This window comes from Cupressus sempervirens, chromosome 4 (assembly GCF_028749045.1).
Source record: "Cupressus sempervirens isolate cs-2001-9-10 chromosome 4, ASM2874904v1, whole genome shotgun sequence".
Taxonomy (NCBI): Eukaryota; Viridiplantae; Streptophyta; class Pinopsida; order Cupressales; family Cupressaceae; genus Cupressus; species Cupressus sempervirens.
In genome coordinates, this window is record NC_143121.1 from 626,700,957 (window position 1) to 626,845,135 (window position 144,179).

Genomic DNA, 144,179 nt, shown 5'->3' on the forward strand with positions numbered 1-144,179 from the left:
CTCACCTAAAGGAGTCAAGCATTGAGTCATATAATATTTGACTTTATTCCCCCATTGGTTAGTAATAATCTCCTTCATGTCTTGAAGCTGATAATTTTGGGTGGGAGTTGGCAGTCCATTCCATGAATTAGACCATAAACTGTTAGAACAACCATCCCAATTTTTCCATGAGAAATGATTTGAAACTACATCTCTACAATCCAAAACAAAGTTACAAATTACAAACCCTTTTGCAGGATCCTCAATTGTAAATATTTGACAATTATCCAAAGAATTGAGATATTTGGTTTTAAAAACCTTAATGCATAACCTAGTGGGGTTTGAGTAGATTTCCCATACTAGTTTTCCACCCAAGGCCTTATTTATCAACTGTCTTTTTTTTAAACCTGCACTACCATTACTTTTTGATTTGCAAATTGAGTCCCATGAAACCAAAGGGATTTTATCCTCATCATGTGTCCCATTCTAGAAGAATTATATCATCTTTTTTCTCTATATATTTTAACACCTTCATAGGAATCTTGAGACAACTCATAGATTAAATAGGAATAGTAGATATAACTAATTGTAATATCAAGATTCTACTAGCATAAGAAATCCACTTACCTTTCCATAAGATCTTTCCATAAATTTTCCCTACAAGCTCCTTCAAATAAAGGGATCCCCAAATATCTTCTTGGTAGATTTCTGACTTTCATTCCCATCATCCTACAAATTTGTCTCTGAATAGATTTATCTGTGTTGAAAAAGAAGACCTCTGATTTTGACCAATTAAAAAATTTCCTTGAAACTCCACTATAGTTATCCAAAGTTGATCTAATAACATTTTCTTCATGCGTAGAGGCCCCGTCCACTAAGTAAATATCATCTAAAAACTGTAAATGAGTAGCCAGGTCTACTCGAGTAGCAATCTTAATATCTATCCATGAACCATTGTTCCTAGCCAATTTTATAGATCTTCCTAAGACTTCCATCAAAATGATAAAAAGGAAAGGAGATAATAGAACCCCTTTTCTTATCTCAGTAGTTATATCAAATAAAACCCGAGGGTTACCATTGACTAAAACTAAAAATCTTGGCGTAGAAATACAACTTAGAATCCAGTTGCACCAATCCTTATAAAAACCAAATTGTTCTATGAGATCCTCTAGAAAATTTCCATCCTTCTTGATGTCCAATTTAATCATCATACAAGACTCTTTTTCTTTTCTTTTCCAATGAATTTCCTTATGAACAATGATAACCCCTTCATAAATTGATCTATCTAGTGCATAACCACTCTGTTTAGGAGATATAGCTACAACCAAAACCTTCTTAACCATATTTGCAATAACCTTTGAAATCACCTTGTAGACTATATTACACAAAGTAATTGATGTAAACCAAAGGATTCCTTCTCGCCTTTCTTGGGAATTAAAGATAAAAATGTATTATCAAAATCTTTAAAGATAAAACCACCTTTTCTAAATTCCTCCACTAAATCACAAAGACCTTTCGCTAGAATATGCCAAGTTTTTTGAAAAAAATAAATCCAAGAAGCCATCAAACCCTAGAGTTTTGTCACAACCTAGATTAAAGAGTGCAAATTTAACTTAGATCTCCAAAATATTCTTCATAATCATCTTGTTATTCTCTTTGGATATAAATTTTAGAATTATATTAAGGATCTCATCTAAAGAGAAATTAGTATCCACATCTTTTGCAAATATCTCTAAGAAATGCCTGATAGCTTCCTTCTTAATTATATCCATCTCTTCTAAAAAGATTTCCCCTTCGGTCCTTAATTGTGAAAATCCTATTATGAGCCCTCTGAATCTTCATAGATGTGTGGAAAAACTTTGTGTTTTGGTTAACTTCTCTTAATTAGGTTTCCCTTGATTTTTGTCTCCAAAATAGCTCTTCTCGCGCCAACACCTCCTTATAATACTTTTGATGTATTTTTTCCCACTTAAAGTTATCTGTGCCACTCTATTGCATTTTGGGATCTTGCACATCTTTGTGTCTTGTTGTACTCGTAGTACATTATAAAGTTCCTTGGGGGGTTTCATGTTGGCCATTTTTTGACATCTTCCTTTGTCAAGTGAGTGTTCCTTCCACGTATAGGTGTTTGTACTTCTTCTGCACTTTCGATGTTCTTCGTTCCTCTTTTCTGTAGGAGATATTGGCCCACTTTCTCAGTTTCCTAGTACCTCACCCTTATCAACATTAGGGGGGATATAACTATTGGTTCTTATGCTTCCTTGGTTCGATCGAGTGAACCATGTATGTAGTATTTGTTCATATGTACTAAACAGATGCAGTTACTGGGTATCAATGCATTCTGGTGAGATGGAACACTTACCATATGGACATTCTTCATTTTTCGTTCCTATTTTGGATGCAGTCTTCAATGTTTGATTGATTAGCTCTTCAGGATTTGGTTTTATGTCATCTATATCTTTGAGTAGTGCCATCAGAAAAGACTCCTCATGCAGATTATAGTCTTCTCTACCTGATCAAGTTTCATTGGCATATTGGTTCTTATGCTTCCTTGGTTCGATCGAGTGAACCATGTATGTAGTATTTGTTCATATGTACTAAACAGATGCAGTTACTGGGTATCAATGCATTCTGGTGAGATGGAACACTTACCATATGGACATTCTTCATTTTTCGTTCCTATTTTGGATGCAGTCTTCAATGTTTGATTGATTAGCTCTTCAGGATTTGGTTTTATGTCATCTATATCTTTGAGTAGTGCCATCAGAAAAGACTCCTCATGCAGATTATAGTCTTCTCTACCTGATCAAGTTTCATTGGCATGGAGGTTCTTCACGTCAGTAGTACTTTTGATAGTTGTTTGCAACTTCATCATGCTTCAGTGGTGTTCTTCAAGATTAGCATTATTCCTACGTTCTGGAACAATCAATTTTTCAGCTATTTCTTTTCAGAGTGGATTTTTTCCCATTGGGTTTTCTCTATTTCTCCTCTTTACAAATATTTAGTTGTGATTGGGTACTTCATCAGGCCTTGTTGTTGGGACCCAAGTTCTCTTTGAGCATTGTGTTGTAGTTTCCTTGTTTTTTCTGCATTGTTTGTAGTTGCATTATTGCTCATCTTAAGGGGGGTGTTAGAGTAAAGCGTTAATTTAATTTAATTTATAAAATTACCTTTACTCCCTTCTTAAGATTTCATTTTATGCAATTTGCATTTCCATTTAATAATTAATTAGTAATTATTAGATGTCATTGTCCCTTTAGGATTAGGTTGACTTGCATTGCAAGTATCCTAAAGTGGTAACTTGAATTGCAAGTCTCCTAAAGTACTTGGTTGATTTCCTTTATAAGGATATCACTCCTTGTATATTGTAACACAATAAAACAACAACACAACTCTTTTTCATTTGCTCCTCTCAAATGACTTAACCGATAACATTGCCTCATTATCAATCTTGCCACATATAACTATCAACTAAGAGACCAACAACAAAAGGAGTGGTAGCCACATTTCTAAACAAAATATACAAAAATTATGATACATTGTCTTCTCCAATAGCCAAAAACAATGTCATTTTACTCTCAAAATAGCCAAAAACAACAAAAGAAGTGGTAGCCACATTTCTAAACAGAATATACAAAAAATATGATACAGTGTCTTCTCCAATAGCCAAAAACAATGATATTCTTCTAATTCTTTTGTTGATGGTTGCTCTCAAAATTATGATTCTTCTTAGGACATTAGATCTTCTCTTCTAGGTCATCCATGGTTCTCTATGGGTCGAATATTCCTTGTCGTGCCATGGCTGCCACCTGCTCCCATGGACTCCTCTCTTCTGTTGTGGGTTGAGCATGCCTTTGTTTGATGGTTGTGGTCCCCCATAAAACATAGCTTGGGCTTTGGCAGCGGGCTGGTCTCTGTGCATCAGTCAGGTTTGACAGAGACTAAGGGAATTGGCAGTGAGTAGGATTTGTTTATTTGTTTTTTATTTATTCTTGTTGCAGGTGAATTGCTTGACAGGATATGTCTAACCGATGATTGTGAGAGGCACCACTAATAGCATTATAGGACACAAACCAAGTGTTTGAAAACATGCCTCCTCAAGCAGCATACCCACAGTACCCTAGAACTGCAAGTTAATCCTCTGTTGCCTCTTTTCTCTTATCATTGTGCATCACACTCTATCTGAGAACACATTTGGTGATTTGGAGAAGGAACACAACACATGTATCACTCAACTGTTTAACAGAATGACTCCTCCCCCCGATCCAATCCATGGCAGCAGATTTTGGACCATCTTGAAATTGTTGAGAAAGACAATGCAGAACTGAAAGATGCAATGTTCACTATATCTAACCTTTCTCACAAATTAATAGAATGGGTTCTTACACTGGAATCTTAGGTTGAATCAGAGCTACAACTTAAAGACACAGTCGAGTCTCTCTCAGCATCAATCCTAGAACTTAAGTAGTTGTTAGCCTCTAATACAACTGTTATTGATAATCTCTCAGCAACTTTCAACACTACAAACGCAGACCTCGCAACTATTAAGGAGAGAGAGAGAGAGAGAGAGAGAGAGATTGAAATTGGTGATGAACATTCATCACTCATATCTAAAATTGAACACAAGGTAAAAACTTGGGCTACCATATGTAACACTATAGCTGCAACACCTGCCTCAAGTGTTGAGAAGCTGGTCCAAGGGAAGATAGACGAGGAGCGGATGAGACATGCTCGAGAACTAAACCTATGGGTTTGTGGTCTCCCTCCCACTTCTGACCCTCTTGTTGTTAGACATTCTTCCTTGTAGACTAGCTTGGCATTTTAGGATTGTCACTAAACAGATGTTGGCTAGGCCCAAATGACACCCTCTTTATCTATTTTCACTCCCTCTAAGATAGGCTACGCGACCTTAGAGAAAAGAAGATGCTATTCTCTCTTCCTACCAAAACTTATTTGGACAGAGATCTCACTAAATCACAAGTGGCAGAGCTAAACCACTGGGACCTAGTTGCTAAGGCTAGGAATAGTGGGAAGTGGGCTGTGATTAAGAATCTCAAGGCAGTTATCCATGATTCCCCCCTTAGTGGTTGGGCATCAAGACAAACTGACAAGACCAAATGATGTGCATACCAATAGTCTGACAAGAGTGGGTCCTCCTCTCTCTATTCTTGTTAACTATTGGAATGGCAATGGCTAGCTATGGTCCCTGCCTGGCCTATTCCAAGATGCAGTTGACTCAACAGACATCCTTATCATCATGGAGACTCATGAGAGTCTGAATCATCCCCTTTCGGGGTTTGCAGGCTATCAATGGCTATCCATATGCAGAGAGGAGGTTCATAGCTCTGGTGGGGTTTGAGGCTCTAGAGGCAAGGTTTTTCAGATTAGGGACGATCTTTTTGAGGCTACCTCAATCATTTATACTAATGTCCATACCAGGGATCTTTGGATCTGCATCAGACATACCAGTCACACTAGACATCGTTAGAGAGATATTTTTATCGCTACTTGCTACTTCTTGCATGCCTCTTCTCAGTACGCTATTCATGGTGCAGAGGATGGAGACCCTTTCTTAGACTTATAGGAGTACATTTCCATGTTTGTGAATAGGGGTGACATTATTATTTTAGGAGACTTTAACACCCAGACCAAAGACTTGCAGACACCTTTACATGACCATGGTTCAGATTGGTCTTGCACTTAGGAGGTTGATCCGCCAACCTTGGGCTCCAACACACCTTCGAAGACAATGGTGGGCTTCTATCTAGTTATGAGTGCAACCTCCTCCAGATGTGCAAGTCCTCCAACATAGTGATTATGAACGGCCTCTTGTGCTTCCCTAGTTCTGAGCTATTAATTTGCTAGCCACACACTGGTGGTGCAAGCATTGTGGACTATGCTCTTGCTTCAGCCTCCTACATTCAGTCAATTTGCCACTTCTCCATCTCTTGCCTTCCCTAGGCCGATCATGCTCTCCTCATCCTTTTGCTTAGCTTCTCCCCCCGCCCTCAGCTTCATCTCCCCTCCCCCACTTCCCCTTCCCCACCCCCTATTGCCCTAGCCCGCTCCCCTGCCCACTTTCACTTCCTCAAGAGTGACCCTACCCTCTTCACCTTCCATCTCATGTGACTTCTTGCCCCCGATAGCTTCTCTAAGATCGACCAAGTCACTGCCATGTTTGACTTGCTGACAGCTATGATATGGGAATCCACTCTCCTTTCCATCCCCCATCGTTCTTTTTGTCACTCCAAGTGGCATAATACATGCCATGAGAACTGATGGTTTGATGATGACTGTAAGTCTTATCATCGCCACTTGTGTTCGACCTTTGAGACTTGCTTTGTTTCTTTCACCAGCCTTCCTCCCACTACCGTTGTTTTCTTCGCTCTAAGAAATGGTCCTTCATTAACTCCCAATGTCGTTCCTTGTGTGCCACGCTTTCTCAAGATCCCAAGTTATTCTGGCGCACTTTATTCCCTCATCCCACCACCCTGCTCTCCTCCCTCAATTTCATCTCCTTCACCGCCCATGCCTCCACTTTGTACGACATCCCAAGCCAAGCCCACCTTCACCTCATCTCGCCTCCCCATTGCCACCATCTCTTTACCCCCTTTAGCATTCTTCAGGCCATCAAATACATGAGATGCAGTAGGGCGGCCAACGAGGAGGGTGTTCAGGCAGAGCTCCTCAAGCTCGGCGCCTCGGCATTGTGTTCCTTTCGTATCACACTCTTTAACAGAGTGGTTTGCACTAGCTTCCCGAACTCTTCCCGAACTCTTGGTTGAGATGTGTTATCTACCCGATCCACAAGTTGGGGATGACTTCGGACCCCAACAACTACAAGACTATCATGATTAGACACACCTTTGCCAAGCTCCACGCCACAGGACTGAACACTACTCTTACTAGAGAGCTCAACAAGAGAGATTGTAGAGCTAGAGGCCAGGCTGGGTTTCATGTAGGTTACTAGACCATGAACTACATCATGACATTAGGGGCTATTATTGAGGATGCTTAGCGCCACTCTACAAAAGTTTATTGTTGTTTCGTAGACTTTTGTAAGGCCTTTGACACTATCCTGCAAGGAGCTCTTTTCTAGTGGATCAAAGACATTGGGATTTCAAAGATCTTATTGACTACTATTATGAGGTTATATGAGAATGTTGTGGGTAGATTCAGGACCTCTGAGGGTTTCTCAGCTCCTATCTAGAGCACTATTGGGGTGAAATAGGGTTGCCCTCTTCCCCCCACATTGTTTAGCATTTATATTGATGAGCTCAAGACCTTCCTCAGAGAGTCTTCACTCCCAAATGATGGTTGCTACTTACACCAGGTGTTGATCTCCATTCTCCTATATGCTAACGATGTGGTCCTTTTAACATCTTCTCCCGAGAGTCTTCAAAGGCTCCTTGACAGCCTGGGCTCCTTCGGTGACTTACGACAACTAACTATGAACTTGAGTAAGACTCAGGTTATGGTATTCAACCGTCTGAAGAGCTCTGACCTACACTTTTATTTTTAGGGATAGGTGATTGAGATCGCCTCTTCTTACACATATCTCAGTGTCAAGTTTCTGAGACATCACTTCAGTGTGAGACTAGTCATCCAGCTTAGAGTTAACAAGGGGATGTGCTCCCTTGCTATGCTAGAGAGACAATGCTTCAGACACCACTTCTAGGACATGATGTCCAAGTTGTCCCTTCTAGACTACTTGGTTAGGCCGATAGTGCTTTATGGTTTAGTGGTTTCGGGACGGTCTCTTCTTGACTCGGACTGGGCCTCTATTAAGTGTGTTCAAACTTTGCTTCTCAGACGCATTATCAGATGCCATAGATTCATCCCCCATGACATTATTTTGGTAGAATTCGGAGCTCATCCTTTCAAACTTAGTGCCATTTATATCTGGTTTGGTTTCTTCACCATCTCTATGGCTTTGCAGACTCAATGGTTGGTCATTACCGATATTCTTACTTGGCCTATTGCTCCTCTATTGTCATTGCTTCCTCGAATCCCTCCCCTAGGGGTCGATGTTGGTACACTTAGGCAACTTCTTTGTTGAGCTCTATTGGGATTGATATTGACCACCTCCCTCCCTTCCAGTTTTCATTGGATGCTCCTGCCCATCTCCTCTCATCACCACTAGAGTTGAATGGGTATGTCAGGACAAATATTTATATACAGTACATCACCACAACTTGGAGTAACCCAGCCGGGGGGTTGCATCCTAAGATGGCCTTTTATGTTGAGCACTTCTTGGTTATCACTGATGGGGTTATTACACAACCTAGCTACTTATCACAGCGCTGGTGTCATGCCTTATGCATCTCCCTTGGATCTTTCATAGTTGGCTCCCATCGGTTACAGATACAGATTGATCATCATATGAGCAGAGAGGACTGGATCTATCGTTTATGCTCCTTGTCTGAGGCCGAGATAGAGACCCATTTCATCTTTCGCTGCTTGTCATACTATGAGATCAGAGGGAGGTTCTATTACCTATTCAGAGAGTGTAGTTCCCTCACAACTTTTTTCATGTATATGGATCAGAGATGCCTGGCGCTCTATCTCAAGGAGGCGATGTAGCTCCAAGACTCCACTTTGTAGCACTTGACCCCCTAGAAGGTCACAGATCAGCCCCTCATCACCACCTTCTTCTTCTCACCCTTGTCTCCGACGAGGGGGGTGAAGTGGACCTCCAGCACCAGCAATACCCTTGTGGTTGGCCACTCTCGATCTGTGAGACCCTGAACCAAGTTTAGTACTACTACTACTCTCACTCCTTAGCGGCACCACTCTGGTAAGTCACAATGACAGACCAAAGGTCCTTCATGCCCAGATTCATCTTGTTCGGTGTTGGAGTTCTTTCAGCAAAAGAAGGGTCCCTAGTTCTTGCCTCCTTGTTGGCCCCTTTGTTGTTTTATTTATTTTTATCTCGCTTGGTCTTTCCCAAACACCGTTTGGTGTCTTACAATCTGTTGCTTCCTTGCTTCTATGCTTTCAGTCCCTTAGACCCTTGTTGGTCTTTTATTGGACATTAATAGATTTATCTTACCTTATCTTATCTTATCTCTTGAATACAATTTTCATCTTGAGAGCCACTCTTCTCTTCTTTGCTTGATTCTTCCTCATGATAGTTTGTTTGCTTGCAAGTGATTCTTGCCGCTTCTGTGAAGTTTGGGTTTTGCATCTATTTTCCCCACCAACTCCTACAATAAGGTCTGAGAGTATGTAAAAGTGAAGCAAGGGATATAGGGTATGGAAAGAGGCAGCTTTGGAAGAATTGATAAGTAGGACATGATTTCCACAGCTAGTCAAATTGTGATGTGAATATCAGGATTTAACTGTGTGATTTTGAGTCAAACTCGATGACCCATGTTTCATGAGTAGTGATTCAACATGAATCCATCTCTCATGAGAATAAATGGAACACTTAGCACTCATTGGATCTAGGTGATGCTCACAGGGGTGAAGCACCGGGACTTCCCGGGAGGTCACCCATCCCAGTACTACTCCAGCCTGAGCGCGCTTAACTACGGAGTTTCCTCCACAGTTAAACCCAAAGCTTGCAACCCCATTTGCAAAACCTTCACCAAGTGTTGTGCCTTATGAACCATTCATTAGAAAGCCCCTTAAGCTCATCAATTGATAAGTAGGACATGATTTCCACAGCTAGTCAAATTGTGATGTGAATATCAGGATTTAACTGTGTGATTTTGAGTCAAACTCGATGACCCATGTTTCATGAGTAGTGATTCAACATGAATCCATCTCTCATGAGAATAAATGGAACACTTAGCACTCATTGGATCTAGGTGATGCTCACAGGGGTGAAGCACCGGGACTTCCCGGGAGGTCACCCATCCCAGTACTACTCCAGCCTGAGCGCGCTTAACTACGGAGTTTCCTCCACAGATAAACCCAAAGCTTGCAACCCCATTTGCAAAACCTTCACCAAGTGTTGTGCCTTATGAACCATTCATTAGAAAGCCCCTTAAGCTCATCAATTGATAAGTAGGACATGATTTCCACAGCTAGTCAAATTGTGATGTGAATATCAGGATTTAACTGTGTGATTTTGAGTCAAACTCGATGACCCATGTTTCATGAGTAGTGATTCAACATGAATCCATCTCTCATGAGAATAAATGGAACACTTAGCACTCATTGGATCTAGGTGATGCTCACAGGGGTGAAGCACCGGGACTTCCCGGGAGGTCACCCATCCCAGTACTACTCCAGCCTGAGCGCGCTTAACTACGGAGTTTCCTCCACAGTTAAACCCAAAGCTTGCAACCCCATTTGCAAAACCTTCACCAAGTGTTGTGCCTTATGAACCATTCATTAGAAAGCCCCTTAAGCTCATCAATTGATAAGTAGGACATGATTTCCATAGCTAGTCAAATTGTGATGTGAATATCAGGATTTAACTGTGTGATTTTGAGTCAAACTCGATGACCCATGTTTCATGAGTAGTGATTCAACATGAATCCATCTCTCATGAGAATAAATGGAACACTTAGCACTCATTGGATCTAGGTGATGCTCACAGGGGTGAAGCACCGGGACTTCCCGGGAGGTCACCCATCCCAGTACTACTCCAGCCTGAGCGCGCTTAACTACGGAGTTTCCTCCAGAGTTAAACCCAAAGCTTGCAACCCCATTTGCAAAACCTTCACCAAGTGTTGTGCCTTATGAACCATTCATTAGAAAGCCCCTTAAGCTCATCAATTGATAAGTAGGACATGATTTCCACAGCTAGTCAAATTGTGATGTGAATATCAGGATTTAACTGTGTGATTTTGAGTCAAACTCGATGACCCATGTTTCATGAGTAGTGATTCAACATGAATACATCTCTCATGAGAATAAATGGAACACTTAGCACTCATTGGATCTAGGTGATGCTCACAGGGGTGAAGCACCGGGACTTCCCGGGAGGTCACCCATCCCAGTACTACTCCAGCCTGAGCGCGCTTAACTACGGAGTTTCCTCATGAAACATGGGTTAACTAAGCGCGCTCAGGCTGGAGTAGTACTGGGATGGGTGACCTCCCGGGAAGTCCCGGTGCTTCACCCCTGTGAGCATCACCTAGATCCAATGAGTGCTAAGTGTTCCATTTATTCTCATGAGAGATGGATTCATGTTGAATCACTACTCATGAAACATGGGTCATCGAGTTTGACTCAAAATCACACAGTTAAATCCTGATATTCACATCACAATTTGGAAGAATTATCAAATCAGCAAAATGAACTAATGAAGACCTATTTCAAAGAAAAAAGTGTTATGATTGGTAGGGATGACAAAGTAGTTTTGTGTGGATCCCTATCAGGAAGCAATTATTAGAATATTAGAATGTTTTGTTAGTGGTCATCTTAGTTAGTCTTTAGTTTATTAGGTAGTTTCTATTATCATCTTAAGTTCATGATTGCTTCTTTGAGAAACAATGTCTTTCTAAATCTATATAAGGAGCCTCTATCTCCTCTATTTGATACAACTATAACAACATTGATTTACCATAACATGGTACCAAAGTTAGATTTATGGGTTACATAAAATTTGGCAAATCTTTAAAAAAAAAATTGAGCCTCTTTTGATAAGGAATTGTTTTCTAGAAAAATAATTTCTGATTTTGAAATAAAAATCGTTGGAGGTATTTTATGAAACATTTGGAGCTTCTTTTCAAAAAAAATTGCTAAAAAGCATGATTTGCATTCTTTGTTTGAGGAAGCTTTGGGGGTGGGGGGGATTGCAATCTTTCCTAGAATTGGCAACTCGATGTGTAAGTTTTGATTATAGTGAAGGATTGAGGACTTTGAAGAGGCACAAAAACTAGTATTAGTCCCATTAAAGAGGTGGCCTAGGAGAATTGATAGAGATGTCTATAAAATGGAGAGCCTCACTACGTGGGAGAGCCTTAAATTGACTTTGAGATGGCATGCATTTGTTGCAGAGTTGGTTGGGATGGAATTTCCACAACAGATTCCATAGAGGAGATGCTCTAATAGATCAAGGATAGCTCATGGGGCTATGTTAGTCGAATAAGACGTGATTTGAATTTGTTTGGACAAACTTCATTTTTGGTTTTTGTTAAAGCTCATATTGCACTTGTCTCTAAAACATAAAAGTATTTCTTGAGATTCTTTTGGAGCTATTCTTCACCAAGCAAAAACAGAGATGATGATCGATGCCATCCATAAAGGTTTTATGTTATGCTTATGTTGATTAAAACACTCATATGTAATTTGTTGAAGGTTGGTGTAGAGGGCTTGTTGGGAAGTTATTTGGGTGGTGTGCTTGTAGGTTTTAAACAAATATTAATAGGAATTGCACTTTGCAGGGTAGAGTGTATGTAAGTAAATTGTTGACATTTAGGGTTACATACCCTTGTAAATGTAGAAATGACACTAATGTAGCATAATGGAGACATAGATTGTTGGTGTGTAGGTAGGGTTTCCAGGTGATTTTGTTGTGGTGACAAGGTGTTGCTACAAGCAACTATTTGCAAATGATATTAACTATGCAATATTTTTAGAAAATTAATAAAATATATCTTTTACTAAGCCAAAAAAAACACAATTTATGGTTTATTGATCACTCGTTGATTTTGCGTTAGGTTTTGGTTCCACCACATTCATCATGTCCCTTGATGCTACCACACATAGCAAAAGTGCCATATACCTGTGTGAGGCCACGGAGGAAGTTGTAGGTAAGGTGGGTGAAGAAAACATATTTCATGTGATGACCAACAATGTAGTAAGTAAAGTTGTTGCGGGTAAACTTTATGGAGAGACACTCAAGCATATTGTGGTCTCCATGCGCCACCCATTCCATTAATGAGGCAAATATGGGAGAGAAGGGAGTTGGCTCCTCCTAGAATCACAACATTTGTCATAAATTTCATCACATTTCATTCCTTGATTTAGTCACAGGCAACTTTGAAGTGCATGCTTGTTGGTGAGGAGTGGACAACCTCATCCCGTGCTACAACTGTTGCAAGTAATTAATGTGACAAATTGCATTTTTCATGAGCCATGCTTTTGAGCCCCTCGTGCAAAAATCGCACAAGTAAAATTTATAAATTCTACATTATGTTTTAATTTAAATTTAAATTTTATGTTCACTTTTTTTTGTTTGTGATTTTTCTTATTTTCCTTCACAATTGACTATTAATGTTTCACAACATTTGCAATTCACTAAGCCCCTAATAGTTCTCCTAAGAGTTTCTAATGCAATTCACTAAGCCCCTAATAGTTCTCCTAAGAGTTTCTAATGGGGAGAAGTCCACTATGGACTGCATATTTGAGTGCATGCATAGGGCTAAGGAAGTCATTGTATCTATCAATGGAGGAGATGAGAGTATCATCCCATTTGGGCATACTTGATCGGAGATGGCACTTTAACTTCACAAACCCATCCATGCAATCGCTTATTACCTCAGTCCAACATTCCATCTCCACCTTGATTTCAAGGTGGACAAGAAGGTTACTAACAAGCTCTACTCAATTATAGGGTGGATGCCTGCTAGTGACCATGATACTAATATCAGCACTCTCATCCATCAGATAAAGTGGAGCTCTTCTCTTGTCATGTATGCAAACTGGTTAAACAAATTTGCAGCGAGGTAAAATATATTTTGAGTGCATTATATGATTTTACAGTTTAAAGTCTTCAAGTTGGAGATGACACTTTTTTTCATTTTCTTATCTCAAATAGATGGCTAATGTTTGGTGCTAAAACACCAAATTTTTAGGGGATTGTCATTTGCATATCAAGTCAACCATGTAGCACTTCGGGTTGTGAACACAATTAGAGTATGTTTAAGTGTTGAATGATATAGTATTTGTTCATTATAACCTTGTCTTAGAAAGAGATTAGATTGTGGACGATGACAACACCTTGATCACATTGGAGGTGGTCAGTCAAAAATTTGAGCGGATCACTGAGCCTGCGAATCTTGTCTTTAGTGAGGAGGACCTCAAGTGGATCAACCAAACAGAGAGGCTACGGTGGTAGATGTGGTAGAGTAGGATAGATAACAAGCAAGCACAAGCACAAGCACAACTGATGTTTGTAACTGTGGTGTGTCAGGCAGCGATTATGGCTGCTAATTCATCTAGGACTTACCTTAGATACCTTCATATGAGGGATGCAGGCTCCTCTGAGCCATAGACTTGATTTTGTTTTGATATATGCTTGGAATATTTGATATCATGGATTTTATATTCAATGAGTTTTATATACATTTGACAATATTTATAATTTAATATATCTAAATTTGTTATTTCCTTCGTCTAAAATTTGTGTTTATACTTATGTGATCGATGTATACTTGTGCATGTGGTAAAATTAACTTAAATTTTATTATGTTATAGCATCTTTAAGGTTTACTTAACAAAGGGTGCATGAAATAAGTTTGAAATTCTTAAAAATCTCTAAATTTCCTGGGCTTTTTCATTTTTGCAAGTCTTACCACGTTTTTTCACCTAAGTCCCGGTTCCGATCCAAGTTTGAGTCCCGTAACTATGATTGCAATCACAACAGATAAGTAATTTTTGCATTGTTATAACTTATATTGAATTTAAAAAATCCGCATGTAACTAGCTATTTAATCCAAGGCAGTCTGTACTAAGCCACATCCATCGAACTATTTGAAGAATGCAGCCCAATTTAGAAACGATTTGAGTATTCCCTATTTCTCTACCAGTGAGACACCCAACTCTACTACCATGTTCAGCTGCAGATTTAATTATTTTGACAATTGGCATCATCACAAGGCGGTTCTGCCGTGAAAAATTTTAAAAATAAGGAAGCTAAAATACGGCACACATTTCAAAAGTGTATCATAATTAAAGGCATGTGAATTCAAATCATACTTAATCTGAAACCACTGTGTAATGTTTTTTATTCAGACATTTTGAGACCCCTCTTATGGGAAATTACAAAACCATTAACATAGTGTATGAGTTCTGCCTCATAAAAGAATTTATGGATACTCAAGTGAGTCTACAAAAGCAGGGGATGGGATAGCGAATTCCAACACTGAGCTGAACAATCACTTGAATGAAACAAGGATTGGAAGACCTGCTCAATGGGTAATAATAAATTTATCAAATCTGCATAGAGAAAGTAAGCACTCCACGGAGACTATTACACTTCACTCATGATGCCACTAAGTCTGGTGTCTCAGCCTCAACAGCCAAAATAGTTGTATGGACTTTATGCAACCAGTTGTCAAGCCTGTCCCGTAACGATTTGATTTGTGGGATTCCCAGCACTCTGGGCTGCACCCAAGATACATGCACGGTCCCTTCAACTTGATCAATTACCCCTTCAATCAAATGCACCTGCAACCATATTTCCCAAGGTTTATGATACTAATAATATGGTGGTGCCATATATATCTCTTAACTCTCACTGCAAATGAGAAACTACATTTAAGAAAATGGGGACAACTAGTTATGATATCAATTGAGAAACTGTCTTCATATAAAACTTAAAAGTGAATATTTAATTGCTTTTGAAATAAACAGTATTATCACAAAAAGTACAACTCATTTTTTTAAATGAAAAAGAAAACACAATACATAACTTACTAGAAATATGCTACAGAATAAGAAAGAAAATGAAACATAAATGACAGTCTGAATTCTCAAGCCAAAAGTAGAGAATTTGGACAGTGGACTGTGGGACTAGTATCAAAGAATACCCATTAAGACACACAGTTCCACCCACTAATGAATCAACTAAAAAACTGATGGTTTCTAGATTATTTTGGTACCCTGTCAGCCAGTAGCATTGTTTGCAAACTAAATAAAAATACTAATAGCAATATCAGTCGAAACTTACTTTTCAATTGAAAGGTTCTGAAAACAAAATTCATGCGCGTGGTTTCTTAAAAGGCAAAGAAAAGTGGCAAAGTAAAACAAATTACAAATGCAAAGACAACATGTAATAGATGCAAGAGAACCCAAGGGTAGAGACAAAATGGACAAAATTTATGAACCCCCCATGGCACCATGCTCTTATAGCCCTCTGAAACCCCTACTGCTAATTATACTGGTCCAAAAAGGGACAGGCAAAAATGTTATGGAGTAGCCCTCTTCCAACTGTCATACTGATTCAAACAGCCCCCCTTCAACCAGAGCATAATGTTCAAAATCCTAGAGATAATCTCCACTGCTAAATTGCACTATTCTGAAATTCAGGATTCAACTTTACAAAACAACATCCTCAAGTGGTTTCCTTTGGCATCTTCAGAACCTAAAATACAGGATGCAGGAAATTCAAGTTGCTCAAAATAAAGTGGTTGCTGAAGGTGACAAGAGCAAGGTGACATTTGACCAGGATTTACACGCTTGGACAAAAGAATTCTCCAACATGTTCAATACTTAACAAAATTTTGACCAAAGGATGTTGAAAAACTCTGACTCAACAATAGCTCGACAAGCACAAAACAATTTAAGACTTGGACATGTCAAACTCGGGAAAAAACAAAGTAATAACTCAGCAAATTTTTCAAACATTTGAAAATACATAAATTTTATATATATTCTTAAAAAAAAAAATTTTACTGAACTTGTAGAACATATTATTGCTTCCCATCATATATAAATCAAAATTATAGTTGAATATGTATCATAAACCAAAACAACAAGTTCAACTTCCAAATACATGTTAACTGTTATGCTGCAAGTGGTTGTTCAAAGGCCACTACAATGTCAAGTGTGGAAATTATATTAAATTTTGAATTTCTGTTCACATCGCAAGTTTGAAGTTTAAACTTTAAACTACTTGCTTACATCTAGAAAGTTCAAGTCTGTTGGTCATTTTTGTTTGTTCATTTTGTGAGTTATAAGCTGCAGAATTAAATTTTTCCAATTATAGCTATGAACATTCAAACTTGCATGTCATTTTATTTTTTAAACTTGTAACATGCATTATGAACAAAACTTCCATGTTTCATATAATTTCTACATCCAAAATTTTGTCGATCTCTAAGTCAATTTATTAGACTGTGAAAATTAAAGCCTGCGGGTTGCTTAAACTTTCAGTGTCTATCAATAAAACCTTCAGCATGATAGGTGTTTATCCACTATGATCTCATCTAGGGTGGTGATTTAAAGCATGATTTAAACTGTGTTAATTACAACCTGCAGATTGGTTAAACTTTCAGAACGTATCAATGTATCAACACTTTCAGCATGTTTGCCCCTCTATTATCATATGGGAAGTATGGAAGGAGAGAAATAGGCGAATTTTTCAGAACAAGAGTGAAGATTTGGAAAGGCTAATTTGTAGAGTGAATATGGAAGTTGAGGAGGTGCTTAATGCCACTTCAACAGCATCAGTGCCAGATATTCCTTTCACAAAATGGGATCAGCAGTGCCAATCAGTATGGACTGCATTAAAATTCAGAAGAATGGATGGACTAAAGCATTGAATGTTAAAAATGGATAGGACACAGGTAAAGTGGGAGGGGAACTAATGAAGGGTGGAGCTGCTATAAGGAACGGGGGAGTTGCAGGAATAGGTGTTATTATGCGAGATCATTCAGGTAATACTCTGGCCATGGGTGCAATGAAATTATCAGGTGGGACAAACAATGTTGCTGAAGGCAGAGCAGCACTACTAGCGGTTTGATGGGCTGTTGCACTGGGTTATTCACAAGTCCATTTCAAAGGAGATTCTTTAATTATGATCAGAGCTATAGAGGAGGGTAAAATTAGGGTGTGGCATCTTCAATCCATTGTTAGTGCAATCAGGGATGCCCTGAACAATTTGAATAATTTTAAAATCTCACATATGTGCAGAGGAGGGAATGTGGGAAGCGGATAAACTTTCCAAGTGGGCATTGTCCTTTGAGGAGGATGAAGTTTTTAGGTTCGAAGATTATAGGAATATTGATATCTATTAAAGGGGTATTCAGTGTCTTACCCATTTAATACATTATATCTTAGGTTTGATTGATCCACGAGCACTAATTATATTTGAACACAGGGTTCGGCGATCAAGGAAAGTTAGGTTGGAGCACAATCATCGTCTTTCGTTGAGGGATGCAGTTAATTTTTTTAAAGGATGGAGGAAAAACTGGAAAATGGCCTATTGCACGAGCGGAAATCTGGTGAATCATAAGGATCGTAATCTAACCTTGGGTTTACATGTTTTTGGAGGAAATCATAATGGAGAATATGTCAGAGTTGTGTGCAAAATCTTTTCAGCAAGAGAAAGGACGTTTGGGTGTGCTGAGTTAATGTCCGGCTTGGTCCTAGTTTTTTCCCAAATTTGGTTCTCTGCAGTGTCAAGTTGTGTGCACTGAAGAGCTTGGGAAGATCAAGGGTCTGCAAGTGTCTCAACGTGGAGGCTAATTTTGCAGTCACTACTAAGGTGCAGCAAAAAGGGCTTCCAGATCCCGTGAAGGAGAGAATGCAAACACTGATTCAATTCAAATCGGCAAAAGTGGTGGACATTTTACTGGATCTTATTGGGGAAAAATTTCAGTCTCATCGGAGGTGAAGATTGCAAATAGACGTCATTTCTATGATTATTGCTTGGGGATTGGAGTTGGGGGAGGAGGTGGAAACAGTCAAGTGGGTAGCTGAATTTCTATTTGAAAAAGAGCTGCTGTTGGGACTTGATGCCATATTGGAATGGGTGGTCCCAGACCATGGGACGGACATCTCCGAGTGTTATGCAGACAAGCAAGATGCCAGGGATTATGGGTTGATCCCATTTATTTGCTGGACTGGCAAAAATGATAAAGAACCATATTTGCAGGCGAGGTGAGATGCCTGGATGCACTTGAATATTGAACTGCAACATTTGGAGGAAGGGGTTGCTGAACATTTCCCAACAGAGGTGCCGTGGGGTAAGTGCTCGAGGCAGGTTTGTCGTCCATGTGCAATCACAGGCCTGTGAGGAGAAGAGATGAAAAGGGTGGCCTGCAATTTTGACTTCGATGGTTAATGGCTTGCAGATGACGGTGGTTGCGGATGAAATGCACTGGTGTTGATACGAATAAACCTAGTAAGGGGTTTTTGGTGTCACCCATTGTCAGCCTGACTGCTGATGTTTTGAAGGGATTTTGATTCATGTAAATTTTTTGTGTCTATACATGAAATTCAAGTTGTTAAGCCATATTGGCAGAGATTGAAAGCATGGGCAGGGTGGGATTAGATATATCTGTGATTAGCAGAGGTTAGCTGAGGGTGGAAGTTTATTCTCAAGGCTAAATTGTAAATGGATCTCTGTATACTGTAATTATCCTTTATATATGAATGAAATCAAATATTACCAACCAAAAAAAACTACTTTCAGCATAGAAAGTATTTATCAGTTACAGTCACTTATCTTGGTTTTACATTTAACTTCAAATTTTATGCAAATTTAAACTATAAAATTTCAAGCATGCAGAATGTTAATATTTATATTGTGTATTATTAATACTCAATATATATTTAAACAAACCTACAGGAAACGGCACCCCCTCAATCAATTTACAAGCAAGGGAATGATCTAAATGAAAGCCAAAATCACAGAAACAAAAATAAATAAATTGCTTAACCCATAGATGTAAAACTCACCAAAAAGTCACCAAGTCAGCAAGTACTTGCCAACTAAACTAAGTAGACTGGTTTGCAAATTTTCCGACCATTTACTTTCCGGGATTACTCACCCAGTATCTGATGAAAAACTTGTTGAACATTTGGTGAATTTTTGCCAGATAATAGACAAGTTTTAGTTAAAAATAAAACTCACCATCCACATCAGTAAAAAGGTCCAGCACACCTAAAACAGCCCATAAAACAATCAAACTGCACTGTTTTTCGCTCTGCAAGTGGGAATTGGCCCTCCCCAAAAGCAAACACACTATCCACAATGTTTTTCCACTGAGGAGAGAAAACAGAGAATGATTTTTTGGTCAATTTCAAAGGCAGAATTGAAGCACAGGTAGGTTCTTGGTTCCACGTATTTTTGTTATTTTTCAACAAAGAATAAGATTCATCACCTTTACTTCTTACCTTTTTCCTATTTTCACTATTTTTCAAGGTTGCACGGGGATGCGCATACTTGGGGTACTTAGGGTACCAGTACGAGTATGACTATTTTTCATAATAGGGGATGGGGACACTTGGGTAACTCAAACTTTATTTTTAACTATACTTTTATATTTATAGAAAATCTGAAATTATTAGTCATGACAATGGTTTTTCAAAACAAGAACTGTAATAAAGTTTGCAAATGTAATGTATTGTTTTCAGTTTCAGATTTGCTATATGTTTTTAATAATAATATATGATAAGTGATTAGGTGCATACCAGAGAAGGCAGCCTTTAAACATGAACAAGAAGATCATAAATCATATGACAATGACATATTGCAAATGATAAACTTCTGACTTAAAGAGAGATGAAGTTTATTGTTAATCAATATTATATCAAAATTTCAAACTGATTAGGTATTGGATTAAGCTTGATAGACAACAAACTGATAAGACCAAAAAATCAAAAGAAATTGAGAAATCTTAATCAATGTCCTTGGCTATGATGCTCTCCACCGAGTACCCAGTACTTAGGGTATGTGTATCTGGTACTTGGGGACGAGTCCCAGGGGTGTGGGTACGAGTACCCATGCAACCTTGCTATTTTTCATACCCAGCATGTTCTCTTCTTTTCTATATATTTCATTTATTTTTTAAAAACGTGTTTATAATCTTTTGATGAGATTAATTTTTTATTAATGTAAGCTGATTCTTAGTGATTTGTGTAATTTAATTGTTTTATATTACAAAAAAAATATGGTGCCACAACCATTTATAGGCACTTGTCCTACAAGAGTTAGAATCCCTACTTGGAAATATGCCCATCAAAGGCTGGATTCTGGGACAGTTTCGCATTATATGCACATGATTATATCGAAGCATAAAATAACCTCAAATGCCATCATGCAGACAATACTCATCGTGATTCCAAGTCTTGTCACAACACCGCTGACGAGATAAAAATAGATAAATGTATTCCCTCTTAGTTACCGGGTTCATACCACCAGCCCTGTACCAGATTCGGGTACTCACTCAGTATGGGTACGTCTGTGGGTACTTGCTGGGTTCATCGAGGAAACTTCTGTACTTATTTGAATATTTTTACACTGTCAATAGGCATTTAATATTTATCTTTGGCATATACCATTGACCAATGATCAAGTATCATACTATGAAATGATTTAGTTTTACAGTTCTCTATATTTCTCTTATAATTTTGTTTATAATGCATACATATACACACACATACTCATACATACCATAATGGAAAAAAAGTTTAACGTACCCCCACAGCGGCTTCTCCTTTCTGAATCCATCCCCAAACCTGAAACAGTAACTTAGCCTTCCCTTCAGCATACAAGAGAAGAAATTACAAAAGGAGAGGGCAAGAGAACCATAGCAACATCATAGCTAGTGGTCATGGTGCTCAAATCCAAAAGAAAATGGACAAAAGTGCTATGCCAAAGCATACTGGGCTTTCTTCATAGTCCATGCATCCCAAGAAAATCCAACTCCACTACATCTCCCTCAAGTAGAGTGCCAACAGTAGCACCTATCTGAAACACGTGCCAAATAGAATTTTTGTAACCAAAATAACACTTGGAGCACAGCCATCATTGGATCCTACTGGGTGGAATGGGGAGGTGCAAGAACATGCAGATATAGCATGTGCTATTTTTTGGTACTTCAACAGCATCCCTTTCAAAGTGGCAAACAGTTCTTATTGGGAGACAAACCGATAACTGCATTGATAGTTGCGGGACAAGACTATGAGGCGCCTTCTCACAAAGACTTGAGTGGGAGGTAGACTAATTTAAATATTATGCTAATTTATACTTTAGTGATTATGTTGGATCTTAGGCTAAACTTATTAAGTAACGATGTTGAATTTAGGCTATTTTTTGTTTAAAAATAGAAATAGTGTACTTAATTTTGCTTTATACTTGTAGGTTGCACATAAATGCAACTGAAAGGACGAGGCTAGAAGTGGAAAAACAAAATAAGGAATGGATAAAATATGGCTACATTATTCTTTCAAGGGTGGAAGGATGGGTAAAATGTACAATTATTAATTATTTCATAGCTTCAAAAGGGCAGGTTATTGTTTTGAAATCAGTATGCCTCCTACAAAGTCAAAAATGTAGAAATGTTGTCTCCAATGTTCGAGGAAGTTGTCATGAATAAGGACATGGAAATGTGGTGCAAATCATAAACAATAATGCAATTATAGACACCTAAAATCATCCCGACACCTGCAAGCAACACTTTTACTAGTTTTCTTGTTAATTAAAAAATCTTAATTATTTGATAATCTTATATTTCAAATTCAAAAAAAAATCATTTCCTTCCTTTCTCGTAAAAAAAAATTATTCTTTAATTATCTTCCCTTTTTATGGGTAATGGGCTGAAGCCTCGATTATTTGTTGAAATTAATTATTAAAATGTGTTAAACTTGAGTAGACTCGAACCCAAGACCTCCCAGAGGAGAGGCTCACAACTTACCGTTGTGTTGTAGGCTCTTACCTCTTTAATTATCTATTTTATTATAATCTTAATTAAATACTAAAAATGATTTAACTAATCCCTTTCACCATTTTGATTAAATAATCTCTATTATTTAAATAAACTAATGTCTATTTCTCACCCATAATTAAATAATTATTTTAATTAGTTAATGAGTTAACTATTTTTTCTATAATTAATTTAGACTATTTAATTTATTTTATTTCACTTCTCAAAAACCTCTTCTAAGTATAAATAGAATCTTTATTCTATTTATTTATTTTATGCAGATGGACTTTAAAAAATATTTGTATAATTTAAATCTTTCATTTCTCTTTTTGAGGCAAACTGCTACCTAAGGGGGTAGCTCCCTATATTGTATTAATATAAAGTAAAGCATTACATAGAGAAGTTGCCTCTAGCAGAAAACGAATATCATTCCTCCACTTGGCTCAAAGATCCTTTTCAGCTCAAAGTAGTGACCATGTTTTCATTTTCAACCAGAAAGTTGTTGAAATCGTTGATATTTTGCCTTATGGTTGCTTTCTTGAAAAGGGTGCTCACTTTCTTCCTTTCCCCTTTTTTCCCTTCAGCCTCCAAGTTGAAGATAGTGGCATGTTTGAGGTTTTACTTGCACATCGTAGATATTTGTTATAGCAGCGACATAGTATTCTTTTGCAGCAGTCCCAATGATAGCACTCATCCCTTTCATAGTAATGCCAGCAAACTAAACAATGGAACTGAGAAATTGTGCATAGATCTCTCCATTATGGATAAGACCTTTCCTTGAGTCCACATGCTATCTCCCTATCAATTTTATGATCGCACCTTTGGCTGGTGGGCCATTGGTGTGAGAGAGGAGTACAAGTGGGTAAAGAGTACAACAAAGTACACTTCCTCTCCTCCCCCTGACACTTGGACAGCATTCCAGATATTCTTTCCATACTTTGTTAGCATTGCAAATATGAAAAAGAACTTAAAATAAGGGCAGGTGAATGTCTTAAAGAGAAGAATGTAGTCGGAATAAAGTAACTATTATGTTTAGTACTTGTTAAGCTAGTCGGTTTGGGTAGTTAGATGGTAGGAAATGCGTCTGTTGGTTTCCAACTAACCGACCCTTCTATAAATATCTGGAACATTGGTATTGTACTCGTGTGGATTTTTGGAATTAATAAAGAATAATTTCCTTGCCTACTGGTACTGCGGTATGAATGGTATATGTTAAGTTTTAAGTTCATATGTATCATTTGAACTATTTTATGTGATTAGCATATCTCTGAATCTGTGAAACTTGAGTGATATTTCCACTCTACAAAGAAGTTATAATTTTATGAGAGCATCATTATGGGGATTCTATGGTGATTTTACAGAGATTTAACAGCAATCCTGTGAGTTGTAAATCAAAGTGAATTTGATGGACTTGTACTCGTTTTCCAGGGCTCGCATGGCTTCGGGATAAGTTATCAAAACTATCAGTATTAATTGCTGGTGCATGTGTACTCTATAATTGTGAATTGCAGGTACATGCCACTCAAAAGTAACAATTACAAATAGTCTGGAGATTTTAAGCTATTTTTCTGTCTATTTGTTTTTTGAACGAAGCCATCATTCATGGGATTATTGCAGATTTATTTAGGCTTTATCAATGGAAATGATTGTCTTCCATGCATGTCAGAAGTTTTGGACATTAGTACATATTGGGGTTTGGGAACAGCAAGTCCATCAGAGAATCATTTCTTACTATTTTATCTAATCCCTACCAATCTACTACATTTCTTGAGATGACATACCTCTAGTTTTGATCTATAGCCCATTTGCTAAACAATCAATTGTTCTACTAGCTTCACGAGATATATGAGTTATTGTGAAATTTGGGATTTGTTGCAATATAAGAATGATTCTTTCAATCTGTTTTACCACTCTCCAACTCAATGCATATTGTTTGGAAATATCATTTATAACTATTTGCAAAATTTCCTTCGATGTCCAAATCAGAGATCAATTTATCTATAAATGTTTGTAACCCAAACAGCAGGGCTTCATATTCAGTGTCATTGTTTGCACCTTCTAAACGTTTAATTGATCCTGCCCATTATGTTTGCAACCTGAGTAGAAGCACTTCATATTCAATATCATCATTGGCACCTTCGAAACATTTAACCGATCCTACCCTTTCATATCACCAATTTAGTTTCCAATTGTGAATCCTGCTTGTGATCAACCCAGGTTACCTCATGAGGCACCATCGAAGTTAAGTTTTAATCCACCAATAGTTAATGGTTTCAATTTAGCTTCGCTCCTTTCCGATTTATCCTGAACAAAATTACATATAGGAATGATTAAGTGTGGCTATTTATTTGACATTTGATCATCCCATTGTTTATAATGTTTGAGTTTTTTGTTTTTTACTAAGAAGAAGATATTAGCAGGAGATAGGCTCCAAGAGATTGTAATAATGGGACCCCATAAATGTCCACTCTGTAAAAAACATGAAGAAATTATCGACCATCTTCTTGTCAATTGCAAGATAGCACGCCAAAGTTGGATATATTGTTGACAGAAAACTAGGTTGGCAAGGTCTGTTACAAGATGACTTAATGGGACTTTTCAAAGAATGCTCCAATATTCACAAAGGATGTTTATGGAAAGTCCTTCTGCAAGAAACACCTGCACAGATAATCTAGCAGCTCTGGAAGGAACAAACCAAAGGATATTAAAACAAAAATAATCCTCCATTGACGATATCATTCACAAAATAGAAACACATATAAGTGAACATATAAAATTTATAAATTAAGTAGGCTTGTCCATGTGAAGTCCCCTACTTTTGGCAATACATTTGTTCCCAAGCATAGCTTGTTTGGCCAATCTTTATTTGACTGATCATTTTTATTGCAGTGTACCCTTATCCATTTTTATTGCAGTGTACCCTTATCCCATGTTGTTTTCTGATTTTGTTGCACACCATATTAACTCGGTGTCCTCATCTCTTAACATAATCTATCATTTCTTTAAAATTCATTAAGATGTATCATATGTGTATTTGGATCTATCGCATCCAGAAGTTTTCCCAGTGGCAGAAAAGAATTCCATTATTAGTGGTAGTTATTAGAATATTATAATGTTTCTTAAATGATCTTAGTTAGTCTTAGTTTATTAGGTAGTTTCTATTTTTGTCTTGAGTTCACGATTGTCTTTTTTAGAAACATCGTCTTTGTAAATCTACATAAGGAGCTTTCATCTAGACCTTTGGTCTCCTTTGTTCAATACAACTACAACAACATCAATTTACCATAACATGGTATCAAAGCAGGTCAATGGAATTTCATATGTACTTGCATGCACTTGTATGTGTTGTTTTACCATGTGCAATCTCATGTTTTGCCGCATAAAGACTTTCCTTAGGGGTTTTCACAATTTTTTCCCTTGGATGATTTTTGATTCTATAATTTGCAAAGTCATGTGTGATTCCTTTGTGGATTATAATTTTCTCCGCAAAAATTATCTGGTGGGTTTATAAAAAATTTCCTCAAAATTATTTGTTGGGTTTTACCACTTTTCCTAAAAAACGAAGCTTCGTATTCTCCAACCCATGTCTCGAATTTTGATGTCTAGTTTTCATCAATTTTCACCTCAAAAACATGTCTGGTTTTTCTGATTTTTTCTCCTAAAAAATCATGGCTTTTTGCAGTCTAATTTGGGACATCATGCTCATCTACAAAGTTTGGAAAGTTTTACAATTTTTCCTCAAAATCCTGCTAGTTGTTCTCAGTGTTTGTCTATTTCCAAGGAAAAGTATCTTCGTTATCCAACATCAAGTTGGATGTTTTTGTGATGATTTTTGGTCAGATGTTTTACTAATTCTGGGAGGATTAGTAGCAGACTCATCTCAGTGGCAGAGTCAATGGCAAGCTCTTATCTTTTGTTCCAAAGCATTCTTCTTGGTCATTTACATTTTTTTGCATCAAAGGAGGCTCTCAACAGTAGCAAATGTTTTGAAGAATTTGTGACCGAAAGACATCAGTTAGACAATGACCATTAAGGGAGGATATTACAAATTAGAATATTATAATGTTTCTTTAATGATCATCTTAGTTAGTCTTCAGTTTAGTAGGGAGTTTCTATTACTGTCTTTAGTTCACAATTGTTTCTTTTAGAAACATCATCTTTGTAAATCTATATAAGGAGTTTTCATCTTCTCTATTTAATACAACTACAACAACATCGAGTTTAGATAATCACTGACCATTCTCCCATAGAAGCATTCCAATATTGGTTTAATTTGTGTTAGTTCTAGTATAGAGTGGAATATCCCTCTAACCTTGACAAAGTATTAGTGGAGTTTAGAGTTGTAATTAGTACACTTGGACTATTTTGTAAGATAGGATTATTTTTATCCCAACTATGATACTCTATGACTCAGCTTGACAAATACATAAATAGGATTGAACGAATGCGAAACTATAAGATTGTATTCGATAATATATTTATTGTTCAAGACCTTCACACATTCTTAACATAAAAGGACGATACCTATATACTTGGCAACCTTCTAAAAGTATCTATAGGGTCTTGTGATTTGATTAGGATTGATATTATCCTCATATTCTTATGATATAGTTTAGGCATATCTCTATCCTTAATGCCACCCTTGTGACACTATTATTTGATTGGTGTTTGTGTATGATGTTTGGATCTTTTTTTTGTATCATACATTAGATCATGTCTTATATGATGCTTATTTGTTTCTCTAATGATACTCTTATGGAATTAAAACATATTGTTTAGATTTCTACTATGGGTCATGCTCTACATAGTGTTATACTTCTATTTCAAAATCATGTTACAGAATACCTTTACACTATATTTTCAATGCCTTGGTTGGACATATTTGTTATATGGATGTTCTCACTATGGATATGATTAACTTTAATTCATGTTTATGATTTGGTTTTAAGCTAACCCAGCTAACTTATCATGTCTTATGTATATGTATTCTCTTCTTGCTGTGTCTTCTAAATGAGGAGAGGAAGTCGTAGTCACTTCTATGAGAGATCTAATCAATGTTGCACTCCTTCCTTGCCTGTCACTATTTGTATATATGTATATGTATATGTATTGTATCTTGTTGGTTGGTGATGCAGGTGTGTGCAAGTACTAGACATTGACTCCACCTGGCTAAACAAGTTTGAACATCTCTTAAAATCCTCGAACAAGTTGTTGATAAGGAGATGTCATCATGATCCATATAGGAACTCATGTATCCTTAGAATTCTAATAGGAAAATAGGAAGTCTAGTCACTTGATCTGGGGGATTACGTATCATTTCCTTTGATGGTTTGAATAATAGAAGTATTGTCTAGAATTATGTGCTCATGGTTTAGATATTTGGACCTTCATGTGTTATATATGTTCCTATTTGTTATACGATTGTAAATGTGTGATTTGCTATCATGATATTTTAGGTATATTTATCTGAGTATATATGGGTGCACACATATATATCAAAATAAATATACAGATTAATGTGACTACGATAGTTAGTTAGGAAATTTATATTAAAATCTTCGAAAAAAAATTTAAGGACTTCTATGGAACCGACAATTTAAAAATCCAGGTAATAATGTCGATTGCTTGATCTATCTATCTATCTATCTATCTATATCCATCCATCCATCCATCCATCTATCTTCTATCTATCTATCTATCTATATCTATCTATATCCATCCATCCATCCATCTATATATATATATATCACAATACAAGAATGAAATATAAGTTTCTAAAAAGAAAGCATTATCACAGCAATTATTATTAAACTAAGTTTACTATATTTAAAATTCGTTTGAGAAAAGTAATAGTTAAATTAAAAACTTATTTGAGAAAGAGTATAATTAAATTAATAACTTATTTGAGAAAAGTATTAGTAAATTAAAAACTCAATTTGAGAAAAGTTAAAGTTAAATTTAAAAAATAAAAAAAACTCATTTGAGAAAAGTAATAGTTAAATTTAAAAACTATTTGAGAATAGAATTAGTAATTTTATTTTTTTAATCATTTGAGAAATGTAAAAGTTAAATTAAAAACTTGTTTTAGAAAAATATTAGTAAATTAAAAACTCATTTGAGAAAAGTAAATATTTAAATTAAAAACTCATTTGAGAAAAGTAAAAGTTAAATTAAAAACTCGTGTGAGAATAGAATTAGTAAATTATAAAAAAATACATTTGAGAAATGTAAATGTTAAATTAAAAACATATTTGAGGAAAAGTTTTAGTAAACTAATAAAAACTCAGTTGAGAAAAGTTAAATTAAAAATTCATTTGAAAAAACTAGTAGTTAAAAAGTTATTTGAGAAAAGTAATAGTAAATTAAAAACCTATTTGAGAAAAGTAATAGCTAATTTTTTTTTTTTTTAAACCCTATTCAAGATAAAAGTAATAGTTAATTAAAAACCTATTTGAGGGAAATGAAATAGTGAGATAGAGATTTAATTATGAATGGTGAGTAAAACTTAAATTTTAGTGAAAACAATTACGCTTCACATATTTAAAAACTATCTTATAATGAAAGGACACTCAATAGATTTATGTTACCAAAACTATCTTATAATGAGAGGAAACTAAGGTAAATGAATTTCTTGTGTATTCACCTCACTTAAATTATACAAGAGTTAATGCTTCTTATTTTTTAAATTTATATATATCATAATATGATTGAATAATACATATATTAAATGAATAAGATGAAATAAATAATTGTGGTTATTTATATGAAATCATATATATATATATATATATATATATATATATATATATATATATATATATATATGTAGCGGATATTGTTTATTAATTAAATTTTTATAAAGATTAATAATTAAAGAAGAGAATCCTGCTTGTATTTTCGTACCATAGAGAGCATTAATGAATAATAACTTTATATTAAGTTAAAAGTCCACTAAATGTGAACTCAATTTTAATGATTGTTTGTTTACATATGTTGATGAAAACTTTTGATAAATAAGAGGATTTATTGACGGAACCCCTAGGTTTTCCTTCTTGTGAGTATTGATCATAGTGGCTTCTATGTTAAGTATCCTTGTAAGCCCTAGGACTTCTCATGGTCGCCAGAGGCTCTTAGATCCTATGTGTTAGTCTTGAAGTGATATTATATGTTTCTTTTGAATGTTTTCATATGTACTGATGATGGAAGGAGGGATTGTTATGTGATATCTTTACCATCTTGTGGTGTTTTCAAATCTTGAGGCTTTGTGATGAGTTGGTGTCTTCTAATTGTGGCTTGAATACCCTAGATGGTAATTTAAAGATTTTGGGGTGAACCTAAGAATGTGATACTTAATAGGTTTCTTTTTTAATGTTTTTGTTAAAATGTTGTAGGGTAGGGTTAGATGTCCGAGGTGAGTGGATCACCATAGGTGTTGGGACCCAAAAGTGGTCACTAGAGTATCCTATGTAGTAGAGACCAGGGCCCTGAGTAGGCTGGGTCTACATGTGAGTTTGTAATCAAGTAGAAACATTAATTAAATAAATGGGTTATTGGGGATTTGGGATAATACATTAATCAAGATGAGAGATTTTTTAGGCACACTAATCCTGGTGGAGTGTTGGGACTATATGTCATCTTATATAAGGCCTTAATGAGGGAGGTGACAATGGTTCAGGAGGTTGATCCCAACATTTAGGAAAGTGTAATAAGGTCGCATATGCCTTGTTGGAGTACTAGGACCATATGTCATTCTATATAAGGCTTGGATGCGGCAGGATGACAATGGTTTATGAGGTTGATCCCAACATTTGAGGGGTATGCGATCACACTCACCTAGTTGCATTCTAAGCTCTCAATCTTGTTTGGTTGCCTATGGATGTCTATGTGAAAGTTTTATGGATAGCTCTATGTGGATCTTTGTTGAGTAGTCGTTGGAGATTATCTGTTGACTCTTGAAGTCCTTATGCAACATTTCTCGTGGAATAAATCTATGCGATGTTTTGTAATATGAAATCTTGAAAGAGGATTTAAGATCATATGCATTTGTATCATGAATTGAAAAGTTATGTAAAATGGAGAAGGCTATCTCTAGGAGAAAAGAAGGGAAAAGTGAACATGTTGTATTATTTCAAAAGTTTAATGAAGTAGTGATGATGTTATGACATGAATATTTCTATTTCACATTTATGATTAAGTGATGGAAATAATAATATGTTATGATGACTAAAAGAATCTTGCATTTTACTAAAGGATAATAAGATCTTATAGAATGAATGGTTGGATAGCAAAACTTAGTTAATTTTGGATGGTAACCATGTGGAAATTTAGAGGGATAAATCTAGTGAATCTATCATTAAAAGATATCAATGCAAATTAAGTTGGAAAGTAAATGCATTTGATTTACTAAGTCTTGTACATTATTTTCTAAGTTCAAATGGTTAAAAATAATGAGTGGAAGTTGAGTTTATCATTTAGAATTAATAAACAAAACAAATAGGAAATATTATCTAAATATTGGTCTCTTACCCTAACTCCTATAAGGATGACTACGTGGAATAATATTAATGAAAGTGACCAAGTTTTACTTGAGAACTAAGATTAGAAAGTGGTTGATCCTATCCTAAATTAATATAATAAATAGATATTGAGATGAATAATGTAACAAGTAAGAAAGGATAAGTAGATGTGAATTGATACATGATTTGACTTGAGTAGTAAAGATGAAATGTTTTAAGGGCAATTAAGGGAGTAATAATCAAGTCATTTACAACTAGAAGATACTTGTTAATTGGATAGTTTGTATAAACATAAATTCTTGAATAGGAAACTAAGGAATGATGTTACAAAACAATGTTAGGGAACCTCCTAGGACTCTTACATCTCCAAAAGCAAGCAAAAGTAATATAAACAAAAAATTGTTCACTAAATTTAGTAACATTTAGCTTTGTCTTTATGTGTTCCCAAGCGGGCATGATATAAGAGTCCAGTGTTTGTTCCACAAGTCTTCCCAAAATGGAGCTCAATGCCTATTTTCAATTTTCCAACTCAAATGGTTCGTGATTAAATTTCTACTCCTTATTATGAGATTCCAAATTGTTGATCCACAAGGTGGATTGTCTATGGTAAAGAATATGTCAGATTCTTGAGAATCCAAATATTTATAGCATAGTACTTTGTGCCATAAGGCATTCAAATTCTTCTAAATGTGCCATGTTAGTTTTGCCCCTACAGCAACATTTTGTAGTTGGAGATCTTTGATGCTAGGACCTCCTTAGGTTGTGTTGATGTGAGTTTTGTTCCACTACAACATGCAGAATCAAATACTTAGTGTTCCAAGGAGAAACACCAAACAATCAATCCTCTCTTGATATAAGGTCATCTCTCATGCAACGCTTGCAAAGTAAGATAATGAAATGACTTCAAGGTTCCTTCTTAATCATGGACTTCACTTAGTTTTGTGATGTGATATGCTAGTTATCACAAAGGGACTTCTTCAATGGATATAAATTTTGCACCTCTAAAGATTTAGCTTCACAATGTGCAATGAAAATATGATTTTGATCTTCAACCACCCACTTCAACTTAAACTAAACTTCTGTTAATACTCCTAGATCTACTTCAAACTGTGAATGCAAGGAATCATGGATGACTTTGACTCTACTAGGTGTAATCTCACCAACGGCTCCACCCACCTAGTGCAAGCTTCTAAGGACTACACAAATGATTTCCAAATCAATATCCTCTCTCCAATCCCATCATTTGGATGCAAACCAAATAGTGAACATCAATTGAAGTTAAGTATTTTCATCAACTTACCACGCAAGGCACCCTTACCATTGGCAAGAGGCTAGTGGCCCAAATTTGTTCAAGTCAAACAAGAAAACATCCATAATAACTTCCATTCACTTGGTGAAGGTTTTGCAAATAGGGTTGTAAGCAGAGTGGGTTTAACTATAGAGGAAACTTTGTAGTTAAGCACGCTCAAGATGGAGTAATACTGGGATGGGTGACCTCCCGAGAAGTCTCAATGCTTCACCTCTATGAGCATCACCTAGATCCAATTACTGCTAAGTGTTCCATTTATTCTCATAAGAAATGGATTCTTGTGAATCACTATTCATGAAACATGGGTCAATGAGTTTGACTCAAAAACTAAACAGTTAAATCCTAATAGCAATATCACAATTTGACTTGTTGTGGTAAATATCTGCTATTTATCAATTTATGAGCTTAAGGGGCTTTCTAATGAATGATTCATAAGGCACAACACTTGGTGAAGGTTTTGCAAATGGGGTTGCACACACAGTGAGTTTAACTATGGAGGAAACTTTGTAGTCAAGCTCTCTCAAGATGGAGTAGTAATCAAATAGGTGACCTCCTGGGAAGTCCTGGTGCTTCACCTATGTGAGCATCACCTAGATCCAATGGGCACTAAGTGTCCCATTTATTCTTAGGAGAGATGGATTCTTGTGAATCACTACTCATGATACATGGGTCAATGAGTTTGACTTCAAAACTACACAGTTAAATCCTGATAGCAATATCACATTTTGACTTGTCGAAAATACTGCCTACATATCAACTTCCATTCAACTGATATACTTCAACATGAAAAGAAATCTACTCCAAGTGAAAGATTGAGGAAACCATGCAACACTTCAAAGTAATAACAAGTAATTCATCATGAAGAACCAACAATGAATTATCAATTACTTTTGACAAGTATTATAGCGACAACTTCATCAAGTCTCTCCCTTAGTTAGCCTACTCTACTCTAGCTCTCTACTACCTCCAATCTCTAAGCTAATCTCTCCTCTAATCTCGAAAACTAATCCCTTACAAACGAGATGGCCTAGGCCTTTTATGATAGTTCCATTACAACAAAGGGCCAAGATTGATTGAAGATCAAGGGCCAATATTTCTTCCCACAAACCCTAATTAGGGTTGTCCAATTTGCAACCAATTACATGAAGGCGCCAGTTCATGGCCCAATAAGAAAATTACAATGATTTTAATAGCCAATGAGAAAATAGAACACTTGGCACGTTGGGATTAAGTGTGCTTGAAACTGAAATTTTCTGATTGGAGGAAGCAAACAATTGCCACCTCATCATCCTTATCCTATGCTTGGAGTCTTAGCCTATAGAGTATCCCCAATATTTGTGATTTTCTCCATCCTTTGAAATTTCCTCATGAAATTGACTTGAATCACTTGCATCTTTGTGAACCCATGAACTTGATTTTTCTTGATTCTCCTTGAACATGTCCCCATGTAGCTAGATCCTCTCTGCTTTCCTGAATTTGCTCTTGATTCCGACTTGAGTTTGTAGGTTGATAGCTTGACTATGAATCTTTCCTTCTCACTTGAGCCCTCATGATTGAGCCATCTCCTTGTAGTAGCCACTCGAAGTTTTGAGGCCTTGTTCATCACCTTGCCCTCTAGCTTCTCCTTCTTGAATTCGCCTTGCCAAAACAAAGGAGAAAAGTATTATTCTTGTGGAGAAAAATCTAAGAATAAATTCACATTGACAATGAACAAAATTCATCCCAATTTAAAACCAACCATTTTGCAAAGCAGAGGCAAATTTTCAACTTATCACAATCCAAAACCATTTATTATTATTATTTTTTATTTCTAATTTTCATCATTTTCTCTCCTTAATTTTACTTTTTTAGGAGGTAGGATGGTTTAGGCATTAACAAAGGATGATATTTGGATGGGGAAATTTCGGAAGATGTCAAATGTAAAATTTTCACCGAGTGCAAAATTCCGAAGTTGTGAAATTTCCATTGGACGTGGTGTTCTTAAAATTTCCTCGTTTGAACACTCCTCTGCGATTCCTTGCTCTACTCATGATCATGATGTTGCCTTCATGCCATATACCAATTTTACAATGCCTTAGTGGATGGTGAACTTGGAAGACTCAATGTGGGGAAATTTTAGAAGATGCCAAATTTACACTGGTGAAAAATTCCGAAGTTGCAAAATTTCCACCGGAGTGGAAAATCCTTTGGAAAAATTATCAATTTCTTTCCCTCATTGTTCTAATATTGCAACGCTTGAGTTGCCGCCAAATAAAAAGCTAAGTCTTGATATTTTTGGATAAATGAGGGGGGAGATTTCAAAAGATCCGAAATTTCCACCAAGACTTGGTTCTCTCACAAACTTCATCCCCTTTTCCAACATAGAAACCCATCTCTCCCAAACCAAAAAAATTCACTTTCTTCTTGGACTTACCATGAAAATTCCCCTAAGTGGCATCAAAATGCTTGTACAAGCCTAAGACCAAAATCACTTCCTACTGAGCCAAAATTGCCCAGACTCATCCCAGACATGGAGACTTGGAAAAAAATATTGCCAACCAAAATCACCTAAGACAACTACTCTTACTTGCTAAAGCAAAAAAGAGGGGGTCCCCATTTGCAATGGGGCGATGGTGTGAAAACCATATAACAGGTATCTTGTATAGTTTTGTTCCAAGAGATTAAAGAGATTTTCTTTTGATTGTTTGATCCTTGCCAAATGAATTTTCTATGTACAGCATTGAGGCTCATGGTAATCAACATCTATGACTAGAATGGAGGTCAAGCCATTGCCTTTCATGTCTAGTGAGCAGCCACATCGAAAACCATAGACTAAACACTCTAATTCTACCTATCCCCTAGTTTTCAATAGAACAGCAAAGAGGATGATGTAAAATGTTGCATTTACTAATAGTTTTACTATTTTCATTGTGTTAGCTATCTATTGTATCAAGCTATTAAGCATCAGGATTCAACATGAGGATGCAATTTTATACTAAATTTGCATTCAAATTAATCAAATTTACTAGAAAAAAATTGTGTACTCATTTAAAGATTCATTGGATACATCTTGTTGTTATTTTGCAATAAAATGTTTCGAATGAAATTTAATCAATTTTTATAGTTGCCAAGTTGAGTATTTTTGGATCTGGCAAGTTTTTTTATGAGATTGAGTTTCCAACTATGGATTTGCCAATCAATAATCCCATAATCACCAAGATATTTGTTCCATGAAACACAATGGTAAAAATCAATTAAATTTTTTATCTTTAGGGTCAAAACAAAGCTTTAATTCATTTGGGTGAGCTTTTATGTAGAATTTGCAGGATTCCATCATTTTTTAAGCGAGTTATGAGGAAAAATGCAACAGATTTGTACAAGAGTTTTGCAATAAGTTCTTGAGCGAGTTTTCCAGCCTATAATCTAAGGAACATTTTTGCACTCCATGAATCAAGAGGATCTGAAGAGCAACCTAATTGAAATTGTTAAGTCAGGTAAAATATACAACTAAGTGTATATGCTACTTTAGTATGTTAGAAACACTAAATTAAAACAATCAAAAAGCATTTGCATACTAATTTAACACAACTTCATGAGAGACAAAGTGAAGTCCTCAAATGAGAATATGAGCCATGGATAGGCTCTCTCAATGAGGATGATCACTTGATGTAGAGGTGTGTCTAATAGCTACGATGGCTTGATTATGTGTAATATTCGGATTTTCCAGGGTCTAAATTAACATCAATCCTACTCAAAGATTACAATTTTAACTTCAACTTCATAAGAAGGCAATTACATCATTCATGTTCATGTGAAGAAGATTACCGTTAAAGTCAGTTAAAAAATAAATAAATAAATAAATTTCTTAATTAAATACTTGAAATACTTTTTAATGAAATTACTTCAGAAATTGAAATCACATACCTCGAAAAAAACTAAGACTGAAATTCATCTAAGTATGCTTCTGCATCCACCCGAGTTAGTCCACAAATATACTATAACAATTTCTCAAATCGATTGCTATCTCAAATATCATATGATGAATATCACTAAATACCATTATAACTTAAATTAGGGCATCACATATCATCTTACCAATTAGGGCATCAATTATCATCGGTTTATTTAGGGCTTTTGGTACTGCTTTACCACTTAGGGCTTCCGCAACCACGGATTCAATTTAGGGCTTCCGCGACAACGGATTTATCTAGGGTTTCCACGACGACAGATTCAATTTAGGGCTTCCGCAACCACGGATTCAACTAGGGTTTCCGATACCATGGATTCAATTAGGGCTTCCAATACCACCATATCAATTAAGGTTCCAGCTGTCGCACAATCAATTAGGGCTTCGAATTTCTTTTCCTTCCACTTGCTTATCTGTGACAATTTCTCAAAATTAGATAATTACTTATATTCAATATTCATTTATATAAAGTAAAATGATGATAACAATGAAATACTTCAATTAAATCTTACCTTCTCATAAACAAAAATGATAATACCTGATTTCTGATAAACAATTGAATGCATGGCTTATCTCTCTCTGACACATATCCGTCATCTTGAGAGAGGTGAAACATTGTCAAGGCTTTAACCACCCAACCTCGGACCACAACAAATCCCCACACGATCTCTAACGAGAAAGGCCCTCCCTACCCAAAATAGACAAAGAGTCATCTTACCATTCTCTGAGCATCAAGATATATATATATCACGCCATACGACTTGGCAGCAGGAGATCACCATAATAGGAAAACGCATGAGCTTCATATTAAATGTTAATATTTTTAAGTGTCATAACTAGTAATGGATTATATTAATGATGATTCCCTTTTCACACCTTGTCACCTATCTTCTCAGCTACACATCTGGATGAGTCCCCAAGTATCCAAAATTCTCAAAACAAATGGTTCTATTTATTCAAGAAGATTACATTCAATCATTATTTCACATTCTGAGATTATATTCTTGACAACATTCTTCCTAAGTGAAACTTGCATAAGCTATAGAAATGTTTTATGTGGCATTATATGAATACTGATGTAAAGTTCTTCACCTCCTCAACCTATTCAGTCCTCCAAACCGGTGATTTACAGGTGTAAACAAATTAAAGATCACAAAGATACTTACAACTTCTTCGCCACATACATTCCTTGGTGTGGAGTCATTTATCATCTCATTAAGAGAGAAAAGAATGAATTAGGTTCTAATCAAGATTGTTATTCAAGTTTATTGTAGCTTATTCAAGGTTATTACTCTAAGTTAAAAACAAGGATTATCAAGAGATATTAAATAAGAATCTTCTCTAATCGTTTCAAATTGAATGGAAGAAGGTGGGTTCAGAATTTGTCTTTGACTTAGTACTTTCACAACTTGGGATTTAGTTATAATTTGACTCCAACATATATTTGCCAAATTGTACAGCATGGTTTTCATTACTAGGATCAGAATACAAACGTATAAATATCTAACTTCATCTCACATTCCCTTGCATCTCAATGAAACTGTATAATAATAACAATATCCTTATCTTCTACTACTGTTGTTATAGAAAAGAAAAACAAAACTAATCCTTTTTGAAAACAAGAGAATCAATATAAAGCTTCACAAGATTATCCAGAAGAACGACTTCAACAAAAAAAATGGTTATCACATAACAAATGTTGATAGTGCGTCTTTAAAGGATTAGACATCTACAGCACATACACATCACCTTTTGCAATCAAATCATATTTATAAAACAATTCACATGATAAAAACACACCAAATGTTATAACACTGAACAATTTTACAGAAACCGTCTCTGACCTGCTACTTGAATGATCTCACAATGAACCTAAAGAAAAAATGCATTGAACTCTTGTCATTGTAATCTTCAGAAGTATGTACTGATCATACAGGACAAGCAACACGCTTAGCAACAACAATATAATTATCACATAGATTAGAGATTACAGGCACACAAAATGATCAGAAACTGATCATACACAGGATGCCTGAAGCGGATAAAACAAAAACAATAGATATTGTGATGCATGAAGCAAACACGATAATCTCCCCCCCTCTGCCATGATAATGGCACACACACTTTGAATAATCAATGCACACTTCAATCTCTCCTCTCTACGCAACACTGATTGGAAGGACGTTTAAATTCATAAGAGAAAGAAAACCCCTTGCCGGCAGTCGAAAAGGAACTATTAAATAATAATAAAAAAACTGACTTCACATCTTCCTACAGTTACAAGAAGAACCGAGTTTCTTTGGTTTCTGCCGGTTACTCAAAAGATTAATAAACTATTTGAATCCAAGATGACCAAAGAAATTAAATCGACTATGAAGAGAGAAGGAAATAAAAAAGAAATGTTTTTAATATCTGGAACTAATACGGAAGTCTAGAAATAAGCCAAAAGTTTGACCCTATGGCTTCCAAAACATAAAAGATGTAACACCATTCGAATTCCTAAGTCTAAATGAATTTAAAACATAAATTCTATTAATCATGCCAACAATAATCGGTTAAAAACAAGAATAACAAAAGGAAGAGAATAGAATTATAAAATTTAAAATTTGAAGATTATAATAATATAATTGTTAAAATCCGAACATTATTATAAAATACAACTTTCAAATTTATTAAACAAATTATATTATGACAAAAGATAATTCTAAAAAGAAAATTTAGGATATGCTTTATAAATAATTTAATTATTTTAATTAAATTATTTATTAAATAACACAATTATTATAATTAAATTATTTATTAAAATAACTCATGCAATTCCACAGATGTCTTCTGTTGCAAGTCTGCCTACCCAGTGATGGTGACACCCTGTCTAATTCTTTTTCGACAATGCTTCACCCCTTCGACATGCTCCTTGCAAGAAATTTCTCTGTAATTAAATTATAAATTATATGATCATAAATAATCATAACAGTTTACCTTTCATCCTAATTTCATGAATTTGCGATTAACGATCAACTAACATGTCATTTGCACTTGAAATCATCACGACCAACTAACTTACCATTTCGCCAAATAATATCAAATTAAACTCCCAACTGACTTCATGTGACCTAAACGTCTTTATTTCAAGCTAAGTCAAAAATTGGGATGTAACATTATGTATGTATGCTCAAATGGGCTTCAATGGAGGATTTTTGATAAATTTTGGTGAATGGATTTGATGTAAAAATGGCTTCTCAAAATGGCATTATGGCTTTACTTTCTAGATTGTGTTGTTTTTGCAAAGGGGAAGGATCCAATTTATAGGCAAGAGGCTTGAGGGATGGAGGGCTAAGATGGAAGGAAAGGAGAAAGCTTATGGAGGGCTCAGATTGAATGAGAGGAGAGCACATGGATTGTGCTTCCTTACAGCCAATCAGGGAGTGACACATGTCACAAGGTGAGAGGATGGAGGAAAGGGCAAGGATGAGTCAACAAAGAAAGCTCAAAGGATAATATCTTCATAAAGACCCTTCATAAGTGCTTTGTAAGAGTATTGAAGGAGAGTATAAGAAATATTTGAGGGTCATTTATGTTGGAGGGTGAGGAATTTCGACTTGGGTTGAATTAGGAAGGTTTTAAGCTTGCTTAGGATTGTGCAAATGATTAGAGGATGGATTAGGATGGTTTAGGATTAGCTTAGGGATAGGCAAGTGGATCGCAATAAATGAGAGTGGGTGAAAGAGGAGATATTTGTTATCTTTGGCTTGGGTTAGCAAGTCTTAACCCATGTTTAGGGAATGTGACAAAGTTAGGAGGGGATTAGGATTAGGATTAAAGATAAGGATTGAGATCTTCTAGAAGAGTCTAGGCTTTGGATGAGGATGAAGACTTTCTAGAAGAGTTTAGAACTTCCTAGGATGAAGATAAAAAAGGTTTTTTAGAAAATAAATAAAGTTTTATTTATTTCAAGGGTTTGGGTTGAGGAGATATTTATTAAAACATTTTTAATAAACATTAGGATTAATATTTAATCTTAATTAAATATTTTGAGTTGGGATTAGGGATAGGAAATGATGGGATTAGCCTTTAATCGAAATTAAAGAAGGATTAGAAGATTTTGGAAGAGATTAGTGGTCTTAAGGAAATTGGCCAAGTTTTGGGCAAAAAATAAATTATTTATTTATTTTAAAATTTTTGATCAATTTATCAATTAAATAATTAATAAATAAGAAAATAATGTTTAAATAAGATTTAAACATTTTTAGGAGAGATTCCTTAATTAAATATTTTTAATTAAGATAAAGAGATTTAATGGCATAAAAAATTAATTAATTAATTAATTAATTAATGATGATGTCATCAGGGACTTTTTTTCAAAAAATAAAAAAAAATTATTTTCTAAAGGATTTTTAGGTGTCTACACTAAGAACTCTACCATCAATAAGAAGAGGAAATTTAAGGCAACTGGTGATGGACTGACTAACAGAATCAGGGCTAAAGCCTTTGATCCAAGTTCTGATATGATTGACAGGGAAGATGACATTCTTAAGACCTAGTTTGAAGACCAGATCAACTTCTCAACCAAAGCATGGCATGCAACTTCTAGCTTTACGAAGCTGGCAAAGCCTAAATAGGCCTTGGTTTTTCTCTGCTTTCTCTCTCATTTTCTGTGCTTCTTCTGACTTTTGGCTGTTTCTCTTGTTGTTTGTTGTTTCTGCTGGCCTTGGGCTGTTTTCTAAATTCAACATCTTGTGGGGGCCATTGTTGCTGATTGTTGATGTTTTTTGTAAAAGTGTTCTTGACCTTTAAAAACCTCATTTTCTACCTTAATCAAAAACAATGTAATACAGATGAATATTAATATATGACAGCATGTAATGTGCATTCATCATACCATATAAAATAAGAAAACCATAGGAAGTGATGTCCAAATTCTTAATCCTTGGCAGAGATATCTACATAATATCACCTCTAGTATCCAATCAAAACCATGAAAAACCTAAACAAATCAATCCAACCAACACAACTTACAGAAAGACTTTTCATAAGAAGATATTCAAAATCTTCTACTGATAATTTTGTACATTCTGCAATGACCCTCAATGGGATTGTTCGATCTTCTGAAGGTCGACTGCAAAAAAAAAAAAAGGGGGCTTGCTAACTCAAACACATGGCAAAAGACATGATTTTGCAGGAAGTAGACTGAAATAATGTGGCAGATTATTAATAGATTATCACAATGTATTTTCCAATTTAGTTAAAAGCATAGCTTTAAGAAAACATCTTAATCTTACCTGAATATGATCTCCATCAAACACAAGATATTAATCTTTTCCAGCATTTTTTTCTCATTCTCAACAAGACCTGGTTGTGCGTTAAGGGCTGCCATATGAATATGGCAAAGTTCTTGATATCGGACAAGATCGCCAGAATTGAAAGCTTGCAAAATGTAGTAAAGCCACTCTACACTTGTTCCCAGAAGACTTTTCACCTATCAATAACCATATAAATGAACATGTAATTAAATGCCACAATTACAGAAAGCAAAAATACAAATGACACTGTGTTGTTTGGGGAAGCATGTATCATGGAAGCAAGAATAATTAAGGAAACATTAGATGAGTATACAACCGTCATGACATAACATGAACAACGAGAAATTCTGCAATCTGTTTCTTTAATACTTAAAAGAAAATACAAAAATCCATTGCAAAATTGCTGGGATTTCTCCATAGCCATGATGCCCACCATGGAGCTCCTATATTCACAAGTACTTGCAGAACTCTTCATTGGGACGAAGCAGTGGAGAGATGTAGAAGCAAAATAAAATCTTGGAAACATAAAAGGCTTTCTCTGGCTGGAAGAATCACCATGCCTAGGTCAGTCATTTCAGTGATATGAATATATCTAATGTCATGCTATTGGCAAATCTTAAACTATACTCAAAACATTCCTTTGGGAAGGTGCAAAAGTTGATAGCGAAGTTCTACTAATCAGCTGGGAAGATGCATGTCTAACAAAGAAAGTTGAGGGAGCAGGTCCGAGAAGAATGAAGGCACAAAATCTAGCATTAGGTGCAAAATTATCATGGAGGATCTATAAAGAACCGCATAGATTGAGGTGTAAAATATTTCAAAGCAAATATTTGAATTCCTCAAAACCAAATCGAATCCTACAATTGACAATACAGCCAAGGGATCTGCTGTTTGGAAACTTCTATGGGAAAGAAGAAATCGAATTACGGATCACCTAACATGGAGAATATGTGATGGACAGAAAGTGGACTTTTGGCGTGAATTCTGGAATGGACAAAAACCAATCACTGACATCCTCAATATTGTAGATGATGTTCAAAACTTGAGACTACTAAAAGTTTCCAAAGTAGCTGATTATTCTGGAAACAAAAAACTGAGGACATTGGCATGTCCCACAAATAGCCACAAACAGATAGATCAATGACTTTCCCAATTCCATAAGATCTGTAATTAGAAAAAGAAGAAAGAGATCCAAGAATAGCACAGATTAGCATATAAGAATGCAGAATCATTTGGTGTGCTTATAAAACAGGGAAAATGCATGGCAAGAATGGCATATATGATAGAAAAAAAGGTGATAAATAGAAATAAAGGATGGCCTTACCCACTATGTTGGAATCCTATAGTTTTACCTAAAGTGGGAGTAATTCTTTGGATGGTACTACATAAATGAATTCTTACAGGAGATCATCTTCATAAAATTGGTTTCCACAGGCCTACTAGGTGCCCTCTATGCCTAAAGCATGAATAATCAAGAAACCATTTACTATTGAACTACCTATATGTGGCACAGTGCTGAGATTGGATCCAAGAAGAATTTAGATGGTGCAACCCTTGACATTAAGATATCAAGGAATGTATAAGTAGTAGGCCAAAGATTAAAAGCAACGTCTTATGCTCTGAATTATGGATCATTGCACCATCAATTCTAGTTTGGCATATTTGGAAAGTGGGGACTAGAAGAATCTTTAATGAAAAGGAAACAAATGTTGGAGAACTAAGTCAAATTATTAAAGATAGTAGCATAGAAGTTGGAAATGTCAAGTGCAAAAATAGAACAAATACCAAAGTTGGTACATGGGAAGAAGATATACAAAGAAATGGAATGAGGTCAAACATCCACCAATAATATCATTCCCTGGAGTACTCCAAATAAAGAAAGATGTAAATTAAGCTTTGACAGAGCTGCTAATGGAAATTTGGGGAAAGAAGGTGCTGGAAACATCATTTGTGATAGATGTGGTACATGCATTTGGGACATGTCCAAAAACTTGGGCATGGGTACAAACAATAAGGCAAAGATAGAAGCCCTTATATGTGGTCTGAAACTGTGCAAGATGAGAAAGATCAAGAACATAGACATTGAAAGTGACTGACAGACGTGTATTCAAGCACTGATCAAAAACAATGCTCCCAATTGAAAGCTCAAAGGAAAGATAGAAATGGCATGGGAACTACTGGAAGAAATGGTAACTAATAAAAGAAGTTATTTGCAAATATAACTGATACGTAACTTTACTGATATGTTTAAACTTCTGACAAAATCTTCAAGCAGTAATTATTTCATTTTGCATGGTTTGTGGTACACTAGTTGCAGATAGATCCACAATTTCAATCAAATTATTAATAAATCAAATCAGTGCAGCAAATCACTGCCATGTATACTGGATTTCTCATAAAAGGATGAGACCCTTAGAGAATCAATATTGTATACCAGGTTTCTCATAGAAGGATGAGTCCCTTGAAGAATCACTATTTCCATGGCATAAAAATCTATTAAAAACTATGTTTAGACAGTATGCATCGTACAGCACAACATCCTATGCTCTCTGGTTCCTCATAATGAAACTCAAAGTTGCTATGCCACACAAAGTTATCAAAGCATGGGATCTGCTACAAGTACTTCCTAATGTCTAATGGACTCTTAACAAAAAATAAACAGGCCACTAGTTAGTCAAAGGAGTACTAAAAATAGTAAGTACAAGGATGGCTACAACAAAAAATATCTGAAACTATGACAATATTTTAATAGAAGAAAATTCAGACACATTTTTACATTGTATGAGATATTGGAGTAAGCAGCCTAATTTAATCTGTCGTAGCACTGAAAGACTAATCAAAGTGCCCTAATTTATCTTCTCAACAACATTGCACTAAGTATGTAAATGAATAGTAGTATACCTCCAAAAGCTTATCTCCACACTAAAACTCAAATATAAGAAATAGGATGAAACAGCTAAAAGAAATATTATATCTTACTATTGGATGGGCCAAAATTCTCCAAAATTGTATATATTATCTCCAAGGAGAGCAGCAAGAGATAAGTCAAATGCCAAATCCTGCAATAAACAGGTGAGTTAAGTACGAGAACAGATTTATATACTTGGAATGCAAAAGAATTGATAAGGAACTCATCTTAGCTCTACAATAATGGCTACATTCTTCCATTTAACCACGTGATTACATCCCCTTCCACAAAACATATTATGAAATCAACAATTGTGTCTTCTAGTCATCGATGACAATATAAAATAAACCACAATAAACAAATTGTGTCCTCCATTAAATGACAAAAATTACTCAAGCGGCAAGAGTTAAAGAATTTGATTCCCTTAAATTCAAGTTCAATTCAAAATTATGTCTTCCATTAAATGACAAAAATTACTCAAGCGGCAAGAGTTAAAGAATTTGATTCCCTTAAATTCAAGTTCAATTCAAAATTATCTCCAATGTATAAATAAATAATTTTATTGAACTGTAGTGACCAGTTTTAGAAAAAAGATTTAATAATAAACAATTATCAGAAAATTAAAACATAACATAATTAAAATTTAGTGAAGTTTAATGAATGGTCAAAAGGCATGAAATGAAAAGTTGCGACTCCCTCAACATGAGATATAAAAGGGAGAGAAGAGAACTACATTTGAGGCATTGTATGAAAGAAATTAAGGAAGGAAGAATGGAAAATAGAATTAAGGAAGCATTAATGGAAGAAGAAAAGAATCGGACGAAGATAAGAAAAAGTCTCTTTCAAAGGGGCCGCAATGATTAAGGGTTGCGACCCTTTCAAAGGGTGTAGTTGTAAGAGGTTGTGACCATTATTGATAGGTGTGACTCTCCCTCACATTAAAGGATATGAAGGGGAGAAGGTTTCATCTGAGGAGGAGATAAAAAGGGAAAATCAATTTGGAAAATACTGTATTATTTTCGAAGGCAACAATTAAAAGTGGTGACTCAATTCTTATGAAAGGTGGTGACCCTTCCACCAATAAGGTACAAAGCAGAATCCATTTCAAGCATTGAAGGGGGCAGTAAAAATAAAAGCAGAGCAATTTAATGATATCAATCAGTTAAGGAAATCAATACAATTAATATGGAACCTCACAAGAGAGCAAAGAATATTTAGCAATCAAATAAGATCGAACCATTCAGCAAAAGCAATCATCCAAGAGAAAGGGAAACAGCAGCAAATTGAATTTATCCAAATTATAATAGAAGACAGAAAATATAATCTGCAATAATATTAAATTCTACAAATATATTGGTGGTATGAAATAGAAGAATCAATAATTGTTGTGTAATAATGCAAGCTCCATATTCTAAATCATAAGCTATTACTGCAAAGAGATCATAAGCAGAAGAGGAGAATGCAAGGGGGGCACATATGAGATCGCCATCTAAGTAGACCACCCCATGATGGATGTCCAATGTGCCTACCACTTAAGGCCAAGTGGGTGAGTGTCAGCACTTGGGCTAGTGTGAAGATTTGGGCAAACCTATTGTGTTCCATCATTCAAAACCAATTATGATGAATGTTGATGTGACATGACTTATCTAATGAATTATGATGATTATACATATCTGTCTCCATATGTCTGATTACTCCTCAGCTTTTTGGCCCACCTCCACCTCCCGAAAGTACAAAGACAACATTTTACCGTCCCCAAAGCCGTCCCAAAATGAGCCAAAAAAGGGTACTATCCCTGAAACAGTAGTTAGAATCTGCAGGGGACAGCCGTACAAGAATCCAACCAGGGACAGCCTAGCTGTCCATTAACCGTCCTTGAGACAGAATCCTGTCCCTAAAGGCCCAGCCCCTAAAAGTAGCATTTGAAACTTTTAAAAAACAATTTTTTCAGTAGCTTCCATTTGGTCAGCCCCACATGGAGCAAAAATAGGTAATAAAATATTGGAAACCTTTTTTGAGAAGATAAAACAATAAAAAGTGAAAAACTCAATCATTTTTATCATTGCCAAGAAGAAGCAAAGAGCAGCAAAGCTTTTGAAAAGGCTTTTGTAGTTGCAAGAGGAGGTTTTGGCATCATATCTTCTTCATTTCAGGTATGTTTTTTGTTTCCATTTGTTTGTGGCTGCTTTTTTTTTCATTTTCCATTTCTTTTGCAACACATAGGGAAGGCATTGTGAGTTTATTATTTTTATTTTTTATATTGACACTATTTGACATTTGAAAATCAAGGGCAAAAGTGAAAGTAAGGAAAGTAGTGATAATATGGATGTTGTAATGAAAGAAACTTCTCAAAGGAATAGACCTAGTACTAGGGCAGCCATAGGGGGGTCTTCAAGTAATGTGAATGTAGCAGGGGTAACAACCTCTAACCCATATGAATGCCCTTCCAAAGCCCTCGAAGTGTTTACAAATTCAACCCCAAGAAACCTCTCCTACTATTTGCTACAAGAGTTGATAAAGATAAGAAAAAAATATTTGAAAGGTAGTAGGGAATGGAGTCCCATTTGTGTCACAAACATTATGTTAGCAGCTGCCTAGAGTCTATTGTCGTCTTTTGTGGACAGGTGGTCAAGGGGTGGAAGGTTGCAAGAAAATAATACAAGCACAAAAACTTGAGGCAGCTAGATTGCATATGGAGGGGGAAGCATTGAAATTAAGTAATTCAATAGAGATTGTGCAAGCTACTTTTGTCAATGAATGATCCTTCTCGTAGGGGAAAAAGTGCCACACCCACTCCCACTTCCACTAAAGGAAAGGCAAAGAAGACTAAGAGAGAAACCAATGTTGCTGATTTGTTAAATTCGCAAGCACGAGAGGTGGTTGGATCATCTATTCCTAAATTTATTTATGCTCATAATAAACCATTGTGTGTCGTGTTCATCATATTTTAAACAAATGTGCAAAGATATCAATATTGTTGGCTGCTCATTTGCTCCACCTGGAGATAAAAACTACACTCCACCTTTCTTGATAAAGAGTATTCCAAAGTGAGTATTTTGATAGAGGATATCTGACAAACATGGTTGAGGGATGAGTGCTCCATCATCATGGATGGGTAGACAGATATCAAACATTGGCCACTCATTAGTCTTATTGTCACTAGCAAGGTAGGCACTTATATTCCTAGAGCTATCTATAGATTCTTCAGGGAAAAGGAAAGATGCAACCTTCCAATCACAAATTTTGTGAGATACTATAGATGTTGGACCTGCCAATGTTTTACAAGTAGTCACAGATTTAGCCTAGGTGTCAAGTTAGCTGGATTGATGGTCGAGGGTGCTTATGAGGACATTTTTTGGACCCCATCTTGTGTGCATGCATTAAACAATACCTTAAAGGACAAAACAATAAATGGATAGAGGCAATGGTGTCAAGGGCTCGAGATGTGCAAATTTTTATTTGCAATCATCACACATCTCTTACATTGTTTAGGACATTTTCCAAGAAGGAACTCCTGAAGTCTGTGAAGACTAGATATGCTAGCTACTTTGTTTTGTTGGAAAGGATGTTTGAGATCCAAGAGGATCTACAATCCATGGTGGTCAATGCAAAGTGGGGTAGATGGCATGAATCAAACACACTAGGGAAGAAGTGTGCAGCAAAGAATCCTTGATCATATATGGTGGTCCACATTGAGGTAAAAAATTGTTATTGCTTATTTTATTAAATAATTTCTGATTTTGGCATTTCGCGGTTTTATTGTTTAAGAGTTAAGAATTTCAAGATTTGAGATGTTTTTAACATTTAACTTGTTTGCACTTGTGGATTCATTTGCTCCTTCAATGAGCCTATAATGCGGGTCATTGGATATGTTGCTACTGACTCCTAACCTTGGAGAGATTAATGAAACCTTTAATAGCATGATTGGGTAGATCAACAATGATATTCATAGCAAGGACCCTAATTTGGGATTTACGAAGAGCATCTTAGGCCCATTGTGACATGACAATGGAACATTATGAACACCCCTCTTCATATGGTAACCTATGCTCTCAATCCCAAATGATATGCAATGAGATTTGGGAGAGTGGCCCATCTAGTGATGAAGAAGATATTTTCAAAAGTTTTCAAATTAGATTTCAAATAGAAAAGTAGATTTCTTATGATTATCTCTTCATTATTCAATAAGATTTTTTTGTGTTCAACTTAGGTGAAGGACCTAACATTGAATACACCACTTCGTGAATTTCGTGACTGACCTAGATAATATGTCAAGCTCTGTTTTTCCAAGCCCAATCCAATTGTGTGGTTGGATGGTCTTATTTCTCTCCTTCTCAAAGTCAAGTTATATCGTGTTTGAATCTTTCTACCTGATCTGACTCTGGATGAATCCTACACATTCTAATCATTTAGAGTGGTAATCTAGAATACATCATCTTCCTGGCTTTATATTCATCTTTGGCATCGGCCCAATAGTCCTCAAGATGCATCCTATGCTTGTGCTTCCTACCAAATAGCATCCTTATTTTGTTATAAGGTTCAAAAATTGACCTTGCTATATGAATTAATAGGTGATTCGACTATGATTTCTTTGTTGACTTCTCAAGCACTAGCAAACATGGATATACTTCATCAAAGATTCCATGACAATTAGAAATTTAACTCTGCCTTTCATCTTCATCTTTTGGATTTTGGCATGTGTTATCAATTGCCTCATGAGTTCTAGCAACACCATTTTATCTGTCGGATATTTTATCTAGCAAATCCAGGTACATGAGAATGTTAGGAACTAGATGAACCAGATGTTGCACTTTTCCACCAACTTCATTGCTTCCTGTGACAACCTTCTATGAAAGTCGCCCTAGAGATATTTGACAATATATATGGAGAATGCATCATTGGCTCTCAAGTAATTAGGCATACTAAACAAGTGCAGTTGAGGATAATACTTGCACACATTCAACTGGATTGGAATACATTCTATGGGTCTTCTACATCTCAGTCCTTCATATTTGGTCATCCTTGCCAGCGTGTATACAACATATGAGGTCATATAATAAGTCTCGTCTTGTTCCAAATTCCTAAATTGCTCATCCAAATTGTCATTGATCATTCTTGACCAATCCACAACCTTGACTCCATTTGTTACTTCTACAATTAAATACCACATTCATGGCTCAAAAATGCAAGACTATGGGAATCCCATAATTCCACTCAATAACATTGCCAAGTTGATATGCTCCCACTTATAACCCAATTAGACAATTTTCTTGGGCAATTTGGAATGAAAAGTCTTTGGCCTTTATAGCCACTTACAGTTAACTTCATCATGATTGTTAGCTCAAGCATTATAAACTCTCAGTGCCCTCTCTTTCGTTATGAACAACATTGTTCGATATGTTGGAATTCCAAAGGCTTTTGCAATTGCTAGTGAGATTCGCCAATAGCTTGTCATATGTTGCCTGAATTACCCTCTACTTTGAATCGTAATGCTTTGCACATTCTACAATCAGGTTTGAATATTGGATGGCATAAAGGAAGGTAGTTGCTACCACAATTCCACTTCTGACTATTTTCCTGGAGAGGAATGTTAAAGAGTATTCCTTGTGGTCAAACATCCTTTTGTTGAACTTGTCCATATTTAGGCATCCCAAGTTTGTGTCACCAACCTCTTTACTTTTCAATACAATCTTCGATTCGAAAAGAAATCCCTTCAACTTGCTCTTGATCAAAGCTTGCCTTGACAAGCTTGATCCTCTAGATTCCACCATTTTTTTCTTGCAAGACATGAATAAATAACATACGTATGGCATTTAGGAATGTAAAAAAATATAAAAAGCATTTCTATATCTTATTCGAGACTTGGAATAATTTGAAACTTAAAGATAACCTCTTAAAATTTAAAAATTTACTACAAACTGTTGATTTCTTAGGATAGATTTGCAGATGTAATTGCATTGTCATCTTAGTATATACTTTCCAAATGCATCAATCTCCTCTTATATGTATTGTAAACGACACATGGAGAGACATGTCTCCTCATGAGACATGTTTATCCATTATAATTAATAAAATAATAAATATATATAATATCTCATATAGTAAATATATATGTTAATATACATATACATAAAATATATATATATATATTACACTTATATATGTATATTTATACTAGTCTCATAGGTTTAGCCGACTGAAGCTACCAAACATTAACACTCCCTCTTAGCTAGGGAGGATAAACATATGATGATATATTAACTCAATGTAATATATGAATAACTTTGATACGAAGATATTGAACATTTTGATATCTCATATGACATCATAAGTATTGGCCTCAAAATATCAACGATATTCACCAAATACTTTGAGTAATAGTCTTCAGAGTATCAACACTTGAAACTCACCATGTACTCAATAAGGTAATCGTCTCCAGAATATCAACATATGATATTCACCATTTTGATATCACATTTGAGTATTGGTCTCCAGAATAACAATATATGATATTCACCAAATACTCTCTGAGTAATGGTCTCCAGAATGAAATGCAAGATATTCACCAAGTACTGTGAGTAATGGCCTCCAAAATATCAAATCGCATAACATTCACCATATACTCAAAATTGTTTATAAGGTATGTGCACACGCATTCTCATAATGCTTACCATATAAACATCCACAATGAAGAAGTATAATCTATTATGATCTACATAGACATCGTAAGATATCCATCATAATAGAAAAATTAAGTTATTGTAAGATCGTCACCTTTCAATAACTTTTACAAATACAAGTGATAATCGTGTGGAAGTCGTCACTTTCTCATGATGTACACAGGAGGTAGGCCCATTAAAATCACATAGTCACGAGGTATACTCATGAATTGCAGTCCTCTTGACTACTACAATTTATTGATTAGTAGAGAATCCATCTCAACGTGGTTTACTCCCTCTGAATCAATATGTTCGAGATCATAGAAGGTTGACTGACCATATCCTCTATCTGCAGCCCACGACAATGTCAGATTTTGCACCTCTGTATATTCCTCCTTATTTCGTGGCCTGGCCCCATATTTGTAACTTGCAATACCTTCTCTAAGTACTTATGTCAAATGGTCGGCAGTCCCTTTATTGTACACACGCAGTAGCATATAAGTGTTCTTCCTTCCACTTTGTTAATCACGTTTGTTGCTATTCACCGACTCTTGAGCGTCTCGAGCCCAATCTATTCATCTCTATGTTATCGTCGCCATGGCCAATCACAGCGATATCCCATTGTCCATGATGCATTCCATAAGCTTGTAATACTGAATCTGAAGCTTTTGGGAGCAATCTATTCTTCCCGCAATTGAACACAACTCTAAATCATTGCACAATGTTCTCCATGCTAAGCCAGATATCCTCCCATCATTCCAGGTGATTTAATGCTTATTTATTTATTTATTTATTTATTTATTTACTGTTTAATGCTATAAATACCTCAAATGATAGCCCAGGATGCTAATTATTTATAGCGTATGATTGCTGAACTATTACCTTGTCAGTTCTTAATCACTAATCATTTTTAACTCAAAATATATTAATTATTTGTTTGCAAGACTGCTCCCGACTCCATCATTGTTTTAATTCTTCACACTTGTCGTCCATCTCTGAAGTCACCACTTTATTGTCGATATTGATATGCTGCGCTAGATTTCCTGAATCGCTTATAATCATTGATAATGTCGTCTCCATATTTACTACTTTGTCAGCATTTACAGTGATGCCTCTGATAGACTTATCTATGCTGCTGCTCTATATTTCATCATTGAAATATGTTCCGTATTACAGCACGTGTATGTGTCTTTCATCACTGTTTTGTTATGGCTCTAATTAAAAATTCATGAGAATCTGCTGTAGAGACTGGACAGCATCACTCGTTGCCATTTAATACCGCTCCATAAGATTAGGCAAAAATTGATCCATCATCTTGTTTCAGTGGATGTCTATGGCTGACAATATTATCCACTGCTATCATTTTTCATGCAATATATCTGCTCTGGCCTTTATCTGTTAATGTGCCTTTGACTTTCTTATATTTCAGATTGTTCTCAGATCATATTTCATTTAAAAGTTTGTAAAAATTAAATTCCCAAATATTCGTATCTGCTTTGATACCATGTTGATTTCTTAGGATAGATTTGCAGATGTAATTGCTTTGTCATCTTAGTATATACTTTCCAAATGCATCAATCTCCTCTTATATGTATTGTAAATGACACATGGAGAGACATGTCTCCTCATGAGACATGTTTATCCATTATAATTAATAAAATAATAAATATATATAATATCTCATATATTAAATATATATGTTAATATACATATACATAAACTAGCACTTGCACCAGAAAGAGGTGCAAGAGGTACGCCAATAGATATTTAATTTGAAAGTATAATTGTACTGAAATACATGGAAAATTTTGATTTTATTCCAAGGTCACCAGGAGACGGGGAGACTTCGAGGTCTCCGGTACTAGTACTGGTACCGGTACAGCAATTTTTCAAATAGGAGACGGGGGTACTTGGAGACGGCAATTTTTTTATTTTTATTTTTTTAATTGTTTAAAGAGTCTAATACTAAAAGTAAATACAAAATTTGAAAATAGTAATACTATAAGACTAAAAGGCTAAAGTAAATAATAATACTAATGTCACATAAAAAATTAAAATATACTCATAGAGTCAAAGATTTCAAAACTCACATGATCACAATATTGTATCTCATAGACATTTGTTTTTCAAATATTGCATATGATCAACATCATATCAGATTGATAATCGCTGAGATTATCATTACATATTCAAATTTTAAATTCAAAAAAGTATAGTTTGATGCTGAATTGCCAATATGCAAACAAAAATGAACATTTTCTACAATAAACAAAAAACAGAAATATATCTAGTATTAGTATGTCGATGGTACTGTCTTCTACTCCACAAGGTTGTGATCATCCATCTCAAGGTCTTCAGCTATCATGCTCTCCAAAAAATCATCACTCTCCAACTCAGGTTCCTTTGATGGCAGCACAAGCGGGGGCAAATCATTAAGACCATTTAAAGTTATTAATTTATTAAATAAAATATTTTAAATGATTTAATCATTTAAATTGTCAGTGGTCTTAATTTTTGCATTAAAAGCATTAAAAAGAAGGCTAAAATATATAAAATTATTTAATATTATATTTTACATTTATATTTTATCAAGAGACTTCGGGGAGACTTCACTTTTTGGATTAGGAGACGGGGAGACTTCAGGAGACTTCGTCATGAAGTCTCCAACCTTTTTTGAGGTCTCCAAAGACGCGAAAAGTCTCCGAGACGCGTCTCGATCTCCAAGACGCGACTTTTAGGGGGGAGATGAGTCTCCCGATAACCATGTTTTATTCCTAATTACAAATCGAATGTTATAATTCGTGAGTGAATATTTTTCATGAATTGAAGAAACAAAGTAATTTAACAATCAATACTTTAAAAGTGAGTGTAGAGCTCATTCTCTTAGTCTGACAAAATATTTTAAATGTAAAAATGCAAAATTAATAAGGAACACAAGCTCAATACTAAAACCAATCAATGCAAACCAAAATTGATCACATAAGGTTGCAAAACATTAAAAACTAAGCCATACACAATAGATTTGAAGAGTTCAAAGATAGTTCCATTTATTCCATTGAAAGAAATACTAATAATTATAAAATAAAAGCTTAATGAACTATTGGCATTGATGTATTTCTAATAGCCTTGAAGTCTGGATAGGTTTCATCCACATACAAGTTTCTATCACAAATATGTCAATGTATAACTTCCCATTTTCAATTTATCGTGCAATCTTTTAAAAAAAAGAATATTGAACAAAGTCGTAGAGGATTAAGCAAGGTGTAGAACCATAATTGCATATCTAACAATGCTCTAAATTCAAAGAATATCAAGGTACTTTCAACTGAGTGAAACTAAGTTGAGTTTTTGACATTTCTTGTAAAGTATTGCACAGATGATCTGCTTTGTAGTTATTTTCTACTCTGGACTTTTTGAACTCATTTTTTAAAGCAAAAATAGCATACAATTCTTGTGTTGTTACGATGCATAATTTTATTTCTGTATATTTTAAGAAGATATGGGTCGAAGTGAGGATGCAACTTTGGAAAATGACACCTCATGGAAGGGCAGTGAGGATGCAAGTAAGTCAAAGAGGAAGAATAATCACTACAAAGGTTTAGGCAACTGAGAAGCAAAGCTTTCAAAAAAAGACCTCAAAATAGTCAAAGGATTCATACTTGCAATTCTGCCCCAGCACTTAGATCTCGTCTGCAACTTCTGCATATTGTACCCTTCATCATGCGTCGTTTGGTCCTTCAAGCTTGAAGAAACTTCCTGTGACCTTGAATGGTGCATTCCAACATAACTGCAACTCCAATACAAATCAAGAGTAATCTACAGGGCATAGCGATGTACCATTCCATCAGCTTCTCCAAATCTTTGCGTACACAAAACAAAGAATGCCCCACCAAATGCGATCACTGAATCTTTTTGTTTCCTCTCAGATCCTCAGCCTCTGAGCTCTCGTCCACCTCTATAACCCTAACAACTTGAGAAGATTCATAATTAACTGCGACCAAAGATTCATCATTTACACGATCTACAATGATGACAAATTTTTGCTCGGCAAAAGAGTCAACATTTCCAAATGGAACTCATTATTCAATGGGGATCAGATTGACTCTATAGACAAGACAAGTAATGTGAGAACACACCCACATGTCGATGCACTTAAGATGAAAAACATGGTTGCATTTCGGAAGGAGCCAGAGCATTTCCTTCTGAAAATTAATAATGTCCTAATGCATTTTTTATAGGTCATCTTCAAAAAAAAGCATACTATTCAAATGCATGAAACACTAAATAATGTAGTATTTGTAATTATAAATCTTTTTCATTTCCTCTTCTTAATAACCAAGTGTGAACCTATAGATTGTAAACTACTATAATTTTTAAGTAACAATAATTTTCAAGAATTTAAGAAAGAGAATAATTTAAAGTGGATTACATAGAAGTTTGGTGCAAAAATGATTTCACATACCTGAACCTATTGTAAGAATAAATGGACTTGGGCTTCTAAAATAAGTAAGCCAACCAATGAGAAAAACCTATAAAAACTTATCAAAATAAATGCAAAACTGATGTGTAATACAGCTTGTGGAAACCTAATCATTATCAATGATCAAGCAAATTTATCAAAGAGCCTACCAATGAGCTTGCAGAATGATAGCTTAGAGAATTTTAGAAAATCATGCATGTTTACTTAAACCCACGGGAGAATGTGAAGAATAGGAGGACCAAAATTTGGGCCATGTACACCCTCAAAGCAAGGGATGTTGAGTCCCCTAGGGTTGTGTGAATTTGAGAACACAATGGCAAAGCTACTACACGCTTTCGTTGTTGTGTGCATCGTCAGCAGAAGGTACATCTGCATACGTAGCTATACCTTTGTAGCAATTATTCTTCCTCTTTGACTTATGACTTACTTGCATCCTCACTGCCCTTCCATGAGGTGTCATTTTCCAAAGTCACATCCTCACTCCGACCCATATCTTCTAACAAAATACAGAAATAAAATTATGCATCATAACAACAAACAGCATTACATGATATGCTTGCATCAAAAAATGAGTTGGAAAAGTCCAGAGCAGCCAATAATTGTAAAGCAGATCATCTATGCAATACTCTACGAGAAATGTCAAAAACTCAACTCTATCTCACTTAGCTGGAAGTACCTTGATATTCTTTAAATTTAGAGCATTGTTAGATATGCAATTATGGTTCTACAACTTGATTAATTCTCTATGGCCCTGCAATGGACTGTAGCCAGATATCAATAAAGCAAACAAACAAGACTTCCAAAGCATTATTTTTTTTGAAAATACATTTCATATTATCGAACAGAATAGGTAATGTTTATATTACCATAGAATTACATGGGAGTTCTCTTCCTGAATAGAAAGAACACAAATGATACACTTTACCGCTCGAGGCACTGGCCCCATTACTTTATTAAAATTGTTGGGAATGCGTTGGATACTACATCTCAAATCTTTTTCACACCAACTTTAAATATTATAGAACTGTGAATTGTAATCAAATAACATTGACTCAAGCTTTTATGAAAACAATACAACCTACTGGAAGTTATTTGACAAGGAAACCAAATAGAAGTGAAGGGGATAAACCCATGGGTTTTAAAAATGGAGCAGCAAAGAGTTTATCCTTCCAAACAATTCAGCCCAAGATCATTTGGTGGTAGTAAATTAGATATGGTGTCGAACTAAACATTTGCAAGGAGCTTCGCCATATAGTGCCCTAACAATGTATTTTGTAATAAGACATGTATTCTAGGTATATGGGTCAATAATGTTTAGATTGCATCTATCTTTTGAGTAGAGACAATGATTCCATAAGGTTATGGGAAGACCTTTTTTATTTTCCTATTTGGTCCACAAAATCCTCCCAATCACTTAGGTCAGTTGGTTGTAAATACTCTTGGAAGAGAGCGATTACTAATAAGACAATGTTATTTTCTTTATTCATTTATCAAGATATGGTTTTCATGATGTGCAAGTGTCCTAGAATGATACATTTAAAACAATTAGCTCTACATCCATAGCTCAATTTTTCCTTTCCATGCAAATAAGTCAAATCCTACAATTGTTAACTCTAGAATGTAGCAAGCCAATTTGAGATAGTTGAAGTGTTCATGCCAACAATCTTTTGCGATAGAGCAATCATTTTTTCTAATCTTGGGTCTAAGATAAGTAGATCAGTGATAACTAGGCTAGAAAAGTTTTCAATATAATAATATGACATAATTGAATGTTGAAATCAATCTTGACTTGATGAATTTACAAAAATAGTCAATTTTTGTGCTAAATAGATTGGCCCAATGTTATGTAAAATGAATACTATTTTACAAAATATGCACATGTGTGTTCTAAATGCAACTCACAAGTGTAGAGACAACTAAATGCATCAACTCATTAGAGTTCATTAACATCGACCATCACTAATTTTATAGTTGTATGTTATCTTTTGTTCACAAAATTGCAAAACCACACTTTATTTTAATACATGATCCCTTGCTTGCTTGGTCCTCTGCACCACACTTGTCATATCTAAAAACTTATAACTATTTGAAGCTACTTCTTAACAAATTTTATATATATATATATATATATAAGCAATAAAAATAACATAAATATTTATATTCTATTATGTTGAAGCATATAATTTCTATCAACGGTTTTACTTTTGATCTAGATGATGTTTAAACAAACTTAGTTATTAAGTAATGGAATTATTTAGAAATAACAAAACAAAAAGTATGTTGTAAGTGAATAAGTGTTGTATTCAAGCCCATATTATTTACTCGTACGTTGTTGTGTTGTATAAATATGTCATGTAAAACTTTTGAGTGCTTCGAGTGTTAGCAAAATAGTCAAAGATTGCCCAAATTAATATTTATGTTGTGTGACAATGTCCTTGAATTTTATGTGGGGCCCATTTATTATGAAATGATATAGCTTAAGATTATTCAATCATTAGAATATCTTAATAATCTCAATCTTAAACTCTTAATTTATGAAAGTTTATACATTAAATTATCTCTGATTTAGGTATTTTTGTGCAAATTTAATCATCAAAAAAATATATATTCAAATCAAAATCTCATAATAAAATTAAAGGAGAAATTAGATTTCCATGCAATTATATAGTTTGTGCAATGATTTGTAGCATCAAAACAAAAACTTGAAATTTCATGTGATTTAATTGTTTTGATGAATGTGCACCAAACTTAAACAAATATGAACATTTTTTCTTTATAGAAAATCAGTCATATCAAACCAAACAAACAAACTTTTAGTTTTGTAAGATCATACAAATAATTCAAAACTCCATTTACATGTCAATAGGAGACAGCTATCCAACCAATTAAAATTTTACAATAGGAGACAGCTATCCAGCCAGCTAAAATGCAACTACTTTGTATGGATTGGACTTTAGCTGGCTGGATAGCCACTGACTATATATAACAAGGTGGTGAAGTAGAGGTGGAAGCATATTTTTAATTTTTACGGTCTTCACAACACAATCAATACTCGAAGAGATGATTAAAAGACAAGCATACCACAAGGGTTCAAATGCAGGCAGCCTAACTTCTCCTGAAAGTTTTCAACTACTTTGGGACATTTTCCCATTCATTTGATTATGTACAGTTCACAATAAGTTGTTTTAAATTATTGGAAGGAAAAGAAGAAACTAAATATGACTGAATCAAACAGAAAAAGTGAAGGTTTGGATTTTTCACCATCATTGCTATCTTAGAACACCTGAAAAAGATCTTTGAAATAGGGTATTGGACATCAATCAAAGTACAAAGGAAGGGGGCTGATTATCAAATGTTCTAGCTTGAAAGTTTTTATCCCTGCAAACCTCATCACACTGCTGCTAAGTGTTTGTCTTTACATAGACTCGCATTGTGTGATTGTAATAAACGAGATGATGTCATTCTATAATCCCAAAATCTCTCAACGAGATGTTTCACAAACTGAATTGAACTCAAAGACAACTGATATTGCCTATTTAAAAACTCAATAATATTGTTAGGGGAGAAGCATATGCTTTTGAAAATTTGTATGAGACTTAGCATAGTCCAGTACTCTGGTGTTCAAAATTTGGCAGAGTAGAACAAGTTCAAAGGAAAATGTGTTTGCAAGATAGTCACAATGCTGAAGCATAGGTAGTGCAAACTGTTTTATAGAATGCCTTAAATAACCTTGGACCCATGGAATTCATACAAGAGGTCCCTGCACATTAACAAGAAAATGATCAGAAAATTAAAACACAAAATGTAAATATTAAACGAGCAGAGATATTAATGAAAAATGGAAACTCAGAAGACAAAACAATGACAGAATGTTTTATCGTGGTTTGACATAACTTGCCTACATCCACACTCCAGCAGGGAATTACCATTAGTCAAATATCCGATACAAAGTAAATGGGATGCACACAGCCATTATAAAGAGTTCTATGAATACTAAGAGTTGAAAGCCAACAAACAGTCGTGTGACTGTTGAGCTTCATGCCCCAACACAAAGAAAATGCGGACAGAGCAACTGAAACAACGTAAGCAAGCATGGCAAAAAAATGATCAGAGTGTGTGTAGCCACACCTTTGAAGAGAATCCCCTCACAGCAAACCTACTGGACTAACAAGCAATGCAGAGGTGAGCTATTTCTGCAAGAACAGCAGGTATCGACCGAATAGTGCACAGGATTTTTAGACCCAACACTGAAAAGAAACTGGAGCCACCTAATCATTCGAATGAGTTGATTAGGTCCCCAATCTATTATAAGTGAAATACCCATGCAACTGCCATTTTTAATCTGTAATTTGTAAAGGATTCAAGTCTTATGCTCCTGGATGGTATCCATTTCAAGTCTTGGAGTAAGCATATATTTTTTCCCTAGTCAGTTTGTCCTACATTCCCCATATGTTTTCTGTTTGTGATTGTGAAGTGTCCCCTACAACAAAAGAATAAATCTTCTTGTCAACCTCAATCCAACTACAACCAGGCATCTTTTTTATCTGTCTCTCATTCATCATTTCCTGCACCTTCTGAATACCATCCCACCTCCCTGCTGCAGCATAGATATTTGCCAACTGTAGAAATGGCGAGGCATTTTCAGTGTCTAACTCGAAAAGGTGTCCGGCCACACACTCTCCAAGCTTTGCATTGTTATGAGCTTTACAGCCACCAAACAAAGATCTCCATATGGTAACATCAGGTTCTATTGGTATTCTCTTGATAAAATATTTTGCCTCGTCAAGTTGCCCAGCACGACCAAGAAGATCAACCATGCAACCGTAGTGCTCCATTGTAGGTACAATATGGTAGCATTGACTCATACCATTAAAATAATGCCAACCTTCATCTATTAAACCAGCATGGCAGCATGTTACAAATGTAAATGGCGGAATACTTGAATGAATTAATCAGAGATCAAACTGATCTATATATACAAAGAGGGGAGTCGAATAGAATAGAAACATTCTATTCTAGACTACACCTAAATATTAGAAACATTCTAATATTTACAGAGATATAATAAGATATAATAGTGAGCATTAAAAAGAAACATGAAGGTTATTTTAATACCCCCCCCTTAATGCTCAATCTATTTACTACACCAATAGATCCCCTGAATTTAACAAACTTGTCAGGACCAAGGGGTTTAGTGAAAATATCTGCTGATTGCTCTGAGGTAGGAACATAGCGTAACTGAATAGATCCATCTTCTACTAATTGTCGGATGTAATGGCAATGAAGCTCTATGTGCTTGGTTCGTTCATGAAACACTAAGTTCTTGGCAAGTTTGAGTACGCCCTGATTGTCTGAAAACAAAGAAGTCGAACCTGCTTGAGGAATATGCATATCTGCAAGCATCTGTCGGAGCCAAATTGCTTCACAAGCTGCCTTGACAGCTCCTCTATATTCTGCTTCTGTAGAGGAGAGTGCATGTGCTTGTTGCTTCTTACTGGTCCAAGTAACTGCTGCAGATCCGATACTAAACACATAGCCAGAAGTAGATTTCCTATCATCAACTGAGCCGACCCAATCGGAATCAGTGAATCCACTGAGCTGAGGAGTAGTACTCCTTGTGTAAAGAAGACCATAATCTAAAGTACCATGTACATAGCGTAACACACGTTTCGCTGCAATCCAATGATCAGTCTTGGGGTTTGTCATGAACCGTGAGATGTAGCTGACTGCAAAACTGAGATCAGGTCTAGTAGTAGTAAGGTAGATGAGACTACCTACTAGCTGCCTGAAGAGTGTTTCATCTACAGGAGGAGAAACAGATTGTGCGGACAATTTCAGACCAGTCTCCATTGGAGTGGAGGCAGATTTGCAATCCTGCATTCGAAACCTATCAAGCAAACTTCTGGCATACTTGGACTGAGACAAAAAAATACTATTGTCAATCTGCCAAACCTCAATACCTAAACAATAATGAAGCAATCCGAGATCTGTCATATCAAAAGTTCTGCATAGATCCTGTTTGATTTCTGAAATCAAATGTTCTGAATTTCCAGTAATGATCAAATCATCCACATAGACAACAAGAAAAAGAATATCATTACCAGAGTGTTTAATATATAGATTATTGTCTGACGGACTACGCTGAAATCCTTGAGCAACCAAGTAATGATCAATCTTTATGTACCAAGCCCTAGGGGCCTGTTTAAGACCATAGAGGGCCTTCTGGAGTCTACATACTTTGTGTTCTGAACCGGCAACCTTAAAACCTGGGGGCTGCGTCATGTAGACTTCTTCCTGTAATTCACCATTGAGAAAGGCGCTCTTCACATCCATCTGATGAACTTTCCAACCATATTGAGCTGCAATTGCAAGAAGAATGCGAATAGTGCTCATCTTGGCTGTCGGTGCAAATGTCTCCTCATAATCAATGCCTTCGCACTGGGTGAATCCTCGAGCAACAAGTCTAGCTTTGTATTTGTCCAAGGTACGATCTGCATGGTACTTGACCTTATAGACCCATTTACAGCTAATGGGTTTCTTCCCAGGAGGGAGATCTGAAAGACCCCAAGTGTGGTTCTTTTGAAGACTCTGAAGCTCAGAATCCATTGCTTGTTCCCATTCTGGAATTCCTTTGGCCTCTGCATATATCTGGGGCTCAGGGATACTGTGGATGTTGGCCATAAGAGCTATATTAACTGTGTTGTGCTGAAGGCTCTTATTTCTAGAGGTTCTACCCTCAATGAGTTCATCAGGACGAAGATCACTAATCGTTTGAGCCCACCATTTTGGCCGAATAGTCGAGGAGCCAATATCAGATGCTGACGGAATAGCTGGATGAGAAGCAAGAGCAGGAGTTGTATTATCTGGAAGTGACTGAGGTGGTGTATCAGTAGCATCAGATGACTCATAGAAAATAGAAGAACCCAAGTCAGAGATTGCTGAAGACTGAATCTCGGAATGTGGTGGGGAGTCAGAGAGCGGAAATGGTCCAAATTCCTCATCAAACACACCATCACGACTGAAGATTAAACGATCAGTATTTACATCAATCAGTCTGTAGACCTTATGTGTGTGACTGTATCCTGTAAACATAAGTTTCTGGCTTTTGGAATCCAACTTAGTGCGTTTGGCATCAGGAATCCATACATATGCCAAAGAGCCAAAAACTTTCAAATGGTTGATCCTAGGTTTGCGACCAGACCAGGCTTCCTCAGGAGTCTTATGATTAACTGCAAGGGTGGGTGACCGGTTAAGAAGGTAGACAGCTGTGGATACTGCTTCTGCCCAATATTTTCTGGGAACATTTCTATGTTCTAGCATAGTCCTAGCCATTTCTGTGATGGTACGGTTTCGACGCTCTACAACACCATTTTGCTGAGGGGTGTGAGGTGTGGTGAACTGACGTCTAATGCCATGAGTAGTACAGAAGGCAGAGAAAGCAGAAGAACAGAATTCCCCCCCCATTATCGGTCCTAAGAGTACGGATGAAGGAACCAGACTCTTTTTCTACTAGAGCTTTAAACTGCTGAAATACAAGAAAGGCATCTGATTTTTGCTTAAGAAAATATACCCACATTTTGCGACTGAAATCATCCACAAAGAGTAAAAAATACCTGTTCCCAGTAATAGAAGGAGTATTCATAGGACCACATACATTAGCATGGACTAGCTGGAGTACTCTGTATGCCTGCCATGATTCACCATTCTTAAATGGTGTCCTATGTTGCTTCCCTGCTTAGCAAGCTCCGCAAACGCGATGGTTCTGGGTCTGAATATTAGGTAGGCCATGGACTAAATTATCTCAAGCAAGTTGTGCTAGATATTGAATGTTCAGATGACCGTATCACTGATGCCAGAGACTGCTGAGAGCGGATGATTCGGCGATGAAGGCATGCTCAAGGGAATCGCCTGAATCTACAAGCCTATAAATACCATGATCCTCAAGACCGAAAGCAAGGGTAGTGCGGGAAACACGATCAATAATCGAACACTTATTTCCACTGAAAACGACATCCAACTGAGGAGAGTGCTTCATAATCTGACTAACAGACAGAAGATTATGTTTCATGCCAGGAACATAACATACATTGAGAAACATGAGTTTTCTTCCTCCAGACTGAATCTGAACATTGCCCTTGCCGACAATATTGTATTCTTCACCGCCTCCAAAGATTACTGAGTCAGAATAGGGAGTGAATTCAACAAACCAATCACGCCTATGAGTGAAATGTCGGGAGGCACCAGAATCGATGTACCAAGCAGAAGATTTCACATGATTTGCAGGTATGCTGGCCATAAAGGCATGGTAGATAGATTCTTTCTACTCTGAGTGTTGGGCAGCATTGGCGTGCTGTTTAATTGAGTCCAACTTTTGATGCTGCTGATACAGATGCTTATAATATGTGAATATTTCAAATGGCACAAACTTCGAGGTGAGAAAATGAAAGACCCAAAAAAATTGGAGAAGTAACCAAAAAAGAGCTCAAAAAACCCAGAAATAAAATGTTGTCGAAATCCGGATCCGCTGGCTCGAAAATCGACGCACAAAAAACGAGGCACCCACAAAAATCTGATGAAGACCCATTTGAGATTTCAAAAAACCCACCAAGAATATGTGCTCAAAAAAAATTTCCGAAGTCAAAAACTAGGGTTTCGAGCAGAATAACAGTCAGCGGCCAAAAAGGTCAAAAAGGCAGAAAAAAGATGTTTGCAGGTGAAAAAAACAACAAAACCCAGCTGTTGAAACGCGAGCAGAATATCCAACAAGGATAGACAGACCCGTTTTTGAAAAAAAAACCAAAAATCCCACTTTTTGAGATCTGGATGTGAACAGATTTGAAAAAACGACCTCCAGATTTGAAAAAACGACCTTCAGATTTGTGACTTACAGACTAAGCTACGGGTTTCCAAGAACGCCAGTAGCTGAAGACACAATTTTTCAATCGATTTGCACAGAGGGTTTAAACCCTAGCTCTGATACCATGTTACAAATGTAAATGGCGGAATACTTGAATGAATTAATCAGAGATCAAACTGATCTATATATACAAAGAGGGGAGTCGAATAGAATAGAAACATTCTATTCTAGACTACACCTAAATATTAGAAACATTCTAATATTTACAAAGATATAATAAGATATAATAGTGAGCATTAAAAAGAAACATGAAGGTTATTTTAATACAGCATGCAGACAAGACTCCAACTAATGTAATCTGATTTGGTTTTGTGCCAGAAGATTGCATTTGTTTGAAAAGCTCAAGGGCCTCCCTTGCAGAGCCATGCATTGCATATGCTTCAATCATTGCGGTCCAGGAGACCACATCTTTTTTGCGCATTTTGTCAAACACATTGCGTGCATTTTGTATACTTCCACTTTTCGCATACATGTGTACAAGGGCACTTGCTACAAAAATATTAGACTGAAACCCGCTTTTGGTTATCTGTTCGTGTATTTCCTTACCGCGCTCTAGAGCTGTCAAGCTGGCACAAGCCAGGAGAACACTGGAAAATGTCATTACATTTGGTTCCACATTCTCCAGTTGATTTGTTCAAACAGCTTCAGGGCATCTTCCCACAGCCCATTCTGTGCATACCCTGCAATCATACTATTCCAAGCTGCAACAATTCGACCTGGAATTACTCCAAACAACTTCATAGCCTCATCCAAAAATCCATTCTGTGCATACACAGTGATCATGGCATTCCACGAAACCAAACTTCTATCAGGCATCCGATTAAAAAACTTCAAATCCCGTTCAACATTTCCATTCTGCCCATATCCCGCAATCATCGTCGTCCACGAAACATCATCTTGCTCAGGCATTTCCTCAAAGAGTCTCAGAGCTTTCTCAAAGCTTCCATTTGCACATAAGCTGCAATCATGGCATTCCACGACACAACATTTCGATGAGACATTGTGTCAAACAGATATCGTGCATTCTCCAAATTCCCACATTTTGCATACATGTCTACCAGGGCATTTCCAACAAACACATCGGACTGAAACCCACTGTTAACAATCTTTCCATGAAGCTCCTTCAAAACGTTATAATTTGTACATGCTGGAAGAACGCTAGAAAAGGTGAAGTGATCGGGTTTTATACATGTCCTTCTCATTTGTCTTAAAATAGCCAAGGCATCGTCAGCATGCTCGTACCTGGTATAAGCTGTGATCATGGCAATCCATGAAATGACACAAGGATTGAGCATTTGGTTCAAAACTTTGCGACCATCAGCCAAACTCCTGCACTTCGCATACAAGGTGATCAAATTGTTCCAAAAGAATGTTCCCTCACATTGAATCCCAGACAAAATAATATGGGCATGAACCAATTTCCCCCGTGGCAGGGTTCTGACATTTACACAACCCTGCAAGAAAGAAACATACACAGATATGCCCACATTATGGTAGTTCGCACTCTGCAAAATATGAAATGCTTCTTTCAATCGTTTCTACTTACACAATCTTCTGATTTCATCCGAAACGCTAATATTGGATTGGAATTGGGTGACACAAAAATCCAAAGCCATTGAAATCCCATTAGGAGAATGCGTTTCTCAAGCTTAAGCTCTGCATGCTATCAGTTTTTTCAAATCTTGGCAATTAATTTTTCGGTTAATATTTAAACCCATTACTAATGAAGTTTAGATTGAACCTGTAATCAGAAAAATCGGCAGGCTGTTGGAACCATGAGCTGTATACTATATATTCAGGCAATTTTTTCCAGCGAGCGTCAATTTTTGCAGGCGTGAGACCTTTGGCTGGAGCTCTCAATAATGGTCGTAAAGCTTTCAATAATTGCTTTATCTAATCCACAGGTCACTTCTCTGATCAAACTCTCCCTCCGCCAAACCGCACTCAGCCCAACTTTCTTCTTGCACCATTCCTGAGAAGCGACGGATGTAGATCAAGAAATTTTCTGACAACTATTTTCCCAGCGTGAGACAACTTCCGGTTGGAGTGAACTCCAATGGGAAAGCCTATCGGCTAAATATATATATATATATATATATAGAAATTATATCACACTTATATATGTATATTTATACTAGTCTCATAGGTTTAGCCGACTGAAGCTACCAAACATTAACACAAACTACTTCCTTAAAACTCACACCCTTTTTCTTTGACTCTTCAACTTGAAGCATGAAACTGAAATGAAAAACCTTTGTTATCAAGAATTGCGCCCACCAACCTGCTAAGTTGATGATGAGTTAATTTTAGCAACTGCAATAATACTCTCCAAAAACAATTTCATGTTTTTATTCAAGCAAAGATTTTGTCTTGTCATCCATTTTAGTAACTACATTAATGCTCTCCAAAAACCATTTCAATTTTTTATTCTGGCAAATATCTTGTCTTGTCAGCCTATAAATTGTTAAAAATCTCTTACATTCAAATGTCATTTATCATGCCACTTTAATTGTTTTTTTGTAAAAATACTTATTTGGGTGTTTAATTCATTATCACAATTCTTAATTCATGAGTGCACATTAGATAGAGAAGTGGACTTTTCAAAACTTCAGCAAACTTTTATACTTCAATATTTTGCATATCAACTTTGGTCTTGGCACATTTTAGACATATGAGAGGATTTCATAGTTAAATTTCCAATATTTCCAACACTTCGTTAAATTTTGGCCTTAGTGCATATTAGATAGGAGTGCGACTTTCATACACTTAGCCAAATTATATCCACCCCCTTCAGCTCTTCCCTTTGGCACACATGAGATAGGGAAGAGGATTTTAACGTTATGAAAAATTCCTTACCCATGAAGGATTAGCACTCTTGAGTGCATATGAGACAAGGTGAAGAGCTTTTGAAGGTTTTGACAAATTCCTTGCTCATGTGAAATCCACGCCCTTGGGTACTAATTAGACAAGGTGGAGGATTTTGTGTTTTTAGGGAAAATCCATGACCATAGAGGATTAGCACTCTAGAATACTATTTAGGCATAGTGAAGGATTTTTTTCACACTGAGGGAATTCCTTCCCCATAGCAAACTAGCACACATGGGCCAACATTGTACCAAGTGGTGGATTTTTTTCATTTTGGAGGATTTCCTTGTCCATGGATGATTAGCACTCTTGGGCACCACTAATTGCTGCTCCAAGCGCCATCTGAATATTCTGACCAGTAAAATATATTAATTGCAATGCCTGTTTGCCTTATACTGATAGTCTCTAATGCTGGTATTGATTGCCTTCTAAAATGACAGAATTGCTGCTTTTAATATATTATTGTTGCTGCTAGATGCTCACTTCTTTTAAGATTTCTCTCCGCTTATCTGCTCTTATATTATAGAATATTTCATCTTACTACAACACCAGTTTATCATTCCACATCTTGTTGCATCTTATATCATGTTCAAAAGTGGCAACCATTCAAAAAGCCATAATGCTTTTCATGTCAGCCTTCTCAAATTGATGTATCATTATCATATTTGATAATTTTTGCTTACTAATGAGGTCGGCCATGTCTTTTTTATTTAATTCGCTGATTTTGTTCATCAATGCTTCTCAGTACTTGCTAATCATCTCTTTAATACTAATCACTGACATTTATTATAGCGTTATACTCCTGCAATTTGTGTTAAGTCAAGGTGGGGGATAACGATTATTTATTTTTGAGTTTCAACTGGACTGAAAATGCTTTACTTTTTGTCCAAGGTATAAGTAAAATTTAGCAATAATGTCTGATAAATTTAAATACATGTTGATGTTGATCATGTCATAGGAAAAAATTATATTGAATTTAAGTGGTAACTATTCATCTTTTATTTCGGTGGGTAGAAAAGATAAGAAAATAATGATTGGTAATTCTTACAAAAAATTGGTAAAATCATACATCCAAAAGTTCATGTTGAGATCAAAAAAGTTAATAGTGAATGTTCTATAAAACAACAAAATTTCACTGTTGCCAACAAAATTCTGTTTCTGAGGTAATTTAGCCAGAGTATGATTCCTTTCGCAATCACCACAAGAATAATATGCACCAGAATCTACAAGTCCTAAGCATTACTTCAATCCATTCACAACCAGTCACAGATTAAAAAGACAATGATGTAGGAAATTCAAAAAGGAAAATATGAACATGAATATAATCATCACAATGAAGTATACTTTGAACTGTCGCGATCTAGCTATTATTTACGTACTATAGAAGTAGACTTTGTGCAATGCAATGAGATCAGCAATTGGAATATGAACAACAAGAATCTATTTTCAACAGTTCATAGGTTTAACTCTCTATTTCATTTTCTCTATGATATGGAAATGTCCTTCAAGTTTGAAAAGAAAGAGTAGCTTTTGTCTATTTTTCTATATTTTTTTTAATTTTTAAGTCTCAAATCAGGTTTTTTCAAAAAACAAACTTACGCTTTTGGTTTGCCAATTTTTTCCCCAAACGATTTTTTATACCACGGTTTTAGGTACCATGTTATGAGGACCATGCGAATGGGTCATGGCTAGTGCCAATTTCTCGATATTAAAAAAAAAGAGAAAAGCATAAAGGCTTATATACATACAAGTCTACTTGAAGAATAAATATCAAGATTCAAATATTCAATCACCTTTGTGAGGCAGTTTCATTCATTTTGAAGAATGCTTTTAACTGTAGAAAAGTACCAATTAGGCAGACTCACATTCTATGCTAGTGACAGCCCTCATTTCATTACTAATTAAGTGACTGATCTCTCCTATAAAGAAGCCTCAAGGAAAACCAAAGGAGGGAGCCCCCACGACAATTGAGTAAAATGCTTTAGGGTAAAACAAAATTTTAGTGCTTGTTGACTTGATTCAGTAAAAAGGATAGTGGTTGCAAATGGTTTTACAAACAAAATTCAGACCGATGGTTTGTCAGTCAAATATACAACTAGGCTTGTACCTAAAGGGTTTGTCATCGGGAGGGGACAAACTTGATCAAGATTCAAATATTCATTCACCTCCTGGATAAATTGGAAATAAAACTGATTTTGACATTGTCAGATCTTTTCTGAATATGTGCAGTGGACCAGCCAAGCAGATTGCACTAGTAAAGAGACCAGTGTTGTACAACGGACCAGCCAAGCAGATTGCACTAATGAAGAGTGCCAGTGTGTGGCATTTTATGCATTTTGAATGTTTTAAACTGTATAAAAGTAACAGTAAGGCAAAGCCTCACATTCTATGCCAGTGACAACATTACTTTTATTAATGTTAAGAATGAAACATGATAATCTCCAGGTCTATAAGTGCAGGTCGCACTTATTCTTCTAAATCTAGATGTCTACGAATGGCTCTAAACACTCTCATTATTTCCTTTATAAGGCGGCAACTTTTCAGATTTGCTTGCATTAATACTAAACTAATATTATATGTATGTTAGTGTTTAATATTAAACTAAGTCTTAAAAGGTCACCGATTTTGAGAAAGGTTATGATAGCCGACCAAGTATAGGGACATATCCTTTGAGGGTTAAGTCTCTTGGTTTAGATATTTAGATGGGTGCTGATGCAGTTTGAAGGACACACACAAAACTTAAGTCTGCTTCTTCAAGTATCTTCATCCAGCAAATTATAAATCAGAATTACTCTTCTTCAATCAAGATCGATTTTAGAAGTATTGGATCTCCATTAAACAAGGTGTTAACTTCCTCAACATTTCATAACATTCAGAATATTAAGATATCATTCTCAGCAATTTAAGACTGAATCAAAAGTCTGATTCAAAGTTAAAAGAATTTGCAGAAACTTTACAATTAAAAGTAGAGTAACTGAACCCTCTTATAATGAAGCGTCAAGGTAAACCATAGGAGGCAGCAGCAATGAAACAAAACAAAGTTAAAGTTGTTAGACAGACAGTGTCATTTATCTGACATATTATATGTTTCAGGAGCAAACAACAATAAAATTTACAAAACCTGTCTATATTGAAAATTTCATCAACTTGAGGAAAAAAAATTTCATGATTCCATGTGTGATAACTGAATGTGATCGAATATTTACTATGGTAGTAATACATTTGAGTCATATGTACTCATATTGTAAAAGTACAATGATAGAGAAACCAATGGGCAATATTAAGACATTATTTTTATTAGAATATTATAATGTTTCTTTAATGGTCATCTTAGTTAGTCTTTAGTTTATTTAGTAGTTTCTATTTCCGTCTTTAGTTCCTAATTGTTTCCTTTTTTAGAAACATCTTTGTAAATCTATATAAGGAGCTTTCATCTCCTTTGTTTAATACAACAACAATATTTATTGACCACAACTAACGAACAAAAGGAGTTTATGGAAACATTACAAAAAGAGTGACCATTAGAAATAGACAGAAGAGAGAGTAAATAGAAACTATCTAATATCGTAACACCCTCCCTTAATGGTCAATCTAGCTTAAAAAAACAGAAATTTTGTATGTCCTCAAAAAGTGTAAAAGGCAGCCTTGGGTTGACCAGAGAGGTCTACATGTTCTGCAATGTTGGCATGTGGCTGAGACCCTCCCTGCTTCCGCTGGTCAGAAGCAATGCAAGTCCTGCATTCTTCAATCACATGACCAAATTTGTGGCAATAGTTGCACCAGATTTGCTTCTTCTTGGAGCTATTATGAGACTGAGTGGATGATTGTGATGGGCCTTTATCCATGTACTGGGCTGAAAAAGCTTGTTCAAAGGAGCGTGAAGGAGCACTACTGTCAAACTGTTGTTTCCAACGGTCCTACTACAGAAGTTTAGTGCACAAATTTGGAAATTTGAAGTCAATATTGGTTGCAGTAATGTTGAGTGTCTCAATATAGTGCTCATAGGATGATGGTACACTTTTCAGGGTAATGACCACCATATCCTCTTCCTCCATTGTATGGCCAATGGCCTCAAGCTTATCTTTAATGTCCTTAATCTTTAGAAGATGTTCCTATAAGGACGTGTGCTCATCCATAATAATAGAGAATAGTTGATTCTTCAGAAAGAAGGTTTGCTTTTATCTTATGTCTCATGGAGATCCTTTAATGTTGTCCAGATCTCTGCAGCTATCTTGCCAGAAAGCACTTAAGGCAACCGATCATCAGTAACTGAAAGCTTAATAAGCATAACCGCTTTATGATTATGCTCATCAAACTTCTCTTGAGTAGCATTGACTATGGTAGGACGAGTCTCAATATTCATAACAAATGCCTCAAGGTGACTTCGTCATCATTCTCTGCTTCCAGGTGTTGTAGTTCTTTCCGCTGAATCGTTGATTGCCTTCCAAGAGAAGATTGGTGAGAGATGCCATGACACATTTTTTGATGCAAAAAAATAAATATCAAAAATGGCACAAACTTTGAGGCGAATCGATAGAAGGCTCAAAAATTTTAGAGACACCCAAATAAGAGCTCAAAAAACCCAAATGGAATGTAATGTCATATTTTGATTCTGCTGGCTTAGAAATTGAGGCAAGGAAAACAATGCACCCAAAAAAAAGCGACTAACCCAATTGAGATGTACAAAAACCAATGTTACATGGGGACTCGCACCCCCTCCAAAACCTCGGAGTACCTATCCTTGAGACGTCCCCGAACCGAGTACTCGTGTACCCAAGTACCCCCACCTCCGCCATTCTGCAACCACGCTGCCGCTAAAATGGGGACTTGGATTTCTATTTGAATAATGATTTTTGAATGTCACTTTTGGGTATGTAATATGTTACTGTCTTGAATGTTCAATGGTTCTAGTTCATGTTGCAATTTTGCTATGTTCAAGTATTTTCATTTGGTATGTTCTAAAAAATGTCATCTCATAACAAGCATTTCAAGTTCTATACGTATGTATGTATATATATATATATACAACACCCCTCCCTGCCCCTTCCTCCCCTTGATGCCGTCCCCTGGCCGTCCCCTTGTGGTCTTGAAAATGGTGCCCATTTTCCCCCGTCTCGGAAACTCGTCCCGACATACCCGAGTACTAGTGTTACATTGGCAAAAACCCACCAAGAATATGCAAAAAAATTGTTGAAAAAAAACCTTGCTCAGATTTAAAAACTTGAAAAAACTTGCAGAGTTCTTCAACAAAGGGTGGATTTGAAAAAAAAAGGCCAGATTTTAATCCATGCAAGGGGTCGTGTTAGGTGAAGAATGCAAAAGATGGATGCAGAAATTGCGAGAAAGGTCAAAGAAGCATCGCTCTTGAGCAAAAAAGTAGCAGAAAAACACTAAAAATAGCGACGAAACTCACGCATTTCTCAGAAAAGGAGCCTGTCCGTGAATAGAAAAAGGTTGCAAAAGATCAAAAAACACCTAAGCCATTGATAAGAAACAAGAAAAATGCGACCAAAATGTGATTTTAATGACCTACGATTTTGCACAAAGAAAATTGCAAAAAAAAAATTGGATGCCGAACCCCTAGTCAAGTTTGGAGGAAAGAAAAAAAAGGATGCAAATTTTGAGCACACTTAGGCAAATATTTCAAAAATTTTGAACTAGTAATTTCAAAAAAGAAACTAAAAAATTTCGAAGAGGCTAAGAATTTGCTCCGATACCATATTATGGTAAAATATTGAATGTGTTAGTAAACGGAGATCATAAATGATATATATATAAGTATACACCAAAATGTTTCTATAATGAACGAAGAGAGAGAAATAGAAACATTCTAAAGCGAGAAAGAGAGTTTCCATAATGAACAGAAGGAGTTTATTAAACATTACAAAAAGAGTGACCATTAGAAAAATACGGAAGAGAGTAAATAGAAATTATCTACTATCGCAATAATTGTACTCTAAACCTAGTAGTAGAAAAGGTATCATTATTAGCTTTATAATTAAGATTTCCTGATAATTTTCTATTCACTCTCTTATCCTTCTATTCATTCATCCACTTCATTTTCTAATCTTAAAGTATTTAATGAAACTACAGCAAGACTTTGTCACTCCAACCTTCAAGTTTGGTACTAGTGTATATGCTTCAATTTCATAGGAGTGCCTTGCACACCCCTCCCAATGATTGAGACTAAATGTAATATCAGTACCCAATGATTAAGAGAAATCGTACACATCAATAATGATCTTGGTCTAACACTCAGGCTAAATGTTTTCTTTGCACCTGGCATTCATTTCAGATTTACAACAAGAAGGTATGATGTCATTTTCTGCATTGAAAGTAATGCATTCTATGATAGAAGTACCTGGGCAAGTGGTTCATTTTCAGTCCCTACACAACCAAACAAATTGGTAAAACTAATCCCATGAAAACTCTATTGGATGAATAATGTAATTAACTTTGTCAGCTATTATGAAGCATTTAATGCATCTCTACATGGAGAAAATCTTGCTCACTGAATAGAGATGAGTTTAGTTCTTTCTCTGTTCAGTGCTGGTTGAAAAGGAGGGCAGATTTTTCCTCTCCTGAGCAACAAGAGGCAGAAAAAGAGACGGTGTTACCAAATAATAAAACAATCAGCCTCTCACTAGACAATGTAAGAAATCTGTGTTTCTTCAGAGGTGGTGCATAGCTTGAAGAATTGTTTGAAGTGTGATTACTAGCTTAATTTAGTTCAATGCTAATTACTACGAGTAATAATCATATGTATTCAGAAACAAAATAAGAAATCAAAAATTCAAAAAATTTGTGTCTTCTTCCATCACTCAATAAAAAGGAATTGAAGTGGAAACTTCCTGCAAAGAGAATCGAGATGTACCACCTTAAATGATTCTGAAAGAGATTCTACAGTCGTATAAGCCAAATAGAGAAGTGCACTTTTGTAAAACTCAGCAAATTCATGTATTGATTTATAATATTGCGATGAGACCCAATGATAGCTTGCATAAACTGTAGGATCGATATTTGTCATACTATCTACCGTACTTTTGCCATCGTCTAGCAACCTTTTGCACTCTTTCTGTTCACTTTGCTCAAGTTTGAATGCAGCTATTTGCATTCTAACATATATGATAGGTTCCTCAATCCTCATCTCCCTTGTGGCACGAAGCTTCTCAATTACTCCCTCCAAGAAGCTAATAGCAGCCTCCTTTTCTGTGTACTGATGTGAAACTATGACAACAAAGTGCGCAAGCTTAAGTAAATTTATCTTTGTTTCAAATTCTGTAATAAAGTTGCGATATAGCTGAATAAGTGTATCACCACCCTGCATATCCAAGATGTCTTGGTCAGAAATAGAAAAAGCATCTTTCATATATATTTACTCAAACTAGTCAGATTCCTACGAAATCAGTAGTTTGAACTTTGAACCAAAACATACTACACCAGTTCCCAAGAAAACCAACAAAATGTAGAGGACTGTATGCATACTAATAAAAGTTTTATGTGTGCAGACAGATATAGAAAATCGGACTTCTATAGATATAAATGATGGTTCTTTGGAAGTCAATATTCAGGAATAAAACTGTATAACTTGCATAACATATCAGCAACTGCTGTTTACTCTCCATATAAATCTTAAACAAAAGGCATATGTGCTGGTGTATAATTTTCTTAAATGGCTGCTTAGTTGTCATCTTACTTATGTAGCAAGGTAGTAACAAAAGTACTTAGGATATTTCTCCTACATGTACCTCCCTCCTATGCATTTTTCATTCACCTGTATCATTAACACACTCTCCTTTACAATATTGCAATTTCGGCTCTTTGTTGTTTCCATTATACCTAGTAATCCTAGCAAACTTCTCTCTGGTATCAGCCATGGCAGTGCCAATGGAAATATGAATCATGATTGCAATTCATTCAGGACAAGGCTTGTGTATTTGGCTCATGATTGGGCCTGAAGATTAGAAATTAAGAGATTTGCAAATTGGAAATATTTACACTCCCTATCTCAAATTGAGTCATTATTTGCACAATATTTGCAAAACCATGTCAAATTTGCATTATATTTGCACTCCTTGCAAATACAACAGCAAAATTTACAAATATTCACAGGTTTCTTTCAAATATTTACAAATTATTGCAATTTAGTTTCAAACATTTGAAGAAGTCTTCTTAAATTTGTTAAAATCAGTCTTTGTGTGACCACTGACAATATTTGCAGATGTTTCAAGACTTTAGAAGAAAACAATTGCAGATGATTCAACAATTAATAGATACTTTAAAAAAATTCTTTGGAAAAGCAGTTTTATTGCTTTTTTTGCAGATATTTGGCGGAAAATTCTGTTTGTTTGCCTAAGTTGACTTGCCTTCGTACTGCATTTACCATTTTGTACGATGTCTGTGCTGAAATCATGGATGATCATCCTTTTGAATGTTGGGGTTTTATTTTGTGTTTGGCCTACACAGAAGCATCAACCAATGAAGTCTACAGACATCTAAACTCTACAACCTGCAAATTTACCTTAGAACTTGCATTTTGCCAAATTTCGGCATAAAGGAGTTCTTTACTGCGGTGACACTCTTCAGTGAAAGCTACAAAATCGGCATTTGTCTAGCATTGATTGAGTACTGTTTTGTGAGAAAGCAATGTGTTTTCTGTTGAGGAACTAGCATTTTTCTGGATGACACGCTGCATTTTTGGTACTCAGCCTGGCTACAAACTTCATCTGGAAGTGTCTAAAATTGTTCGACCAGCAAGCTTAAAATTTGGTGTAGCAGCTATTTACAATTCCCATCTATCAGCATATATCCTTTCAATAAATAATAATATCAATTTTTAATTCTTCCATGCATCAACTTATATCATATTATCCTCATGGAGGTGGCAGAAGGTAATTCCTCCTCAAGGTGGCAAGGAGTTACCTTTCTTGTGTATAGGAATGCTCTGAATCATAGCAGTTTAAGCTTACTCCCTTCTTAGGATGGCACACATACTTGCCTTTGGAATCTTGCATTATGCTAAAATATGGCAATCAATTCTATTATCATCAGTCTAAATTGAAGTTCTTCAGCTAGGAAATTGAATTGCTGCATTAGCTCTGTACCTGATCATAATTCCTTTTGAGGGGTTTTCCTTTTCATAACCTAGGGAGGAAAACGGAACAAGTGAATTATAAACAATCATATTTAAAAATGATTTATAACATCTGAGGTCTACTGCAAAGGGGCTTTCCTTAGTTTGTCTCTTGAACGTTAAAAACCATATAGGTTAACAGTTGCCAACAAAGTCAACATTCCTTAAGGTCATTAGACTGTTATTGCCTGAAACGGACAGCATGTTGCCTGTGATGGGTCATGGAGACCCAAAAGAATCAAATTGACTCACTTGTACAAATAAAGGTGACAAATCTGACCACACAAAGTACTGTCTTTACATTTGTAAACCTTGGCCAAGGTGGCACTATGCAATTAGCATGCGACCATCAATCGTATGAACTAGGAGTACACATCTAGACAAGAAGGTCACACTCTTAGGCATGGAATCTATTGGGTGTGACCGACTAAGATTGATGTAGGTTCTAAACACCAGAGACTCGGATGGTAATTAGATGAGCCCAGTTTTTGCACCTCATGTGTAGGGTCAGGCCATTTTCTGAAAGGAAGTTGTATGGGAGACCAATGGTTAATGGATGGGAAGTAAAGCCTCTGATGATTACAAGAAGACATTAAAGATTCAAATCTACCATAACGGATTAAGCACAGTTAATCTCTTCTCACTCGGGTTCATTTATCATTCGAATGAAAGAAGTGATTTATGTTATTCAATTACATTCCATTTCATTTGAAAAAGTTGTGTACTGTTAGTTAAAATCTCGTTCATGTGAAGGCAATTCTTGTTTTATTTCCGTTCATTTGAAGGTAGATAATTCAGTCATGGACAAGTTTCATGTCCATGTGACAGAGAATCAATTACTTTTCCGTTAAAATGATAGGTAAATGAAAGTTTTATTTAATTTGAGATTTTTGGAAAATATTTAGATTTTTTCACTATTGTTTAGTCTGTTGCAGCTTTTTTTAAATGGATGGAGCGACAGAAAGCTTCTCCCCCTTGAGTGTCTAAAACCTTTTCAATGAAGTTTCTAAGAGTGATGCAGTGATCGATAGTCAAATGCCTTGGTCTACAGCCAACCTAATATTTTACTCTCTTTCCCTCTTTTTTGCCCAATTGCTAATTCTGCAGACTATAATGCTTGCAAAACGCCAAAAAGATTTCCAAGAATAGGGTTGAACATCAGCATACAGTAGTTAGAAGAATTATCAATATCTCATTTATTATGAAAAGGTATAGCCAAACTATCTGTCCATTCAATCAGAAAGCCACTTTGAGTGATGTTGTTCAAGATTTTTTTCATAGGAGTCAAGAGCTCATTTCCCTATTTTAAAATCAGCTTGCAGCCCATCAATGTCCTGGGATTTGCCACTTACGAAGTTCTTTATTCCATGTTTAATATCTTCCTCTAACAAGAGCTCTTAATTTCAACCAACAACTTTCATTGCCATTGACATCAGAGGACATCTTAATTTCACTCTTATCTTAACAACTCAAGAAAAGATGTCAAGGACCAAAGTACTATCAAAATATTCCGTTCAATGGAATGATCTTCCATTGCAGGATAACATGGGAGGATTCAAAAATATTGCTGAAGCCAATTGTTGCTGCACATTATTTCTTCATTTTCCGTTCACTCTAAATACCTTAGCCTAAGGAATCTTACATAGCATCTTGTATGGGCCTACACAAAATTTCTCAATCTTACTGTTATTTTACCCATTCCACTTCCTTTAGTATGTCTGATTAAAAGTACACAAAAACCACAAACAAAAATCATTTAAAGGAGCTATCCTTGTCAACCGGAGGAAAATTACCAATTCAATGGCAAAAAAAATCTCCAAATATTGTGAATATTTCTCTTTAGTCATTTGGCAAGTCAGCTAATTTTAGCAAAACATCAGTGACAAATCTATGCACTAATAGGTTTCTAGCATTCAGTTTTTCTGTTTCAGTTTCTCTAGCAGAGTTGCATTAATATTCCACCGATATAAAATTCCAACCCATTTTCACAGTACCTCACATAACCCAGAATTTTCTCTTTTAGATCTTTAGTCCTTTCAAATTTTTATCAATTCAAGTTTCAATATTTCCAACCATAGTCGTCATCAGTTAATTTCAGTGTTATCATGATTTTTTCAGCAGTGATAAGTCTATGATCACGAGATTCTTATTGGTCCCATGTGGACTTTACTAAAACTAGATCAGGATCACAACATTCTTATTGGTTCCATGTGCAGTTTACTAAAACTAGATTATCCAAACATCAGCCCTTTGATTGTCAATTTTTTTTATGGCAATCATAGAAAATGGTGGAACAATAAAGTCATCCATTTTGAAGTCAAGTGTCAATTGACTTAAGCATAGTATTCTAATTTTCTCCCATTAACTTTAAGATCTTATTCAGAGAAAACTGAATGAAGAGTCCATGTAAACTGAATGACTTTACAGAAAAGCTTCCCATACTTCTTGAATCGGCCATTTTACATGGAACAAAGTGTGTCAGACCATTGACACATGATAAAAACGACATGAGTTTTTTGGCTATTCCAAAGGTTGCTTGAAGTTAATTCAAGTTACCCCATCAAAGGGGAATTCCAAACAAATATAATGAATGAGGCAATACATATCAGAAACCTTCTAAAATGGGAATTTTCAAATTGAACTTTGACTGGGCATCTAAAGAAATTCAAAACCTCATACTTTTGCACTACTTCATTTTCCACTCTTACATCCAATGCAATCCTGACAGATATCATAGAAGGAAAAGGGTATATTCACTATCAAATACAATTTTATCAAGCATATATCTACTTTGTGTTTCAGCATTGTTGGCAGAATATATGGTTGTAAGGCACCAAAGATGTTATTCGGGTCATTCCTAAACCAATATATCCATTACATACCACTGAAGAAACATCGAAGCAGTTCTAATATACCTAATCTATAAAAGAGTAATATATTATAGAATAAAAGGCAAATATGTGGAAATCTGATAATTTAGAGTTATTACGAAAGGATATGCTGTAAAGACATTATGAAAAGGCTTATGGAAGTATACAATTAAAGGCACAAAGAGGCTATAAAAAGAGGGAAAAGTGAGAGAAGTTTGAAATAGTGTGGAAACATGTGCTGAATAATATTAACTACATATATGTCAGGGGAAGGAAGTGTGAAATATAAATGAATATGTAAATGAAACATGATAAATGAATTGTAAGACGTTTATGCAATAAAAGTATATCAATATATGATGTTATGGATGTATATGTTATAATTTGGTTTATTCTTATTGCATATGTAAGTTCTCCCTTTTTGTTGCATCCCTCCAAGGTTTACTACATATAGCAAAACATTAAACCCTAGATTCCGGCCCTAAGTTTTTCTATCAACAAGCATGTATGGAACATTAAAAGAACCATGACATGTGAATACAACTCAGAAACTTATTCAAGACCAAACAACTATTCTTCTTAAGAGTTATTTATGCATAAGTATTTTCTAATCACAACCTATCACACTTCATTTTCAAATGATTGAAGCATACAACAATATTATTTTGCACGTGAAATTAATGAGTCATGTCATGACCCCTTCTAAGATTACTCTATGTAACCAACAACGTATAAAGGGGCATTCAATATAAAATAACTGATCATTATCTGATAGAAAAGTTTAATACAGTCAGTGGGCAATGAGGGAAATTAATTAATCAATGTTTACTAAAGACGGAGTTACATGCCATCTCCCTTTGATATAACTGATTCAAGGAATACTGTTAAGAATTATCATTGCTGGTCAACTTATAGAGAAACATTTTATATACTGGTTGACCTTCATTAGCAAATGATTAAGCAATGAATAAGAGAAGTATATAAGGGCAGTAAAACAAGTGATCAGGTATTACATTTGTCATTAAAAAAGGCAGTCAACATAAGTTAAAGGGCAGAAATAAAGTGATTAGTGAAAAGGGCATAAGGCAGCAATTAGTGAAAGGAAGGCAGCAATTTGGTAAAGAAAATAAAAAGTAGTGTTTAATATCTTAAAGAACAGTGATTAGTATTTTTCTTGGTTGGTAATAGATTAATTTGTTGATCTTAACGGGCTGAGTCCTGGCCCAAAACAGGGATGGCTACAAACAGGAGAACCACCTCTCCAAATACAGAAATAACCATAAAGACTCATCAGCAAATAAACATCAGAAACAACCAAACCAGTGCCATTGTAGCCATCACATAAAAATCTTATCTCCACCCTAGAACAGTGATTAGTATTAAAAGAAAGGCAGCACCAAAATTAAGTAGGCTGACTTCAATAGTTGAGTGAAGGGTTGTTTGTTTAAGAATATTTAATATACTTATAAAGGAGGATTGGACACCTACTTTGATAAGAAAGTCTCCCTAGGAAAGAGTCAACGTTATTCATAAAAAGGGATGATAAGGTGAAATATAATGTGATATCATATTTAATAACAGGTGGCAATTAGCAATGTGCAACCAGGATTAAAGAGAAATATAGCAGCACTTGGAAATAGAAATTAAGAAGTTAGTTTGGAATTATAAAGTCATGTTATTTGGAGAGTTCACTATTGAAAAGATGCATCATTCCATTTAGCGATGAAGATATAAATATATAAAAAAAGTGTACGAGTTCACAGGGGAGTAGAATCGAGCACAAGAAAGGAAAAGAAATACAAAAAACAGTTATGTTAACAGAGATTTAAAAATAAACAGCAGTACTGAACAGAACAGAAAACAATCGGCATTTTTTATCATTGGGTGGGTAGACTCGTACAGCAATACCATTGTATCAGCATCTATAGACAAGCACACATCTACAGGTCAAATTTCCAGCAGATCTAGTGCATTCAGCAAGGAGGCCATACAGCATAACCTCATAGAACTCAATACATCTTCAAACTCATATTTACCAGTATATCTGTTCTGATCATCCATCATGACTATTGGATAAACATATACCACTAAAAACTATATTGATCATCATGTATCAATGTTGATGAATACATTGCCTATGATGACAATTACTGAGGTGTTTGACTGACTGAGTCCCATCTTGAAAGGAAGGGCCTGAGGTGTAAGCAAGGGGGGTTCCCAAGGCTACAAAGGAAGCCATCCAAAAGGGCCCTTATGTTGAAAGGCAAAGGAACCCACTTACAACCTCCACAAGATGGTATGTGTTTTCCTAAAGATGAGAGAAGATGGGGAAAGCAGGTACATGTTTCCGAGTGAGAGGGTTGTGGTAGACACCTCTCTTAGACTTGGTGTAGAAATGGCTTCAGGCAGACCCATCATGTCACTTCGTCTAAACCCTATTATGTTTATATAGCATTATTGATAATCTATGAATATGATGTGGTTTTCTTATTCCTCATCGAATAAATATGTATATTTGTATATACTGTTTATGATTGCACGCTTCAAGCCTGGGGGGAGGGGGGCATTATTATAGACATGTTTATTTGGTAAGATGTAACCCTAACACTAATTTGTTGCAATTGTTGTTTTAAGGCAATTAGGAAGGAGGCATTATAAGTTGCTATAAAGCTATTTTTGGTGAACTTCTTTGGAATCCAAGGCATTCCCAAGAGCACCTTCATTACCAAAGTTGTTTGTGGGAATGTCTTCAAATCCAAGGTCTTCCCAATAACCTCTTTAGTAACAAAGTTCTTACAAGGATTCCCTTCAGCACAAAAGCAAGCACTTGGAACCTCATTAGTTCCCAGTAGTAACAAATTCCTTGAATATGAAAAGCAAAAGACATCCCACTAAATGCACCTACTATCAAATATAACACAAAATAAATTAGTTAAAGATGCTTTTGAAACTTTCGAGCCAATAAGAATTAATCTTTTGACAATTTCTCCGAACCTCTTCAACATCACAGCTATTCCAAGAATCCCTTCAGCACTAGAGAATGTTCTTCAAACCTTGTCGGCTTTCAACAACACTAAACCCACCAACATTTCAAAGACAAGGCACTACAAAGCTACTTGACATAACACCTCAAAGAAATAATGTTATAGTCACTAGCAATCCTTTTGGTCCAAGTCCATTAACCAAAATTTAGACAATCTCGAGCATACAAACTTTCTGTTGAAATCTTAGAAATTTTGAAGATAGAGTAGATTTGTTTGATCCTCAAGCAAATTTCAAACTAAATTTAGCAAAGGTAACCAAAGTTTTTGGCATCTATGATAGCATCTATTTGAAGAACATAAAATGGTAAAACATCATCAAAATTATGGAATTTGAAAATTATTGCTTGCTTTTTGGGTAGAAAAAAGTCCAAAGCCAAATGTATCATTCGACTGTAATGTCCCCTTTAAGAATCATCTTATTCTTTACCCTAAATTCACAATTCCAAAATGACATAGGAGCAAAAATGTAGTTAGAGATATAATTCTTACTCGAATATGATGAGATAAGCTATATAGATATCTTAAGTCTGATTTCTCATATCAGGTCAATCTATCAAAATGAGCTCCTTTATCAAATGGAATTCTATGCTCAATTTGCTCTCCAAATCTAAATAATACTCTTATATCGTTGCATTTCTATTATTTGCTTGGAATGAAATGTCCTTTATGCTTTACTGGTGAAAGGATCACCACCTTTCATTAGAATTGAGCCACCACTTTTCATTGTTGCCTTTGAGAATACTATATTAATCCCCAAATTGCTCTCCCTTGATCTTCTCCATAAATGAAGCATTCTACCCTTTATATCTTCCAATGTGAGGGAGAGTCGCACCTCTTCATCATGGCTGCCCTATTGCCAAGGTCACCTCTTACCATCCTTTAGATGAGTCACAACTCTTCATTATTTATGTAAAGTTTCTACAAATTCTATTATAAATCAGACTTAGATTACACCTTCTAGTTTTATGCTTGCTGCAGATGATCTTCAATATACAGACTTGAGGGAATTAGTAAATATAATTCTGTAAATGTTTTATTTTCTGCAAGTCATCTTAGGGCAGTATTAATCAAGAAGCAGACTTATTATTTTTGTGTGTCCTTAAACTTCAACCACACCCTATATAAATGCATCAACCAAAGGGCAAGTCCCTCTAAGGGACATGACCCTTCCTAGGTCAGCCCACTTTGCAGTCTCATAATCGGCAATCTAAGAAGGTAATGGTTTGAGACAAGCTTAACTAAGATTTTAGTCAAAATAATACTTAAACATAGTTATCTTAAGAACCCACCGATCATTTCTAGACAAGGAGCAATAGGCCTTACATAAGGCATTTCCTGAATGATAAGCTCTATGCGATCTGCACAGTCAAATCAGTATGGCGATTAGAGTTACGGATTTAACACTCCCTCTTAACTTGATAATCATACTAAGATCACATATCTAGCATAATCATTATGATGATTAAGTATAGATTGATACTCTATATCTATCTAAATCTTCTAAGCATGTGGTATCATTGAACACATGATACTAAGTCATATTACCATCTTGTGATATCACTTATACTAGTGATGACAGTAATGCATGGAATGCAACACACGGGATAAAATCCGAAGAATGATTAAATTCTTCATTTATCCAAGTTGTGACTCATAGATACTCGCAATCCTATATCACAACATGATCCTGAGTTGAGATCTACCATAACACAGGATAAAGTCCGAAGAATAAATTCTTCCTTTATCCAAGTTGTGACTCATAGGCACAGAAATGTCTATATCACAAATGATCTTGAACTCATCTAGATCTGACAGTAGTTCTCTCCTATTCAACACATTATCTAAGAGATCATCATCTCTCATAATGTCTTTTATACAAGTGTTCACTATCTCAGAGATCGTCACCTCTTAGATAATGAATACAAATGGTGGAGCCCATAACAGTGAATAGCTTGACAATAAAAATTATTTTAATAATAGTTTAAAGAACACAAATGTTTTACAATTCAACCATATCAAGTCTTTTCCTAAAGTGATCTATCTTCACTCGAGAGAGAGGTTTGGTAAGAATATTTGTTGTCTAATCTACCGTGCAAATGTATTCTAATTTTATAGAATTCCTATCTACCATATCTCTTACATAATGGTAAGGAATTTCAATATGCTTGGACCTGTCATGGAAAACTGGATTCAGAGAAAGCTTGATGGAACTCTGATTATGATAATGAATAATCGTAGGACTCATGGCTTGACCAAATAATCCCACAAGTAGCTTTCTAAGTCAAACTGCTTCCTGAGAAGCCATTACTACTACAATGTATTTGGCTTCTGTGGAACTTTGTGCTACTGATGACTGCTTTCTGCATATCCATGATATCATCGTTGATCCTAAACCAAAACATCCTAAAGTACTTTTTCTGTCCTTAACACTTCCACCCCACTCTGAGTCTGTGAATCCATGTAAATCCAAGTCAACTTTCTCATATTTGAGTCCAAGGTTAAGACTGCCTTGTAAGTATCTCATAATGTGTTTGACTGCAACTAGATGAATCTCCTTTGGCTCACACATAAACTGACTTAAGGCATTAACAGCATAGCAAATATCAGGTCTTGTATTTACCAAGTACATAAGGGATCCAATCATCTGCCGATAGAGAGTAGAATCTATGGAAGGTGATTCTGCTGCTGCTTCCTTAAGTTTACGTAGATTAGTCTCTCTTGGAGAAGCCATAGACCTGCAGTTCCACATTCCAAATCTCTTCAAGATATCTAATGTATACTTTCCTTGATTAAGTATGATGCTGTCAAAATTCTGCCATACTTCCAATCCTAGGAAGTAATGAAGGAGTCCTAAATCTTTCACTTCGAACTCTATGATTAGATCTTTCTTGCATTGATCTATAAGATGATCATCACCTGTTATTAGTAAATCATCAATAGAGCATCAAAATTATCATATCATCTTTATCACGTTTATAATATAGATTTGGATCAGCTTCATTCTTGAAGAATGCTAAGCTGGAGAGATACTTATCAATTCTTTCGTACCAAGCCCTTGGAGCTTGTTTAAACCCGTATAGAGCTTTCTTAAGCCTTCAAACAAAAACTTTACAGTTATGAGTTTCAAATCTTTCAAATTGCTCCAAAAATACCTCTTCTGTAATCTTTCCATTCAGAAATATTGTTTTTACATCCATCTAATGTACTTTCCATCCCTTCAATGCTACAATAGCTAGAACTGCTCTTACAAAAGTGTATCTGGCAACCGGAGCAAAGGTTTCTTCATAATCAATTCCCTCTTTTTGACAGAATCCCCTAGCTACAAATCTGGCTTTATATTTTTCAATGCTACCATCAGCAACATGCTTGATTTTAAATATCCACTTAGAAGAAACAACGGATTTTCGTTTAGGTCTAGGAACAATTTCCCAAACATCATTCTTAATAATGGATTGGTATTCTTCCGTCATAGCATCCTTCCAAGCTGTAAGTTTAATAGCATCTGAAACATTAGTTGGTTTTGATTTAGATAAATCACTCATGTTTACTTCATAACTAGAAAATTTTTTGGGTCTTTTGCTTTCTCTAAAGGTTCCAGATGGTACAACAAAGTGTTGTGCTTCCTCTATTGTCTTCATGGCCCAATGTTCTCCCTCTGAAACTCAAATTCAGTATTTTATTCAAAACTAAGGGAGAGAGATCTTCAAAACTTAGGGCACTTTTAAATGTTAAATCTTCTTCAAGTATTACATCCCTACTAAGTTCAATGTTTTTCTGACCAGGTATGAAAATCCGATATGCTTTAGATGTTTGACTATACCCGACAAAAACACCTTTCCTCCCAGAGGGTTCTAACTTGGTTCTCTTTTCTTTAGGAACATGTATATATACAGGGCACCCAAAAATCCTAAGATGACTTATATTAGGTTTAACCTTAGTAAAAACTTATTCAGGAGTTTTAGCTTTAAGGTAGGAGTGAGGACTCATGTTTTGAATATAGACAATAGTACAAGAGGTTTCCGCCCAAAGATTATATTCTGAATTTTGATCAAATATCATAGCTCTTGCTGCTTCTATAATTGTTCTATTTTTTCTTTCTGCTACCCTGTTTTGTTGAGGGTTATAAGAAATAGTATACTCCCTCTTAATTCTTGTTTCTTTACAAAACTCTTTAAACAACTCTGAAGTATATTTCCCTCCATTATCAGTCCTAAGAATTTTAATTTTATGTCCTGATAAGTTTTCAATTAAGGTTTTGAACTCTTTAAGTCTCTTAAAGATTTCTTCTAATTCTTTACACTTCAAGAAGTAAATCCAAGTTTTCCTAGAAAAGTCATCTATAAACAGTATATAGTACCAAAATCCTCTAAGAGAAGGAACAGACATAGGTCCGCACAAATCTGAGTGGATTAATTCCAAAACATTGTTAGTTTTCCTAGTGCTATCATGAAATGGATTTTTGGTATTCTTACCCAAAGCGCATCCTTTGCATATGCTTGAATGATCTTTATTTAATTTAGGTAAACCAGTAACCATCTTCTCCATAGTTGATATGGTTTTGAAATTCAGATGTCCTAACCTTCTATGCCAAATTTTGTTTATATCAGCAGCTTCATGAATAAATGCTTGAACAAGTCGACTAGGTTCTGTATTTAATTCATACAAGTATCCCTTTCTTTGGCTAATCAGCTTTAATTTCTTAAATGAGGAGTTCTTAGGCCAAGTCAATACTTTACCGTCCATGAAAGCAACATTATGTCCATCATCTTCAAGTGTTGTAACGGAGATTAGATTCCTTTTCATTCCTAGTACATAAAGTACTCTTTTGAGATGTAGAACACTGCCCAACTTTAGTTTCAAGGTGCAATCTCCTATTCCTTTAACGGAATGGGTTGAATTATCACTGATGGTTACTTCGCCATCAACTTTCTTTGATATAAAGTCTAGTGCTACTTTGTATCCTGTAATATGTCGGGATGATCCACTATCAATCACCAATGCCTTGCTTGATACTTCATTTGATAGTGTTGAATACAATACACAATTCTCAGGATCACAGTTATCTTCTTTCCTAGTAATGTTTGTACAGTTTACTTGTTGTTTAGAATTCTCACAGCAATTAGATCTATAGTGTCCAAACTTTTTGCATTTGAAGCATTTTCTTTTGGATAGATCTTTCTTAGGTTTGTCATTCTTTTGATTACCCTTCTTCTTCTTGAAATGCTTCTTCTTACCTTTATAGGAATTTGTGTTGAGAACATGAAGTTCTTCGTCTTCAGTTTTCAACTTTCCCCCTTTCTTAAGTTTTTTGGATTCTTCCTGAAAGCAATCTCCCTTAAGTCTATTGAAGTCAAGAAGATTGTCTCTAGCACTTACTCCTTGTGTGAATGTTTCCCATGAATCTAGTAATCCATCTATAGCCATCAATGTTCGTTCTTTGTCATCAATTATGGTTCTTATACTTGCAAGTTCATCTCTTAGAATGACAACCCTTAGAAAGTAAGAATTCATCAATTCTCCCTTCTTTATATGTATATGATTTAGTTGCCTTTTTAGTGTGAGGACTCTAGTTGCATTGTTAACTTCGTATGCATTCAATAATGCATTCATCATATTAAATGTTGTTTGATGTTTCATTAGCATGGGTACCATTTCATTTTTTACTCCATCTAATATGATCTACATGGCTTTCCTATTTCCTTTACTCCAGATAGTTTTATTAGGTTCAACAACAGGTTGTTTGGATGCTGAATCAACAAACGGTTTCACATCATTTTCTTCAAAAATATCATGATTCTAAATTTCCAAGCATTGAAGTGTTCTTTCCCATCAAACTTGTCCTCGGGTCTGATTGTGTATGCCATTAAAGATAGAAGAATGATGGTAGTCTGATCGTTTAATTTGCAGAGCCTAGGTTCGAATACCAGAGCTCTCATACCATGTAAAATTTCCACAAATTCTGTTATAAATTAGACTTAGATTATACCTTCTAGTTTTATGCTTGCTGCAGATGATCTTCAATATACAAACTTGAGTGAATTAATAAATATAATTCTGGAAATGTTTTATTTTCTGCAAGTCGTCTTAGGGCAGTATTGATCAACAAGCAGACTTATTATTTTTGTGTCCTTAAACTTCAACCACACCCTATATAAATACATCAACCAAAGGGCAAGTCCCTCTAAGGGACATGACCCCTTCCTAGGTCGGCCCACTTTGCAGTCTCATAATCGGCGATCTAAGAAGGTAATGGTTTGAGACAAACTTAACTAAGATTTTAGTTAAGATAATACTTAAACGTAGTTATCTTAAGAACCCGCCAATCATGTCTAGACAAGGAGCAATAGGCCTTCATAAGGCATTTCATGAATGATAAGCTTTGTGCGATCTGCACAATCAGATCAGTATGGTAATCAGAGTTACGGATTTAGCAATTTATGCCCTTTAAAAGAGTCACAACACTTCATATTTGTTACTCTTTGAAAGAGTTGCAAACTTTCATTATTACCACCTTTTTTTAAAGTCACAACCTTTCATAACTTTTGGACTTCAACGAAGTCACTTCCTTATTCTATTCTCATTTCTTTTTTCTCTTCTATTAATCCTTCCTTGCCTCACATTATTCCTTTTCTCTTCATCTCTCTCCCTTTCTAATGAAGTTCTTTTCTCCCTTTTTATATCTCATGTTTGAGGGACACACAACTTTTCATTTCATGTCTTTTGACCCTTCAGTAAACTTAACTAAATTTAATTATTATTTTTATTTAAACTTGTTTTTCTTCTTTTATATCTCAATTTTAATATTATCATTTTTTATTAAATCCTATTTCAAAAAGGCAACATCAAATGGCCTATCCGCATCATGAACATCATAGCAATTGCATTCATTTAGATACCTGCTAGGTTTGTAGTCCAATCTGTTGTGGACAAGGAAGTCTCTGCTTTTCTCAGTACATGCAATTCATTTTCAGTCATTTGTATCCCAATTGTTGAGATAGACCATTGCTTGAAACCAACAGTACAGAAGTTCTAGTCCAACTATGCCAAAGAATAGATGCAAACTATTCGATTGAAAAGAAGACCTTTCTAACATACAAGTCTTTTCCATGATGGTGTTTTGAATCAGGTAAATAATTATTGTTCTCACAAATCTTATTCAACGATGAAGTGAACCGACTATAGTTGAATCTGAGGCAACCCTATATTGTAAGATGAACTGGTCGAAGAAAAACAATTACTAAAACATACATCCATATCCACAATGAAAACATACATATGCATCCTTCTAATCCAAAACATAGTACCAAACATGAACAATTAGCTCAGACAGAGACAGCTAAAACTAGTGTGTTCACTTGTCCAATTCAATTTTCGCACAGATACCATTTGATTTGTCTCTCAAGTATACTGATCACCGCAAACACCATATTCATCAACAATTCCTACCTTTTCAGCCTCTTGGCATCCATGGCAATCATGGATGAAAGGTTCACATGGGCAGGTTGTCGAGCATGCTTCTATACATACTGGAAACTCTAATTGTTGGCCTTGCTGGCCGAAAAAGAGTGGAAGCTTTGTTGGCCTTGGTGAACTTGTACGGTTTGTTCATTTTTCTGTTCTGTATAGCATAGGGGTTTGATCTGCAAAAGATTCCAAATGAAAGGAGGAGAAAACATATGTTAGAAATACACATTTTCTTGAACTCCTTGTTTTGTCCAATTATATCATATACCTTCCCTTGCACTTATTCTGCATTTTATGAAGGTGAAGCCAATGCACATACTATCTTTAGTGCAATTCTGCCTAATTGTTGGAAACCAGCATCTTGATAATGCACTTAGTGACTATTTGTAGCCAAACACAATACTTGTCATTGCACCTACAGTAGCTCCAACTGATATCTCGAGTCAAGTTCAACTGGCAGCAATAATAGATGCAGATGCATAGTTAGATAGAGTATCCATCCAACAAATGTTATCATTCCAAATAGCTAAATCATACCCCTAGCCATTCATCACTTCAAAATCTATAGACTTATTCTCCTCACCAACAACAATGATAGCTTCTACTAGCAACATCAAAGGACCAATATTCAGGAGACAGGGCATCTTCTAATTCTCTGCAATCACCACAAAACTAAAAAAATTCTGTGTGTTCTATTTTCACATTGCAGTTTTCCAAAACTCTAACTTGACCTACTTTAATGATAAAACTGTTCTTTTATATAGAAAATACAGTTAAGATTTCAAAAAGGGGAGTGCTTAAAAATTAGTTAGACTTAGAAAATAAGTGAAAAGCTATTATAAAAAATGTTTTCAATTGTAAATGGATTCCTTCTGCTTTCAAGAGGGCTACAATTGTTTTGCCTGTTGAAACAACCAATGCACTGAAACAGCTATTCATCACTTCAAAATCTATAAACTTATTCTCCTCACCAACAACAATGATAGCATGTAATAGCAACATCAAAGGACCAATATTCAGAAGACAGGGCATCTTCTAAGTCTCTGCAATCACCACAAAACTAAAAAAAAAATTTGTGTTCTATTTTGACATTGCAGTTTTCCAAAACTGTAACTTGAGTCACTTCAATGATAAAAGTGTTCTTTTATATAGAAAATACAGTTAAGATTTCAAAAAGAGGAGTGCTTAAAAATTAGTTGACTTAGAAAATAAGTGAAAAGCTATTATAAAAACTGTTTTTAATTGTAAATGGATTCCTTCTGCTTTCAAGAGGGCTACAATTATTTTTCCTGTTGAAACAACCAATGCACTGAAATTGTAAGGGGAACTTTTGCTCCATATTTTAAAGAAACTTGAAGAAAGCTTCTGAAACATGTCTCATTATGTTCTTCATTGGTTACATTTTATTTGTAGGTTTAACTTGTAAAAATTATCCTTGATTTTTCTTTAAAATGTTTGGCTGCACAAAAAATGGAACAGAGATTTGTGCTTCAATTTGAAAAATGATAATAACTTTTTTGGCCCTATGTTCTTCATTTATTGCAGTTTATAAGTGTCTCTAGGTGTAATTGATTCCTTGCATTTTCCTTGCATGTTGAAGTTGTAAACTGCAGTGTCTTGCCTTTTTCTGGATGAGAATTTTCTGATTTCTTGATGGGTTTGCAAATTCTGAGTTTTTGTTTGTGTTCTGATTTTTTCTGATTTATTTTTCGGTTTTTGGAGTTTTCGAATTCATAAAACAATAATACAGTATTTCTGAAACAAAGCTTTCAACTGAAACACTAAATGAAATTCAAAACTAGGTAATATCAAATTAAGACTTCCCTATAGGCCCGAAAATCTGAAAGTTGGCATCTATTTATAATTTAATCATTACATACCACATCTGACAACAAGTGAATCTGACTGGAGGTACAGGTCTGAATTTTGTAAATTGAGATCTTGCTGCTGTGCAGTGCAGAATAAGGCCTACAGCAATTATACATCCAGATCTCACATTTCCTACACTCAGAATGCCCACCAAATCCCCATGCCAATAGTTAGGGTTTGCTGCAATTACTCCAGAAGAGTGCAGCTAGCTTTAAGAGAACAAAATACCAATGAACAATAACCAAATTGCCCTTATTCTGAAAATTACAACGAATTCTGCCAATCCCTCCTGTTGCAATCTGAAAATAAATCCTTCTATTGATTTCATCTGAATGAATTCAGTGGATCCCTACCAAATCTTTGAAATAAGCACAAGCGAAACCTCTGTGTAAAGTCTGTAGAGCAACCCTTGGGTGGTCTTTCACTACTGTAGGCCACTAAATTAGAGAGAAGATCATCCTCTTCTGACAGCTAGTTCAGAGAAGCCCTCCTCTTCGTCTCTAAGATGAAAAGCTCGTCTGAAAAAATGATTTCCAAAGATGATGAAATGAAAGACCACAATGTACTCCATGTAGTGCCTACCATGTTCACATCCTGTTACATGTTTACTCTTTTGATCCGAGCAAGAATCTTGAGTGTTATTGTGTGATACACTCAATTACTGATATATTCCTTTGTCCATACGATGTCACTGCTGATGTGAGTAGTTGATTATTCGGGTCATGCAATAGTGATCATATATGCATGACGTATATGCCAATAGATGCCATGATGGCATATGATGATGCCTAGTTGCATTCGTATCTTTATAAATGATGTTTTTAACTCCAAAACTAAAAGTGTTCTTGGGATTCCTATGATATGGTGTACTGTCTTCTATGCTCTGCTGGTATACTCATTGGTTTTAAGTGCATTATGATTTACGGGATTAATGATATTGTTACAGTTAGACATTTGATGATATTGCCATTGCATCATGTGATATTGCCTTGACCCTTCATTATCTTTCTATTACAAATTGAAGACCCCTTTGTTGTCTTGACCTTTCATTGTCTTGACTCTTCAATGTCTTGACTTTTCAATATCCACGCACAGTCTCTTCATTAGCCAATGCTGAAGACTCTTCATTATCTTCAAAAGCCACGACTCTTCATATGAAAGATCGTTCATAAATAAAGAATCTTTGCTGCCTTGTCATATTAAAGGATTAGATAAGGCAGCAGAGAATAACATAGCAAATATCTCAAATATAATGCTGAACCAATCACAGGTATGCAGATATCTCCTGCAGCTACCAAACTTTAACACTCCCTCTTAGCGAAGGAGATATCATTCTCAAACTCTCATGCCATGGAGTTTCTCAACATGATAGTCACAATGGATACACCCATTTTAAAGAAACCAAAACTTTATCACAGAATCTCTCAACGTGATATTGTTATCTCAACATGGTGTTCACCATGGCTACTCCCAAAGGGTGAATAAACACAAGTGCTAAGTCATGGAGATCTCGCATGATATCCACCATGGCTACTCACAAAGGGTGGATCAAGGGGCTTTCACCTCAAACTTCTCTCTAACAGAGAAGAATGCAATAAAAAGGATTTGCACCTCAAACTTCTCACTAAGAAGAATGCACTAACAAGGGCTTGCACCTAAAACTTCTTTCACAAAGAAGACAATGGCTTTCACCTCAAATTTCTCCCACTCAAAGAAAAATGCATTAAGCTCATAATAAGAACTAAATGATGGGATGATGGGACTCCTCAACAAAGACTCCCTCTCAATAGGAGCGGCATTCTCACAACTTTGATTATCAGTATAAAATATAGTTGGCTCTAATGATTGACCACACAACGAGCTTTTGAGGTTCACATAGCTTCTCAAGCTTGTTGATCCTTCGCAAGGGACATAGCACTCTCCCTCTGTCACACAACCTCCCTCAAATTCTTATTGAGCCGAAAGAAGTCCTCCCTCTTCAGCTCATCAAGCTTTCCCTTTATGTAATAAATCTTTTCCAATCTCAACTTCATCTGCAACGCATTATCCCCTTGATAGGTCGCCTTGAATTCTAAAAATTTAACTCCCTTTGAATGGTACTTCTTCCTCTTTGAAGAAACTGAATGTAAAGATAGTTCGTATAGATTCTTCCTCTTTAGTGAAGTTATGTGTCATCAACTCGGTCCTAGGGTTCCTTGAATTCCTTACGTAATCTCTCATCATCCTATTGCTCCTCAATCTATTTGGAAAGCATTTTATAGAGATTAGTAATAGACACAACCTGTGTTGCGAAGAGAAATATACAGACTAATGCTAGAAGCATACATGATTCACTATTCTCTATGAAATTGTATGAATTAACTTCATAAAATTCATGATCAATATTCAAACGTATAACCATAAAATACTTGTCTTTTTATTGTTGATCAATTCGGCAAAGTAACTTCAGATTTTGATTGTCACATCCCTTATCAGGCCCGTTTGGTTGCTGGAAATGAGGTGGAATTGGGAAACGCAAATAACCGAATTCCCAAATTCAGAGTTTGTTTCCAAAAAAGAAAAATGGAATTGGAATTTCCAAGTTCTATTTTTGCCCAAACTGGGCATACCAATCTTCCACATGAAAGGTGGAATTGTAAACCCAATTCCAACTCCACTTTTTTATAAACCAAATTTTGTAAAGGTTTCAAGTCCGTGCCCTCATTTAACCTAAAAATATTCAACGAATTTCACAATCCCTGGAAAATGAGCCGGCAGATGCAGTTCACTTGCCAGATGTCATGAAAGCCTTTATAAGGCCTAATATTGTCAATTTTGTGCACACAAATATGGTGAAGAATAAATGGCAACCTTATGCTGTGAGCACGAGAACTGGCCATCAAACATTTGTGCAGTCCTGGGGTGTCAGGCGATTACCTTTCATATGAGTCTTCCAATATTTTTTGATTTCTTCATCCAACATGAATTCAACGGTGTAGACAGCATAGCCTTGTGCATTGAGAACCTTCTTCATCCTTCCCCACACGATACCATTCATCTTATCGACAACCTTCATTACGGCATCTGCAACATGATCTTGTACTTTTTCAGATGCTGTGTGTAATCTCATCACAAACTCTCCACCATTATTCCAATACTTCTTCAGAAAAATCGCAACAGCATTCAAAATGTTCTGCACTACCTCAACCACACTATTTCATAGGTTCGGCACGCTCTCCATCACCCACTTTGTAAGGGACGTTATGGATGAAACGATCTTCAGATTCAAACCAAATAAAACAATCTTCTCACTCATCTTCCAGGTGAACCAAACGGTTCTAGTTATATTCCAAAAGCCATATTCTGGATTTAGAAATTCTGGAATTGGCTAATTCCATCATTCTGCAATTCCAGCAACCAAACAGGCTACAGTTCAGCAAACCTGGTTGCTACAGCTATAGGCGTCCATATCTTATTCAAGAATGTCTATAGAAAAAACATGGACCACAACATGCTTTCTTCAAGCCAGTGTAGGACTAGAATGACAATCACTATGAACTCAAATCATGATCCCCTAGAGAATCGTCAAACATACAGGAATACCAAGAGACCATGAAACATCTTTTCCTCTGTCACGATACTTCAGCCTCTCCCTTTTGTTTTTATCCAGAAACGAGTAGAATTTGCTCCACTTCATCCATCCTCCTTTCATTGCAGAGACTCTGTTGTAGATGAAACTCAGAAAGAAATAGTATAGAGCTGAAACAGAAATTAATCATTATAGTATTCGGTAACTCAGAGCAGCGGGACCCACATTCCCAAAGCTCTTAAAACTATCCAGCCAAATCTTCAACGCATGCCCGTTGATTTGTATGTACCATCTGTATATATTATTGCAGTTTGCAGATGAAACTGATATGTAAACACTAAAATCCTAAAAACTGTTCTAGAACTCAGATGTCAGGGAAGACAATCCCCAGTGATGAGCAATAGCTTATGCACAACTGAGAGTTAGTATGACCCACAACTCAAACAGCTAGACTATGCACAGGAAACTGTAAGCAATGACCAAGAATGAAGTCTACGCTCCTACAAAAAAATCATAAACCATGACTTGATTAAATGGATAATACATGAATCAGAGATTGCCCTGGTACACATGTAAACTGCAGTTACAAATAACATGACCTTTCAATAGCTGACAATAAGGACACTACACAAAATGATTATATTGTTCTACAGAATGATCGCAACAAACTGCAGCAACTATGCTCAACACCAACACTGTAACATAAACTCTAGCAATTACAGTAGCAACAGATTCTTTTACAAAATCCCCATCAATATATATGGCAGGGAACCAAATGTTGCAGCAAGCACACTGAGATCACAGTATGTATACCAGTAAAACAATCACAGGTATGCTGAAAGAAAGCCCCTATACAAGAAAATACAAAAGAATCCATGCAACCATAAATACATCTTGAACTAAATAGGGAAGACAGGAACCACTCTCTTGAGTAATAACTACTACTATCACTTTGATTCAGATGTTGCTTAAACCTGCTACGATACCATGTTAAACAGTTAATGTATTAAACCAGGAATGAAGCAATAATGAACACTAAGACGCAACAATTTATCTGGGGAAAACCCTCCAACTTGAGGGGGAAAAGCCAACCACACGATAAAATCACTTTTTACTGAATAATCAGAAGTCTGAAATACAATATGCCCAAACACAAGGCTCAAACTGGAGTAATATTCAAAACCACTACGTGACAATTATTGATTGCATATGAACTCTTGAAGAATATATGAAATTGTCTTGATCCTTCATTATCTTGTCTTTACAAATTGAAGACCACTTCGTTGTCTTGATCTTTCATTGTCTTGACTCTTCAATATCCACACACAGTCTCTTCATTAGCCAACACTGAAGACTCTTCCTGATCTTCAAAAGGCATGGCTCTTTATATGAAAGATCGTTCATAAATAAGGACTCTTCGTAACCTCATCATATTAAAGGATTCGATAATGCAAGATAGAATTACATAGTAAATATCTCAAATATAATGTTGGTGCAATGACAACTATGCAGATATCTCCTGCAGCTACCAAACTTTAACAATAACATGGACAAGTACCAGAAATTGACTTCACCTGAATTGGCAGGTCTAACAGTGCCTAAGACAAAATATAACCCCGACGTTGGTTAAACTTGAAGGTAGTCATGTGGCCGATTTTCATTCAGCCAAAATTGACATTTCAGCACATTTCCCCGATATGTATTCTGTCATTCACAGTGTAATTTGATTCAACATTATTCCATGCTATTGTTGTATTTCATTTATCTTTAATATTATGCAACCCCATGCAATCCATCTCAACTCTCACATATAAACACTTCATTCTAGCAAATAAGCACTTCCATATTTGGCATATACACACTTTCATAGTTGACATGTAAACACTTCCATATCTCGCATATAAACACTTCCATATCTGACGGGTAAACACTTCCACACTTGGCACATAACATTTCAAGCATTGTCGGCTAGTCTGGACCCGAACGTATAAAGGGGACAGGTGAAAAGATGGATGCATAATGGGACGTACTTTCAGCCAGCAAGTAGTGATAACAAACAATGACATCGAGGAAGTGGAAGTTACCCGAGAGGATCAATCAACACAAGATCTCGTTCAAGCGTAGGATGTAGCGGTAGACCAATATGTAGAAGACGAGGCGGAGCAGAGGGCTCTCCCCAACGGTACGGTACGAGCAAAACTCACCGTGAACAAAACAACGTACAATAACCTAGAGAGCCTTCCAAGGTTAGTGGCACAAAGGTTGCTAGAAGTAGAAGAAAGAGAGACTCCCCACAGGGAACAATGAAGGCAGCAAATACTGCAACGATTCTACGAAACGAACTAGCGAGAGGAGGAACCTAGGGATACAAACGTCATACACCTTGTAACCCAGAAAAATTAATGCCTCTCCTACCCAAGAAGGACAAGAAGCATCATAAGGAAACACACCAAGAGGACAACAAGGCTAGAGAAAGACAAGCCTTACACATACAACAACAGATAGAAAGACGAAGAAGGTTGCAAAACCTTGCTAAAGGGTACCATAGTCCTCACAAACCCAGTGAGAACCAGAAGGAGGGGTCACCAAGGAGGGGTCACCAAGGAGGGGTCACCACTTGGCAGTACCACTAAGATGTGATTATAACGTGGAACGAGGGAGACAAAGATAGTTGGGGAAGTGAGTCGGGTGAAAAAAAGGGTTTTGTGCATTCGAAAACCGGTGACGAAAGAAGTCTGGAAGGAGAAGTTACAGATTTATTTGAGAGTATAGTACGTCGAATAAAAGAAATGGTCACCTCTGACGAAGTAAGAATAGGGCAAATAGAGTTGGAGACCCCGAGAAGGGGGGAGTATTGGTAACACCAAGGTATATACATTAACAGTGGTAGAAGGAAAGACTCGCAGCCTGACGGTACAGGAGAAGTACCAGGGGCACGGAGGAACCACTGACCCACCTAATTTCCAGAACACAAGGGATACAAATCAAGGAAGAAAAATGCCAAACACCCCAAACAAACAAAAATTTCCCAAGTTTGTTGGTGAAGGGTCGGAGGGTCTAACACGGCATTTTAAGACATGTTTGACAATTTGGGAAGCTATTGGGTAGGAAGATGAGGATTACTGGGTAAAGGCTTTACCAGCGACCCTACGAGGCATAGCCACTGATTGGTACACCAACCTTCCAGCCACCCAAAAGGCAACTTGGAGCAATCTAAAGAACGCCTTTGAGGCAGAATTTAGGTTGTTGCAGGATGATGATGAGGTAGTGGTGGAGATATACAACACAGACCAAGGAAAGAGAGAGAATGTTCAAGGCTACCATCAGAGGTTTGAAGGAACTAATAGGTAAGTTGGAAAATAAACCAGCGGATGAATTGAAAAAGGGGTAGTTCATAGAGGATTTAACCCATTCCATTCAGAGGAAAATGAAGGTGCTACAACCCTGCACATACAAGGGTGCATGCAATCAGCCAATGGATATTGAAAGCAAGAGCAAAACATCAAGAAACAAAAGGAAAGTGAGTGATGACGACAGTAACGAAGACAATGAAGGGGAATCATAAACAATCCAGGCACTCTGCAAGGATATGATGTAGATGATGAAGGAAATGAAGGTGGAAAAGAAGCCAAGGAAAACAAAGAATTATGGTGCAAAAAATGCTGAAATGAAGGGCACACAAAAGCCAATTGTCCAAAAAAGTCATTTTATGAAATATGTCAAGTCATGCGACACTTCTTGAAAGAGTAGTCGTACAATTTGAAGGCAAGGAATACGAAAGTACTCCTAACTGCCAAACCAAAAACCCCACCCACCACATCAGCAAGAACCATGACTTCCAATGCATCCCTAGGAGGCTATTGGAATAATAGAAGTGGAATAACAACAATAATAACAAACCATGGAGTTGCATCCAATATGACCCAAAAGACTGCCCAATAATACAGTGCAAAAGATGCAACAAGTGGGGACACTTCACGCAAGAATGCCAAAGTTATGGAAGCATGTTGTGTTAGTGGTGTGGGTTAGAGAACCATGAAGATGCTGCCTGCCTGAAAGGGAAGGCGGTGAACAAGCTAGAAGTCACAAAACTAGAAAAGGAAGTAATGGCGATTACCACACTTCAAGCAAAGAAAGCCTCATATCCGAATCCCTAGACAGAAAAGGAAAGGTTAAAGGAAGTACAATTGGCAGTGGAAGAGGAACAAAGACAAAATCAAGAGGCAACAATCATATTCATGTAGTCAACATCCGAGGCCAAAATCACAAAATAGATGATTCAGGCCACCGTACCAATAAGGGTAGCAGACCTACTAGAAACATTACCCCAATTAAGGGTAGCAATCTCTAGCATGGAAGAAACAACACCAACACAAGAAAAGACAAGGGCATAGGCAAAGAAAGCAAAAAGAGTACTCTACAAAGGGGACCTCCACCCCTAGATCCGACGTTCTTCACAATCTAGAAAGGAAGGACACCTGCCATAGTGGAAATGGAAATTATGGGGCATAAACTCACTAATACTATTGTGGACAGAGGATCTAGAGTAAATGTACTTCCCAAAGAGACATAGAAGGCTCTAGGCAAACCGACACTATGGTCACCTACATTCTATATGATAGGAGCGGACCAACATGGCATAAAACCACTTAGCACTCTCATGGCCTAGAAAGTAACAATTAGAACACAACACTTCCTTGTTAGATTTTGTAGTCATCACCCTAGAAATGAAGGGATGCGATGCTCTACTTGGCAAAGAATGGTTTATCACAGCAAAGACCAACAATAATTGGAAGAACACATTATCCATTGAAGGCGAAGGGAAAATCAAAGTCTAAGGACGGAGAGTACGGTGAAGAAGGAAGGATGGATGGAATAGGATGAGGAAGGCGTTATAAGGCTAGGTAGCTGCTCTGAGAACAAAACGTGTTCCCTTAATGGATTATTCCATTGGTAGATAGAGGATTATGAGATATTCCAGCCAAGTTGCGACATGTTGGAAGTAACAAAGATAGAGGGAATGGAGACACATACCCAACAGAATATAAGAAGTGCAAGGAAGGGGTAGTCAGTGTAGACCATTGACTTGGGAAGGACGAGGAAGTCGACTATAAAGAATCAGGTATAGAAAAAATAAACTTGGGAAAAGTGAAACAACACCGCTGCGGAACATGAAACCAACACAAATCAAGAGGTAAGACTTTGACAAAATTGTACTTAAGCAAGAGTAAAGTTATTAAAATTAAAATATATGGGAGGAAAAGGAGAAAATCAAAAAGGAAGGTTATTATTTAACAGCTAATGAGGAAAAAAAGAATATGTACCCTAAAAAGAGTCAAAAAGCGCCCACAGCAAGAAGGAAATCATTGGGAAAAGTTCAAGAGCCATACTAGAAAGGCACCATACAGTGGTATCGAAGCAAGCCATATGGACCAGCATTTTGGGAAAAAGGCGAGTGGAAAGGCACAAACTAGTGGAGGCAAATGTGAAGGCACTAGAGGAGGACGAAGACATCTCCATATGGGTGCAGCTCGTACGAGTGTATCCATACGAGCATCTTCTATACGGAAACAATCTGTACAGGTGGGGATTACCCATGCCAACAGTCTCATACAAACCATACGAGTACGAACCAATCACCAATATACGTAGAGTGTACGAGGAACAAAGAACGATAAGATGAAGGAAGCCAAGTCATATTGCCTGCCAAAAACCTATACATAAGGAAAGTCTATACAGCCAACAAGACCAAGCAACCATTCGTACATGCGACAAGAAGCAGAAGATTGAGCATTGGTCGAAGGATGAGTAGCCACAATACAGATAGGAGGCAAACCATACCACATACGGTAGAAGAGATTGGTGTGGGTCGTACAGGGTGTAAGAAAGTTGAATTCCTTGTCAGGAAGGAAGTGGGAGAATTGACTCACCAATTAGGAAATATGAACATCATTGTAAAAATAAGTATCGGGAACCCTAAAAAGGGCATTCCTACCATCAACTATAAGCTATAGCCAACAAGAAAAAACTACCATTCACGGGCTACTGCAAACACAAAGATGATCCAAGTTTAAATATCAAACTTTGTAATGTTGCAAAAATTGGCTAAAAACTCTGATTTTGGGCTTCATCAACATTGTTTTGATGTGTGCCATGGAGTTTTGTGTGGTTTTACGTCTTGAAAGGCTGTTAGTTGTGTCATCAATTGGTGACGGTTGGAGACTCAACCAACCGTATCGAGTCTATTTGTTGGAGTCTAGAACCAGTGAAAGATGTAGTTAATGATGGAACGATTATGTTATGAAAGATACATCATTCTATCATTTATGGTGTAATATGAGTTTATGTAATTCCATGTTATTGTTTTATTTCATTTATTTTTGGTATTATGCAATCCTGTGGAATCCATCTCAACTCTGGCATATAAACACTTCCATATCTGGCATATAACAGCTACCATGTCACAACATTCGTCTATTTTGGTATGGATGATTTGGAAGTATGATATGTTGTGATTCTTTGTTGTATTGTGGTTGTCTTTTTAGCATGTGCGCATATGTCGTTAACTAAAATCAGTCGATTTGGGAGTAATTGTTGTAGCAATTGTTATAGCTAGTTTTGAAGGGAATGTAATTATTTTAGGATTTTAATATTTCGTATTGAGGGTTCTTATAATTGTTTATTTTTTGATGACTTATTTTGAATATTAGGGTTTTATATTTAATTATGAGTTTTAAGTTATTTTGGAGGTTTCACAACAAGCATCCACGGAGGTTTCAAAACTCATTTTTGCTAACTTGGCTTTATGATTTTTGAGGAGTTTTCACAACAAGCATCCATGGAAACTCGATTTGAGAGAGGGCAGATTTTTTAGGTTGAACTATTTCTGGGTATTGGATTTTGGTGTTCCTAGTTTGATTCCTCCATCCTCTCAAAATATGACTTAATTTGTTAAAGGATCTTTCATTTGGCAAGTGATTGCTTGAGCTTGAAGGTATGCTTGAATTTCTTGTTCTATTTCCATTTTTGTTATTTGAAAAATGATCATAATACTTTAATTTATGCACCTTATGAAGAGTTCACATACATATGAAAGAGATTGGTGATTTCATGCCCAAATTGTTTACATCTCTTTGATATGACGATTTTTGAATGATCTCATGGCTGAAGCTTTCATTCTTCGGTTTCTAAATGAATTGGATGCAGTTTGGAGATTGTCTGACATGAGGACAAATCTGGTTTCTCATTTTCTTGGTATTTGAAAGTTCAAATTAACATGAAATTTTGGCTTGGAAAGCCCACATTTGAGTTTTGAATTTTGTGTGCTTTTGGGTAACAGTTCCTTTGTGAAATTGCATTGTCATGATCATGCAAGGGCAATGGCAAGCCCATGGAAGGCATGAGTTTGAATCTTGGCCTTGTTCAGGTCATAATTGTGCTTGAGAATGCTTGTAGTTGTGAAATTTGGCACTTATGTGTGAATGTGAAACCATTGAATTACCTTGCAGGGTTGAGACGTTTGCATTATTATTGAGGGTTATGTTGGCAATCCACCATGCTTAAATGAAAGTGAATGACTTCATTATGTGCCACGAGTTTGCTTGGGCAAGTGTTGAGTCATTATTGGGAGTGGCTCTCAATGGGGGGATTTGGGCACAAAGAGGCCCCACAGTAAGCCATTGGCAAGTTCTTAATCAAGTGATAACACTAAAAGAGTAAGGGAATTAAAATAAATTAAAGAAAGAATAAATTTGAGAGAAAAAATTGACCGGTCCTAAATGAGTTCTACTAAGGGTCAAGAATTGACCGGTCCTATATGTGATATGTTGAGAGCCAGAGTTTAACTAATCCAAGGTGCTTCGACACTCCCAATTCCAAATTTCGCAAACACCTACATTGTCCAAATGAGATGATAATACTTGTACTGCCCTCTACTTGGAAGTATTGATGCATTGCCAACTTGTCCTTGGTTGTTGTATACTTCTTGAAGACTTGCTTAGTATTGGATATTGCGGTTGTTGTACCTGTGGGTATAGCATTATATTATGGAGTTGCCTGTGTGTGTGAAGCCCTAATTACTATTAGAATGTAAAGTCCACCAAGATAACTAAGCCGAGGGGGGTGTGAATCAGTTATGCAATTAAACCAACTCTCAATATCCTTATTAATTCTAAAACATGTAAATAGTAGATGCAACAACCATATAAAGAACATCCAAATGTTGTGGTCAAACGCACACATCCAGATAAGCATCAAGTAAAGAGTTATAAAGACTGTGAGCCAACAGTTGTTTTTTATTTTGAAAAAGTGTAAAGATGTAATGTAACGTGTAAATGTAATATCTTAAGTTGGTCCTATATTATTATTGTAAATTGGGAAAACCTCAAGGCCGACTCAATAATTTGTTTTAGGACTTGGTATAAAGGAAAGATGTTTTCCTTGGTTGTAATCATCAGCGAGATCATATTTGTGTAATGCAAGTATGTGAACTTGTATGTAAGATCCAATGAATGTAATAGCGAATATCTTTTGATCAGAGAAGTGTTTGGTACAGTGAGGGACGATGAACTGACAAAGTGACTGTATTTGGCAAGAAGTTGTATACTTGTATTATTATGAAAAGGATAGTACTAAGGCTAATTGGGTAGTGAGTTCGGTGTTCTTGCTCTAAAGTTGTTTGGACAGTGGGTCCTTCTGTCTTCCTTAACAACTCCTAACACGATTGACACAACTCCTAACAAGGATACAAAGTCTCCTAACAAGGACTGCTATGTATTGAATGTATTTCATTGACTCCTAACAGGGTCCATCCTCTGACAAGGAACATTTATATTAGTACATCATTTTATGGGTACCATCCCCACCGAGGTTTTCCCTCTAATCAAGGGTTTCCCTAGTTAACAAATCCAGTGTTATTGTGTTAACTCTCACCATACAATCCAAACAACAGTAACTGCTAAACAGAAACTCTGATTGAACGTTGCCTTCACTAAATCCATCGTAACTTTGTCCTGTCTTCATATTTTTGTACACCTTGTTAACTATAGCATCATAACACTCTGTAGAACATGTCCTCAACTGCACATAAGCTCAACTTCATTCTTTGAACCTCACGAATCCAAACTCTATCTGTTGTATTGCCAGTCTTCACAGAATAACCAGTATGTTGACATTAATGACAAACTCTATCATGAATGCAACACACAACCTTTGTATCATGTCTCCAAGAATGCTAGAATACTCCCCCATAGGAATTTCATCGGCATTCATGCTTAACAGTTACATGATCAAGCTTCTTGTAGTTATGTGCGGTGTTGTGAAATTGCATATGTATATACCCTGTGTGATAGCTTTGCTTGTAAATTTGGGCCACATGGTTATCTTGAAGAGCATAGTGGGAGAGGGCATGAGGGATACTCGTGGTCGAATGGCATGACTAGTTGCTATTGGGGACCGACGAATAAGTGACAAGCGATCCCAAATAGTATTTGCACAGCTTTCAAACTTGTGACACCATGATGTTGCATCCTTGTATTGTATCCTTGAACATTTGTATATTGGATTCTGTTCTTACTCTAGATTCGATTTGAATATCTTGTTATGTAATGTGTGTATTCTTCTTCAAGACTTGATGTCTCCATGTAATCTTGTATATTGAATTCAATTTACATTGAATAGTGTAGATATATGCTTATGTGTTGATGAATTTATGTTATCTTGTTCCTATTGGATTAAATTATGCCTTCTTGCATATTCCCGATATTCCCTAGAGTGGTAAATGATCTCCTGTAGACTAGACAATTGAGTTGGAGACCTAAAACCTTAAATTTTCCAAGTTTACCCTGTTCTTGCGCATATAAGCCTAATTGTTGTGCATTAATTCAAATCTCCTGCACACATGTTTGCAAATTAGCACATATGTTTACTGCTCCTGTGCATGTGAGCAGTTAATCCTACCCAAATGTCCTCTGTTTCTACGTTTTTATGACTGCAGAACTACACATTTATGACAATTTGATGTTCCACTTGGTCTATACAAAAAAAGGGGTTATGATGCAGATACCCTTTATCGTCATGAGCATTTCAGATAATTCACATCAACTATACAGTCTCGTTTAGTGTACATTTGTATAGGATTTTCAAAAGATAACCTTGTCAATCCAGTCCTTGATAGAGACCTAGTCCATGACAATCTCATCCTGAGTGATTGGTGGCAAGTTGTGAGGCTTGTGATTGATCGACTAAGCCGGTACACAACGTCACAGTGAGTAGTCATGTTTGGTCATGGAACCCTTGGGGACAATGCAATGGAGCATCCCTGAGTGACCCTGAGACAACTGGGTGGTAAATTGCTTGATATTTTTTATGAACATTGTGTGTTTATTGTTGCATTGCATATCACATTCATGCACTTATGTCGTCGATGATGCATTCATATGTTAAAAAAAAAATAGTGCATGTATCGCCGTATCTTTCCAGGGGTTTTTGGAGGAGTGTAACACTTTGCATCCATTATTTCCTACACATTATTTTTTCTCCTTTCCCTTCATTCTTACTACCTTTGCCTAAGGAATCTTCCATAACACCTTGTGTGAGCCTATGTAACGTTTCTCAGTCTTACTTTATTTTTCCCATTCCAGTTCCTTTCATTCGTTCTAATTAAGAGTACACAAAAACCAAATAAAACATACAAGGGAGCTGCCCCTCTCAAACACAGAGGAAATTTGTTAACCCAACGGCAATTTCTCCAACTGCTGTGAAGATTTGTCATTAGCCATTCAGCAAGTCAGCAGATATTAGCCAAACTTAACAGTGAAAAATATATGCACTTATAGGTTTCTAGCCTTCCATCTTTCTGTTCCAGTTCATCTACCAAAATTACATTCATTTTCCACAGCATATAAGATTCCAACCCATTTTCGCATTATGTTGCACTTCTAAAATTTTCAAGCAATTTCTGTTATAGATCTTCAGTTCTTTCAGAATTTTAACATTCCATTTTCAATATTTCCAATCCTAGCAACATCAGTTATTTTTTTAGCATTGACATGAGTTTAACAGCAGCAATCAGTCTGTGATAACAACATGTTAGTGGTTCCATGTGGACTTTACTAAAATTAAATTATCCTACCATTAGCCCATTTAATTGTCAATGTTATTTATAAGCGTTATTGAATTTATTGGAATTATTAAGTTTCTAATTCTAAAGAACAGTGCACATGGAATTAAGCATGGTATTCTAAATTTCTCCCATTAACTCGGTTCTTATTCAAAGAGAACTGAATGTGTAAATAGAAGATGGTTGGTCATCATCACGGAACACACCTCTGTTTTGCACCTTCCAAGTTCACCTTCATAGATGTTATCATAGGCTGCTGTCCCAAAGAGTGTGCCATATTGAGAACACTCCTCGTGAGCTGTCACACTTCCCTTCTTAGTACTGCCAGCTTTAATGATTAGAGAACTGCAGACCATCAGAATTAAATCAGTCTTTTAGGCATCTTCCAAAGTCTGATATACAAATTTCAAAACGTTTGCGGTATTAATACACAACACAGAATTCATCTTTAACACCAAAACCTTGAGTGCCAATATTAGAGTACTTTATTATAGCATCATCTTTATGTGCAATGGCTGCTATCTCACATAGATGCAAGAAAATATGACTTTCTGTCATCTAGTGCCACAGTCTCTGTCTAATGCCTAAAGCAAGTTATTTTGGTAAAAGATGCTGCAACATAAAGTTTAATCAATCTATTCTGTGTGCAGACAGGCTGGAAAATACAAAGTGCAGCATACACACGTCCATCACTGAGGACTTCATTTTTAAATTGGGTTGCAAAGTGTCTGATACGGTGGTAAGAGAATGGATTTTGAAAAACCTAACCTGATAATGAGATCCTCTTCATTAGTCATAGTTCTAATTTCGGACCCCTTAATATGGAGGAGGTTTCTGTTTCTTTTAAGATGGCAGGAGTGAAATGCATCACACATACATATTATATACTGGAAAGAAACAAGCTGACCTGGCATTATATTGCCAGGACCTAGCTTTTTGTGTAAATAACAAGAAGGTTACTCTGCTGATTAACAGTCTGGGAATTTCAAGTCTTATATGTTCCCTGAGATTTCAAAGGGTAGAATTAGCCGTGCTGCCAGGCACTCTTTGCTGAAGCCACATGTGAAGCTCCTTTCCTGGCTTGTCTACTTAAGTGGCTGCAGTCAGCTATCTTTCTTGATGCAGCAGACTTTAATAGTTACTTCTGTTTATCAGATGCTTATGTATAAATTATGTTTATGTGTAAGCCTTGGCGGCTTTTTTGGCTTTAGCGTCAGTGTAATAGTGTTTATCTGTGTGCATCAATCCCCATAGAACCCACAGCCGACCTATCAAAAAAATCAACTGAATTCGGGTAAATTGCCACAGCTTTCACCAGATAGCATACTAACTCAAGTGGCCTAAATAGAGGGTCTGCCAACACCCCTTATTGTATTTTACGTGAGAGATCTGCCGACGACACAAATCACAACATCGTGCAGTCCTCATTTAGTCAGGATCTCTAGCAAAAACTTCAAAATGACGGAATGCTTCTTGGAACATCCGCGTTACCTTAACCAATGAACTTGCTTGGCACAGTAAAAAAGGAGAGGAGATTAAGCATTGATAAGACCCAGGGTTAAGAATTCAGTGTTCACCACTTTCGCAAGTCCATTGTGCTTGCCTAGGCAATAAACATGCCATTCGCTGTCGATAGAGTGAAGGACTGCTAGATTATTGTTCTCAAGAATCTGTGTTTGGAGATAGGTTGTTTCCCGACAAACCAATTCTGCACAATCAGAAGGAGCCAATGCCTCGGCTCCTTACAAGTAATAGAATTGCAATAGCTTGTGATGATAAGCAAGATAAGATGGACGGGGTCAAATTTGTTGATACAATTTACCTTAGTTATGCGGAAAATGTAACTTTGGTGAAGGGGCTAGAAATTGGCCGTCGTAACAAACTCAGATAAGATTCCCTCCATATAATTAACGGTGGAAAGGAGGATGTTAACCCCAAGGCAGACAAGGAAGACGGGGTATTTCCTCGTCCACTGCGCAAATGCCTCGAACGCGGATCAAAATGTTAAATATTTTTTGTGTTCGACTGGGAATCCAGGATATCGCGGAAGAATTGCCTTGCTAATATAATCTAATTCCATAGTTCTGTAAATGGAAAGCTTCTCCGACAATTGACAGTCACGTAGACTGGGACTACTGGATTGGATAAACCCTACTTTACAAAATTAATGTTATGATTGGGAAGGTAACGTAGTCAAAAAAAAACTTTGCCCTCCTGGAAGATATAAAAGGTGAGGTTCAAAGAACCAAAAGCAAATATGCCCAACGCTGGCAAAGCCTACTCGTGACCACCGGTTAAGTTCAAAAGAAAGAAGCTTCGAGGATTGTTGATGCTGATAATGTTCTAACGAGGAAGCGTGCGGATGTGCTATCCGATGCTAGAACTTCTCAAGTTGTTATTGGTGTTGAACTGTGCCAGAACCCTATGAGAGATGGTGAGCGGGGTATTGTATACGTTATCTGTAGACACTAACATTCCTCCCAGAATGATCAGATCAGTTATAACGATAAAATATTTGAACGCAAAAGGATTGCATACCTGCAGAACCGCAAGGGGCAGGAACTGATCTAGTTTAAGGGTGAGTTGATGCCATAACTTGCGCTCGTAGAGATTAGCCATGGCGGCATACCATTCTGCAAACTCTGGCCGCAATGTCCTCTGTTGCTCCAAATAGTGTACACCACCCCCCATTTTGCAAGCCCCGTCTGCAATATCCTTTGCTCGTTGCTTCTTGGTTAAATATATTGGATGTAGAATTATTATTATTATTATTATTAAATATAGTAATGTAAAAAAAAAAATGGTATTAAAGTTATATACTCTTAAACATAAATATTATTACAAATTACATTTAATAAGAGAAATTAATTTATGGATAAATATTTTTGGTTTTGCTTGTTAATGGGCTTTTTAAGGGCTAATCTTAAATAGAGAAGGGAAAAGGTGCGTTGGCTACCACTAGAGGAGGGATGAGTTAAAATTAACTTTGACAGGATAGCTCTAGAAAATTTAGGGGTCTCTGGATGTGGTTGTATAGCAAGAGTCATCAAGGACAATACCCTTGCTTTTGTGGCCAAACAATTGAGTGATGGAACGAATAATGTGGCACAATGTGAAGCGGCTAAAGAGGCTTTAGTCTTAGGTGCTAAATTGAGTTTCCATGGAGTGCATCTTGAAGGGGATTTAGAGATAATCACTAACGAAATTAAGAAAGGGGAGCTTGAAGCGTGGCATATTGACAAAAACATAAAGCAAATGAAATGCATGTTAATGGAGTTCGAGGACTTTAAGGTTTCCCATGTATACAGAGAAGCAAATAAGGTGGCGAAAAAGCTGGCCAATATGGGCGGGAATGCAACTTTAGGGATTTTGAACAAAAATTTTGAAGACCTTAGGCTTCTTGACTTGAAATAAAGATTGGAAATCACATTGAAGAGGCCAAAAAGCATTTTTGCTAACTAAAGGAGGGAGTACAATTGAAATCATGAATCAATACTTCTAGTGACATTGATGAAATATCAATCCCTCGCGTGTGTCAAAGATTGTAATTATTTATTGGCACCCGCATAGAGAAAGCTTCTAGATTGTTCAAAGTGTGTGATTTTAAGGAGGAAAGGAAGGGCATTTCACAAGTTTTTTAGCAGAGAAAGGGAAATGGAGGCTAATTTTGCACTTGAATCAAACAATCAGACACAATCGTACGAAGGGAAGATCATAGTTAGGCGTCTAAATAACATTTTCATGTTTGATGATCATGAGTTCTTGGAGGGCATCCAATAGATGTATGGAATGGAATATCTAAAATCCTACTGGAGGAGACGCTCCAACTTGGATGTTGTTTCGCTCTTTGTGGTGTTGGCACTAATAGTTGGTGAGTCCAAGGAGGAAGTCTATAGGATTGTGTCAGCATGTGTTGATGCACAATGGCTACGGGAGTTGGAGGAGATTATGGATAGAGTTGTTTTGGGTGTCAGGTTAGAGATGGGACAGGAGCCATGGAGGTTGATTAGGGGAGGGGATTCTTCAATTCAACCTTTGATCGTCTAGTCATTGGCAAATCCACAAGGGGTACACGTTCTATAAGAAGAGAAAGGGTGGACAAGGATTGTGGAATTCTTGTAGGAGAAGATATGGGTGTCGAGTGAGGAGAGGTAGGGGTTTATGAAAGCAATGCCACAAAAGAGTGTGACAGCTCCAGGACAACCCTTGAGACATCAGCTTGAAAGGAAATCGCAGAAGGATGTTGGAGATTCCACAGTGCATGGAATGTGGCTGGATATCTCTTTGACTAAAGAGGTGGGCACAAGTGAGGGCAGCAAGTTTTGCCAAGGAACTAGTCCTCTCAACATGCCAAGGTTAGTTCAGGATGACCGAACCATTCCAAATTTCACAAGGGAGGAGGCAACACAATGGTTTAAGGACTAGGCATAGGTGGTTGGCGGAGGTAGGCAGTTTCTTTGTCTTGGGCATACAAAATGTCTCTTTTTGTGGTTTTGTGGGTGGGGATGTTGTTGTCTTTTGGATGGGGTGTTAATGCCTTTTTTGTTGTTTATTATCTATATATGTCTGTGGGGTAGGGAAGATATATGTCTGTAATGTTTTTGGCCAACTTATGCAAATGACAAATCTAATGTAATTCCTCTTTATATTTAATTATTTTCTAGGGTTTCAAGTAGAGAAGCAGTGGTTTTGGGGTTTTGAATAGGGAAGCGAGGAACAAGTGTTTTAAGCACAAAAAAGATAGCTTTAGTTAGAGGCATGTCCCACACATTCGTCTTTTTCTCTTGGGTCTTTTATTTATATCTTTTATTTTGTTGTTTAAAAGCTTAACCCCTACAAAATACAAAATGTATGACTAAAAGTCTCTCGTTAAACTATATGTAAACCAAAATGGGGTAGCTTCAATGAACGGTAAGGTTGAAAAAGACTCGCTAAAGTCTGTTGAGTCTCATATAAACGAGATAGATGTTGCACTCAATATATTAAAATTTCAAAATGAGGTGACAAGGCCACAAATAGGTGGTATATAAGGTTGTTTCTGTAATAGTTTAGGATCAAATATTGTTACAAGTGACAAGTTGAATACAGTGGAAGTATTTTGAAATGATGGTCTAGAACAAAGACTCATTTTAATGAGTACATGATCATGAAGGAGAGGATTTTGTCTCTAGAAATGAGGAATCTTTGGAGGATGGTAAGATGAAGGAGTTCACCAACAAAAAAAAAAAACCTAGAAGCTAACAAAAGAGAATTACTTAGAGCGCCAGTGCAAAAATTGTAGATTAACATGGAAAAAGGTGAGTTCAATATGGATTTTTAGGTGGGTGCTAGAAGAGATGAAAATAGTAGAAGGAAACAAGATAATATGAAGTGAAAGTGAAAGAGCTAATAACCCACAAATTAAAGAAATTCAATCTACAATTGTTAGTATGGAGCTAAAAGAAAACTAGTTAGGAGAGAAAATTGAAGTCAAGCCATTATTTAATGAGGAGAAATCATTACATCAAACAAGATTGGTTGAAAAAGTGAAGGTTGAAGAGGAAAAAAGAAGTTTTTCACAATTTACCAAAACACATGACAAAATATAGTAAACAGTATTCAACCTCTACAGATGTGTCAAAGATTCGTGTGGACAATACCCATGATAAAGAGATCAAGGAAAGGCGAGTAAGAGTGGCAAATGTAATTATCAAAGGGGTAAAATATTGTGAAACAAATGAATACACTCTTGATCTTACAAGAGATTTCTTAAGTGAAGTTTTTCTTTAGCAAGGCTAAATCTAACAAGCATGGAGGGTTGGTGATCTATTTGGAAAAAAAGAGAGGCTCATGAAAGTGGTTACGCCTAATATTCACAACTCATTAAGCAAAAAATAGCTCTTGAGTGGGTTTCATTTCTTATTGGAGGAAGAATTAACTATGAGGCAACAAAAGGAGAGAAGGTTCAAAGTTGCAAAGATTAGAGAAGCTACAAATGAAGGTAAAAGTGAATGGTTGTTCAAAGATAGAATCATTATTGGTCATTTTGGTCACTATTTCAAGGTAGTGTGGTAAGTGTTGGAAATTGATCAAGCATGAAGAATCAAATGGTGTCATTGATGGCAATTGAAATAGCTGGAATGATTGCCTAACTTAATTTTTGCACTAGATAAAGTTTTGGCTTAGAATTTGTTTATGTCCTATAGAGGAAACTATGAACAATTATAATGTTTTTGTCAGCGGGCTTAGCAAGATAATCACTAATGACCATAATTTTGGATAATGGAAGTATAAAGTTTGTATATGATACAAATATGTTTGCTATGTTCAAATAGTGGTTGGCAAATGTTATGAATGGAAATTATGTTGATTGGTTAAGATTACAATATTTATAGTAAGTTTGGTAATCGAGTAATTTGGCCTAAAAAATTAAATTGTTTTACATATTAGATTACTTGTCACTATAGGGATGACATCCTACATGTTAACCCTTTTATAATACATCTTAATAATTGATTTTGGTCATTGTGTCATGTGTTTTGTGAAGATAGATGATTGAAGAATTAACTTGAAAAAGTATAAAACAAGGACAAATTTTGCACGCGAGTAGGAGATATGATATGCAAACTATGCATATGACGTATGGATGATGCTATGATGTTGTATTAATGATGAGATGTCAGATTTTATGTTTTGTCATATCATATGCAAGATTTGTTAAGGACTAATCAAGCATTGTGATGACAGGACAATCCTTTTGGTACTATAACTATTACCTTTTGTAAATTGGATAATGAGTCTTCATTGAGCAATGAACTCTTATTGTTATAAAGCTCCTAAAAGGCTCGAGACCTGTAACAAGGTCAAGTCCTCTAACAAGGACTAATGTACAAAATGTATGCAATGACTCCAAATATGGTCATAACTCGTAATAGAGTATTTTCATATGAGTAAATAGTTGTGGGTACTATCCATACCTGGGTTTTCCCTTGGCTATGGTTTTGTCAAAAATAAATCATGGTGATATGAGTTCCTTTTTATTGTGTGCTTTACTTTTTAGTATTATTCTTTATGGATTCTTACGGTTAAGTTTTGAGATTTTTAATTGGTGTGAAAGTGCTGCAATACTAATTCACCCTCAGGTCTCTCAATATTGCCTAATTATAACAACGAGTGGGTAACAAAAATTTGGCAACAAACTCTTTAGTGGGCAATTTTGCACCAAGGCCAATGCACACACATTGAGATGAAGACTCAATTTTAAGTTTTACATGTCAAAAGAAATAGTAATCAAATTTTACCAAGTCTTCCTTAATTTTAGTTTGTTAGAATTACATAGGTTATCCTTGGATAAGTGGGCATAAGTTAGGCCTATTGTGGAAGACAAATGAATTATTTGTCTCATAGAGACACATGAGCACAGAGGATGTAACACTCAATTGTTTGAAGGATATTTGAAGTTGGTAGTGTGGAATGAAGCAATGGGTAACAATAAAGGTATGTAAGTATAATGGTTTTAATAAGAAAGAGAGGGTGTTTCATCCAATTGGAAATTGAAGATGTTAATAAATATCTGTTATGGTTCAAAATCTTGAAAAACATTAATCTTATCAAGATCGTAAACTAGTATTTTCCCCCTCAAGTCTCTAAAACTTATAAAGAGTAGTTTATACCACAAAGGCCATTTCACAATCTTCAAGAAGGATATTGTTAAGTTCTCACAACAAGGTGATGTTCTCCTTGTTGGAGATTTTAATGCTAGGACTGAAAGATCAAGCTTGTATATTCAATTGTAAAGAAAATTGTAACCCTATTTTGCTCATAAAAGATACAAAACATCAACATGAAAGTGTATCAAAAGACATTAAAGGTTGCAACCATTTTGGGGAAGAACTTCTTACTTTATGTAACACTTTTGATTTAATAACTTGTAATGGTTTAGTTGGATGGTCAAAGTTGAGGACCTTTACTTGCAACACTTACAATGGGGCAAGTGTAGTTGATTATGTAATTTGTTTACATAATTTAAATAAGAAGATTGAAGAAGTTGCTATTAGTGAACACATAAGGGATATCAAGTCCAATCACAAGCTAATGTATCTCATTTTTTTGTGGGCATAAAAGAAGCAACTTAGGCCAAAGACTCGGTGTTCTCAACAACCACTTACACAGGCAAGAATTCTATTGACCCAAAAAAAATGGTAACAGTTTTGCAATTATTCTTGAGAGGCTTTGCCAATAAGAGAAAGTGCATTTGCATGGTATTAATAGCCATGAGTTAAATATATATATACATATACATATACATATACATAGACATATATATATACATGCACAGATATATATGTATATGTCTACGTACATATATATATCTAGTCATGCAGATATATATGTACATGGGGAATATATTAGTCCTAGTCATGTTAGTCATATTGAGATTAAAAAAATCTCACATACCAATATTATAGGGAGTATACTACTCTTTATGGTTTTGATCAGATGAAGATTGTGCATATTAGTTTTTTGGAATTTGATAGTGTAAGAATTTTTAACATCAATGTTTCGGATCGCACAATGATCCATCATTGAGATGGAGGAGAGTGCAAGAGAATAGAAAAAGCAATTTCATACTAGGGCCAATTCAAGAAATAAAGGGGAATGGGTGGGAAGGGGGATACAAAAAGTGTGTGTGTGTGTGTGTGTGTGTGTGTGTGTGTGTGTGTGTGTGAGAGAGAGAGAGAGAGAGAGAGAGAGAGAGAGAGAACACATGAATAAAATAAAATAAAAAGAATTAAGAAATGAATAAAGAGAAGGAAAACCACATGACTAAGAACAAAAGATAAAAATGAAACCAAAAAAGGAAGCAAAAGAGAAGCCAAGTAATAAAGCAAGAAAGTGAATGAAATATAGTCATAATAAATAAAATCAAACTAAAAGAAGAGAAAGTATATGAATATGTTGTCCCTACACATGTCAGTATACTCAGGGGTAAATCAATGTACTCATTGATCTCAACTTTTTACTTCAGATCACACTTCTCACTTATCTATGGGTTACTACTAGCTATAACTTAATTGGTCAGCATTAAGCAAAAACACATAACATGAAAATAGACACAAATAGTATTTATCTTATGGAAACCCAACTAGGGTAAAAACCATAGTGTGTGAGTTGATCCTCACAAGTTTGCATTTTTTCGAAGTACACCCAATCAAGAGATTATCCATGTTAAAAGATTACAATGACAGTGTAGGGTGTCACACTGCTAGAGGATTTTGATAAGACCTGTTAAAGTCTTTCCTTGTTAGGAATAGCCAAGTTAAATGACTTCCTTTTAAGAGATTTGTACAAAGAACATGTTAAGGTCCACCCTCAATGAGATTTGTTGTTGTAAAAATTAGTGAATTGTGATCAAAGAAGCCAACCCTAAGATCACCACACAACCACACACACCTCAAAAGGATAGAGTCTAGTGAAAGAGATTATTTCAAACCAAACCTCAAAGGTGTCAAATCTTAGTAGGTTAATACAATCCAACAAATAAAGGAGCATCACCACAAATTAAGATTTTACGATTATGAAGGAAGGGAAAGAATTCAAGTTGTCCTAAAAGCCTAAATTAATCACTTTTAGATCTATGCAAGAAAGCCAATAAGTAGATAAATGTTGAAAGGAAATGTTGAATTGACAAAGAGGGAAAAAGGTACTTATCTTGAAACTTTTAAATTTTATTTATTTGTGTTATGTAGTTGTTATGAGCAAACAAGATTGGATCTAGGCCTGAAATTGCAAGAAGACAAAACCCAAAAATCTTTCAATTGTCTTTTAGGGGTAAAATGGGATCATCAAGGGTGCAATGCACCCCTAATGATAGTGTATGGTTGATTCTAATTTCACTATTCTAATAAACGACGAAAAGAGTACTCCGATCTGCAACTAGTTTTCCTTTCCAAGATCTACTAATATCTGAATTTTGGGATGTCGGGTGGCTATGTAGGGGTTTACCTTAGTCAACCCCCCATCTTTTGTGGTTTTCACCTCCACAAAGAACCAATTTGAAATGTAATGTGTGTGATGCTCATGTATAAACTATGATTGTGATGATGCAAAGATCCAAATCTTTAGATCTGAAATGCTAGCACAATGTAATGTGCATGAATTTGGATGAAATAACAATGCATAGATATGAGGATAACATAGAGAGCATACTAAGCCCCCAAGGCTAAAGCAATCTAAGCCATCTTCATGATTTTTTACTCCATGATGGAATCTTGAATTCTTGAATAGTAGAATATGAAAGAGGAAGACGAGGAACTCTCTTGCTTCAAAGATTGTTTCCAAGCCTCCTTACTTCTACCTTGCAAATGTGCTAAGATAGGTTGGGATGCCCATAATGGCTTGTCCATGTAAGAAATGCTTGCCTGATTTTCCACATGCATGATATGTCTCTATATGCCAAATGAAGCAATTGAGGATGCTTATAAAGGATTTAGATTAATCTCCTCTTGTAGGTTGCCTAGGCTCAGATACCTAATTCTGGACCAAACCTTGAGAAGTTACCAACTGCTAAGACCCAAAATGGGACCAAATTAAGGGCACATTGTTCCCCTGTAGGTGTAGAAGCCCCTAGAATTATATCGGGACTCTAAAATGGGTCCCAAAATCTAGAAATTAGGTCCAAATTTTGAGGAAATGTCATTTCAATGCAAAAAGGAATTATGTTGATTAAAGAGAAAGGATGTAAGAGGAGCTAGGTAAATAGATACTACCTTGAGTTTTGCGTTGTAGAATAGGAATGCCAAGGAGGACTATTTAGGTCCTACCTAGATCCCATTTAGGAGGAGGATATGTAAGAGACCTAAATGACAATTTATCATTAAATTACATTAAATAAGTTCTAAGCGGTCATAAATTTAAGTTCATCCAGTTTAGGACAATACATTTAGCCCCCACTTTACTTGGATATGACACTACGTAAATATGCAAGCTAAAGTAAAGAAAACTTTTTAAAGGAAAAAGGATATAACAAATTCCAATAGCAATGATCTTGCAACAAAGTGTTAATATTTGCATCCTGTAGAACATGTGTTAGTGAAAATCTAAAATCACAAAGATATTAATAAGAATGATTCTGTGAGGTTCGTAGGTTCCCATACACCCCCTGTTTCGGCTTGCCATCTTTGGAAAGGTGAAACTAGGAGATATAATTATCCCTAGGAATTGCAAATGTAAATTGATGAGAAAAACCTTCAAAATTGGTGAGGAAGTTGTGAAAACATCTGTTAACTAACATCAAAGGATATATAATTGAATCATGATTCCAATGCTTCTAATGGAGAGAAAATCAAAGTTATCTAACTAAAGTTATGATGAAAGGAATAAATGCATAGAAAGGATACCCTAGTTTTAACCCTAACTCATGTTGAAAAATACTATAAATAGAGGACCTTGCCATTTATTTATTACCTTTGTAGCTTGAAGAAGATAAGAAGTACTGAAGATGAAGGACCTAGAACCCACACAAATGGAGAATATGAGAATAGTAATCACAATGGTGACCTGCTTCCAAAGGTGAGTGCTAGTGTGTAGTGTTTTGTGTCTTGATATGTGTATGGTTTGATGTATATTTGTGGTTTTGAGGATTTTATAACTTCTATTATGGGCATAAATTTTACTCCAAAAGTTCAGGTTGGCCATGATGAGGGAGATCAACCTTGATTAGGAGAAGTTGACTCTGATCAGTGGAAGTCAACCCTAATGAGCAAGATGTTGACCCTGACAAGAATGATCAAACTTGACTCACAAGATGGTATTGATGTGTAATTTTGATGTGATATGTATGTGCTAATGTCTCTTTGTGAATATAAGATGTCACATGCTATGCAGTTCATACAGGATAGCATGTAGAACATGAGCATGGAGTAAATTCGATTGTTGAAAGATGTTGGATTGTTTTAGACATCCCATATACCATACTTGAGATTCCACGGAGGTATGATCTTAGCATTGATAGAGCACTAGGATAAGGATACTTTTGCATTTTATCTTCCAACCAGGGATATCACTATGACACAAGAGGATGTTTAACCAATACTCTTCCTTCCGATCAAAGGGCTTCTAGTGAGGCCTCATTCTAGTAGGAGTGTAGATAAGATATTTGAGGATAAGGAGTATTTCATAGGCTAGAGATCACTGATGAGATCCATAGCGTATCAGATGGATCTTCATGATATCATCCTAGGGAGTACTCCTTTATTGAGACGATTAATAGGTTGTGTACTGAGCTACATTGTGACTTGTAATGGTAAAGGGATAATCTTCTTGTCACCTTTTACTCATTTGGTACAAGTAGTGGATAAAAATCATTTAGGGTTTGCATAGGGTAGGAGAATGCTTGTTTCTCTCAATTTAGAGTCGAGCAGACTCACCAGATACCAAAGAGACAATTTGATTGTGTGTACACTCTTACAAGTGTGGTTGTTTGAGTATTTTACATGCACTACACTAGCATGAGTTCCTATAGCGCTAGATCAGAGCCTTTTGAGAGTGTATGCATATCCCCTTGCTAAGTTATGGTACTTTAGAGATTTACTATATTAGACAAACATATTTGATTGTATTTGCAGAGATGAGATAATGTAGAAACCACATCTCCAAATGGCGGAGTGGCCTGTTACTACACACTAGATGAGATTTTCACAAGGGAGGATATTCCTAGAGGGATGACACAATCATGTGATCATGTTGTACTAGTATAACCAAGTACTAAGATAATTTAGCTTACAGTAAGGTATAACAAGAGTAGTGTCATTGTATGCCCACCCTCAAAGATATATTTAGAGAGCTAGAGCCAGACATCGACTATAGTGGTTGACATCACCTCTAGTGATTCAAAGGATGGAGAGGATGTTCCAGCAACAACTGACTTGTATGTAGGCTATATAGAGGATTACATCTAGTACTGGATCAGATATGGAGTGAGACCCATGTTCCCATCAGACTCCACAGGAGATCCCGGTCCACTCTACAAAACTTAAAAAGGAGATGGCATAAAGGAGGATGACGCTATGAGAGATGGTGTGTAGATGTAGGATAGTAATCATCTAGCACCTAAGATGGGATACGAGGAAATCCATGAGCCAGAGGAGAGAGAAGATGAGAGAGCAGACACCAGCCAAAGAGGCCAATACAGAAGAGAGAATAGGGTAGATGCCCCCACCAGATCATGCAATGGATGAGGAGCCAGTGTTCATGCCATACCATTACTTTCACAATATCCACGGTCCCAGAGAAACACTTCACTCCTATGACCTAGTCAACAAAAGTATGGAGAGAGCAGTTGATCCATGTTCCCTCCCTCAACATCAGAGAGAGAGAGAGAGAGAGAGAGAGAGAGAGAGATCTTTGGGGGATGTCAGGTAGGGTATATAAATGAAATATAGATTTGATTTTTGATTAAGTGAAAGAAGATAGAATACTAATAAGAAAATATATGATTGCAGGGACATAGAGAGAATGGAGGAGCTTTGCGAGTGAGGTCCTGAAGGACCTGAATATAGCTTCAGGAGTACCATCCACCCATCATCACGATGTCAAAGGATAAAGATCTAGGCAGACATGTAGATATCTTTGCATATGTCACTCTAGAGTTGAGACTAAGATAGGAGAATCCAGAGAGACTCCAACATGACATAGTAGAGTCAAAGATTGAACAATGAGTGATATGAGAGTACATGATGGAGTGTATCTCTTCCAAGAGCCATACTCATAACACCGCATCCTGAATACCATCGCCCTCACACTATGGACGAGAGAGATCAGGGAGTCATCACTTGATGGAGCACTAAGATAGATAGATATGCAGATGGTATATGTAAAGGCATAATTTGTATAATACCTTCCATGCATACCAACTTTTGATGATATATATGAGATATTGTTATTTCCATGATTAATGTTATAATTAATTACATAAAAATTAACATAGGTAGAGAAAGTACACATTTATAAAGTAATATTTTGGGGTTCTAAATATTACACACTAATAAAACATAATGATCAGTCTATTAGGAGAAACATAAGTATAAGAAGAAGAATAAGTTAGGCATAATAAAAACGAAGATGCATAATATGATAGGTTCTCTGAGAGGAATGCCATCCATATCAACAATCTTGTATGCACTAGAGCTATAAACTTCAATAACCACAAAAGGACCCAACTAATTAGGATTGAACTTTCCCTTTTTATCCAATAGAGCATTAACATTTTGTTTATTCTCATAAAGAACTAGATCACCCACCTCAAAGGAGTGCTCAAGTAACTTATTATTGTAATGTTTTTGAAGGGATTTATGATAATCTCTTAAATGTTATAAAGCATTGATTTATTGTTCATCCAACATTTCTAGTTCTTGTAAATGCTATTCTCTAAAAGTGTTGTTATCAATGACTCCATGAAAAGAGATTTGAAGAGAAGGAATTTATAGTTCCAACAACACAATAGAATCTATACCATATACTAGGTTATAGGGAGATGTGCAAATAGAAGTACAAACTCAAGTCCTATAAGCCCTTAAAGCACATGTGAGCTAAGTATATTTGTATTTTCCATGCTTATTCACTGTTTTTCGTAAGATTTACTCAATGAATTTATTAGATGCTTCGACCTGGCCATTAGATTGGGGATAATAAGGAGTAGGAAATTACTGATGAACATGATATTTCTCCATAAATTTCTTAAATTATATATTTTGAAAGAGTTTCCATTTTCATAAATAATAGTAAAAGGAATACCAAATCAAGAAATGATATTCTGAAGAATGAAATCACAAATAACATCTATCGTAGTAGATCAAAAAGGAATAACATTAACTTATTTTGTGAAATAATATGTTGTTAAAATATAAGTGTGTCCTTGTGAAGAAGAATAAATTATTATACCAATGAGATTCAGACCCTAAACACTACAAGGCCAAGCTAATAATTGAGTGTGAAATGCAGTAGCAAGAGAATGAATAAGATTACCATGTTGTTACACTACGTACACTTCTTGAAACAATAAAATGAATCTTGTTCCATTATATGTCAATAATATCCCTTACATAATAATTTTTTAACCAATGACTTTCCACCAAAATGCCCACCACAAGATCTAGCATGAGCTTCTTATAAAGGAATTGGGATTTCAATATTTCCTAGACATCTTAGTAGATGGCCATCGTAAGATCATTTATATAAAGTGTCACCCAAGATGATGTATTGAATGCCCAAGTTTCTAATAGGATTATGAGAATTATGAGCAGTGGATTTAGGAAAATTTTCGTCTTTAAGAATTGGAAAATGTTAGCAAACCATTCATCGTAGCTCAAGTCACAACATAGAGCTACTATAGAATTACTATCTAAAATAACAAGTTCCAAAAGAGTATGAATGATGAGTTAAAATTATTTATTATCATTAAGACATAAAAGAGATATTGCACTAGCCATAGCATATGCATGATTATTATCCTTGTGAGAACCAAATGGATATCATGAGATGAGAACTTGTTCAATAGATTTAGAGCTAGTTCTCAATATTTTGTCATGTTATCATTCTTAGCTTGGTATAAACCTTGTATTTGTTGCACAATCAATTAAGAATCACCAAAAACATTCAATTTTGTAATTTGAAGAGATAAAGTTGTTCGCAACCCAACAACAAGCGCTTCATACTCTGTGATATTATTTGTGCATGAGAATGTCAGCTTATGTGAGAGAGGAATAAGCTTCTTAAAAGGAGGAACATGCATCACACCTATCCCAGTGCTAGTTTTACATCAAGAACCATCAAAGTAAATTTCCCAAGCTTCATCCTTATCCATAGATAATATTCCAGCATCACAAAATTAAATTGGAGTAATGAATGTATGTGAAGAAGGAGCCTTGGCTAAGTGATCAGACAAGGCTTGTCCCTTAATGTATTTGTGAGATATAAATTTCAAGTCAAAATCTGTCAGAAGCATAACCCATTTTGCTAATTGCCCAAATAGGTTTGTCTTGGTAAAAAGATGCTTTAAAGGATCACATTGAATTCCACATTTAGGAGATAATGTCGAAGTTTTTGAGATGTAAAATACTAAATCGAAACAGTGTTTCTCAATTTATGTATGTCATGTTTCATAATCAATCAAAGTATTGTTAGAAACTACAATTGGAACAATTTTTATGTTGTCATTGATGTCAAACCTATTGGTAAGACATTGTCTAACCTACTTGAGAGACATTTACTAACAATGTAGAGTGCCATATTTGTTGATTGATGAAGATGATTTCAAAATAAGAGATAGCAAGGTAAGATAGTGATGTTGAGAGAGAGAAGTTAAGTATCATGGAAATACAATGGGCACTTGATAAGTTAGTAATTGACAATATAGTGTGTTGTTTACGTGAAGTGAAGAAGACAAATGAAATTGATGTATGAGTGAAATGACAAGAGTTGAATTAAACTCTAAGCATGACCAAGTATCAATATTGGTTAGTCAATGAAGGAGTTGGAACAAAAGATTAAGGAACTTAAGTACAAGCCAAACAAATAAATTAAGCAGAGTAATAGTTATTGCCGAGAAAGTTGAAGAAGGAAGGTTAGTAGCGGTCAAGCATAGTAATGGCCGAGCAAGCCAGTAGATGTTGAGAAAAATAAAATAGTGAATGTTGAGCTACATAGTGATGACCGAGAAAAAGAACATAGTGATTGCCAAGTGACAACAAAAGTTACAGTTTGTAAAAGAAGCAAGTTTGAGGCTGACACAGTTAATTTTTTGGATGAGTCAAAGCACATGAATGATAAGGATTGATGAGTTGGCATATTTAATACATGAAGAAATTTTGTTATATGATCAAAGGCAAGGATCTGATCAAAAGTTTCTAGAAGTATCAAGAAAGAAGAAAGAGAGCAAAATGATGGAAGGATTTGATGAATCTGACCTAACTTTAAGATCTATGATGATGTTTAAGAGGAAAAATATCAAAATTACCTATTTAAGGAGGCATGAGATGTTTTCTGAGGTTGGTTCATTGTTGATTGGCAATCTTAAGGAGAAGTTGTGAGGATCAGAGTAGCAAAGAAGAAGTGTGAAGAGATAAGTGGATTATGATTGCTTAAAGGCATGCCAAGTTAATCAGTGGTGGAGATGATAATTGAGGCCATTCAATGAACCAATAGATGAGTGAATGGAGATCTAAATTTGCAAAGTGAGTTGTATATTACAGATCAAACCTGTTGTTACATTCTAACCATTGTGACAGTCAAAATCCTTTAATCAAGGTTAACCTAATAGTCATTTTAAAAATCCTTTAACCAAGGTGACATTATAATGGAATGATCCAAAGTCCTTTGAAAAGGCCACTCCTGACAAGGTGATTAATCCTTTAATAGGGTCACATTTAACAATGTGTTGTATAACCTTTAACAGGGTTGGCTCTTAACCGAGCTCACTTTAGAAGAGTGAAAAATTGGTAGCATGTTACTTGGTAGTTTTTCCGAAATTGGGTTTACACATTAAATATTGGTGTCAAAGTGTCATTTACATGCATGGATGTTATTTTATGCATGCTATTTTTATAGTTGTTTATTTTATTTTTAGTCGGCACATACAAACATAACAAAAAGTTATAGAATGTTAAATTGTTGATATAATGCTATATGGATCGAGTTGTTTAGTGACATTGTTTAAAGGTGTTAAAAGTTGAATTGGTACATGTGGACCTGAGCATAATTGATTCACCTCCCCACCTTTGTCCCTCCATCCTAGTTATTCTAAATCATTCTAGCAATTGGTATTAGAGCTTTGGTGATTGCAAGGAAAGTTTGAAAGGAATGAAGTTAGATATCAAGATGTAGAAGAGTGAGATACCCTAGCTGAATGAGGAGAAGTTCCTAGCATGGAAATGTCCGATGAGATTACACTTATTTGGTATTGGAGATTCTACATTAGACTACCTGAACAATGAATACATTAAGGTACCTAGACCCATGATAGTTGAACAAACAAAATTAAAGCAGGAGTACAATAAAATGATGATTGAACTTGCAGTAGCCCTAAGTTACATTGAATTTGATGATGTGAAGGAATGCACTACTACAATGAAAATGTGGGACAAGTTAGCACAAATCCATGGAGGAGACCAAAATGTAATTGAGAGCTAAGGCAAAAAGCTTGAGAGGCAAGTTTGATGATATGAGAATGAAAGAAGGTGAGACCATTACTCAATATTGTGGTTGAATCAAAGAGGTGGTGAATGATATCAAAGGAGCTGGAGGCATCATATATGATGAGACTATGATAAGTAAGGTATTTAGGACTCTACTTCCTATATGTGCATTTAGAGTATATGCAATTCAAGAACTAAGATGTACACTTGGTAATGATATGACCTTGGATAGTCTAGTTGGTAGACTCACTGCATTTGAATTGTCAAATTTTGATAATTATCCCCCTGAAAGGAAAAATTTCAAGTACAATGGAAGGAGAGACAGTAGAGATAGCCAAGGTAACAAAGACTACAAAGAAAAAGGTAATAAATCTTGCTACATTGTTGAAGAATATGATTCTAATAGTGATCATGATGAAGAAGTTATTTATGTAGCAATGAAAGATGATTATGATGAAGATGAGAAAATTTCATTGATTTCACATGTGAGTAAGAATGATAAATGGATGTGGTTTCTCACATCATATGATTGGTGATACATGTAAGTTCGAGAAGTTAGAACATTAAAATGGAAGTAGTGTTAAGTTTGGTAATAATGCACCATGTTATGTGAAAGGTAAAGAATCAATTATATTGAATGATAAGATCAAATGTGACAATGCATATTGGGTTAATTGACTATAGTGTAACATGTTGAGTGTGGCACAATTTATCAGTTTAGAATATAGAGTTGAATTCCAAAACAAGAAGGCAAAGATCTATGATACTATTGGCGAACTAATTGGAAGTAGAGAGAATACAAGAGTAACTTATTCTACCTATACCTATCTAAAGATACTTGTTTATTTGCACAAGTTGAGGATATTTGGTTGTGGCATAAGAGGTTATGTCATGTGAATTTTGATAACTTGGTAAGCATTACTAGTAAGATGAAAAGAGTTAGAGGGTTGCCAAGATTAAGCAAGCCTAATAAGGTGACGTTCAAACAATGTCCAATGGGTAAAGCAAGAAAGTCTAGTTTCAAGAGCAAGACCTATTCTTCTAATGATATTTTGGAGTTGGTTCGTACTGATTTATGTGGTCCTATTGGAGTGCAAGGCTATTATGGTGATAAATATTTCTTCTATTTGTTGATAAATGTGATGTTTCTTAAAACAAAATTTGATGCATTTCAAATGTTTAAGTGGTTTTTGGCTAGAGTTGAAAAGGAAACAAGAAAGAGTCTAAAGTGGTAAGATCAGATAGAAGAGGTGAATTCATATCAGATGAGTTCAACATATTTTGTAATGACAAAGAAATCAAGAGACAAATGAGTGCACCAAGGACTCCACCACAAAATGGTATAGTTGAAAGAAGGAATAAATCAATAGATCAATTATGGATTGTGTAAGGACATTGATGATCGAGAAGAATGTTTCATAGAAATATTGGAGATAAGTTATAAGTATTGTAGTCTATAGTCATAACCAAGTACAAGTGAAGAAAGATACAAGCAAAACACCTTTTGAACTTTGGTATGGTTATGCACCTAATGCAAATTATTTAAAGTTTTTGGAAGCAAGTGTTACATATTGAAAGATGCAAGAAAAGGAAAACTGGATGCAAAAAGTGATGAAGGTATATTTCTAAGACATTCCACTAAAAGCAAGGCTTACAAGTGTTTGAACTCTAACACTAACAAAATTGTGGAAAGTGCAAATGTTAGTGCTGATAAGTTTGCAAAAAAGAATGAAGAAGAATGCAAGAAAGAACCTAAAGGCTACAAGAATTTTGTCTATATTTTTGAAGTTGAACCTAGTACCTTACATAAACTAGAAAAGGTGGTTGTTGAGCATCAACAACCAGGCACTACCAAGGTTCTACAAAAAAGTTATGCCAAGCATCAATAGACTGCCAAGCATCAAGCTATAGGAGCCAAGCTACAAATAGACATTGTCGACCATCAAATAGAGGAAGTTAAGTTGTAGCCAGAAATACTTGAAGAAGTAGAGAAAGCTTAATACAGTGAACAACATCAAGAAGAAAAAATACCTAAACCTATTTTGGAAAATTATGTGAGTAGACACCATGCACCAGATCAAATCATTGGAGATAAAGATTCAAGAGTCATGACAAGAAGAAGATTGAAGAGTGATACATGATTATTATGTGAAGTTAAAGCCAAATCTATCAAAGAAGCTGTGGGAAATAAAGATTGGAAAGGAGCAATAGATGAAGAAATTGAACAAATGTAGAAGAACAAGACGTTGACACCAGTACCCATATCAAAGGATAAGAATGTGATTGGAACTAAGTGGGTTTTCAAAAAACTAGTTGAATGAGAAAAGTGAAGTCATAAGGAACAAGGCAAGACTAGTTTGTAAGGGATATGCACAAGAGGATGGAGTTGAATTTGGTGATATTTTTTCCCCAATCGCAAGGTTGGAAGGAGTGAGAACTCTACTTGCATATGCTACGTACAAAGGATTCAAAGTATATCAAATGGATGTGAAATCTGCAAGTCTGAATGTAATCTGTGATGAAGAGGTCTATATTGAATAACTTGAAGGTTTCATTGATTTAAGAGGGAGGAATATGATATGTAAGTTACACAAAGATTTATATGGTTTGAAGCAAACCCCTAGAACATGGTATGAAAGGTTACACAATTATTTGGTGAAAATTGGTTTTGCGAGAACTAATGACAATAACAATCTATATATGAAAAGTGGATCCAAAAGTAAGATATTACTAGTTGAAATTTTGGTTGATGATATCATGTTTGGAGGAAAATATTTAATGTGTAAGTCATTTTATGATCAAATGAAGAAGGAATTTGAAATGTCAATGTTTGGAGAGATCAAATTCTTTGTGGGATTACAAGTCAATTAAGTGAAAGGTGGCATATACATTACACAATCTAAATATGTTAAGGAGATATTGAAGAATTTTGGAATGGAATATGCAAGACCACTTGGAACACCTATGGTATCTAGACATAAGCTGTCAAAGAATGATGATTCTATTGAGGTGAATCAAATACTATACAGGTCGATGATTGGAAAGCTGCAATATGTTGTATTTAATAGACCCAACATTAGATTAGTAATTAGTATTATTGCTAGATTCTTTGCTAATCCTAGAGAAAATCATGTGATGGCAATGAAAATGATACTAAGATAGCTGAAAGGAACATAAGACTAGGGAATATGGTACAAGAAAAATGACAAGTGTGAGTTGGTTTTCACTGATGCAAATTGAGCTTTAAATGTTGGTGATGGAAAGGGTACAAGTGAAGGTACTTTCTTTCTAGGTAAGAGATTGATTTCATGGACAAGCAAGAAGGAAACCTGTATTTCACAATCCACAATAGAGGTTGAATATGTTGTCGCAATAGTAAATTGCTCAGACATTATGTAGATCAAACAATTGTTGAAAGGTATGAAGGAAGAGATCACTTAACCTGTTGTGATATATCATCATAAAACAAGTGCTATAAACATATAAAAGAACCTTGTGGTGCACGCAAAGACTAACCATATTGATATCAAGTATCATTACTTGAGAAAGCTAGTACAAGACAAAGAAGTGAGATTGGAATATGTGAACACAAAAGAATAGATATCTGACATATTCACTAAGGTATTACCTAAGGATGTTTTTGAGTATTTAAAAGGTAATTTAGGGGTCATTCCCCTACCTAAATAAAACTAAGAAGAGATGTTGCATTACATTAATTTTTATGATCAGAATATCTTACAGATTGATGCAGGAGGTCACACTTTAGGAGCTCCTAAGGGTATGAAAAGCAAGATACTAAACTATGAGAAAATGAAGCTGCAAGGAGTTATGAATCAAGAATGATGGATGACATTTCTATATCAGTCAGAACAATGACATGAAGATAGTATGTATGCTAGAGAAAAGAGATGAGATGCATGTGAATGGTTGATGTCTTCGACATTATTGTTAAAGAGGGACAGAGTGTTGAATCTAAGACTAGGTCTTGACTATTTCATGTCAACACACTTAAGATGTTTACTAAGTTCATGCCGAGCTAGTAACATATGTCGAGTAAAATATGTATAGATGTTGAGCTACAATGTATGTCAAGCCAGATAGAATCACAATAGGTGTCGAGTGAACTTCATGTGCTAAGTAATCTTCATGTGTTGAGTAATCTTCATGTGTCGAGTGAAGATCAAGTGCCAAGCAAAGTATAGGTGCCGAGTCACTATAGATGCTGAGTGAAATAGAATTGCTATAGGTATCGAGTGAGCCAATTTTTCTATATGAGTTGGGCATCAGAGGTAACAAGTGTCGAGTAACATAGATTGGACATAGTTGTTTGTAATTGCACAAACACCTATGTAAACTATTTTTGAGCCGACATAGACTAATCTTGAAGGATATTAAAGATAAGAATGAATCTTTTATATTTCCTATGCAACTAGCATGTAGCCAATAAGAAAAATGGAGAAGGCATGCAACTAATAATAAAATTACAAGGAATGAGTGGGAAATAAAGATTTAATATGGATCGTAGATTCATACCTAACCCTAAGTCTTTGAAATCCTTAAAAGGAGGACACAACCCCATTGTATGCATGGATGAATGAAGTGTATGGATAAACTATAGCGAAATTCAGAGGGAAGTGAGAAAAGACTTAGAGGAATAAAGCAACATTACAATATTCAGTTGATAAAGAACAAAGTATCAGAATATCGAAGAGTGACATATCAAATCAAGCCATGATCAAGTCAGTTAGAGCAGAACAAGGATCTGGGATCAACAATTGGAGATTGCAGAGCTATTAGGTCAACAAATTTCTAATACTATCTAGCAATTGTATTAAATAATGGAAATCCTATGGAGTTAGCTTGGCTTAGTGGCCATTTGTAAATCCTTTAATAGGGTGGCATTCCAAGTGAATGTACAAAAGTCCTCTAACTAGGCCTACTTTTAGCAGGGTAGTGAAATCCTTTAACCAAGTCACTTTTGACAGAGTGTAAAGTCTTTAACAGGATAGGCCTTTCACAGGGCAGACCATTGGAAGTGGTCAAACATTGTAACCTTGAACAGTTACACATTGCTACAGTGATATTTTGTGGGTGTCATCCCCACCACAATTTTACCTTCTCATTTTGGAGGGTTTCTGGGTTACCAAATTTGTGTGTTGTCTATTTTCATGCATGTCTTTACTTTCAAGTTCAGTAGATAGATTGAATGCATGTGAATGGTTTTAGTTAAAAGAATTTAAAAGGGTTAAAGTTAGTTACTTCTGATTCAACCCCCCCCCAGAAGTAAATTTTCCCACTTGTTAATTCCAACAATTGGTATCAAAGCTGAGTTCTCACAACAAGGAGCTTTACAACTTGGAGAAAAGATCTAGAAATGGAAGTCTACAAACTTGGGCAGATCATAGAGAATTGGGTAATTGACATACAACTAGCTTTACATGCTTTGGAAGAAGCTAAGAACTAAGAAAATAAAATCCTTAAAAAGAAGAAAAGAGATTGCCATAGCTGAGAATGATACGGTACAAGGAGATTGACACTACAAATTTGTTTTCAAATGGAGATTCCAAAGAGTTTGATGTAGCAATAGCAGACCCAATAGAGCTCAAGCAGAAGAAATCAGAATACTCAAGCTTGAACAAGAATTACAAGCCATGATGCTTTGTCAAGTGACTGAACAGAAGAAAAGAGCCATTGAAGACAAGGCTCTGCTAGAAGATGACAAGAAAAATCTCACCAATAGACTGGAAGAGAAGACAATTGAGTTTGAAAGAATTTCAAACATGCAACTAGACACCTTAAGTTAGATTATGAATGCACATCATGAACTAAATGTCAAGGACATTGAGATCTCTACATTGAAGATACAGAATGAACAACTAAAAAATGACTTAAAAAAAGAAATGGAGATTGCAGAGAGCTTCAAAAAACCCAATTAGGCCATCAAGTATTTTGAGCAACTACTGAAATCACCAAGGGCTAGTAATGATACTTTGAGACTAGGTTACATCAGCACTGAACAAGGAGAATCATCCAAGATTGCAAAAGAAAGGAGCAACAAAAGTAAGAACACTAAACCTACTTGTCATTTCTGTAGTAAAAAGGGACATACTTCCAATGTATGCAAGAGCAAGAATGCCCATCAGCATGATAAGCCTAAGAATGCAAGCTATTGTCACAACTGCAAAAAGCAAGGACATCAAGCACATGAATGCAGGGCTAGGACTATTAGTACAACAAAATTTGAAGGTCACTACTACAATTGCAAGAAGTATGGACACAGAGCATTTGAGTGCAGATCAAAGCCTATGTGGACATCAAATCAGACAACAAGAGAAGGTAACCACGGTCATCACTGCAATTGGGACTATAACACCAAGTATAGTTGTCATTACTGTCAGGAATATGGACACATTCCTAAAATTGCATAAGGACACATATTAAAGGGAACTACAATAGATGGTTAAGTCAAACCACATGTTTCAGTTGCTTGAGGACTGGTCATATCAGCAGGAATTGTCTAACAAAGTCAAAGACACCCAAGTCAAAAGTCAACAAAGGAAAAGAGAAGGTAGATGTTGAACACATCATAGGACAAATGAACAAAACTTGGAAGAAGAAAGACGAATGTAGCTCATCAAATGAAGGGATCACTTCACCTAACAGGTCAATTGGTCACACTTCATCTAACTAAGCAAAAGAAGGGATAAGGGACTGATTTCCAAAGCTTTATCATATATCAATTCCTAAATGAGATAGTATTGAAAAGAAGAGATCAGCATGATTAGAGATGCAAAGTTGGAATTCAAAGTTTTCACCAGTATTGTCGAGTAGTCCTTGGATGCCAAGCAAATGTTAGCATATGCCAAGCTGCTAGTACGAGTTGAGTGATTGGTCACAATTGAGTTGGCAATGGAAGCTGAGTGAAGAATAAATCTAGTTGGAGTTGAGTGATAGAAAGTTAATGGAAGCCGAGTTATACTGAAATCCTTAAGGAGCCAAGTGTACAGCTATATATGCACTAAGCATTTAATGTTATGTTTTGAAGGGAATAAGGTCAATTTTATGATCATTTCTCGTCATTCAAACAAAGATCAAGAACAAGAAGAGCACAAGAGTGATTGGAAAACAACAATTGAAGCCTTTGCATGGATTTCAACAAAGATCAAGCACCGTTTTCATCAATCTAAGGTATTCTTCAAGTGTCAAGTTATGCAGTTATAAAGTTTAATATATTTTGAAACCCCAGATTTGCAATATGGCTTCTGGTTCTAAAAACCCTAAGGAAAATGAAAGTTTCAAAGTTTAGCTGGTTAGTAATGAGGTTAAACAACCAGATTTTAGGTTGATTCCAGAAGTTGCATATAAAAATGACCCTGTCGGCACATTATCCATGATTCCACCCAAAGTCGTAATGGTGCAAGATGTCAGGAAGTGTTACAATTGCAAGGTAGGAGCAATAAGAGACTTGAAGATTTTTCAAGCATATGATAAACTGTGTGAAAATGGAGTGCTTAAGGAAGAATTTCAAATAGTTGAGAAGAAGGGCTTAACCCATGCCCTAGTTTTCCCCACAGTCTTCAAAATAGAATGGATAATAATTATCCTAAGTAGAATACACAATGGATGTTTATGGCTAGAAGGAGGACCTAATCGTGCATAGGGTTATAGGTTTTCCAACCCTAGATCGGTACAAGACCCTGCGAAGTGATTCAAAGGAAGCTATTGAAAAGAGCACCAGGGAAAAATAGAACAAAAGGGGCATGACTATTGATACAATCACACATCCCCTTCTGGACTTTGCAGTAAGAATCATATCTCATAAGTTTTATCAATCAAGTAGATTGAGTAGTGTTCCATGTATTGCTGTGGATGTGGCATATAAAATTGTCAAGAAAGATCACACATATGATCTAGCAGAATTGTTATTACAACAGATCATGGAGAATCTAGGAGTAATAAGAAGGTCAAAAGGTGCTCAGTGTAAGTTTGGATCAGTTCTAATCTGTATATTTTTCTATGTTCTAGAAGAATTCCCCTCTTTTGGAAAGGTAAATTGGAAATTAGATAGATCAGCTATTACTCAAATCAATGAGTAAATAGAGAAAATGGGAGATAACTTTGACTCTCTAATGACTAGTTATTTTGAGGATTTCAAGAAATCCATGAAGCAAAGACTGAGTATAGCGGTTTCCCTAGTGCAACAACACATCAATTATATATATTTCTTAGTGGATATTGATTATACTTATATCCAAACAACAATTCCAAGGACTAGGTGGCTAAGACCTCTAGGATATGAGCTAAACATTGATGAAGCATCAGCAACAATCACAACATTGCTTGCAAAGGAAATTGATAAGGAGGCACCACATTTTAGGACATATGATGTGGTGCGATCCAAAGTGGATATGGAGGTGAAGATTGCCTCCACCTTAAAGAAGAAAGATAAGCTTGTAAAGAAGCTTAAGGCAAAGTTTAGAGAAGGCACAACAAGAGAAGAAAAAGGTGAAGGTGTTGAAGCCGAGGAAGAGGAAGAAGATGATGATGATGAAGAGGAACATCAACCTCTTGAATTGACACAAGGCTGAGGCTAGTAAGGAAGAAGAAGAAAGAGGACAAGAAAAGGATGGAGGAGAAAAAGAGGCAGAAAAAGAAACAGTGGAGGAGAAAACTGAAAAGGAAAAAGAAATGGCAATAGCTAAAGAGGAGCAACAAACTAAACAAGATGTATAAGATACATAATTGCCACCCCCTATTCCTCCACACACAACACTTGCAATTAAAGTCACTGTAAAGGATGTTCATGACACTTCTGCTAAGAACATCAACCTTTTAACTGCAGAGGATCTCAAGAAGATCCTTCACCAATCAACACTTCAAGCACAACTATGCACAAATCCAGTATTGGTGAGTGTTGATAAACTATAGAAGTTGTAGCAGTAATAACAAAAGAGAAGGAAACCACTCAAGAAAAATCCTCACAACCTCCCACTATATCAATAGATCAACCTAGAGAGTAAGAGATACAAGATAAAATTTCTAAGGTTGACTCTACAACAAAGATGACAACTATTGTCGAGGAGCCCACAAAAGAACCAATATAATAACATGTTCCTATAGCACAAACCCTAGGTGCACCTCCTCAAATTGTCATAATTGACCAAGGTAGTAGACAAGAGGAGAGAGAAGTGGAGAAAACCCCTAAGGAGCAAGAGGCAATACAAATGTTAGTAAACTTGCCTACCTCGGGGACTCCTCAGAAACAACCGAGCACTGATGCAATGCCATTACAAATCTCTACACTAGGCTCAAGCTCAATTAAAGTTACAAGGGTACTTCACTATGGAGACCCTACATTAGATGAAGAAATAGTCATACCAAGCTATGGCTCAAAGACGATTAACCTGCAATAGATATATGAAGTGCAAGAGGCACTAGAAAAGAGGAAAAGACGAGAGATACTCAGAAATGAGTATAAGTAGAAGTAGGCACTGGTAGAAATAAAAGAAATTTTTCTTGATGCATTTGGCTTGCAGACACCTAATGAAACAAATTCTATATTGGAACAACTGACATATATTGTAGAATAGGTGACTAATGAGGACTAGGAAACCAATGTGAAACTCATGGAATGGTCTAAGAAGAAATTTCAAGGAAAAGTTAATGAGAAAATATCCAGTGAAATAACACTGTCACAGGTTGAATTGGTGAAGAAAATTAACAAAGTGAAAAAGGTACTTGAGAATGTATTCTCATTGTACAAAAAGTTGTGTGACTTTTCATACTTCACATAGGAGACAAACCAAAGAATAATGAGCTTGGAGAGAAATCTAAAGATTTCCAACACTCAACTGCCATTTGATCTAGCTCATAGTGAGAAGCATTTTGCTCAAATGCTTCACACTCAGAAAGAATTAGCTATTTTGACAGTTGAAGAAGCCAATATCAAGGCCAAATTGATGCAAATACAATCTTCCATAACCCCACACTTGGAAGTACTCCATAAAGAACAAGCCTATGCAGAGAATGTTCTCAAGAAAGATCCTAATATTTCTACACTGGAAGGACTTGTTCATCTTGCAGCAGAGATAGCTATCCAACATAAGTCATTGGAAATTGCTTTGGATAATTGGGATGCATCTCTCAAGATGATTATCAAGGTCAATAAAAGATTTTTTGCAAAATATGGTCTTACTCCTTAGAACCCTTTGACATAAGTATCAAAAAGGGGAAGATATAGTAAAAGGGGGAGATATAGTAAAGGGGGAGATATAGTGAAGGGGGAGAAATAATTAAGAGGAAGATATAATGTTTTGGGGGAGTTACACAAATACATAGTACAAGGTACACAGATACATCAACTCAGGGGGAGCACAAGAATGAAATGGCACAACAGCTCAACGGGAGTTACAAACTTTTTGAGGTATATATAGATAGTTTTCACATAATTTTGAGAAGTTTTGAAGTTTTGAACTGTATGTATATTTTACTTGAGGAGATTAGACTTTGATATACTGCTAAGTATTGTTTACACTTGTATCAAAGGGGGAGATTGTTGAATCTAAGACTAGGTCTTGACTATTTCGTGTCAACACACTTAAGATGTTTACTAAGTTCATGTTGAGCTAGTAACATATGCCAGGTAAAATATGTATAGATGCTGAGTAAATAGTTGATGCCGAGCTACAATGTATGCCGAGCTAGATAGAATCACAATAGGTGTCAAGTGAACTTCATGTGCCGAGTAATCTTCAAGTGTCGAGTGAAGATCAAGTGCCGAGCAAAGTATAGATGCCAAGTCACTATAGATGCCGAGTGAAACATAATTGCTATAGGTACCGAGTGAACCAATTTTTCTATATGAGCTAAGCATCAAAGGTAACAAGTGTCAAGTAACAAAAATTGGACATAGTTGTTTTTAATTGCACAAACACCTATGTAAACCATTTTTTTAGCCGACATAGAAGAATCTCGAAGGATATTAAAGATAAGAATGAATATTTCCTATGCAATCAGCATGCAACCAATAAGAAAAATGGAGAAGGCATGCAACCAATAAGAAAAGTGCAAGGAATGAGCGGGAAATAAAGATTTAATATGGATCGTAGATTCATACCTAACCCTAAGTCTTTGAAATCCTTAAAAGGAGGACAAAACCCCATTATATGTGTGGATGAATGAAGTGTATGGGTAAACTATAGAAAAATTTAGAGGGAAGTGAGAAAAGACTTAGAGGAATAGACCAACATTACAATATTCAGTTGATCAAGAACAAAGTATTAGAATATCGAAGAGTGACATATCAAATCAAGCCAGGATCAAGTCAGTCAGAGAAAAACAAGGATCTAGGATTAGTAATTGGAGATTGCAGAGCTATCAGGTTAAAAGTTTTCTAATACTCTTTAACAATTGTATTAGATAATGGAAATCCTATGGAGTTAGGTTGGCTTAGCAGCCATTTGTAAATCCTTTAATAGGGTGGCATTCCAAGTGAATGTACAAAAGTCCTCTAACCAGACCTACTTTTAGCATGGTAGTGAAATCCTTTAACCAAGCCACTTTTGACAGAGTGTAAAGTCTTTAATAAGACAGGCCTTTCACAGGGCAGACCATTGGAAGTGGTCAAACATTGTAACCTTGAACAGTTACAAATTGTTGCAATGATATTTTGTGGGTGTCATCCCCACCCCAGTTTTATCTTCTCATTTTTGAGGGTTTTTGGGTTACCAAATTTGTGCCTTGTCTATTTTCATGCATGTCTTTACTTTCAAGTTCAGTAGATAGATTGAATGCATGTAAATGGTTTTAGTTAAATGAATTTAAAAGGGTTAAAGTTAGTTACTTCTTATTCACCCCACCTCCCCTAGAAGTAAATCTTCCCACTTGTTAACTCCAATAGAGAATGTGTACAAGTTACCATACATGCTAGATATAGAGAGGGAGAGAACATAAGAGATGATTAGTTACCATTCATATCAATTTGATGGAGAAGTTATGTAGTTACTATTCTATGTCTAAAATGATAGAGGAAGCAATATCATATAGTTGATACTACCGCATTTGATGAAAGAGGGAGCATCCAGAGATTGCATTGAATGAGAATCAAACTGAAACTAATACAGAGAGAACCAAAAAAAAAAAAAAGATAGTATAAGTTCAGAAAAAGACATAATAAAGATTTTTGATTGCATGGTAAGTTGAGGTGTTGCTATCGATGTCAAAGAGGGAGATTGTTGGAAACTACAAATGGAACAATTATTATGTTGTCATTGATGTCAAACCTATTGGTAAGACGTTGTCTAACCTACTGGATAGATATTTAGTAACAATGTAGAGTATCATATTTGTTGATTGGTGAGGAGGATTTGAAAAGAAGAGATAACAAGGCGAGCTAGTGGTGTTGTTGATAGAGAGAAGTTAATTATAATGGAAATGCAATGGGCACTTAATAAGTCAGTCATTGACAAGATAAGGTGTTGTTTAATCAATACATGAAGTGAAGAAGACAAATGAAATTGTTGTATGAGTGAAATGAAAAGAGTTGAGTTAATCTCTAAGAATGGCCAAGTGTTAGTGTTGGTTAGTCAATGAAGGAGCTAGAACAAAAGATTAAGGAGCTTAAGTAGAAGCCAAACAAACAGTCTAATCCAAGTGATAGTTATTTCCAAGCAAGTTGGTGAAGGAAGGTTAGTAACGATCGAGCGTAGTAATGGACGAGTGAGCCAATAGATGTTGAGAGAAATAGAATAGTGAATGTCAAGCTACATAGTGATGACCAAACAAAAGAACATAGTGATTGCCGAGTAACAAAAAAGTTATAGTTTGTAAAATAATCGAGTTTGAGGCCAACACAGTTGATTTTTTGGATGAGTCAAAGTGTGTGAATGATAAGGATTGATGGGATGACATATTTAATGCACAAAGAGATATTTTTCATATGATCAAAGGAAAGGATTTGATTAGAAGTTTCTAGAAGTATCAAGAAAGAAGGAGACAAAATGATGGAAGTATTCAATGAATTTGACCTAACCCTTAGATCTATAGTGATGTTTAAGTGAAAAAGACCAAAATTACCTAGTTAAGGAGACATGAGAGGTATTTTCTTAGGTTGGTTCAATTTTTATTGATGATCTTAAGGAGAAGTTGTGAGGAATAGAACAACATAGAAGTGTGAAGAGATCGATGAATTATGATTTCTTGAAGGGATGCCAAGCAGATTAGTGGTGGAGATGATAATAGAAGCCAGTCAATGAATTTATAGATGAGCGAATGGATATATGAATTTGCAAAGTGAGTTATCTTTTACATGTCAAACCTATTTTTACATTCTAACCATTATGACAATCAAATTCCTTTAATCAAGGTTGACCTAACAGTTATTTTGTAAATCCTTTAATCAAGGCAAAATTCTAATGGAATGATCCAAAGTCCTCTAACAAGGCCACTCATAATACGGTCATTAAATCATTTAACAAGGTCACATTTAATAGTGTGTTGTATAATCATTAATAGGTTGGCTCTCAACCGAGCTCAATTTAGAAGAGTGAAAAATTGGTAGCATTTTACTTGGTGGTTTTTCTCAACTTGGGTTTTCATGTTAAATCCTAGTGTCAAAGTGTTATTTACATGTGTGGATGTTATTTTATGCATGCTATTTTTATAGTTGTTTATTTTACTGTTAGTCGACACATATAGACAAAACAAAATGTTAAAGAATGTTAAATTGCAGATATATTTCTATATGGACCGAGTTGTTTAGTGAGATTGTTTGAAGCTATTAAAAGTTGAATTGGTACATATGGACCTGAGGATAACTAATTCACCCTCCTCAAAATTATTCGAAATCATTCTAACATATATGATTGATATAGTATATAGGATTCTCCTTACTATTATCATCATGTTGAGTAAGAATTGTACTTACTACATTCAAAGAAGTTGATGTGTAGAGATGAAAAGGTTTATCAAGTTGTGCAGGCTTAAAAATAGGAGGGTTAGTAAGATAATCCTTAAATTTTTGAAATGATTGTTGACATTCATTATTCCAAGAAAAGATATAATCTTTTTTGAGCAAGGATGTGAATGGAATAGTACGATCAACTAAATTTGAAATAAACCTTTGAATATCTTGTATCTTTCCTTGTAAGCTTTGAAGTTGCGATATATTCCTTGGCAGAGGCATATTAACAATAGCCTATATCTTTTCATTATCAACTTCAATACCACAGTTAGAGATAATGAATCCCAATAGTTTTATGGTATCAACCCTGAAGGCACACTTACAAGGATTCAATCTCATGTTATAGCTTCTCATTTGTTCAAAGATATTTCTTAATATGACCGCATGTTATTTTCCCTTTACTCATTTAGCAAGGATGTCGTCAACATAATCTTCAAGAATCTTATGTATGTAGTCATGAAATATAACAATCATAGCATGTTGGAAGGTTAGACCTGCATTCTTTAATCCAAAAAGGCATCATAAGTGAACAAAAGGTTCCCCAAGGTGTTATAAATGCAGTCTTGTATTGATCCTCAAGAGAAATAAAAATCTGATTATAACTGGATAATCCATCCATAAAAGATAACAAGGCATGCACAATATTTGAATCCATAATCATGTCAATATTAGGTAAAGGAAAGTTATATTTTAGAGAAGCTTTGTTTAAATATCAAAAGTTAGTGCACATGAAAATCTTATTTTATCCCTTAGAAATAACAACAATGTTAGACATCCAAGGCGAGTAATCAATAGAGTGAATGAAACCAACATCTAGCAAATTTTCTATCTCCACTTTAACAGGAAGAGCAATATTCATATTCATCTTTGATTTTTCTATTTAATAGGCTTCGCATTAGGTTCAAGGACAATATTATGTGTCACAATTTTAGGATCAATGTCAGGCATATCCGAATAAGACCATGCAAAGATATCTTGAAATTCTTTCAGTAAATTAGTCAATTGTAGATGTTCATCCCAAGTCAAACATTGTCCAATTTTAATCACTTTTTTAGAATCCACATAGTCCATATGAACATCAATAGTTTATGTTATGAGCAAGTTACTTTTTATATGATCTTTAAGAGGAAAAGTGTCATCATTTGTGTTCTCATAATTTATGTCTTCAAGAAAATAACCATCAATGTTTAGATAGTATGACCTTCACTTCTTATGATCAAAAGAAGGAAGATTATCATAATCTCCTAGAAAATCCATTAGAGATTCATCATTAGGAAAAAGATCCATTTCAGTTTTCTTCTTGAGATCGAAAAGATTAGGGTTAACCAATTCAAGATATTCACTATAAATGTGATTAAAATTCAAAAGAAAAAATGAAGATTGCTTGTAAGGGTTGAATCCCAATCCAAATGTATGTTTAGGAAAACCAACATCCATAGGGACTTGTATTCCTTGTTCAAATTTACCACAGTCTTTACCATTGAATCATGACTTCTTTAATAGAGTGTACCAATACCTTAACAATCACCCATGTTTTTCAATAGTTAAATGTGCTTCATAAGTCTGTATGTCATAACAATCAAGCTTAATAGTTTCCATAGTTTCTTTGGTAGAAGTGCACATAAAAGTATTTTTCAATTCACTTGTAAGTGGAGAAAAAATCTTTGTTTTAGGTTCCTCTTATTTCTTCATAAAGGATAAATTTGATAGCTTGTATTATCCAATAAATTTAGGATTAAAATCCAAAGTGGACCAATTGTCCTTAGGAAGAGAAGAAGAAGGGTTTTCAGTCTTAGACAGTTCTTCTATAATTTTCATTGTTGCATAGTCTTATGTAGAAGAATTTTGAGCGTATTGATGTTTAAGAAAGGATTAGGTGTATCATTTGCATGAAGAGTATGTATATGATATTATTATGAATAGAATGCACCTTCCTATGAAGTGTAGAAGGAACAACATGCATAGCATGTAGCCAAGATCTTCCTAAAAGAAAGTTATAGTTCAATGGACTAGGCATGACATGCACAGAGGTCTCTAGGATAACAAGACCAACCTTGAAAAGTAATGTTATCATTCCAAAAGTATGCTTATAAATCTTGTCAAATCCATGAATAGGCACATAATTAGGTTGATTAGTTGAAAGATTGGCTTGTATAGATTCTAACATGTCCATGTGATAAATATTCAAGGTTGAACCATTATCAAATAAACTGCACGTATAGTATTTCTATTAATAGATACAACAACCATAAGAGCATTGTATCTTATATGAATCTCTAAAGGAGGAAGATCATCTTTAGTAAAGATAATAGGAGGAACATATGACATAGTATACATACAATCCAAAAATGAATTGATGGCATCTAAATTAGGTGATGGAACTAGAAGGGTAAAGTCTTTTGCAAAGCCTCGTGATAGGTCGGTGAAGTTTGAAACAATTCCCAAAGATAAATCTTAGCAAGAGTAGCTCATAATTGCTCCACCAAATCATACTCTTTGAAAGGAGATGTTGGTAATTGAGGTGCTTGAGGAAGCATGGGTTGAGAAGTTGGTAAAGGTATGGGAACAATAGATTGAGGATTATTTTGAGTGCATGAATAAGCATGAGCCACAAAATCTTAATCAATGAAATAGTTCAAAGGATTCATAGGTTTACTTTTAATAGTAAGCTTAGGACAACCCTTAACAATCATCAAAGGCTTCTCATAACATACATGAGGTGCATCAATAGGACAAACAATTGTAGAGAAGGGAAACCATGCACATAACTTATTGTAAAAAGTAGTTGAAGAAGATGCAAAAGAGTGAGAAGGTAGATCATTGGATGCCACATCCAACACATCCCCCTTATAAAGACAATCATTGCCTAAAGTATCATCCCTAAGACTATTATCAAAGTATTCATAAAAGAAGTCAAACATCTTGAATGAAAACTACATGTAATACTAGATTTTTTTTTGTTTTTTTGAAAAAATATATGCAAAAGCACAAGCAATATGAGATCTAACATCAACATCACAAGTGAAAGTGTCATAGTTCAGGTTCACAATTTATTTTTTTTGGGAAAAATGTGAATCAAGGAAGCCAACCCTAAGTTCATCACACAACCACACACACCTCAAAAGGATGTTGTAAAAAGAAAGTGATTCTTTCAAACCAACCCTTAAAGGTGTCAAATATTTGTAGGTTAATGCAATCCAGGGGATAAAGGAGCATGAACACAAATTAAGATTTAGTGGTTATGAAGGAAGGGAAATAATTCAACTTTTCTTTGAGGCCTAAATTAATCACTTTTGAGTATTCAAAGATAAATTCCTTGAGAGCTCGGGAGGAAAGAATGGAAAATTGCTCTGCTAGGGTTTTGCATGTAGTACAACTTTTCTTCTAAATTCATCTTTTTGTATTTCACCTATCATACCACATTTATTGTGGGAGCATTAGGGTTTTTTTTTTTATAATGGCTCCAACCAACTTTAGCCTAGTTGATATTGGTGCTAGAGTTTATGTGACAGATGCTCATGGTGCCTCCACTGAAAAAATGCCCTTGAAAGTTTGTTTCAAAAGTTTTTCATGAGGTAAGCCCCCCCTGATATTGTTCTTAACATTCAGGATTTTGATAATGCTTTTGACTAGTTAGAGAAGCATACTTTGATATGATATTTTGTGAATAGAAGCCCTCCTAAAAGTATTCTTATAGAATGGGTTGCCAAAGCTTGGATGCCTCATGAGGTCTGATTTGGAGGTGTTCAAAACCTCACCAATGCTTTTTTTTTTTAATGTTTCAATTTGCAAATTCTTCCTAGGCTAACATGGTTTTTAACCTTGAGCCCTGGATAGTTAGATCTTTCTTGCTTCTTTTCCAATGCTATTCCCGAGACTTCTATGTCTTAGATGACAAGAAATTGAAGGTCCATGTGTGGGTTGAGATATTGGGTCTCCCAGTGCTCGATAGGCCATTTATCCATGCCATTGTAGAAACCCTTGGTAAGGTGGTGTGCATTGAACTAGAAAAAATCTCAACGCTCATCCTCAAAGGAGGGTTTACAGTGAAGTTGACCTTTCCCATGACCTCAAGGACATTGTTGACATCCAAGTTGGGGTTCATACCTTAACCTAGAAGGTTATTTATCTAAACCTACCAAAAACATGTTATTAGTGTCAATAAACTAAGCATAAGATCAAGGATTACTTGTTGGTCATGCCTCATAAGCCAACTCCTAGTAAGGATATGCAGGCTAAGCCTGTCAAAAATGGTAAAAAGGATGAATTTGTAGCCATTGTTTGCAAGGGTAAAAATTTATTTCATTCTAAATAACCAATGTCTTCATCCACCCAACCTTTGTTGGAGATTATTAGAGTGACTTTTGTGACTACTCCAATCACATTGGTGGTGCCTCTTCAGCCTCCACCCATTTCACACCCTGTTGGATAGGAGATAATGGTGTTTGCAAGTGTCTCTTGGCCCACTTGGGTCTGCACTTTGCAGATGGTTTCCATTATTGCTTCTCAACCTTTGCAAAGATCTCACAACCCCAATGGTTGTGGAGAAGATCCTGATGGTGCTTCTAAGAAGTGGAGAATCATCTCCGATGAAAATTCTTCTTCTAAATTCACTACCAGTTCTTTCTTGCACAATAGTTTCTCCTCATTAGGGGATGAAGATGACATGCAATCATTTTTATCATGAAATTCCTCTTATGGAAAGTGTGGGGTCTTACATAATTTCCTCATAGGTACTATGTGCAAGGCAACATATGCCAACTTAGTTTCCTAGATATTTTGTGTGTCTAGGAAGTAAAACTTTTAGGGTTTTTGCTCATTATTGCTTGTCGAGTTATTTGGCAAGATAATGTAGTTTTTTTCTTCCTAGCGTGAAGCTGGTCAAGGTGATTTGGTCACTCTCCTTTGCCCTCATTTATTTTCTTTAGTTATTTCTCATGGTTTTGACCTCATGCAACGAATTGTTTGGATTTTGTTGTCCTTCAATAATTATTCCTTTGGTATAGTTAATGTTTATGCTCCCAATGATGCTATTGAAAGATCACAACTATGGCGTTGGATGATGAATTATCTGCCACATGCTACTTGGGTAGTATGTGGGGACTTCAATATGGTTGAGTTGGCCTTTGACAAAGATGAGATTCTACCTTTTAGATGGACAAATGGGGAAAGGGAAGACTGGTACTACATGCACAATAAATTAGGCCTTTTTATCCCAATTTCACATCGTCTCCATCATAGTGGGATTTGGCATACTTGGTCTAATTTTAGAGTTGGTTCTAACATAATTTTTAAGAGGTTTGACCATGTGATGATATCTGCACAATGTTTTTTTCCCTTTTCTGAAGATAGGGAATTACCTATCATTCATTTGCATGATGTGACTTTGTTAGACCAATATCCCATCCTATTTACTACCACTTTGCAAATAGCTTAGAGATGTCCTTTTTAGATGCAAATTTTCCTCAAAAAATCATTATTGAGTCATAATCCCAGTATCACTCATATTTTGCATTTTTGGAATTCAGAGCCTCAAGCTTACACCCACAT

General features: G+C 35.7%; 1 protein-coding gene and 1 pseudogene across 13 annotated transcripts; both read right to left on the reverse strand.

The window, feature by feature from the left end:
- Nucleotides 1-14,356: 14,356 nt before the first annotated feature.
- LOC149562792 (26S proteasome non-ATPase regulatory subunit 13 homolog B-like) lies at nt 14,357-109,221 on the reverse strand. 13 transcript variants are annotated; one of them, XR_016363990.1, is made up of 9 exons: nt 109,038-109,176; nt 106,706-106,844; nt 90,212-90,396; nt 89,926-90,119; nt 74,307-74,753; nt 44,583-44,662; nt 41,583-41,779; nt 41,320-41,419; nt 14,857-15,327 (listed from the first exon to the last, which is right to left on the reverse strand). XR_016363990.1 is itself a non-coding variant. In XM_089826249.1 (6 exons), exons 3-5 carry the CDS (start codon nt 41,675-41,677, stop codon nt 15,142-15,144), a joined length of 381 nt encoding a protein of 126 aa, XP_089682375.1. In that variant the 5' UTR covers nt 41,678-41,779; nt 44,583-44,662; nt 74,307-74,753; the 3' UTR covers nt 14,540-14,717; nt 15,118-15,141. The 13 variants fall into 13 exon arrangements, 6 of the variants coding, with proteins under 6 accessions (XP_089682375.1, XP_089682376.1, XP_089682372.1 ...); XR_016363986.1 differs by lacking the exons at nt 89,926-90,119; nt 90,212-90,396; nt 106,706-106,844 and adding an exon at nt 14,357-14,717 and having other exon boundaries at nt 15,118-15,327; nt 109,038-109,221; XR_016363987.1 differs by lacking the exons at nt 89,926-90,119; nt 90,212-90,396; nt 106,706-106,844 and having other exon boundaries at nt 14,857-15,064; nt 15,123-15,327; nt 109,038-109,221.
- Nucleotides 59,449-66,370, reverse strand: LOC149562793 (putative pentatricopeptide repeat-containing protein At5g59200, chloroplastic; annotated as a pseudogene).
- Nucleotides 109,222-144,179: the final 34,958 nt, after the last annotated feature.

Coding starts and splice junctions, on each gene's coding strand:
- LOC149562792 (XM_089826244.1), bottom strand. CDS start 109,190: ATGGGGGGTGGTGTACACTATTTGGAGCAACAGAGGACATTGCGGCCA. Junction 74,754..109,037: donor TGCCCCTTGCGGTTCTGCAG/GTATGCAATCCT, acceptor TTGGATATGCAG/GGTGGTGATACACTTATTCA.